General features: G+C 47.4%; 6 protein-coding genes across 9 annotated transcripts in view; 3 read left to right on the forward strand and 3 right to left on the reverse strand.

The window, feature by feature from the left end:
* The window catches only part of PIM1 (Pim-1 proto-oncogene, serine/threonine kinase), a 4,050-nt gene extending 3,167 nt beyond the window's left edge, over positions 1-883 (forward strand). The window contains exon 6 of the mRNA XM_084301900.1: positions 1-883. This exon is cut by the window's left edge and continues 500 nt beyond it. The gene's annotated coding sequence lies outside the window, so the exon portion shown is untranslated.
* A 6,791-nt stretch (positions 884-7,674) lies between these two features.
* TBC1D22B (TBC1 domain family member 22B) lies at positions 7,675-22,567 on the forward strand. The gene is made up of 13 exons (XM_084301751.1): positions 7,675-7,881; positions 11,067-11,123; positions 11,903-12,219; positions 13,020-13,199; positions 13,672-13,742; positions 14,188-14,316; positions 14,732-14,797; positions 15,622-15,736; positions 19,038-19,144; positions 19,585-19,660; positions 19,918-20,045; positions 20,218-20,313; positions 20,745-22,567. Exons 1-13 carry the CDS (start codon positions 7,826-7,828, stop codon positions 20,871-20,873), a joined length of 1,527 nt encoding a protein of 508 aa, XP_084157877.1. The 5' UTR covers positions 7,675-7,825; the 3' UTR covers positions 20,874-22,567.
* A 2,544-nt stretch (positions 22,568-25,111) lies between these two features.
* Positions 25,112-54,353, reverse strand: BRPF3 (bromodomain and PHD finger containing 3). 2 transcript variants are annotated; one of them, XM_084301729.1, is made up of 13 exons: positions 54,234-54,353; positions 47,562-48,964; positions 46,328-46,484; positions 44,303-44,434; positions 42,120-42,248; positions 41,429-41,741; positions 39,887-40,153; positions 39,241-39,717; positions 37,039-37,132; positions 34,174-34,271; positions 32,026-32,123; positions 29,928-30,082; positions 25,112-27,365 (listed from the first exon to the last, which is right to left on the reverse strand). In XM_084301729.1, the coding sequence occupies exons 2-13, from the start codon at positions 48,944-48,946 to the stop codon at positions 27,182-27,184; spliced, it is 3,489 nt and encodes a 1,162-aa protein (XP_084157855.1). In that variant the 5' UTR covers positions 48,947-48,964; positions 54,234-54,353; the 3' UTR covers positions 25,112-27,181. The 2 variants fall into 2 exon arrangements, with proteins under 2 accessions (XP_084157855.1, XP_084157856.1); XM_084301730.1 differs by lacking the exons at positions 25,112-27,365; positions 29,928-30,082 and adding an exon at positions 31,774-31,845.
* A 9,339-nt stretch (positions 54,354-63,692) lies between these two features.
* MAPK13 (mitogen-activated protein kinase 13) lies at positions 63,693-76,675 on the reverse strand. Of its 2 annotated transcripts, XM_084301755.1 has the most exons (12): positions 75,934-76,675; positions 71,868-71,997; positions 71,440-71,498; positions 70,216-70,324; positions 69,023-69,052; positions 68,533-68,580; positions 67,444-67,558; positions 67,003-67,074; positions 66,393-66,472; positions 65,850-65,928; positions 64,358-64,534; positions 63,693-63,992 (listed from the first exon to the last, which is right to left on the reverse strand). In XM_084301755.1, the coding sequence occupies exons 1-12, from the start codon at positions 76,050-76,052 to the stop codon at positions 63,913-63,915; spliced, it is 1,098 nt and encodes a 365-aa protein (XP_084157881.1). In that variant the 5' UTR covers positions 76,053-76,675; the 3' UTR covers positions 63,693-63,912. The 2 variants fall into 2 exon arrangements, with proteins under 2 accessions (XP_084157881.1, XP_084157880.1); XM_084301754.1 differs by lacking the exon at positions 75,934-76,675 and having other exon boundaries at positions 71,868-72,409.
* A 1,793-nt stretch (positions 76,676-78,468) lies between these two features.
* On the reverse strand, positions 78,469-104,357 carry MAPK14 (mitogen-activated protein kinase 14). 2 transcript variants are annotated; one of them, XM_084301757.1, is made up of 12 exons: positions 104,017-104,357; positions 97,032-97,161; positions 93,513-93,571; positions 93,036-93,147; positions 92,480-92,509; positions 91,987-92,034; positions 91,407-91,521; positions 90,302-90,373; positions 82,468-82,547; positions 81,850-81,928; positions 81,347-81,520; positions 78,469-80,885 (listed from the first exon to the last, which is right to left on the reverse strand). In XM_084301757.1, exons 1-12 carry the CDS (start codon positions 104,130-104,132, stop codon positions 80,818-80,820), a joined length of 1,083 nt encoding a protein of 360 aa, XP_084157883.1. In that variant the 5' UTR covers positions 104,133-104,357; the 3' UTR covers positions 78,469-80,817. The 2 variants fall into 2 exon arrangements, with proteins under 2 accessions (XP_084157883.1, XP_084157882.1); XM_084301756.1 differs by lacking the exon at positions 82,468-82,547 and adding an exon at positions 84,592-84,671.
* Positions 104,358-106,885: 2,528 nt separating this feature from the next.
* On the forward strand, positions 106,886-125,747 carry SLC26A8 (solute carrier family 26 member 8; the record flags this gene model as incomplete). The annotated part of the gene is made up of 19 exons (XM_084301952.1): positions 106,886-107,055; positions 109,637-109,776; positions 110,131-110,262; positions 111,233-111,408; positions 111,905-112,069; positions 112,749-112,898; positions 114,006-114,088; positions 114,451-114,598; positions 115,359-115,472; positions 116,235-116,312; positions 117,476-117,571; positions 118,500-118,606; positions 119,821-119,890; positions 120,712-120,804; positions 120,882-121,016; positions 122,329-122,688; positions 124,029-124,083; positions 124,215-124,393; positions 125,550-125,747. 19 exons carry the CDS (start codon positions 106,886-106,888, stop codon positions 125,745-125,747), a joined length of 2,649 nt encoding a protein of 882 aa, XP_084158078.1.
* Between the last annotated feature and the right edge of the window lie 2,997 nt (positions 125,748-128,744).

The raw sequence follows: 128,744 nt of genomic DNA on the forward strand, positions 1-128,744 counted from the left end.
GGAGGGCAGGGCAGCGCCGCGGCCGACCGGCTCTCTTCTTCGCCGTCACCGTCTTCGAGTGCCTTCAGTTGCAATCCTGGCTGTGCTGGAGGAAATACTTGAATTTTCCTACACTGCTGCTTTTCCGAGACTCGCCTGGGTGTAGAGCTACTTCTTCTCCCCGTGCAAAAGGAAACCGGGCGGATGGAGCTGGGGAGCTGTCTTCGCCTCCCGCACCTCCGAAGCGCGCCGCCGTCTCCTGGGGACATTTCTTCCTTGGGCTCTTTGCTTCCCGTGCCCTCACGAATGCACAAACAATGCAACCCAACAGAGCTGTAAATGTGTGTACAGAGTTATACAGGAGCAAAGCTTGATGTACAGTTGTTAATAGTGGTAACATTTTACCTTTTTGTTTTTTTTTCCTTCCAGTTTTTTTTTTTTTTTTAATTTATTTTCATGGATTTGTTTTGTTTGTGTTTTTTTTTCTTTTTTTTTTTTTTTTTTTAAAGGAAGAGTCCTAGCCACTAGGATAACTTATTTATTTATTTATAACTCCCGTGGGTCCCCAACCCATGCCTTGCTTCTACAGCTGCTGATCCCTGGGTTCCCATTGGGGTCCCCCCCCCGCGTCCGTCCCGGTGCCTGTTTCACCTCGTGCTTCCGTCGGATGTCTGGCTGTGGCGTGGAGCAGCCACCCTGCTCCCATCTGTGCCCTGCCGCGTGCCCGTTGGGGTTTGCAGAGGATTTTCGGCCTTCCCCACGGGTACTTGGGGGGACCCCGGTGCGTGCCGAAGCGGGGTCGTCCGCGCTGTCGAGTCTGTCCGTGTAACCAGTGTGTAACCGGCGGGTTTTTGTTAATAGCTAATATTGTACAGGGGAATTCAGAAATCCTATTTTTTTTATACATGCGGTTTTAAATAAAAACTTAAATCACTTCAATGCCCCGGAGGCACCCCTTTCTTGCGGGGAGGGAAGAAGAAGGGGGTACCGGTGACCGCGCCGCATCGTCCCCAGCATCGCACGGAGAGGAGGCAGCGAGCGAACGGCAGCACCCGACCCGAAGAAATTCTCCTTAACCGGGACTCGCCGGTCCCAAAGCAGCACGGGGAAGGCTGGACTGGGCCCTCCTCGGGCGTCTCCAGCTCCGACCGCTCCTGGGAGAAGAGATCAAAGGGGTGTGGAGCCTTTTCGTCTCCATTCATCCGCGGGCGGCCGCGCGGAGCATGTGCTCGGCCCGGCGAGTAAACAAACATCAAAGCGCCCTTGCGAAACGCCGGATGTTGTCAGCCAAATTAAATTTGGGTAACGCGGATCCTGTTGCTCCGGCTCTGTCGGCGCGGAGGAGCGTGCGTTGCATGCCGGGGTGCCGGGGGGTGAAGCAAGCCACCGGCGTGCTGCCCCCACCTCCAGCGCGGCTGCGGCCGCAGCCAAGTGAGAGGAAGTCGATCTCCGGATTACGAGAAGTCGGTCGCTATCAGGCAGCAGCGGTAACGCTTCGCTCAAGTTTTTGCCCTCCAAACTGCCCGAGCTCACTTCCCAGCTCCTCAGCGTTTTCAGCTTTGGGGCTTTTTTTTTTTTTTTTTTTTTCCTTTTCTTTTTTTTGTATTATGATTTTTGCTTGGGACTTTTTTTTTGTGTTGACGTCATGGGAACAGGGCTTCAAAATTCTCATCTCACGGGTGGTGCCGTGATGGGTTGGAGAGCTCCTTCCCCCACGGAAAGGGGCACTGACTGTCCTCCAAACTACTTCCCCAGACCCCTGACTGGACCCAACACAGGACACCATCCTTTTCTTGGCTCATCCCACATATTCCTTGCTTAAAACCCCCTCCCAGCGCCCCTTCCCCAGGTCACCCCAGGTGAGCCCTTCTCCAAGCCATGAGGGGACTGGGGGGCCCCCCAGCCCCATCTCCAGCTTTGCGGTGACTTCGTGCGCTGTGTCACTGCTGCACCTCTGCCCTCAGCAGCAAGCGTTAACTCGGTTTGTTTGTTTTGCCTTTTTTTTTCTCAGCTGCATCTTTCATCTCCTCCTCGAGGCTGCTCGGAGCAGGAAGCGCAGCTCCGAACGGCTTCAAAGTTCAGACCTATTTTGAGATGCGGTTTGCATTTAACCTCCTCTCTTGCTTTTTTTCCTCTGGACCATCCGGGAAGCTCGCTCTTTACACGAAAGCAAACCTCCTGCCTCGCAGCGAGGGGGCCTGAGCCCCCCGAAACGCTATCGCGGCCGCCCGGGCTGCGCACGGCCCACCCTTCCCGTAAACGCTCGCTAACTGCTGCGGCGTTTCTTAGAAAACTCGCCGCAGAAAGGCCGAGCGGGTCCGGCACGCTGATAGTCACCGCGTTTCCGCCTGCTGCTGATGATTTTGCTCACACCACGGCAGGGGAGCGGTGCCATCCTGGGGATGTGTTGTCCCCCCCCCCCCCGGGCACCCAGTGCTGCCCGGGTGCCGCCTCGCCTTGCCGGTGGCACGGGCTGGGTGCGAGGTTTGGGTGCTGGAGGTGTGCGATCCTTGTGCCTTGCCAAGGGTTAACGCCTTCGTGTGTGTGGCTGAGAGCTCCGTGTCCACGTCCTGGACCTCTGGAAGGTGTGGATGGGGTGGGAGGCACAAAATCAGCCCCAGCACCATCACTGCCCATTGATCCACGTGCGTGGGTTTCCCTTCTCCCTCCCGGGATGGCAGGGTTGTGCTGAAGTTGAAGGATTTTCTCCTTCTCCAGCTCTTCCTGCTGCTTTGCGTCATGGTGAGGGGTGCTGGGGACTGACTGTAAGGAATACATGGCAGGCTGTGGGCTTCCTCCTCACCTGCTTTCTTTCTCCTTTTCTCTCAGCTTGCTCAGCCTCACACTCTTCCTTCACTGTGTCTTGCGTGGAGCGTGAGACCCCCAGGAGAGAGCCCGTGAGCCACCTGTCCCCAGCCCATGAGTGGGAAAGGGGGGGCTGGAGTGAAGGAAAAGGCCCTTTTGTCCCCATTTCTCCATGTTTTAGGGCTGTTTGCTGCCCCTTGGGGACACCAGCTACGATGGAAGCCACAGGAGCCATCCATCAGGAAGCAATCCAGAGACAGCCTCGCTCTCCTGCCTCCCTTCTACGACTGCTCCTCGCTGCCCTTTTTCAGCGTGGGAAGTACCCACACCCAAAAAGAATAATAAAAAAAAAAAAAAAGGCCGGAACAGGACCAGGATGAGATTTCAGGCCATTCGATCTCCCCTTCTGGGAGCATTGGGGTCACACAGAGAGCTGAGGGTGTGCAAAGCGCTCGGCACACCTTTGGCTTCCCATCCTCACGGCCAAGCACCTTGGCTGGGGATGGATGTGTAAAGGACCGACCGAGGAAGCCGCAGCAAGAGCAACATTTCCATTTTCCACATCCCTTTCTGGGAACGGGAGAGGAGCAGCAGCCAGACACCTGACACGGCCGGGAAGGCACGCACCAGCCCTGCGGAGAAAAGGCTCCCGGCGAGCAGGAGCCGGGGAGCAGAGGCTTGGAGGCAGCAGCTCGCCCCGCGTCCCACTGCGAGGAAAACATCTCGCTGCCCCCGAGGCGGCGGCGGAAACCCTTTGGCCCTTCTCACTGCTGTGAGTCACAGGAGCTATTTTAAACACCTGCCTTAGGATGAGATGAATTATCAGCGAGCCGCGTGTCCCACGGCTCCAGCTCCCCGGTAATGAAGCCTCGTAGGAGCCGGTCTCGGAGAGCTTCGCCGACGTCCTGTGTGGCAAGAGGATTATCTCCACGGGGCATGTGGGGAAACTGAGGCACGGTGCCCCGACTCGCCGGAGACTTTTTGCGGTGGAGTTTAAGAGCAGGGCTCAGCCTGCCTGCTTTTCCCTGCCCCATCGCTCCCAAAAGTGAAATGACAGCCTGGAGAAAGTGTGAGCGTGCGGCGAGAGGTTCCCGGGATTGTTCACGGCTTGGGAAGGAGCAAGCTGTGACCACGAGGAGAGGTGGTCCCAGTGCTGCCCGCAGCCTTCCTCGGGTGGGACTGGCCACCAAGCAGCTCCCAGCCTCAGCCCCGTGGTGTCCCCACATCCCCCAGGCAAGGGGATTCGTCCTCTGGGAGCTGTCCCATCTCAGCCGTGGAAAACCACATGAATTTGGGGTGAAACGCCCTTTCCCAGACCTCCAAAAACCCCGTGGTGTAAAGGCGAGCGGGGCCAGGTGCTGGTTTCAGGCACCTGGAGCCCTGCTCGGTACCGGAGCCTCGTGTTTCGTCTCGGTGATGCCACTTGGGGTTTACAACAACCTTCCCTAGAGCAGGGTCTGAGCTAACGCTGCCTCCGTGACACACCGAAACTGCATCACTCGGCCCGAGAGTTGGTGGGGGTTTTTATGAGGAAGAAACACTTTATTCACCATAAAAAGAAAACATACCGCAAAAGCTTTCCAGTGTGTAAAGTTGAGTCAAATTTAGCAACTTCAGCTAAAGAGGGATGTTTTTAAAAGAGGTCATCAGTGTTTTTCATCCTTCTCCAAGCTTTTTGTCCCCTTCCTCCAGGGTAATGTTCATGTTTTTAATCACCATGTTTGTTACAGTTAGGAGGGGGTTAAGCGACCCGAAAAATGAAACAACAGCTCTTGTTTCACACTGAAGCAGCCATTTCAGTTAACCTGAAATGACACATGGGTGCGTGTCAGCGTTTGAAGGGAGAGCGGGTTGCAAGAGCGGAGATCTCACCCTGCTGCGAAAGCTGTGAGAAAAACAGAAGCAGCAAAATGTCATTTCAGGTCAAACCCACGCTGCAATTCTTCACGTTCTCCCCCAAAACGTGCCGGCAGGGCTGGTGAGAAAGCAAGGCAGGGCCCCCCAGTGCAGGCATAACCCATTGGTACCGACCCCAAGGGGAACTGCCCCCGTGCTCCCCACTGCTCGGCACAGATGTGCCACGGCAGCCGTGATCTGCACCAGGCTGCTGCCCGTAGCTCAGTTTTTGCTGTAGCATCCTTGTGTGTGTGCATGGGGGCAGGAGTGCACACACGTGCTTGGATGTATGTCGATGCCCCCCAAAGCATATGGGTCTGGCTGGATTTGGCACACGTTGGCCAGCTGAGACCCGACTACAATCAAAGCTCAGCCATGGGCTTGGATTTCAGTCCTTGGTATCCCTTTTGTCCCATCCCTTGGATTTCAGTCCTTGGCATCCCTTTTGTCCCATCCCCACGTCTTTTGGGGAGGGGAGCAGAGCCAGTGAGCCACCATCCCTTCTCAGGCCCTCCGGTCACTCTCCTGTTTTTCTAGCAGGGTGTTTCCAAACAGCCCTTGATACATTCAGCAACCCAAGCATGAGAAGATGAGCTGTGAATTGCTGTTAAAAAGCAGGAGGGAGATCTCCAGGAAGGATTTATCCCTGGGGCTGGGGAGGGACAGCAAAGGGAACCCACCCTGCCCAGCTGGAGGGGCCAGCAGCACCTGGAGGAGGCTGTGCAGGGACCTGCAGGTGCCAGAAGTGTCTCTAGGACAGCTGGACACAGTCAGCCTCCCACCGACACCAAGGGGATGGTTTCCATTTCTCGGTGTGCTGAGCTTTCACGCTTCCCACCGCCGCCTTGCACGTGGCAATCACGTCCCAAACCAGGGCAAATTCCTCGCACCTGGGTGGCGTTTGCAGTCGTGTTACAGGACGGGGAGCTTTGCGGTAATGCAAATGGACGTCGCACCTTGCAGACCACACGCTTTGAGCCACGTTGCTCTGGCTGGAAGGAGCAGTATTTCTGTCCCAGTTCAGACCAGCCCCTTTCTGGAAGCCCTGCTTGCCCTCCTGACCGGGATGGCACTGACCCCCCTGCAGCTGGCAGCCTCAAAAAGCTCTATTTTTTGCTAGTTTTAAGTTTCCTTTCTCCGCTTCAGCCTCGGGATGGGAAAAGGAACCGATTCTTCTCGCTCGGCTTTCGTTCTCGTTCAGAACCGAAAGCTGCCACGCTTCTGGGCTCGCTGCTCTGCTCCTGGCCACGCCGTGCCCCCAAAACACCTCCTTGCATCCCCAGAGCACCTGGCAGGGAAAGAGCAGCAACAAGTGGATTTACACCACTGCACCCGCTGCTAGGCCAGGCTTTGTGGCTGCAACAAGCCTGTGCCGCCCTCTGCTGTCAGCCCCGTCCTAAAAAAAAAGATAATTTTTCTGCAGAAATGTGCCTGCAATTTTTATTTCCCTCTCGCTTTGTGAGCACGCGCAGCCCTCCCGCTCCCCAGAGGGTTTCCCCACTGCACTCGGGGTGATGCTGAGGGGACAGGGACAGCAGAGCTGGGGGTGGCAGCTGTCCCTTGGCTGGCTTGGGTGTCCCAGCGCCTGAGGTGTCCCCGAGGGGCTCCCTGCCCCACTGCAAATAGGGGAAACTGAGGCACGGGCTGCGGCACTGACTCGAGGCCCTGCCAGCCACCAGGCACTGCTGAATGAGGCCAAGGCAGCACGGGGCCATCGCGCCTCGCCCCCGGGATCTGGATGTCCCCATGTCCCCAGGGCCTTGGTGGCAGCACGCGGCCTGTGCCTGCTGCCATGGGGGCCTGGCGCTAGGGGCTGCCCCCATGGTGGGGTTTTCTCCTCAGGGATGACAGAGGGGGCTGGTGGGGTCCCATGATGTCACCACAAAGTCTGTTTGGGGGGTTCATTTTTTATTTGTTTGGAAGCTTTGGGGGGTTGTTTTCTTTATTTTTGTGTTTATTTGTTTTGATCTCTGCAGCTCCCTGAGAGGGGTGGGGAGCTGGGGGTCAGCCTCTGCTCGCAGATAACCAGGGACAGGAGCAGAGGGAACGGCCTGGAGCTGTGCCAGGGGAGGTTGAGGTGGGCAATGAGGAGCCATTTCTGCTCAGACAGAGCGGGCAGGCGTTGGGACGGGTTGCCCAGGGAGGTGGGGGAGTCCCCGTCCCTGGGGGGGCTCCAGGAGAGGTTGGGGCTGGTGCCTGGGGACACGGCTCGGTGGGGACAGTGGGGGGGGTGTGCTTGGAGCAGGTGACCCTGGGGGACTCCTCCACCCCTGCTGACGCCATGACTGTGACTCTGTGTGTTTTGACACCTGTGCTTTTCTCCACTTTACCCCCGTTTATTCACCAGGCGACCTCCCACACCTCACGGAGGCCACCCCTATAACGCCCCTATAACACCCCGTTACTGGGGGACGTCCCCTGGGGGCTCAGTGAGATGCCCCCCGCCCCCCCCATCCCTCTGGGTGCCATGGCAACGGGGAGGAGGGGGGGCACCCGGGGACCCCACCACCCCTCATTCCCCCCCCCGCTCCCTGATGGTTCAGCCCGCCGCCACCTCCCCCCGTCTCCCCGCGGGTGGTTTAACCCGCTCCCCCCCTCCTCCCCTCCATGGTTTTGTCCCCCCCTCCCCCAGCGGAATGGTCTCTCCCGGCCCTGAGGGCGCTGTTTAACCCTGCCCGCCCAACCATTACCGGGGCGGGGGGGGGGCTCACGGGGGGAGGTCCCCTCCCGTCCCCAGCGCCCATTGCCAGTCCCTCCCCCCGCCCTTCTTTCTTCAGCGCTAAATACTCCTTCCCACTCCCCTCTACAGCAGGCGAGACGGTTCATCCCACCCCCACAATAACCGAAATGGCTCACCCCCCCCCCCAAACAGCCGAGATGGTACATCCCACCCCCTCCTTCCCCAACCCCTCCTCGCATGACATCACCCCCCTCCCCTCTCCCCATTGGCCGAGCCGCCGGGACCGCCTCGAGGGCGACCAATGGCGGCGCTCCCTTCGCCCTCAACCAACATGGCGGCAGCGGCGGCGGCTTCAACCGGGCGGCGGTGAAGGCGGGGGGGGGGCCGCCGGGGCCTTCTCCGCGCTCCGCCGCTGCGCCGGGGGCGGCCGGGCCCTGCCCGGCCCCGTCCCCCCCCCCCTCGGCCATGGCCGCCGAGAGCGGGCGGCACTTCTGGAAGCGCAGCGCCAAACTGCCCGGCAGGTGGGGGCCGGGGGCCTTGGGGGGCTTGGGGGGCTTTGGGGTCTTTGGGGGAGGGGCTGAGGGGGCTTTTTGGGGGGGGCTGTGGGGCTTGGGGGGGCTGTGGGGCTTTTTTGGGGGCCCTGAGGGGTCTTGGGGGGGCCTGAGGGGTGTTTGGGGGGGTCTGTGGGGTTTGGGGGGGCTCTGGGGTCTTTTGGGGGGGTTGTGGGGGGCTTTGGGGGGGCCTCTGGGTTTTTTTGGAGGGTTTGGGGTTTTTCTAGGGGATTTCTGGGGGATTTTGGGGGGTTGTGAGGGTCTTTGGGGTGTGGGGGGGTCTTTGGGGGGCTGTGGGGTTTTTGGAGGGGTTGGGTTTTTTCTAGGGGGGGTCTGGGGGATTTTGGGGGGTTGTGGGGGTCTTTAGGGTGTGGGGGGGTCTTTGGGGGGCTGTGGGGTTTCTTGGAGGGGTTGGTTTCTCTGGGGGGGATTTTTTGGGGTTATGGGAGTTTTTGGGTGTGGGGGGGGTATTTTGGGGTCTTTGGGGGGGCCTGTGGGTTTTTTGGGGTTTTTGGGGTGTTTGGGGCGGTTGTGGGGTTTTTAGGTTTGTGAGGTTTTGGGGAGGAGGGGAGTGCAGTATGGGGGGGATGTGGTGCTGGGGGGTGGGGAGGTCTGAGGGGGGGCTGCCCCTGTGCTGGGGGGATTCCAAGGTTTTGGGGTGAGGGAGGCCGAGCCTTAACCCCCCCTCCCTCCACCCCAATGAGATCCTGCACAGAGACACCGAGGAGACCCCGTTCCCCTTGTAGAGCCCCCCCTTTTCATGGAGGTCCCCCCCTTTTCTTGCAGCCCCCTCCTCTTCCTGGAGGCTGCCCCTCCGGGCCCGTTTCCCAGGGACACCACAGGGACACCCCCGCTGTGGGACCAGGGGGCTGTGCTGTTGTGGGGTCGCTCCCTGCCTGGCCCCAGGAGCAGGGCACAACGGGGTGGCCGCAAGCCCCATACCCCAAACACAAACCCCATCGTGCTGGGGGCGTGTGGGGCCGGGACACCCCCTTTCCGAGGAGCCTTGTGGGGTTTTGTGCGCGTCTGGCCCTCCTCGGGCTGTGTTCGTGCTCCTTTGCCTGATCTGAACCCTGCCCTTCCTCTCCGGGTGTAGGCACGGGGTGAAATCAGTCGGCATTAAATCCCAACGGGCTCCCACTCGGCTCCGTGGCTGCTCCAGCGCCCTGCTGTCAGTGGGGCAGCCCGGATGGGGCACGGCACCTTCCCCCTCTCCTCTCCTGGTTGGAGCGGGTGCTGTGCAGCCCCTGGGTCCCTCCCGGCCCTATTCTTTCGCCCCGAGCTGCTGCCTTGGGGCTGCTTCGCCTCGGCACGCTGCAGCCAGGGGAACCGGTCGGGGAGGCAGCCAGCCCTGCCCAGGCAGCGACGGGCCCTTGGCAGAGCTCTGCCTCCAGACGGGTTCCTAAATCCCCCTCCTGTCCAAGGAGGCGTGTTACCAGCCCTAAATACCCCGTGTGCCATCCTTTCCAGGAACGGGTACGGGCAGGGCTCGTGCCTCAACCCCAAAGGGCAGCAGAGGTGTGGGACACCCGGCACCGGGCGTGGAGCTGCCTCTGGTGCTTCTGATGTGAACTTTGTGAGGTTTTCCCTGCACGTTCTTGGCTCCCTCCTTCCCTTGCCCCGACAAGCTGGCGGAGGGAGGCTTTGGGATGATCTGGAGGCCGCCCTAGGTTCATTTGCCACGATGGGATGAATGGGGCCGCTTGGGTTTACGAGCTTCTAGCTTTTCCCTGTCGATATTAGGGCTTGTGGCAGAAGTGGTAAACGTGGTTTCAGGTCTCCCGTGCTGCCCCGTGGCTGTTGCATTGGGATTTGTCCCCCCTGTAATTTTTGGGGTGTGTTGGCAGGTTGGCGCCGTGCGTCCCGGTGCACGTGCGTGTTTATTCCCTGCTCTTCAGAGAGGTGAGAGCAGTGAGGGCTGTGTGTGGCGCTTCCACACTGGCGTGAAAGTGGGGATCAGAATCTGCTCGGATAAGCCCTGAGGTGGCACCGAGGGCCTGTGACACGGTGTCAGGAACCCCGGCCCCGCTGTGATCCCCGCGGCACCACAGTCACTGGTTGCACCACGGATGTGCTGGTGCCCCTCTGTGCGGAGCTTCAGGACCTGGATGTGAGCTCGGGGACCTGCTCGGGTCGGTTGTGGGGCCGGGAGCAGACGTGGAGTGCCCCGAGGGCCCAAAGGTGCCACCTGGCAGCCGTGGGTGTTGGCCCAGCTCGGAGGTCACCTGCTGGGTGTCTCGGCGTTGGCGCTGCTCCATTTCCACCTGCTTTGTTATTCCTACACGCAGATGTGTGTGTGTGCTGAGCCCAGCCTCCAGCACCAGCCTCCTCCTGCTCCGTGCTCATTTCCAGCCCCTGCCCCGGGTCTCCACGTCCCTCCCATCCTCCTGGCCCCGTTGCTGCCACCTCCCCGGTCCCCGCTTGTCCCCCGCCTGCTCTCCAGCTGTGCCGGGCTGCGGCCCCCCTCCGACACGGCCGGGCTCCATCTGCAGCTCCTGGAAGCTCCATCGGGAGCCCTGTCCCTCGTATGACAGCTCTGAATGGGCCCTTGTCCCCGAGCTGTGTGCCGGGGGTGGCCAGGGCTTGTTTTCCACAACCCGAGCGTGGTTTGTGGGGTGGCTGTGAGTGGTTACCCCAACGGAGCTCGTAGCTCAGGATCCGTCTCGCTTCCAGAGGCTGTAGCAGCAGTGGTTTGCCTGTCTGACAGCTCCTTTTTGGGATGAGGCTCGCTGTCCCAGGGACGTGTCTCGCTCCAGACCCCACGGGAGGTGGTTGCTTGAGCTGGGATTTGGACCCGTGTCAAACCCCGGATCGTACAGGCGGCTGCTTGGCTCTGGCTCTGAGCCTGAATGTCTGCGTGGGGATCAAACCTCGGGCGCTGAGGGGTCCCAGCGTCACTGGGCAGAGTCCTCCCCTGCTCCGGAGGGCTCAGGAGGGTGAAATCCCAAAGGTGGACAGCCCTCTGATGGAGCAGAGAATGAATTTCGGAGAATGATTTTCAGATCTCTGCCCCCTGCTCGAGATCCCAAATCCCAGCTCAGGCTGGAAAGAACCGAAGAGCTCCAACAAGGCTTCCCTTTGCTGCTGCAGAGACCAAATCTTCAGCTGCACGTGGCGCTTTGGATCTGAGGCTCTTTTTTTCTCTCTTCCTGCAGCATTCAACCTGTCTACGGAGCGCAGCATCCCCCGCTGGATCCCCGCCTCACCAAGAAGTGAGTGTCCCGTATCTCCTGGGCACGCAGCCCGTCTGCTCTGCAGCTTTGGGGCTCGATCCTGCGGCACCTGGAGGGCTCCAGCATCCCCTGGAACCCCAATATTCCCCCTCCTCCCTCTCGCTGGGAGTCCGTGTCCCGGTTTGTGTTGCTGGGAAGGGCGAGGTGGAGGCGCCCGGCAGCAGGGTGACAGCACCCAGGGAGAGGCAGCGCTGCCCTGCACGGCCTCCTTGACCCTGTCTTGGCCATATAGCGCTGACGGTTCCCCTCTTGGTGACGCTTCAGCTGGTGGACTTTGACTTCTGTGGCGTAAGGGTGAATGCCAGGGCTCCTCCTGCCCCTGAGAGAAGGCACAGCCCGCTCGGTGCCCTGGGAACGACCGCAGCTGTGCCAGCAGCGCCGAGGAGCACCGACGGGCTTTGTGCGGGCTCTGCCATGCCTCTCCCCAGGTCTCGGGGCTTTTTCCGTGTCTTAATCCACCCGGGTGTTGTAGGGGGGAGGCAGAGCTGGAGGAACTGTGCGCCTCTCTGGTTTGCCCTGCTGAGCCCAGCAGCCTGGCAGCTCTCCAGCTGCTTCTTGGCACCGTGGCCTTTCCGTGCCCTGATAGCGCGCGGGCTGGGGCAGGCAGGAGAGGCTTGGCGCATGCCCTGGGTTTGAAAGGAGCAACCGGGAAGCTGGAAAAAGTCAGGGACCGGCTGCTCGGAGCTAGGACACGGGGAAGGGAAGAAAATGGGCCGGTCTAAGGCACTGCTCTGATGCTGTTTCTCTCTGGCTTCCAGCTTCATCAAGGACCGCTCCAAGGCCAACGCGCTGCCCGTGAAAAGCAAGAAGGCCTCCAGCTTCCACGAGTTCGCCCGCAACACCAGCGATGCCTGGGACATCGGTGACGATGAAGACGAGGATTTCTCCTCCTCCTCCTCCTCCTCTTTGCAAACTCTGAACTCTAAAGTGGCCAAGGCCACGGCCGCCCAGGTCCTGGAGAACCACAGCAAGCTGCGGGCGAAGCCCGAGCGGGCCCCGTCTGCGTTCAGCGACGTGCCCACCAACTGCAAGGTCATCAAGTCCAGCAGCGAGGCCCAGCTCTCCAGGACAGCTGGTAAGAGCAGCCTCAGGTTCCTGCTCTCTCCTGGCTGACTGCAGAGCCCAGCCCCTTGCTGCTTCTCGTGTCTGGTGCCCAAGAGGCTCGGGCACAACCTGTGTGCCCAGCAGCAGCGTTCACTCCTTCAGAGTAACCTGTGCTCCAAGGAACCTTTCTCTTCCACTTCCACATCAATCTCTGCTTCAATATCCTGCATACAACCACTCCTGGCCTCCAGGATCCTGTTTTCTGGGCTCTCAGGGGTTTTGTTAAATTCTTGCTGCCTTTAATCGAGGTTGGGATGCAGCCCTGTAGAGCCCGGTGCAGGGACCCAGGCATCAGCCCCTGCTCCCTCTGCCTTGCTCTGGGTGTAACTCAGCAGGTCCCTGCTGCCAGCAGGTGGCATTGGCAGCCCTCCGCTGCCTCTCTCTGCGCTCGCAATTAGCTCCATCGCTGTTTAAATCACACGAGAGAGGCAGCTCTGAAGGTCGGTTCCTTTGGGCTTCCCACAGCTTCCTCCTGCCTCGTCCCCTGCGTCCTGCCCGCGTCCCCTCACACGTGGTGGGGGAGGTCTGACCGCGGGCAGGCAGATGTCTGGAGGGATGCAGGAGGAAGGAAAGGAAAGAAAAATGAGGGGAAGTGACAGAAGAACAACAGCGGGTCTCTGCAGGCCACCTGAGCCACCAGAGTGGGCCACTGGGACTGGGGAAGGGAGGTGGCAGCTGCGTGGTGAGCCTCTGGCAGCGGTCAGGGAGCGTGGTGGGGTTGCAGAGGTGCTGCCCCCTCCCTGCTCTCACCGTGGCCTCTGTTCCCCGCAGAGGAGGCCTGCGTGCGGACCCCCCTTCAGAAGCAGCAGTCCCTCCCCCTCCGGCCCGTCATTCCTCTCGTCGCCCGAATCTCCGACCAAAATGCTTCGGGTGCTCCCCCCATGACGGTGAGGGAGAAAACCCGCCTGGAGAAGTTCCGGCAGCTCCTTTCCAGCCACAACACGGACCTGGGTGAGTGGCAGCGTTGGGCGCCTGTGGCTGGGGAGGAAGAAGGCAGAGGGGGGGTGCACGTGGAAAAAGCACAATTGGGGTTGAAGCAGCGTCTGCTCCGGGCTGGAGAAAGTCACTGCCTGCAGCGCTACAGGTGGGGTAGCTGCAGGAATGGCTCTGTTGGCAGATGATAACCTCTTCCACCAGCTGCCTGCCTGTTTCCAGCCTTTCTCCGTCTCACAAACGATGCTGGGGTCACAGGGGGCTGTTGGGTTCTGCGTGAGAGCCCAGCCCAGCTGTGAGGGGAGCCAAGCCCCGAGCTGGAAGCGTCCCTGCGCACCCACGTCCCCGGTCACTGCCGGCGTGGAGCCGTCCTGGAGGCTCAGTGTCTCCAGAGCCTGCAGGAGCAGACTGGGCTTTCCTCTCCTTCTAGGTGTAGTGGCGCCTGGACGTGCCTAGGATCTAATCCATTGCCACCACTGTCCGTTTGCAGATGAGCTGAGGAAATGCAGCTGGCCCGGCGTGCCCAGGGAGGTCCGGCCCGTGACGTGGCGTCTCCTCTCAGTGAGTACTCGGAGCCGTGGCGCAGGAGTTGGGGGGAAATTTGGCAGCTCTTGCTTAGCTGGGGACACAATCCTACACCTTTGTGCGTCCCAGGTTCAGTTTCACTCGTGTTGTGTCTGTTTGGGATGGAGTCATCGTTTCCCTGCCCTACGGGCGAGCTGTAGGTTTTTTGGCCAGGGAGCGTAATTGCTAAAAATCCTCTTCAAGCAGGTGCTGGGAACGTGGTTTGTTCCGTTTTGGGAAACTGAATCCTGTAAGGTTGGGTTGTACCAGCTCAGAAAAGGCCACTGGGGGCTGGGGAAAAAAAGCCCAAACCCACAAACTCTTTCCCCTGCCCCGGGGTCCATGTACCCAACGCTTCCAGGCACGCAGCAGCCTGGTGGGATTTTGGGGGCTGGTTTGTGGTGGGGGCTGAGGCTCTGCCCTGACGTGGGGTTTCCTGCAGGGTTATCTCCCCGCCAACATGGAGCGGCGGAAGCTGACTTTGCAGCGCAAGCGGGAGGAGTACTTTGGCTTCATCCAGCAGTACTACGACTCCCGGAACGAGGAGCACCACCAAGATACTTACCGCCAGGTACCCCGCTGCCTTCCTTTCCTCCCCCTGCCTGCTGCTTGCCCCCGTGCAGCTGGGTCGTGCTAGGATGACTCCTACCTGTTAGCTAGTAGGAGCTTTCTCAGGGTCAGGGCACTGTTTCTGTCCTTTCCTTACAAGTTCTGGATTAATCCTTCCCTAAATTGGCCAAATAACTGGATTTCAGACCCCAGCTCTTTCCCAGCCCACCTCTGATCACCAGACCTGGGCAAAGGAGACTGGAGATAAAGCTGTAGATGACTTTCTCTGTGCAGCTGCCATCTGTACCCTCACAGTGCTTGTCAGCAAGCCCAGCTCTCGCCTGGGGGGCACTGCAGGGTGGATTCCCTTCTGGTGGGCTGTGTTATTGTGTCCCTTAGGGGTATGGCTGCTGCATGTAACCTGTGCTGTTTTCCAGATCCACATCGATATTCCAAGGACCAACCCGCTCATCCCCCTTTTCCAGCAGCCGCTTGTCCAGGAGGTAAGGGGGGAGCGAGGCTCCTGCCCCACATCGCTGTGGGGTCGGGCAGTTTGTGTGTGGGGTCAGACCAGCACTGCCCCCAGGCTGAGTGAGCTTTGTAGGGTTTCCCTGCCTGACAGCTCCCCGTGGCTTCTGATCAGCAAATTCCTGTTTAAATGGCCTGGTTGTGCCCCAGGTTTGTGAAACATCTCAGCCTTAGAGCTCAAGGATTATGAGATCAACCTTTTTTTTTGACAAAACATAGCCAAGGATTGATCAGAGTCCTGAAGCTATCTCTTGGAAACACATTTTTAAACCATTTCTGCGTGAAGTGGTTCATGAGGAGCCCGGGCAGGGCCGGGTGTGAGAAATGGCCGGGAGGTGTGAGCATCTGTCCCCCGTGGACACAACCTCAGCGTGCGCGGTGTGTCAGGGCTGGAAGTAACAGACCGAGGTTGTATTGGGGGAGAAGCTGCTGTGGGGGAACTGTCCTGGTCTGTGGCGTTTTGCTGGGAGCACTGTGCTGGTGGCTGCTGGTCCAGGAGCCCAGAGAACAATTGCAGCTGTCCGTGTGGCTCTTGGAAAGCTGCCATCTGCAGTCCTTCAAGCAGAGGCTTTGAGGACAAGACCGGGGCTCCTCGCTCTGGGAAGAGTGATTGGCTTAGTGGCAATCTGTGGATCAGATTGGGTTTTCTCTTAGGGCTGCTGTGCTCCTTACCTTAGCCACACTGCTGCAGAGCCTGTCAGCGCATGATTTTTGCTCGCTGAGCTTAGCACTTTTGCTTCTCTGCCTCTCCTTTGTGCACGGCTAACGCAGGTACCTGCTTTCCTTCCTTCTCCCCTAGATCTTTGAAAGAATCCTGTTTATCTGGGCCATTCGACACCCAGCCAGCGGCTATGTGCAGGGCATCAATGACCTGGTCACTCCATTCTTTGTTGTGTTCCTCTCTGAATACGTCGGTAAGTGACAGAAGTGCCAGTCGCTGCTTGAAGCTGCCTCCCAACCGCAGCGCTTGAAATGGTGCGAGGTGCTGGCATCCAAAAAAAAGCTCGCCTTGCTGGAGGGGACGTGTTCCTCTGCAGCTCCCGTGTCACGCTGGAGATGCGTCTTGACCTTAGAGTGTCTTTGCTGCCTGCTTGAATCGCCTTCAGTTTCGTAACCTCGCTGAGCTCCTCAAGTTGAAGTGCTCAGGGTGGATTTGCATCTGAATGTGCTTGGCTTGGAGGAGGATGGGGCCTCGAAGGCACTGGGGGGGTTTTGTCAAAGGCCCAGAGCTGGGGGAGGGGGAGGATCTTCCCCTCAGAGCTTGAATTTGGAGCTCGCCCTTGCTCTAGGGAGAGCGAAGTACAAAGAGGCCCCGCTGAGAATGTAAAATAAACCATTTAAATAGCGATCCCTGTCCTGTGCTGCCCGTACAGGTGTGTCTGTCAAGCTGAGACTTTCAGAAGGCAAATCGACTTTTCCCTGCTGCCTGTGGCTTTCTTGTCAGCCCGGTGCTTTCAGCCCGAGCTCAAGTCATTTTCACTTAGAGGATTTTGATTCTTTCCCCAGTGCTGGCTGTGTTTTGGGGTTGACGTTAATGCCAGGGTGCCGTAATCCCTGTGCCTGAAGTCTTTTATTTTTCACTGCGAGGAGAAGGAAAAAGGATTTCCTAAGACTCCATTAATGACAGAGGAATCCTGCTTGACAAATATTTTAGGGTCCGATCCAAAGCTCGTTGAAGTCACTGGAAGCCTCCCACTATCTGGTTGGGGCTCTGAGCCAGCAGTGATCTCTTTGCGATGTCCTCAGAAGCCACAGGACAGCCACCCAGGTTTCCACAGTGGTAGCCTGTGTGGCCAGGGCTGATCTCTGCGATGTGCCATTGCTCCTTGCAGTCCAAAGGAGGAAAAAAAATCTCAGCGTGGGGCTCTGCTACCACCTGCAGTGAGTTCTTTCCTGGGAGATAAAGGACGAGCTGTCTGTGCAGGAAGAGATCTGCCCAAAGCGCTGGAGTTGCCTGTGTGTCCCTGGGCTGACTTCTAACCATGCACCGTGTTGGCTGTCAGGGCTCACCTCTGCACGTGGCTGCCGAGCTCATAGCTGCACTGGACCCATCTGGGGCTAAGCTTCTTGCCATCCTCCAGCCCTTTTTATCCTCCGAAGCTTTCTCGCTGAGTTCAAGGACAAGATCAGCAGTGTAGGTGGGAAGGAGCCGGTACCGCTCGGTGCTGCTCCATCACAAACCCCTCGGGGTTCCTGCACCTCCTCCCCTTCCTGAGCGGTTTTGTTGCCCGCGGGATGCGGAGCTTCCTGGGCTCTGCTGGCCCCACTGCTCAGCTGCCTGTCCTAGGGCATCAGAAGTTTTGAAGGGCTGCTCGGCAGGAACATTGCTGCTTCCTGGGGACGCTGGGGTGTGTGTGTGATTTGGTGGGAGCTCACAGGCTCTTGATTCAGGTTACAGTCTCAGCACGAGGCCAGGCAGACGCCTTGGCCTTGTCCTGTTCGCTCTGTTGGCGTCTCACGGAGCAGCCTCACCTCCAGTAAGGAGCTGTCCCCGTCTACCAAGCCCACTTGAACCCACGCCGTGCTTTGGGCATTCCCAGACAACAAATCAGCTTTTCTATGGGTTGCTTAAAACCTCTTCTTGGTGCTCGGCAGCTGATTAATGCTTGGCTGGTTCCCATTACACATCAGATGCTGGAGCAGCCTTCAGAGGGCTGCACGGGCTTCCCCAAGAGCTAAAACATGCCCACGGCCCTAAGGAAGGTGGGTAGCTGGTGGAGGGGATGGTCTGCAGCTTACCACTTACCAAATGCATTCAGGGAGGAATTTGGCAGCTTCCTTCCATGGGAGTTGACACAAGGAACAACCCAGCAGCCCCCGATAACCTCACAAACTCCCGGGCCCCGTGTGCAGGGGGATTAACTGCAGCCTGTTAGCAGGGGGTGTTGGGACCTGGTGGCCTCCCGTCCCTGCTGCAGGCGGTGTGGGGGGGATTTGTGCTCCTGGCTGGGTCCTGAAGGAGGGGAACAGCCCAGTGAGTGATAAAGTCACAAGAAACTGTCTCATGTAGCCTCACCGTGATGCATGAGGAATCTGGATGACCCCACTAACCTCTCACGCTCCTTCCAGGCACTGAGCAGGCTGCAGCGAGCCCTTGGCAGATGGGGTGGATTTAACTGCTGGGTCTTAGCACAGCCAGCTCGTTTCCTCCTCTTGCCATGCCTCGGCTGCTCAGCAGCTCACAGAGGAGCTCTGGGGCCCCACCACTGCCAGATCCCTGCCTGGCGTGGTTCCTCCTCCTTGGATCGATGGCTTCGGCTGCTGGGCACCGCTGATTTTCAGCTGGTGCTGAGCAAGGAAGAGCTCGAGGGAGGCTGTGGGGCTGTGCGAGCAGCTGAGCCCCGGGTGCTGCCCTCCAGCACGGGCTGCCAGCCCCACGGGAGGGTGGGGATGAAATCTGGTGGCTGAGGGGCTGGGGCAGGGCTCTCAGCTCGGCGCCTGCCAGAGGAAACCACGAGCCCCTTCCCCAGGCACAGGGAGAGGACCCGGTGAGCAGAGGGGTGCTGAGCTGGCTGCACACACAGCAGCTCTCAGCTCGGGTCCCAGAGGTGCTGTGCTGAGTCTCTCCCAGGTCTCAGGGCTCGTGTTTTCATCTAAAGCAGCAGTGATGGAGCAGGGGACTGCAGAAGGGAATTCAGCACCCAGACTGGTTCCAGCAGTGACCCTGTCCCAGTGCTCCCCGCCCAGCTCTCTGTATTAGGCTGCTTCCATCCCCAATACAAGGCCCCGCCAAGAGGCTGGCCCCGAGCTCATCTTCTCCATCCCGTGCTCCTTTCCAAGCAAGATCGAAGGTGCCTGTTCTGACTTCTGAGCATCTGGGTTTGGAAATGAGCCCGTCCAGCCCTGCCATCCATCCGTTGATTCAATTTAGCAGTGACGGCTCCCACAGATGCATCTGCCAGCAGCACGATGGCTGCTGTCCTCCCGGGGGCTTCTCTGCTCCAAACACAGCCCTTGCAGCTCTTCCAAGCACAGGGCTGCCTTTTTTTCTTTTTTTTCCTGGAGCTCTCCTGTTAGCCCCCTTAGAAGGAGAGGTTCTGCAGTCCCTCCAGTACCTGGCGCTGCTGTCAGGCTCCATGCAGAATTAACTTGAACTTTCTCTGTCCAGAGAGATGTTGGGCAGCTGCCTGCAATCAGCCTTAAAGCCCCTCGGTGTCCCCGTGAGCCCCCTGGTGTCCCCCACCCCCCTGACTCTCCCCCCTGTCTGTTTTGCAGAGGAGGACGTGGAGAACTTCGACGTGACGAACCTGTCGCAGGATGTTTTGCGGAGCATCGAAGCCGACAGCTTCTGGTGCATGAGCAAACTGCTGGACGGGATACAGGTGAGCCTCTGGGGCCGCAGGGAAGCCCCCTCCTTTTTGGGGTAGGTACAGCACCGTCATCTTCTCTCTGTCTCTGGGTGAGAGCTCTGTGTATCCCTGGCACAGCCCTGGAGCAGCCAGGCAGACCTGCAGCACCCCTAGCGTTTAAAATCGAGGGGGCTCTGCCTGGCTGTTGGTCCTCTGACAGCAGGTCCCGGTGTTTCAGAGATTTCTTCTTCGTTGGGCACGATCTGGGGGCAAAATCCCGGGGAAACGAGCTGCTGCAGCTGTACAGCCACTGCTGTCCCAGCAGGGACTTCACAGCAGGCAGCTCCCGGTGCTCAGCAGCCACGTCTCGCTGCCTGGGGGCTGTCCTGGCTTCCCCGCAGAGCTTGGGGGTCTGGCGTGGGTGATTTCTAGGTGTTAATCTGCTGCTTCTGACCGATAGCCTCTCCCCCCAGGATAACTACACCTTTGCACAGCCGGGGATCCAGAAGAAAGTCAAAGCCCTGGAGGAGCTGGTCAGCCGGATCGATGGTAGGTGGCGAGGGGATGTGGGCAGGGGGGGAGCCCTCGTGTCACCCAGCAGCAGGAGGTCTCCCGGTGCCAGCAGCACCCTCAGTGAAGGAGGTTGATGCTTGCCTACAAGGATAGCACAGGATGAGCAGTGGGGGCGTTTGGGAGGAGGTTTGAGCTTTTGGAGTGTGAGGAAGCCGGTGTGCTGGGGGCAGCGCCTCAGCCGGGAGCTAGGGCACGGTGCTCCCCAGGTGTGTAAGGGAAACGTGCTGTTTCAGAGCAGGTACATAACCACTTTCGGAAGTACGAGGTCGAATACCTGCAGTTCGCCTTCCGCTGGATGAACAACCTGCTGATGAGGGAGCTGCCTCTCCGCTGCACCATCCGCCTCTGGGACACCTACCAGGTACGCAGGCTCAGTACGTTCCCCGTGCAGCGTGGGGAGGAGGTTTTGTGCAGCAGGGAGAGGGGAGAAACAAAGCATTGTGCCCCTGGGGCTTTCCCAGGTAGCTGGGGACAGTCGGATTTCTGCCCACCAGAGCTGTGAGAGCTGACCCAGAGCTTTTTGTTGTCCGCAGTCGGAGCCGGAGGGATTCTCGCATTTCCACCTGTACGTCTGTGCTGCCTTCCTGATCAAGTGGCGGAAGGAGATCCTGGATGAGGAAGACTTCCAAGTAAGTCCCTGGGAGTGGGGGTAATTCCCTCTGGGAAGAGGGGAGGGAACTGCCCTAGGGGGGAGCCCACCGTGGGCCTGGTCACCCACCCGCTCAGGACTGGCTCCCAGATGGTCTGGTCTCGGGATCTTTGCCTGAAAGTAACTTCTGAGCCCCTGTGCTCAGCTGGAGGCTGCAAACATCAAACACCAGCTCTTCCCTGGGCTCGAGCTGTGGTCGCAGTAAGTCTCATTGTGGTTTGGGGGCATCTGAGGTGCTCCCCTCATTCAGAGCAGGACACGAGCACTTCCTAATGCTGCCTCAGAGCCTTTTGGACCTCAACAGTGACAAGCGAAAGTCACCGAGTGCTGCTGCCTCTGGTGCCATGAGCCTGCTCTGGAGCTGCATTCTGCCTTCGACTGCCCCAAACTAAGCATCTTCCCCTCTTTCAGGGCCTTCTAATGTTGTTACAAAACCTGCCCACGATACACTGGGGCAACGAAGAGATCGGACTCCTGCTCGCTGAAGCCTACAGACTCAAGTACATGTTTGCAGACGCTCCCAATCATTACCGCCGATAGGTGCCAGGACTCGACTCCCTCCTCTGCCCTGTGCCCACCTCCTCCTCCTCCTGGCCCGATCTGATCACTGTGGCATTTTGTCGTCCCGAGTCCCTCGGACACTCCAGCCGGGAGCTGCTCCTCGCTGTACAAAGCTCACATCGACTTGTCTTAACTCTTCTGTGTGCCTGTCCGCCACTCCACGCGCCTGGTGTGCCACTCCAACCACCGTCAGTATTTCAAGCCAGGGAGAGAGGCTTGAAGGGGCTCGGGGGCAGCTTTGCAGACAAACTGAGCCGAGGACGGAGCCCTCCTGGCCTCTCCCACCCCTGCCCAGGGCTTGTCCAGCTGTTGACTGCCTTGGCTTTGCTGCCGCGTGTTTGCCCACCGCTGCACACGCATACACACGCGCTCGCCGCCTCGCACCCGTGTGCGCTGCCCCATCCCGGTCCCTTCTCTCTTCAGACGCAGTTCGATCCAACTCCCAGACGAAAATGCCTTATCAGAGACTGCCTGGCCGGAGACCTTCCCCGGGGCTGCAGGGCAAGAAGTTTCTCAGGGCCTGGCTTCGCTCCCAGCGTCCGAAGACCGCGAGCGCTTTGTGGCTTCGCGAGGGAGCTGCTCGTGCTCTGCCCTCTCCTCTCCATCCTCGTCGCCTTCCTCCAGGTGTTGGCGTGGTGGGCACGGTGGGGGGACCACTCCACCCACGTGTGCTTGGAACGATGCTCGTCGGCTGGCCGAGACCCTCTGCGCCCGCCGTGCCGTCGGTACAGCCCCTCCTGGCCTGGGGGGAGCGGGGGGCTCCTCACCGCCCCCTCGCCAAGCCCCCGCTCCTCCGAGGCGTTCTGTGTATATTGTGTTCTTGTGTATATGGGTCAAAGATGTACAATATAAGTCTTCTGTTTGTAGCAGATATGATTTTATATTTATAACATGCATCCCTTGTTCTTCCCATCCTCTCCACGCCTCTGAAGGCTGCCTGGGTACGGCCTCGTTGGGCTTTGGACCCCTCCCGAGGTGAGGGGGGAGCCGGAGCTGCAGCTCCTTCTGCCCTACTGTGTTTTTGGGGTGTTGAGTTTGTCAGGGAGTCGTGTGGTGAAAATATATCTCAAGGCTTCCCGCGCAAAGGGGATTTGGGGGTTTAGAGGAGAGGGGAGCTCCCAGTGGGTGCGGGAGCTGGGGGAGAGCAGGGTGAGGAGATACAGGGTACGGTGCCCGGTCCCGGTACCGCAGGGCACAGAGGTGCCAGTGCTGCCGGGGCCTCTCCTGGGCACAAATGGTCCCGGATCCGGCGCTGGCTGCCCCCGGTGCTCCCCATGGTGTGGACGCATCCTCCGGGAACCTGGCACAGCCAGGGCTGGGCTCACCTCCCTCGGTTCTTAACCGAAACCAAGTGTGAATGTTTTACTGGGCTGCTTTCTTCTGCGGGTGCTGTCTCTGTCCTGCTGGGCTTGGCTGCGGGAGGGTGCAGGGGACAGGTCCGGACCCCACTGGGGTTTCTTGGGGCTGTCAGGGCAGGATGTGGGGGTGCCCGATGCGAAGAGCCGTGAGGCTGGGGCCAAGCATGTGGAAGGCAGAGCCTTGTTGCCAATAAAACTCCAAACAGTGTCTCAAGAAATTACTTTCCTGACCTGGAGTTTGTTGTTATTATTTTTTTTTTCCTCAGGCATTTGGACTTTTACTTTATTTTCATGTGTGCCTTTTGTTGTTTTCTCTGAGCCAGACCTGGCGGTCAGTAGTTTGACAGGACTAATTAAAAGAAAAAAAAAAAAGAAAAACCAATTGAATTGCAGGCTGAGCTGTGTGGTCTGGCACGTGTTTGGGCTGGGGGTGGGGGGCAGGTACTTGTTCGGCCCCAGGGGGCTTTGGGCAAGTCATTTTCTTCTGTTGTGCCTCAGTTTTCCTATCCATAAAATCTGGAAATTCTCCTTTTTGTACTAATCTGGGGGAAAGCAATGGGTTTGGTTTTGTTTCAGAGAATGGAAATCACACAGAAGGGGTCGCCCAGCAAGGCTGGGGGTGGTGGTGCTGAAAACCCAGCAGGGGTGGCCCCGGCGCTTGTGTCTGGGGCTGCGCGGGGGCTTGAGGTTTGGTCTCCATCCCATGGCCCCCGCCTCTCCCTGGCCCTCCCTGCTCTGCCTCTGTGACCCTTTCTCCCCATATTTCCCCCCCCAGGTTCACTGCAGAGGGGCTGCAGGGTGTTAATTTAGGGCTCAGCCCTATTACCCCCGTGTTCTTTTTTAGGACTTGTTGTCGGGGGGCCACACTGCTGGGACCCCCAGCACAGCCCCGCAGAGGCTCTGCACCCCCTGCTCACCGACTGCCCGAAATAAAACCCCACAAACTCGCTTCACCCTGCCCCTTTGGGCTGCCCCCACCACCAGGGGGGCACAATTTAAACATCCCCACCAGGCTCCCCGTGCTTCTTCCACCCACCCCTGGCCCACGGGGAGAAGCCAGGGGTGAGCAGCAGGGCTGCTGCCAGAGCGCCTGGAAGGTGCCATTGTCATGGAAACCTCTTAGCCGCAGAGTAATTCCCTCAGTCAGCATCTCGTTTGTTAAAAGAGGAAAAGGAGGAGGTGGAGGGAAGCTATTTTATTACAATCTAATAATTCCAACCGAAAATGCCAGCGTGGAACTAAATAGGCGGGTGGACCGACGTAGGGCTGTGGCTGCTGATTTTTTGGTGCTTTCCTCCTGGGAAGCTGCAGCCACCTCGTGCTGCTCCCATGTCGCAGCCTTCCCAACATCTCTGCTTGCTCCTCAATCCTCATTCTCCCCTGTTTCTTGCAACAGGTAGAAAATATTAAAAAGAAAGTTAGACCCTCACCTTTTAATGCCTCCCCATATATCTTCAACGCTTACTGAGCCAGGACACTGCGCCATAAAGCCTTCCAGCTGCCCGTGCTGTACTTCACCATCCCGCCGGGTCAGGCTGTGGCCAGGGACGGTAGGGATGGTGAGCCAGGGATTGTTTTGGCTCTACATGGCTAAGGAACGAAAGCTGCAGTAAGACAGCCCAGCAAAACTGCTGGGAAGGCACAGAGAGGGGGGCTGGAGCATCCCAGGGTGGTGCCCATGCACTAAGGAGCAGCAGGTTGGGTGCTCAGAGCAGTCACACACAGTTCAGCTGTGCTTTTTGTGTGCTTTTTGTGTGCTTTTTGTGGCCTTCAGGTCAGCCATCCCAATGCTGCTGCAGCTCCTCCGTATCCCTCAGCCGCAGCTGCCATCACCCCACAGCCCTGCCCAGGTTCAGCTGCCCTGGGTCTCCTGTCCAAGCTTTTCACGCCGTTCCCTTCAAATTAAATTCAGGTGGAGACAGAGGTGAGGCTCTCTTTTAACCCATCCAACCCCTTGCAAAGCCCAAATGCCCTTTTCCTAGCACACATCACCCCCGTGCCATTTGTGGTGCTGCGGCACGCTGATAGCGGGGTGGAGAAAAGGAAAGGAAAAAAAAAATCCCTCGGCTCCAGCGGGGTGTCCCCGCCTGCAGCAGCACGGCCCTGTGCAGGGAGGGAAAATGCCTGTTAGGGAAGATGGAAGGGAGATGCTCGTTAGGGGAGATGCTCGTTAGGGGAGGGAGATGCTTGGAGGAGCTGGGCTGCAGAGCCCAGCCCTTGCTGCAGCCACTCACTCGGCTCCTGGCTCCATCTGCAGGAGCCCCCAGGCCCACCAAGAGCCACGAGCGCTGCCAGGATATGGGATTCGAGCCCCAAATTTCCCCCTTGCCATCCCGCTGGGGCTCTGCAGCCACCCCAAGCAGAGACCTGCCTTCCACTGGGATCCCATCCTACAGAACCCAACGCTTCATGCATTGCACAGAGAAAAACTCCCCTGCAGGAGACGTTCGAGGCGACACAGGGCTTCACGTCTTCATGTCTTCCTTCCCCATGGATCCTCTTCAGGGCCATAAGCCCATCTGTGTTGACTGCACTGGCACCAGGCGAGCCGGGGACACCCTCGCTCTTTCCCCAGCCAGCTCCAGGGACTGGGAAGGTTCCCTCGGCTCCCATCAACCAGGGAGCAAACAGCATTTCCCAGAGCAGAGCCCGCAGGATCAGCACCCTCTGCCTGCCATCCCCGTGCACCCGAGAGGCCCAGACATCAGGACAACACCAGCACGGACTCCTTTTTTTTTTTTATACATTAGAACATTTATTTCTCAGAGAGAAAATATAGTCTCAGACAGTCAGATTATAGTAGGTAAAATTAGCATTTGTTTTTTTCTTTACAAGCATAGATTTTCATATTACCTCTCTTATACCATCTGATATAAACAGTTCTAGAAAGCAAATAAACTCACTTTCTACAATAAATAGAGCAATCTGTGCTTTACAGCAGACTGACAGTAACGTTTAGGTCCCGTAGCAACAGCAGGATATTAGCCAATCCAAACCCTAAAATGTCATTAAAAAAAAAAAAAAAAAAAAGAAAAGAAAACAAAACGGAACAAACAAACCCCAAGATCTTAGAACATATACACAGGTCACAAGTCCACAGCTGAGCTACCACCTGGAAAAGTGTATGTCCCTCAAAATAAATTACACCGTGTGCATATAAAAGACCCAGCAACACAACTGAGGACTTCAAGAATGGTGACAATAGATCTAAATAATTTAGAACAGTATCTTACAACTATATACACAACATCCTTCCCTAGCCACACTCCGTAGGCATTATTATTATTATTATTATTACAAAACCCTATGCCCCATCTCTATATGTTACAGGAATCTTCCTTAAAGTGTGGTTCCGTGTCCCAATGTATAAGAAGTGGTATTTTAAAAAAGTAGACCAAGTAGAAATGGCAGTGATTACTCCCCACTATTCATTATTATTAATTATTATTAATTATTATTTTGACCCCACATTCTCTTCAGTATGAAAAAGTTAAAATAATAAAAAAATATCGAGTTAAAAAGCGAAATGGTGATATTCAATCTACAATCTTGCTCTGCACCTTTGGTTCTTAAAATGGGAAAGCAAAGAGGGATACACAACAGAAGAGATCAGAGAAATCAAAAGTCCTTGGCTAATAGAAAAGGTTTTGTCATCTGTTTCCGAACATCGGTTGTCCCTGTTTTTGCCGTGCAAACCCAGAAAAAAACAGGGGTTGTCAGCAGAGCTGGGTTTATTTGTTTTGTAATGATGACAATGCTGGAGACCCACACACTAGGGAAGGGACAGACGTGTGTGAGAGAAGGCGAAAAGGCAAAATGGTTGTGTGCTCTACTTAGTGCTTGGTTTCAACCCAAACCAAGCCCGAGGAAAACTTGAAAGAGACAGAAAAGAAGGAAGAAAGGAAGAGGAGCCCCACACCAAATGTGCATAAAACAACACAAACGATGCATCTCCCTCCAACCCTGATCAACCTCAGTGCCTGCAAAGCTGCTCTAGCTCATTGGACACCTCCAAAATTAGTTTTGTTTCTTCAAAAAAGGAAGCTATCTCTGCTTATAGACTCAATTCTGTACTAAACCATGATATGAAATGTGACTGAAACAAGCACAGTCATGGAAATCAGAATTTAAATGTGAAACTATCAAAGAAATTTCTAGGACATAAACACACACCAAAAAAAAAAAAAAGCAGATAATTTGCTTTTTATGTTTAAAGCTCTGTGCATCTGTGCATGTAAGTGTGTGTAGCAGAGGGGAAGGTTACCAAAATATCTCAAACTTTTCTAAATGCAATGCAAGAAATCGAACACGAAAACACCGTATGTAGGCAGGAACAGCGTGATACGAGCTCCCGGCTACAATTTCTTGAGCGTGATGGGACAATCAATGTCATCTAAACAAAATAAAAAGGCCAGTGATGGACAGGGTAAATTTGGCACGAGAAAGTCCAGTTGGGATTTCCATAAAGGATCCTGGTTTGCTTACAGCGGTGACGGGTTCCCAGGAATCGCTCAGGGCTGGCTGGTGACTGCAGACCCTGGTGGCACGGGGGAGGCAGGGGCGAGGGTCCGAACATCCAGCAGAGCTCTGGGCTCGCTGCATCAGCTCCCCGTGGCTCCCGCCGCCCAGCAGCTTCTCCTAACACCTTCCTCCTGGCCCTGTAGACTTATACATTTCATCTCCTGCCAGCTCTTCAGCGAGACACATTCAGAAAGAAGCTGGACAGGCTTTTTGGCACGTGTCAGGGTACTTCGAGGAGTGCTGACGGCTGCTGGGAACGGCGCACCTCGCACGAGGACACAAAGGGGTGGCAGCTGCCCCGCTCCCCGCTGGCAGCGAGCCCCCGGACACCCAGCGCCCTAGCAGTCTGCTCTGACCCCCAAAGTGGGCAACGGGGTCTGGAGGAGGAGGCCTGGCTGCCCCGACCCGTTACAGGTAATTAGACGTAACAAAGGGGTGATCTCCCCGCACGCGGCTCATGTGAATCATGGCTCGGTCGTACGCCACCTGCACAGACTTGCGGATGCTGGTTTTTCGGCCTTCCATCATCTTTAGTTTGTCCACGGTGTCGTCCACGCCGAGGGGGTACACCTTGTCACGCGGGAGCCACTGCCTGCGGTAAGAGGAGAGCACAAAACCCCATCAGCAAGGGCACAGAGAAAGGCAATTAGTCACTGGTTGCCATCTCCCCAGGAGCAGCCACATTCACACGATCTACTTTTTTTTTTTTTTTAATTAACACCCCACAATGACGCTATGAAGGTGTAAATGCCTGTATTGGACATGGGAGAACTGCAGCCAAAACGCCTTCCTACATGAGCACAGGTTTTTCTCCACTGTCCTTCCTCGAAGCTGTAAATTCTCCTTGGAGCTCTGGGGAAACTTGGAAACTTTTGTGTTCTGCACAGAGCAAGTACAGGGACTTCCACTGCGGGAAGTTTTTATCACCAAGACAGCTCTGCCTTCTTCCAGGAGTCTGTAAGCACCGTGGTTTGGGCAAGTACAACCATCTGAGTGCCATCCAAACACTTCCAAAACAAACAAACACATCCGAACAGGCAGCTTCCAGGAGACACGCTCCAAGTCCAAGTTGACCCCAACCAAATGATGACTTAAACTGCAAGTGCCTCCTCTACACCAAGTTTTGATTGTGCGGTCGTTAGCCCAGGTTAATTAGCACACTCAGAAACGTGCCATCTTTCCTAATGAACTCCAGCCCCATGGAGTTAGATCTCGGCCACGGTTCAATGTTTCCCAGCCAGCCAACACAGCTGACCCACGCAGCAAAGTGCGTCTCCACCATGAAGATGAGGGGCTAAGTTTTGTCTTTGTGACCTTTCTGCAGCCTCACTGCAGTCAGCAGAATTTGGATCTGGCACTAAGCGGGGTCTTAGGACTTCTCTGAGATGCTCTGGCTTTGTACAAATTGCTTGCAAGGATCTAAGAAGTGGCCACTTAAGAATGTCAGGAACCACTGGAGCTTTGTCTTCAATAACAGCAAGGCAAAATAGAGGAAATGTTGATTTTTACTGGGCAGGTAGTTTCAATTACAAACTCAGAGTTAGATTTTTCAAAACCAATGACTACAGCAAGGGGCAGTGTGACATTGCCATTGATTTCCAGCTACAAATCATTAGTAGCTCCTTGAAGAACATGCCCTGTTATCAGGAGGTTCTGGTAATCAGGGAAGTGAAACAATGCAGCATACAAAGAACAAGCCTCAGATGTGTGTATCTTTGTACCTCTTTTCTCCAGAGGACATGAAAATACTCAGCAGGTGATGCAAACATGAACCCCGCTTCTCTGCTTCCCAAGAAGAGAGCACTGGCTTTTCCTGCCTGTCTTGCCCCTTGCTTCCACTTCTTCACTGCATGAAGTGCTGCTGCAGCCCCAAAATGCAGGAGGCAAGGCTCCCCCTTGCTGCTTTACCTGCTGTGCGTTTGGCTCTGCTCTCTCCCAGGCACCTTTCCTCCATCTGCAGCACAGCCTCTGGGCAGCGTGCCTCCTTCCTCCAGCCCTTCCCTGCCCTCAGGAGAAATATTTGCCCTGGTAGGGCTGCTACCTCCCTAAAGCCCCTTCCAGGGGTGCAGGTAAAGACTATATCAAGGAGATGAAGGAGGAGGGCTCTCGAAGTCCTGCAAGGCTCCTTTTTAAACTGTTGGTGTCTCGTTTTATAGAGGAAAGAGAACAGGCAAACCTACTCTCTCCTCCATTTGCATGTGCACCCCAACTGCTCAGCATCTGCTTTGTCCTCAGTTTAAACCCTGCAGATCTCTGATCCCAGCAGTGCACAGACACCGACTCCTGTGTTATGTGTTACTGTTTATTGCTTGGTTCCTGTTGCATTTGCTGGTTAAATAATCCAGCAGGTTCAGCAGACGGCTGCCTGCCTCATCAGGGGGACTCACCTTTTCCAGCACAATGCTCCAATTTTACGAGCTTCCCATTGTTTCTCGTGCTGATTTCAGAGCCTTATTGCTCATTTTTAAGGCACTTCATTGGTTTGTGGCTTATTGTATGTCTGGGTTACTGTTACCACATGAGCCTGGTCAGCCACTGACACTAAAATCAGCAGATTCAGTCTGTCTGAGAACAGTGAAAGGCCTTGAGATATTTCACTTGCCCTGAGCCAAGTGCTTACACCTCCATTTTCCATCTGAAAACAAATGGCTTCATTTGAAAACTGCAGGTATCGCTACCCCTGAAAAATCAGGCTGTTAGTTTAGGTCTAAATATGGAAAAAAAAATCCAGCATTTTGAAAATGTTACCCTGGAGATTCTTGGCAAATCTTTTGTGCAGCAGGGAAACTGGCTGCTGAGTCTGCTTATGTTTTGAAGTAAAACGCTCCCTCTAATTTGCCATAGATTTTGACCACTAAATTGGCTCTTCATGTGTCTCAGCGTTTCTGTGGTGCTGTGACCCTGGGTGAAGGCTGTCACGTTGCTCAGCATGGAAATGGAGCAGTCAAATTTCATGGTCTTGGGCCAGGGAAAAGCAGACCAGCTTCCTCATTTAGACTTTTCTTGATTGCTGCACATTTAAATTCTGATTTACATGTAACACCACCATAACAATAACTCCTGTACGCTCCCATACGCCAAAGATTACGTTAAATCTTCTCTCTCTGCCGCCACAGCACTCACCACAGGCCCCCGCCTGTCTGCACGCACTCACCAGGTTCTCTTGTTGTCAAAGAAAAGGACGAGGAAGAGTTTTTCGCCTGCCTCTGTCTGCCTCTGCTCCCCCAGCTTCAGCACATCCATGGGTGGGACTGGGATGGGGACTCCATTGTGGAGCAAACCCTCACGCGGCATCTTGGGGTCGATTATCTAGTGACACAGGGAAAGGATATTTAAGCACAAACCCCTTCAAGCACTGCAGAAAATGCATTTATTTTTCATGTTCTTTCCGTCTATCCAAGCTAGATGATTAAAACCTACTTAGGAAGGGTAAACAAATTGCTTGCTCTATCTCAGCAGCTCTTTTTAACGAATTCTCCTATCCTCAAGGCTTCAATTTGGAAAGGAAACCAGTCAGCCCAAAAGCCAAGCACCTCATGTTAAAAAAAGAAGTGAAAGGACAGAAGTATGTGGCTCTGTGGGGCTGCAGATGCATTTAGGCTAATTGGTAATTAAGCACAAACTCAGCATGGTTGTGTTCAGCAGAGGATTTCCCTCCCTCTCTCCAAACCTGCGCAATAAATTTAAGACCATTGCTGTACTCAGCAGGCATAATGTTATTTCACAACAGCTCCATTCTGGTGCAATTCGATTGACTTTAGTGGCATTGCTGAGATTTATGCTGTTATTAGATCAGAATCAGACCCCGTATTTTACGAGAGCTGACAAGCAATGCGGGCTTTATCAGGCCAGGGGAGCGCAGACTACAGTCATTTTGGAGAGAAATTACAACAAATGCGTCAACTGTCCCTATATCAAGCAGAAATGTCAGTGTCCAACATTTGTGCTGTATGATCATGGGAGGGGAACAAAGCAGCGAAAGGTGGATATATACTAGGTCTTTTTTTCTCTGCCTCCTGATCCTGGCTTCTAAGGGCTTGAAAAAGCAACTTGGCTTTGACGCTGGCCAGCTGTAGGATTTTATTAAGCCACTTTACCACCACAACACATTGCTATAAAAAAAAGCCTTATTTTTGGGCAACCGCGCCATGCTAAAGCACAATCTAACTTTGATTGTAGCCACATCATGATCTAAAAAATGCTTTGGCTGGCCAACACGGCAAGCAGATCCAAAGCTGTTCTCTCCTCTGGGTTCCTACCCAGAGTAAAAGCACGGATGAGGGTCATTCTTCTAGCAGAATCTGCTCTTTTTGACAGCATCAGAACTGTACTCTGCCACGGCCGGGCATACATGCTGTGTCAGCTTACGCATGGTTTCACAGCTCTGCTGTTTGGATGTAGGGACCTGTATAATTTCCGTGACGACTACACTTGCTTTCAGCCTCCTGCAATTTCTCAGCAGTCACAAGCGCTGTCTCTCTTAGTGATCCCAGCCATAAAGGTACTTCGGGGAACGGCTGCAGCCATGCAGAAACTACACGGAGCAGAGACGGCTGGAAGAGCCGTGTCTCAAGGGATATATTTAAAAGTAGCAGAAACAAGAAGACACAGTCAGACTACCTAATGTTCTTACTTTTATACTTACTTCAGCAATCTCTCTCTGCTGATAACTTAACAGGCACTTAAAAGCCTGCAGTGCTACTGGCACTTCCTAGCACTAGCTGCACATTATCCTACTTTGGAACTGAGCATGGTGCTCACTGAAGCCAGGTTTATGGATTTCACAGTAATAGTTAAATATCTAAAAAATGATAAACATTAAGGAAGCACCGTTCAAAGGACTAGGTTCCAAAACATGCACGCATTCTCATTTTCAAGTCAAACATACAGCTGTTGCAAGAGGATCTATATATACCATAAGGCCAGCTGGGCACCTACACATACAGCTGTACTCACTGGGTAAGAAGATGTACAGGCAGTGAGACACCAGTGGCACCTGGTGCCTGCCTTTACAAAATTTAAGTCTTCTCATTCCTATAGTACTGCGGAGAGGAGAGGGAGAGGAGAGGGCTCTGAAACAATGAGCACAGGGAAAATAAACTGTGAAAATGGAAAACAAAACAAAACAAAACCCACATAGTACATGATTTTGAGAAGCTTTCCTTTTCTGTCTGGCTACACTGCACGCTAGCACTGTGTTCTGGGGTACCTGCGCTGCTGCTACAGACTGCAAGAGAGCAGAAGGTACTTACCAAGGCAGGGTAGGAGGGATAGCCACGGCACTTGGCCCACACGAGCTCCAAGGGCTCCAGCTCAGCCTGACTCTCAAAGGCCATCAGGAGAGTCCTGCCTAAGGGACAGAAGGAGGCATGGCTTACAAGGGCCCAGGTGCCAGCACGGAGGTTGCAATAACACAAGAAACCACCCCATCACCTAACCCAGTCCTGATGGCTTGCCTTGTCTTGGTAGCAATCAGTTAAAGCAGCTGAACGACTGTTGCACTTAAAACACGTTGACAATATTTCTGTTTCAATTTCTTTTATCCTGTTTGGTTAGACAGCAAGCAGAGAGCTGGAATTTCACTTTTGCTGAGAACAAACCTACTGTCCTCTTATTTGTCACACAAAAGCATACGTTTAGTCACTGACATGCACAAATGCACAATTCCAGAGCACTTCTCTTAATTAAGACAGAGAGCAAAATGGAAAGCCACTTATTGTTTGAACCTACATACATTTGGTATCCACATCCATACATGGTAAGACACACTTCTCTTCCACAGTAAGTTTATGATAAATGGAACGTGCAATGAGACACAGCATGGCTCCAGTGAATGTCCAGCCTTTTTTATGGTGTGTCAGTACAGTTATGTTCTGCCTTAAGACAGTTGTTCTCCTAAATCATAGGTCTAAGTCCATGCACACACGTAGAATCATAATATCAGAGAAATCATAGAATGGTTTGGGTTGGAAGGGACCTTAAAGACCGTCCAGTTCCACCCCCAGGGACACTTTCCATTCGATCAGGTTCACCAAACTCTGCTTTGAAATGAATAGCTGTAACATTGATGAAATCAAATGGGTATAAAAGTGATGAATTTGGTCCATCAAGCTCCAAGCTAAATTCACCCTCAGTGGAACTGATGAAGCTGTATCTGAGATTGATTTGGACCTCTGCTCGGAGAGCTCCTTTTTATTCCTTGTAAATACGAATATCCAGCCAATTCTGATGTCACATACATTGAGAGTATTTGATCTCTGTAGGAAATGCCTGCTTCTCATTGACAGAAGTCTGTTAGCTACCAATTTTTTCAAACTCGGGTCAGAAATGTTGCAGGAGATCTATTCAAGAGATGAATAACTCATCTGCTAGCTCCTGGCCCTGGAAAAGGAGCAATCTTCATTACTTTGAGTTTTACAGCAGGCAGTGCTTCCTCTGGGGGGAATGGTCAATACTCTGACTTTACCACAAGTCAAACTGAATCTAGAATATGCTGAATACACCCCAAATGAGTGCACTGCCAAGGCAGACCCGATGTGCTTCTCTGTTATTACATTCCAAGCGCATTCTTCTGTTAATGAAACGATGTTATAAAGCACAGAATCGTGTGATTCCAATTCTCCCGATACCAGCCCCTCTCTGTAAGCTTATCTCCAAAGCAGATTGCTGAGCACGAAGGGTCCAGGGTGATAACAGCTCCCGCGGAGACAGGAGCCAGTGCACAGGAGCTGTACAGAAGGGCACGGGCATACCGGGATGCCAAAGCTGAATTCTTATTTCAGAGACACCAGTGTAAACCAGCAGTAACTCTATCAACGACACACCGTAACCAAGATGAGAATCTGGCCACGTGAGTGCTGGAAGAATGGTGTGTTGCCTTGGGGAGCATTAGAGGAGTGTGACTTAATTACACCATTGGATAGCACAGTCAGACAAAGACAACGACTTTGTTACGAAGACCTTGAAAGCAAGGATAGCAATACAAGAGGGAAGAGCTGTGAAGTCATTTCCAGAGAGACCTCTCCTGCAATTATCATTTACTGTTTGTATTGCAGCATCATTAAGGAGAACTAGTCCCCTATCTGAAGAAGGCAGTGCCAGACACATTACACCAGATCAACAGAAAGCAAATATCCGAGGAGAACACAGGGCACAAGCAATCAGCAAAAGTGAAAGCAGGAAAAACCCTTTATGCAACAGCATAAATTGGTAAAAAGCAGGGTGATAACACAGGGGCAGGTTAGCATCCTGACCGTGCCATCTGTGTGCTTCCAGGAGGGCTGGTTCCCAACACGCCCTGAGACCTGCTCCCTCTGCTTCAGGTGCGGTCTCAGCCCTATCGTGCTGTGGGACAGGAGCGAGGTGTTCCCCAAAGCAGAGTCCCCGTGAGCCACTCTCACCTGAGCTGCTGTAATCAGAGTCTCCGTTCACACCGTCCAAGAAGGGCACCCGAGAAAGAGCTGGCTTCCCTCGACTTCGCTTGGGAGGCATCAAACCACTGTTAGAACAGACAGGAAAAGCAGGGCATTAGGAAAAAATAGATTACCCTTGAACACACAGCCAAATAAATGGACTCCCCTGTTTAAAACACTGAAAAATAACTGCACTGGTGCATCCCTGATGTGAAAAGAACACCGAATACTTGAGCAAAACGTCTTTTCTGGTGCAGGAATGCTGGACGTTGTCCCAGCTTTTCCAAGAGTGACGAGGGGGGCCTTATACAAACCTCATCATTAACGTGAGGAAGAAACCCAGCAAGGACTACATGCTGGAGAGGTGATGCCGTGATGTTTGGCACTCGTGGACTCACCCAGTTGTGTGTAAACTTCAGAGAGGACAGAGCAGCCCTCTGGTACGATGCCAATCTATCAGCAACTGAACTCTATCAGCCCAAGTCCTGAACATCCTTTTACCTCCCTACTACACAGATTTCAGAAAATAGCACATCTCCGTCTTAGGCAATCCCATTTTTTTCACTTCTGGTAATTATTTTGTACAATTCTCTAATAACCACCCCATTCCGAGTGTATTTGGTGCTCAAAAAGACAGAGTGGAGAAAAAGCAGTAAACAGAGCTGCTCCTAAATAGAATAATTGTACAAGTTCTCCATGAGACATCAGCTTGTTTTAATTCCTTGTTTTGTGGGTGTCACACAGCTCTAATGTAATTTTTGCTATGTGAATTGCTTGCAATTATTGTAATAAGCACTTACATCGCACTTTTCATCTTCAAAGTACTTTGCAAACATCAACTAACAAGCCCCCACGCTCCCCTGTGAATTCGGTTTTGTCTCTCTCACTTCCAGATGGGGAAACTGAGGTAAATATAGCAGGGCCATGAGATCAAGACACGGTCTGAAAGTGAGTTTCTGGCTCCTTGTCCTGTTCTGAGTTCATCCTCACCCCGTGAAGGATTTCTGCATGACTCAAGGGCTCCCATTTAAATGACATTACAACTCTGCGTGAATCCAGCTCTCTGCTTTTTGTTCCCATCCACGCAGCTTCTCGACTTACAATATTTTACTGCAACAGTTTCTTGTGAGATCTGCATGGGGATCATGGCAATATCCCACTTACAGGAGAGGCAGTGATGCTCAAGCTGAAGATTTGGGTACAAAACCCAGAGAAAAGGGGAGAGAGGAGGCGGTGTGTGGATGTCAGCTCAGAGAAGCATTGGAGGCCTTTTGCCTCCAAGGGGCTTGGGATCTGCTAAGGGAGATAACTCACCGGGGGGCTGCGTGCTCCCCTGGGGCTGCCCAGCCCCTGACAGTGGACGTGGGATCGCTCTGCCACCATTTCCTGCCCTCACAGAGAGCTCATTCCCCCCAAACCCAGGCCTTGCCTCTTTCCACTGACACAGGCACCAGAAGGCCCTCAGGAGACAAAAACACAGCTCTGCATACCTGCAGGACACTGCCTGTTGCCTCGGGCCTTTCCAAGTATTTGCTAAAACATTTGAAGGAATTAAGGCGCATAATGGCTTATCTTTCTGTCCAAAACATGTTTTAAACAAAGATGTTCATGAGTTAAAAGGGCAGCTAACAAAACACCAGCTCCTCTTGTGTGCTGCTCCACAGCGCACACATTCATTTTTTTCAAAAGTTTTGGATGAAGAACACAGGGATCACCACAAAGTTTGCTTCAGGGTTAAAATGTTAATTTCAACCCCCAACCAACTACGCTGTAGCCAAATTTTAAGCCTTTGAAAACCTACTTATGATGGAAACACTAATCAAACCTTAGCTATACAAGTAAACTTATGCATCTCTAACATTTATGTGTTGAACCTAAAGAAAAAAGCTTCATAACAGCTAACATTTAGGATCACTCTGCAAAGCAGAGTGAAGTTTTCATTTAAAAAATGCTCCTGGGACTCAACCCTGCTGCAGAATACTCTGTTACACAACAGACTGTAGTCTCAGCCCTAACAATGGGTGTGCACGGGGAATTTTACGATCTCAAGTGCTCAGCTACCACTGCAAGCTTGGGGTTTTACAGGACTAACTGGGCACATGCACTGTAAGGAAGCATAAAGTGACTGAAATTATTTCCCTACTGACAGGCCATCACCCTCAGGATCACCGAAGACAAGCAGAGGGCAATGACATGTCTAAGGCACTGAAAGTATTACTCACATCAACCCTAGTTGCCCCTGTAGCCTGCAGGCACAGCACACACTGCACACGATTTTGGCACAATGCTGTTATGACATGGATCTCACTGTGCAGTGAAAGGGTTGTGAAGTGTAAAGTCAGCGTGAGGAGGAATGGACAGGGAGATAAGACCAGAAAATGGGTATGGTACCATGGTACCTACTGCATCTGACCAAAATACAGACGTTTGCTTTCAGTCTGCTCAGTCCTGTCTGAAAGTTCTGTTTTTGAACTTCTGGAAGGAAGAAAGCAGCCGTTCAGTAGGTGGCAGAGGTTCAGTTTTGCCTGTGGTGCTGGGCTGGCCTTTTGAGATCAAAGGGTTTTCTGGCCTTGGCTCTCAAGAACCGCAGGAAGATATGCATCAGCAAAGAAGATGCGTACATACTGAGAAACAGGAGTGTAACAGATGCCCACTTGCTTGAAAAATCAAGCAGTGTTCTGGGACCTAGAGCTTAAGAGGACAGGATGGAGCCTGAGAAGTTTTTTTCTTTAGGTTCAACACATAAAATAACTATTTGGGCTGGGTTTTAAACAAAGAAGTTGAATGACAAACCCAGGCCAATAAATCCAGAGAGGAGATATTTTGGGGGAGCAGCTTAGCCCAGGGTCTTACCTGCAGGCTTCAAGTACCAGCCCACTGCCCAGGCCAGAGCCACACTCGGAGTCAGAGCCGTTTTCTGCGTGCTTCGCAAAGCCGTTGGTCACTCCTGCCAAGGAAACAAAAAGGGAATCAGCCCCAGGAAACAGCAACAACACACAGAGACGCTGCCAAAATTCGGGTAGGGTCCCTGCCTGCTGACCTGGAAAGCCAGGAGCAGTCACAAAGAGGATGAGTGCTTCAACAGGAGAGGGAAATTCTGAGTTCCCCAGGCTCAGCTGGAACCCGAAGGTGACCAAAGAGAGGTATTTCTGCTCCCCACACCCAGGAAATTGGGCTGCCTGAAGAAGCAGCGAGTGCTGGGAAAGTGCCCTGGGTAGAAGCCCCCCCTCTTCCTCTCAGGCCAGTACAAATGTCACTGCAGTGGAATATTTCAATTCCGTGCCCCGGGCACTGACTGCACTGGAAATCTTACCTTTGCTGCCAAGTTTCCTGCTCCATGTACCAGAGGGATACCTACACAGGGAGCTGGCATCACCTCTGGGATTAGACAAGAACCAAATCTCCCCAGCACAGGCAGGAAAAAAAAAGGAAAAAAAAGGAAAAAACAAACAAACAAACAAACAAAAAACCAAGACCAAGCACCAACCCAACACTGCCCTAAGAAAAGCAGAGCAGGCACAAGCAGGCAGACGACCACTGCCTTTACCCACCATAAACACAGCACGGGGGTCCAACAGTCCCCAGGTTTCCTGCAGGCTCCCTAGAATTCCATGACCCACACAAAGGGCAAAATCGTGTCAAGGCCACTATTATTTCTCCAGCTTTAACACTGCCACTGCCACAGGGAGTGCATTTTTGGGCAACACCTTGGTGTGACAACCCTGATCACGATCACGCTGACCTGCCTCTGTGGTAACACAGACTTGGCACACCAGACACTCCCTCCAGTTAGGAGAAAACAATTGTGTTTGAAACAGTTGAAGGCACTGAATCACCAAAGCAGTGCTGCGATTCAGGAAAAAAACAGCAGTGCTTCTTCAGCAGAGGAAAAATATTACTGCCTAGTTATCACTGATTTTCCAGCACCCTTCCTGTATTTTTCCTTTTTTAATTTCAACTTCTCATTCTGAGCTTTATCCACTGTGGGTAACTCCTCTCTGCTTTAATTACTGGCACACAATGACAGTGTGTCCCTCAGCTAGCAGCTCCTCTTTGGAGAAGACATTCACATTTCCTTTAACCTGTCCTGGTAAGTCAACCCCAATGTGCAATTGCTTTCCTCCCACTCTCTATTTACGAACAACCTTCAACAGCCAAATAACTTTAAGATGGTATTTGAGGTATGGGCTGTCAAGCCTTACACATGGGAGCTGTCCCACAATGGCTGTTAACACAGAATTGGAAAGAAATCACATTGCTGTCACTCAGATGTTCCTTTTCACCTTGAATCTTTCTAAATTTGATCTCAGCTGCTTATCCTTGTTTACAGGGCTCTTTTGAAAAGGAACCTGTTTGGTCTTCCCACTAATTTTATCTGAGTCTCAGAACTGAGAGTACAGCTTGGTTTAAAGGCAGTGTTTACCATCTCATCTTACACGAGTGTTGTGTTACTCGTCCACTGCACACTTCCAAACAAACACATCACTTCTGCAGAAGGAAACCCTCGCTCCTCAGAGTAGCCTACTCAGCACAAAGTTTCCCATGAGGGCAGGAATGCCAGCACTTCTCAACCTTTACTACAGACCCTGCAATCTCCAGCCAGGCCATTCAACATCTCTGCAAGCAGCTGGGCATGGTGGCTTGCTCTACAAAAAGTGGTGAACTCCTCTCAGCAGCCCTGCTGACTGGTGAAAGGAAGAATTACTTGTAACCCAATCGGGGTTTCATCTCTTTAGCGTTAAATGTCTAAAACGGAGCTGTGTAGAGCTGAACTAAGTTACCACAAACTCCCATGTATAGTCAGGTGAGAAAAGAGGTGCAGCTCATTATGGACATGTCTTGTCTGCCCCGTTTTAGCAACCTGCAGAAGAGGTGAGGCTTTCCTCAGGCACCTCTGGCTCTGGTGACTGTGTCCTCCAAGCACAAAGTGAGTTTCAGGTGAGCAGTTCACATGCAAACATCTTTACCTGGCCTCAGCGCTCCCACTCTCCCAGCCCTACCTAGCAGTTTCCAGGTGTACAAAAGGAAGAGAAATCCCAGGAATGAAGGAATCACCTCTCTGTCCTGCCTGCCTGGGCGACTTCTCTCCGTCGCTCTCGCTGTAACTCCTGCTCTGCGGCCGTTTCCGGGCTTGTCGCTCCCTGTCGCTCTGCCCGTGGTCCTCCCCGTTCTCCAGGGAGCAGTCCAAGCCCCTCTGCAGCTTCACCCCATTCTTAGCTTTTTTAAAAAGGACAGATGTCCGTCGGCCCACGCCACTGAAGGGGGGGCTGGTGGGGCTGTCTGCAGGCGGCAAGGCGAGTCCGTTCAGGCCGTTGTCACTCAGCAGGCGCTGGAAGGCCTGGCTCTCCCGCTGCAGCGCCTTCTTGTCGAAGAACTCCCTGTCCGACATCACCTTCTTCTGCAGCTGGTTGAAGGACTTGCTTTCGTTGATGGGTTTGAGCGTCGGAGGGTCCTGCAGAGATTCCAGCTCTGAGAAGGAGGGTGCAGGGCCCGTGGGCTCCAGGGTGGGAGGGTGCGGGGGCTTGGCATCATCTGATAAAGGAACAAAGAATCTGCTTGAACATTTTAGAAAGAGTTATTCTCTAAACTACACAGAGTCACTCCTGTCTTCCACTAAGGCCACAGACAGGAGGAACAGCAGGTACTGGCTGTCGACATGCACTAGGAGAGTCAGAAGTAAAATCCAGTTGCAACCTCTCACCTTTCTCCCCTTCCTCATCCTCTTCCTTCACCGTTTTATCCAGCCCCTCTTCCCACAGCACAGGCTCCCCGTTGGGCATGGTCTTGTTCTGCTGTTGGGCCAACTTCTGCCGAACGGAGTTGATTTCCCGTCTCAGGAGCCGGATGCGTCGCGTCCGGGCACCACTGGACCGCATGGGGCTCACAATGTCTAGCTTCTCCAGCAGCTCCTTCAGCTGGGCCTCCAAGGAGAGGTGAGCCCGGTTCTCTGGCAGGAGGATGTTATCCACTGCAGCAAAAGAAATTGTAACAGTGAAGGGAAGGAGCAAGGCTTTTCAGAGAAGGGAATTCCACTGCTGCTATTTGGGACCACAGCCATGCCTCATTACCACTGATGCTATTTATGAACCAGATGCTTTAGTTTGGGGATTTACAAAGTACTAGCCTTGGAGCTCGGACTTCCTTCCACTGGGTAAAGAGCAGCTGATTTAACTTGCACTGCCCTCCAGTTCCTATTACTGTCCCAGGGATGGCAGTGAAAGAACACGTGTCTACACCCTACACAAGACAGCTCCAGGTCCTTCACAGGCCTGCTGAAGTGCCAGTAACTGCTGGAGCAGGGCAGAGAGCTGAGGGCTGCCCTATCATACACTAACACGAATTTCATAGCAGACTATCTGTATTTAAGAGGGTTGAAACATTTAGGAAATGAATGACGGACTGCAAGCTCCGAATGCTGGATGGCAGCAGTGTTCTGCACTAAGTTTAGCAAAGCAATTGTACACCACTGCCAACCAGTGCTTGGGATCTGCATCCTGAGATGCTGATCTTGGCTGTGGGTATGGCTGGGGTCACACTGTGAATGGAAAGTCTCACCTAGAAGGATTGTTTGGGTCCCAGTACCATAAGGCCACATCATCTCCTCCCAGCCCTTAGGGCTCCATCTAATCTAGTTAGTCTATCCTTTATCAATTTGTTGCCTACCCTGAAAGGCTTTGCATCTCCTGTGCCATCCTAGAACAGGGGTGAAACCATGTCAGTTTTCTCATTCAGTTCTCCCTCATTATTTGTCACATTTGCAACCAAGAGAATCACAGAAACTGAGAAGGAAAATAGTCTCAACCCCTGAACAGTACAGAGTTGGCTCTGTAACAAGCCAGAAGTATATAATGATTGTCGTTTTGATTTACAATGAAATATATGACCTTTCCTTAGAGCAAAAATCCTAGATCCACCTTTGCATTCTTCTTTAAAATATCAACTTATGATACACCCACGGCACAAATCAAGTAACATAGGCAGGTACAAGGTTCTGAGGCAGATATGCACTAAAAGAGCTAGAACTAAGTTGCACTTAGCTCCGAGAGCTCAACTCACCTGAAAACCTGCTCTTTGAGGCTATGAAGGAGTTAGATATATGCTTAGGTAAATACATGGGTAGGAAACATTTTTTATGTTGAATGGTGGCTACAATTTTCACACAGGCTGTGTGACATGCTCAGAACAAAGTACATGGTTACGATCTATCCAGAAAAAAAAAAAAAGAAAATTAATCAACACTCACCATCCTCCCAAGAAAAGCGGTAAAAGTCCTCAGTTTTGGGTGACTCGGGCAGGTGAATCCCCACATCAGTGTCAAAGCCGATGCTTTCAGCCTGCCGCCGTGCATGACGCAATATCGCTCCTCCGAGGTCTCTGAGCCGGACAGCTGCTCGGTGGAAAATCGTGTCTTTAGCATTATACCTCATGCAGTTGGTAACTATAAGGTTAAAGTCTTCCTCAAACTCATCCAATGTTCGGTACAGGTGGGACTCCAGCTTCCGCCTCATGGTGGAAAAATCCATTGGGTTGGAAATGAATTCCAGGTAATCTGGAACCTAAACATATAAAACCTGTACAATTACAAAAACCATTTACTAGCCAACTAGAGCGCATCCATCATAAGCACTCTGAACGCCCTTTCCACCTGCAAGGGGCAGTGCCAGCAGTTTATTTGTGTGTCACCCAGTCAGGGCAGACACATCCTGTCTCTGCAAAACACCACTTGTCTGAGATGCGCTGAAGCTTCCAGAAAACAAAACCCTGTTTTGGCCTGGAAGGATCCCCACACTGTGAGTCCTCTTTGAGATATTCTTCTGTCCACCAGCAGCTTGGGACAAGGTGGTTTGTGCTGCCCGGGTTATGACAGCACATGAGCTTCTGCCCAGCAACACCTCATCTCCAACCCGTCAGACACCCCTAGGAAAGAGACTTGCCTCGTTCAGGTTAACGGGCTCTGCGAAGATCTGGGCAGCATCCTTCTCCTGCAGCAGGTCCAGCGTCGTGCGCAGAAGGACATTGAAAGGCGTCAGCTGTAGCTCCATAGCAGCCTGCTGAACCTTGACCTGGGAACGGGAAAACGGCGATGAGGACAGTTATCGAGGACAGGATATGCAGATAGCGTCTCCCTCTTGTTTCTCCTGAATCATCAACCCAGCCTCACTCAATGGTGGAAACCTCAGGTCATCATGCCACTGGCCTGCTAGACTCACTGCTGAAGAATTTCTGGCAAACAAACAGCTTGTCTTTTCCATGTGCACGATGCACATTAGCAGACAGCACTTTGCAGAGCCTGATTTCAGAGTCCAAACTTTTTGCATGGGGAACTCCTTCTCATCCCATCTCATAAAGCCAAGCAAGAAGAAACCCCATGAACTTGAAAGAGAGTAGAACTAAAACTGAAAACAGGAAGAAGTTTTTCATGCCTGGTAAATTATCCTGTAGAACTCCCTGCCTCGAGATATTATTATGCCAATTAGCAACATTACAAAAAAGTTAAAAGTATGTAGGCGTTTACATGAACAACAACACTCGTAATTAGACGAGTGAACATAAACAAAGTTCAAGACACATGCTCTCACACTTCAAGGCAGAAGCCACACCACAGTAATGGTTAGAAGCACGTGAGTTTCATAGTACAGTTTCTTACTCCATTCTTTATGGAGTCCCTAATGCTGTCTTGATTTCAAGCTAACAAGTTGTAGCACCAGTTTGGTCTCTTACACTGAAACTCTATTCAAAGGAAACTGGAAAAGGATAGAGGTATTTATTTCTCCTTTAACATTTTAATTTCTTTGATCTTGTAATCCATCATTATGTCATTAAATCAACCACTTCAATAGGAAAGGAAAGCAAGTCTGTTTACACAAAGCAAACTGTATTTGATGTGCTCAGCAACAAGACAGCATCAATAGGAGAATGAATGAAGGCAGATAAAGCGACCTTTAAATCAACAGCATGACCACACTCTTCCCCCAAAACAGGAAAGAACCTGAACAAAGAGTCAGAACTCTGGAACATCCCTGCCACTCACCTAAAGGCTGGGCTGGGCTGGAGCTCCAACCAGATGCACTTTTCTGTGATACCATATCCATTTCTAAAGCACACTGCAGTTTCAAAAAGCTTTTATGGATTTATCCAACTGAGATATGGATACACCGAGATATCAAAAGCAAACAGATACAAAGCTCAAGTGATTTTTTTTTAATCCTCCTACCTAAAATATGTCCACACAGCAAGCAGGACTGAGCCACTGCTATAAATGAGAGATATCACAGCAAATGAACCGGTGCTGGCATCAAGAGGCCTGCAGAAAAGCCGTGGGCAGTTTCTGGACATGAAAAAAAACAGCTTGCAGAGGGGCCATGATCACAGAGGATGCTGATTTCCCTCTCTCTGGCTCCCTGCAGTGCCTAGCAGCAGGGAGAGCACCCAGGCAATGCCTGAGGGCATGCATTCAGGCTCACGTGTGCAGGTTGAGTCTTTCATGAAGCTGTCCTTGAAGATGCCTTGTGTCAGAGAGCACAGCTGTGGCTGCACCGTCTGACCAGGGGTGACAAGGAAAGACCCTCAACAGGCAGAGCTGGCAAGCAGAGGAGGTAACTTTAACCAGTGCAACTGCACACAGGTCAAAGAGGGAACTGGAAAATTTAGTAAATTAACCTTGAAACTGCTTCTTCTCAAAAAGGATACTTAGAGCGCAAAACATGGGAATTTTTAGATATAGAAATAAGCAGAATTGTGATTTAGGCCTTTTTCTGGAGAGGGTGTTACCAACATCCTGAAATACACATTAAGGGAGATCCAATTTCTACTCCGCAGAACACCTAGTCCATGCCCAGGACAGAAAAAGAAGGGCTGTTGGAGGTCATGAATACAATTCATCGTTAGTTATGCAAACACATTTCCCCAGCACTCTGCAGCCCAGCACTGGTCCTGGGGGCAGAGGCTGTTATGGACATAGGTGCTGAGCGAGAGGTGGCTGCTCTGCACATCCCCAAGTCAGACTCTATGAAAAGAGGAAAAAGCTCAAGAAAAACCTGCCGTGCTCCTCTGCCTTCTGCAACACAGGGTGCTTGCATAGGGCTGAAGCAGCAGCCTGACAGCCCAAGGTACCTACCTGCTCCCGTTTGAGCTTTTCCCTCTTACGGATGAGCTCGATGAGCAGCCGTGCCCGCTCCAAGTCATGTCGCAGTTTCTGCCAGTACTTCAGCTCTTCCTTCACTGCGCTGGTCTTCTCATCCTGCTCCTTCTGTAACACATAACAGCGGGGCGAGATGAAAAACACAACTGGCTTCCTCTGTTTTCTCCTCTTTTCTAGGTGTCCCCCATGCACCGCTCTAATAGCCTGACTCTTCTCTCCTTGTCTCTTGTTCAGATTATGTCGCCTCCTCCCTGCAGTGTTTAGCTGTCTAACAAACGTAACATCAGCCCTTCTGGATTTTGCATTATCTGTGAAGTTTGGCCTAAATCATACCGTAGCTACTCTAGGAAAACACTTCAGTGCTTGCTCACTTCTGCTCTCCGTGCCTTTATATCAAAGTTCATTACAGAGGCTGGAAATTCTCTTTGTTGGCTGCTGTGCATTGAAGAGGCAGCCCAAAGGGTTCACAGTACAAAGGCAAGGCGAGCAAAAGCATTGGAGAAAAAAAGCTATTATTATCCTCTTTGTAACCAATAGGAAATTGAGCCACGGAGAGATTCGCCAAAACACAAAGGAACAGCCAACGCTGGGAGATGAGCTCACACCTTCCAAGACACAGTTCAGTGGTTTCACAATGCAATCATCCTTCCTCTCCTAAATCTGCAGCTTTTCACATGGTTTTGAGGATACAGCTGAGGTGCACATACTTTTGCCTTACTGCCAGGAGAAGGATGATAAATGCTTTGCATGATCTCGATGGCTTATATTTGTAGAACAGTTGTCTTTAAGAACTTACTTATGGCAAATTGTTAACTTAATACAGCAAGGAAATGCTGAGTTTCCCCAAGCTCCAGGCTGATGAGTGGGAAATATTTGTTTTATTATTCATCCAGAGCTTTCCTGATGCAAACTGAAAGCCTATAAATTCCTCCAACTACAGTAAAACTAAATGTGCACAACACACACAATACCTACTACCTGCCTATGTCACAGGGTAGAGTCTTACTATCTCATTACTTCACCAACTACTTCTCGTGCCAAACACAGCACTGTTTAACAGCATCACGTCACTCTGGGATGCCAGCTCAGAGGAGGAAGCAAAGAAGCCCAGAGCTGATGATTATGTGCAAACTTTCATGTGAACGTCCATGGGAGGGTCAGAAATTCAAGCTGCAGGAAGAATGATCCAAACTGGAATTTAGCCAGGACTCTGGAGCTAACACCCATTTTCCTGAGGAGAGGATCTTCAATCACGAGAGAGGAACGTGGTTCTCTGACTCATCTGAGAGATGAGGCTACCGAGGGCCCGTCACGCCTCTACACAATCCCAGGTCTCCTGACTCAGGTGGAAAACTCTTACCTGCTGGCTCATCAACACTAATTCTGGTGGCAGAGTGGACATCCCCACTGGTACACTAATTCAGCTATTCAGGCATGAGCATACCCAGAGAACAAAAGTAACTCAGGAAGAGCCACTGTCCTCCTCCTCTTGGAGAGGGACTCTTTATGAGGGTGTGTAGTGATGGGACAAAGTGTAATGGCTTTAAACTAAAAGAGGGTAGATTTAGATTAGATATTCTGAAGAAATTATTTACTATGAGGGTGGTGAGGCATGGGAACAGGTTGCCCAGAGCTGTGGATGCCCCATGTCTGGAAATGCTCAAGGCCAGGTTGGCCTGGGGGGCTCCAGTTTGGATGGGGCTGTGAGCAACCTGATCTAGTGGGAGGTGTCCCTGCCCATGGCACGGGGATGGAACTGGATGATCTTTAAGGTCCCTTCCAACCCAAACCACCCCGTGATTTTATGACTGTTAGAATTCTTCTTTATGTTCTCCCATGCCTAACTCCTGACTAAAAATCCAGGCTCATTATACAATTCTGTAAGTGCACAGGTGAGGCAACCCTCTGCCTGTTTCACCTTTTCCAGCTATGCAACAAGTGCACCCTCCCAGGCTGTGTGTTTGCCATCCCCCCACGTGGATCCAGCCCACAGCACGGTACCTGCTCCGCATTCCTCTGGGACTGGAGATGCGAGTGCAGGCGCCGGATCAGGGGCACCCCGTTCCTCGCTTGGCGCTTCAGCAGCCAGTAGTTGTGGAGCCTCTGCATGAACTGGTTCTTCCTCTGCAGGGAGAGGCCGCTGCAGATTTTGTTCAGCCTAAAGGAAGCAAAGAGGCGTCATGGAGCCAGCTGCAAAGCAATGGTAACCCCACAGACCCTGGTGATGCCACCAGGTTCCTGATGAGGCTTTGTGGTGGGCAGCTTTGAGGCTGTGTGTCGATGCATGCCCCGATCCACACCTGCAACGGGCACAACCTGGGGACTCTCAGCCATGAAGATGTACGTGCTCGCTTTTCAGAGCACATCCCTATCTCAGTAGCAGCTTGGCTGGAGGGTCTGACCAGGGACATCACTGCACAGTCAAAGCATGCAATCCCCCATTCAGCTCCAAGCAGTAACCTGGAGCTGAAAAAAACTATTTTTCAACAACAGCTGAAAAAGCAAGAACTATTTTCAGTGCCAGAATAACTTTACTGAGGTCATTGAAGTTTTATGTCATGAAGCTGGAGTCTGGGAAACTAATTTGACAGGAGTCCAGGAGTAATATAGTACCTATTTTAACCTTTTCAAACCATTCATTAGATTATACACAGTGCCTTATCAGCAGTCTTTCAAAGCTAATCTGCTGAAATACTGGCGACACATCACCGCAATTCCTCAGGCACCAAATGAGAATTCATCACTACCTAATTCTGCATGAGAGAGCTGGGAGAAAAAACACACAGCCAGATTCAAAGCTGCTTGCAACACTGACAAGTTTGACATGCTCTGTATTAAAAGGAGGAATTAAAAAAACGACGAAATGAGAAGTTTAAAAGAAAATCAATAGGAGGATGACCCCTAATCGCCTGCCAATGTGTAATGCCTGAAGTATTTTAAAAACACCTTCACAGCCATCCATGTAAATTTGGTTGCTAGATGGGTGGTTGCTAGATGCCTGTTAGGGACTACTGAAGATACTGCATTATGTGACAGTTTGGGACTGCTGCTTGACAAGGCAGGGAAACCAGTGTGCTGCTGACACTTACAAGGAAGAACTCTGGTGAGGAGCACAATCTGAACCCAGGTATTGCCAGGTTTTGACTGAAGAGAGTGCTCCCAAATTCAACAACCAGAGGGACTGAGTCCTCAAACAGACCCCGTCCAGCTGCTGCTGCCCAGCTCCAACACTCACCTGTAAGAGGGAATTTGTGCAACTGTCACCATGGGCACAGACGAGCGCCCATCAGTCGCATCGCCAGGCTCCTTTTTGATCTTCTGCTTCAATTTCACTTGGTTCTTTTTCAAGGACCCTTTGGGAGGGCCAGAATGGGCTTCCTCCTCTCCCTCCTCCTTCACAGCGTCCTCCTGCCTCTCACTGGCAGCAGCTGGAGCCCCTTTTCTCACCGTCCCAGGAGGGGAATGGCTCTCACAATAAGCAGTCTTGCGCACGGTGAACGTTGTGCCGTTGATGCTGGTCTCTCTCATGGGTTCGATCTTCATGAAGAGACCGGCTCGCTGGGCACAGGTGACATGGAAGGCAGTGTAACAGTTCACCTTGTGGCACTGGATAGCAGCTCCCATGCCCTTCTGCTTGCAGATATAGCACGTGAGCTTCCACCGAGCCGGGGGAATGTTGTTTATCCCTTCGATGGGCTCCAGGAACACAGTGTTTGCAAAACAGACCTCCGGGATCCAGATGGCACAAACCACGTGAGCCCAGCGGCCATCGCTGGTCTGCTTGAAAGCTCCACCTTTGTTCGGGCAAAGGACACAATCCACGGGGCGAGAAGGAGACTGTAGGCAGCAGCGGCAAAGCCACTGCCCCTCGGGGATGTAGGGCACGCCGTAACACTCCTGGTGCACGGCCAGATTGCAGATATCACAGAACAGGATGACGTTGCTGTTGTGACACTCATCGTCCATGCAGACGCAGCAGAAGGCATCCTCATCGATGAGGGACTGCTGAGCCCCGTTGTTCCGGCTCTCGAGGTACGACTCCTTTTCCAGCCGGTCCACCAGCAGCTCAAAAGTGTCGGCAGAAACTGTCCCGTAACCATCATCCCTTCTCTTCTCATTGACCATTTCCAGCCAGGCCAGATCCTCCTCATCCATGTCATACTCCACCTCTGCATCGAGGTCCTCGGGAGGTTTCTCAATGTATCGGTAGTAGGCGGCAGGGAGAGGGGGGGCATCCGGCTGGCTGAAGATGTCCACCACACGAAAGTTGGGCTGGGGTAAGTGTAAAGATGTCCCTGGTGCGTGTTTGGAGCAGGACTCCTTCTTCTTGCCTTTGGAAGGTGTCTTCTTGGATTTGGAAGGGAAAAGGGGCTGCTCGCTGTTCTCCTTGTTGCTGTTGCACTCCGTGATGTCCTGGGCAGTCAGCTCGTCCTCGGTGATGATTTTTAAGGGATCATAGATGCTGATGCGGTGAAGCCGCCCATCGATGTCTACTTCCACGATCCGCTGGGCCTGAGCATACGTCAGCGTCTCCCGAGTCGGCGAGCACTTGAGGCTGTAGGGAGAAGGAGAACGCCTCCCCTCCAAGTTCTGCCGGGACCTCCTCCGAGGCTTCCTCATTGCTGCAGCCCAGGGTCCCTGCAACAAACCAGCACCAGCATAAGCCAAGGAGACAACCAAACAGCAGCAGCACAGATTGAAAAAGCCACATGGCACCGCAACAGAAAAACATTTCCACTAAAGACCCCAGCAGTTTCAGGCTTGCTGAGGTTTCTTCACTTTCTTAGCTACAAGCAAGGACCAGATATATCAATCATTTCTTGCAACGCATATCACAGCAACGCACAGCACCCTCCAACGTTCTCTACGTGCATGCCAGGAAATGTGCATACCCCCATAGTACCAGCTGAGAAGAGCTGCAATGTGTTTTCCAGCACAGCATCTAAACACTCTGCTGTGCATTCAGGTCAGCAAACTGCTCAGATCCCCAGGAACTCAAACACCACTTATTCCATCTGCTTGCACCGTTCACACGCTTAGTTCACACAGGCCAAGTTCTTCTCTCTGTTCTCTTGCCCATGACTTTTCTTTTATATCCTCGACAGCACACACAATGTGCTGGATGTTTTCCAGGCCTAAACGAAAGCGCTGTTCCTGCCCTATAAAAGCAGTTCCTTATTTTTTGTGTGTGTGGCTGAGCTCCACGTGAGAAAACCAGCAGCGCTCCCTCAGTCCTGGCGGGAGCTCACCCACATTTCCCACCTCAAGGCTGCCGCTGCCACTCCTTCCTTTCCCACACCGTGGATGCAAAAAGTGTTCTTTTTGCTCCAGTTTTGCTTTCCCTTCTCCTGCAGATGTAGCTGTTCCTTACACCACTCCGCAGACACAACATGCTGAAATGACCCACGTCCCTCGCATTATGCAAAAAGGGTCAGAGAAGCCCAAGAAGAACCACGGGATGAACCAAGCAATGGGTGCTAGGTGCGCATCCCTTCTGCTCTTTGGCGGGATCTATAAGGAAGCAAAGGGGAATGAGCAGCACGGACTTACTGGCTCTGGCTCAGCATCAGCCCCTCTGGAGCCACAATCCATGTTCAGGCACCCGAGCTGGTTCTGCGTGCAGGATCCCAGCGGTACAAGCAGGAAAGCAGCAAGACACCTTCTGGACCGAGCTGTCCCGGGAGCTGTGCAATGGTATTTGCACGGAGCCTTAACTAAAAGCCCACGCCAGCTCTGCCCTCGCAAATGGCTAATCAGCAACTGAGATAATTATTTGAGAGTCGGCTCCTGACGTTAAGGAGGTGCCCGGCAAGGGGGAGCGAAGAAGCCTGGAGCGGTGAGAAGAGCTGGGGGAGGATGGAAACACGTCGGCAGGAGCCCAGCGCTCTCAGGGCAAAGGAGGGAGGCAGCAAAGAGGGAAAGTGGAGAGGAAGCCAAATGAGTAATGCAAGGGAGAAAGACAGTGTCAGGGATGGGAACATGAGATATGGGAAGAAACAGGCCGAGGAGGAAACAGGCCGAGGAAAGAGGGAGAGGAGGAAAAGAAAAGCAAATGTAAAATCTCCCCAAGAAGATAAGCTGCCCCAGAGCTTATCTGTTGCTGCGCAGAGGCCTGAACCAGCACCTCACCCTCATTTAGAGCATTCCACACTTGCAGCCCTTTTCTGTGGGACTTGCAGACAAGAAAAACCACTACAAAAACACAATTTGCGTTTAGCTGTTGCATTATTTCTGCTCTGTGATGGATATAACCTCACAAAACCTCATCAGAGCGAGCAGCACCTCAAGGGACCAGTGCCTACAAGAATTCATGAAGTTATCCAAGAAAGGAGTAACAAATTCCAGGAGTGACACATTTCTCTCAAAAGTACTGGCTGTTAACCATGAGAGCAAGCCATGGTATAACACGTATGCTGAGAAACAAACAGGCTTTGGGAAAAGTTTCTAAATCCTCCTTTGCATCCACAGAAATAAGCTGCACGTGCCAGTTTCAGTAAGCACGCCCATAATGATGGAGTCTGAAAGCACAGCTTAAGCACAGATGCAAAATACGAGAGGGCAATTTCCACCTGCAAATATAGATATCATGATTTCCAGGATTTTTGCCTTAAAACGCTACTCAGCCACTTGATCAGCAGACTGCAGAAATGCAACTGAACTTGTCCCAGATAAACTCCAATTGCTTCAACCAGTAGCAAAATAAAAGAATTTTTAAAAAGGGTATAAAGGCAGCTTGATATACAGATAAAAAAAAAAAAAAAAAAGAAAGAAAACCCTGCTGACATAAGGCTCTCTTAACTGAGGAAGATGTTGGAGGCAAAAAGTTACACGAACAAAAAGATATTGGAGGATAAAGGAATTAGAATGACCTGACCACAGTCGTTATTAATATTGTGTTCAGGAAAAACAAAGCATTAGCCAATTGCTGGGAGTGCAGAGAGATTAGAGGTTTGCTTTTTAAAACAAAACAAAACAACAACAAAAAGCAAGCACCCCAAGGAAGGGTTATTTTACCTGTTGATGGAAACAGCAAGGGTACTGCATTCTTGTAGCTTTAGTGAAACAATCAGAATATTGTCTGGAGAAATTACCCCAAGTGGGTTTTCTACTGACTGTTATAAACCAACCCATTTGTAAAACACACAATTACTTAACGCTACACAGAAGGATCTAAAACGGTACGGAAATTGCTGCCAGCAAGAACTGAGTGCCTGGGATAAGACATGCCAGCTGATTTCTAAAAGGTATCTAGATATTAGGAGAGACACAGCTACCCACCTCCAAAATGCCTTGAAAGCAGCCATGAAACGAACTCAGACACACTGCACTGAACACTGAGACCTTGTCTGCAACACAGAAACTTCTAAGAAGCAATCTAGGAATGTTTTGATCTTCTTGGCACACTTGAAAACATCTCCCAGCCACATATAAAAATAATCCCTCTGCAAACAGCATCCGTGCACGCTGAAATGCTAAAGAGATTTGACTTCAGCAGGGTTAAACGCTGTTTCAACCCATGCTGTTTCTGTCCTACCATGGACAAAGGTTGTTGATGTAAAAGCAGAAAGTTCAAAGAGTCGTCCTCTTGCTGTCGCCAGTGTGCTCAAGGCTTTCCAAAAACCTCCCATAAGCCATTTCCGTTGGGTATTGCGCCAGGAACAGGGGGATAGGTTCCTAGAGAGCACAACTGAACAAACAACGTGGCTAAAACGCACAAAGCTGCCAGAGCTTAATTTAATTCTATCCCACCAGTTTGCTCAGAAATGGCTCAATTCTCTCCAGCAGCAGTTTTCATACCTGTGGCCCAGAAACGCCTGGGGTCTAAAAAGGGAACTAACAAAAACAAGCTCCATCAGGAGACTTAAATGTACTACAGGGGTGTAGACAGCTCCACTTAAAAACAGGGAGAGATCCACATTTTATTGGAATACAGGCCCCTATTGTATATGCAGCCTGGAAAAATCCAGCACAAGTGGATCCTCTAACAGGGCTAAATGTCGCTGTGCTTTACACCCATGCAAGGCTCCTCTGAGGACCAGAGGCACCCGCTCACACCTCAGGAGCCCTCAATCTCCTTCCCAGCCCTCCTTAACTCCTGCAGCCCTTCTTTCTGGCCTCGCCATGCAGATGACCAAGGATTTTCTCTCCAGCACCAGGTTTCTTTGCTAAACCTGCAGAGGTCACAAGGCTGAAGCTCAAGGCAGTGATGCTGGGGGAACTTCTGGGCCATTTCCAGCATGGCGTGTGGATCCCAGAGAAGAGCTAGGTCCCCTGCTGATGAAGATCTTAGTGATTTAAAGAGAGGAAAGCTACCTAGACCTCAGCAGGAGGCAGACGGGAATAGTGCTGCTCTCACTCCACTCCAAAGCATCCTGACCATGCTGACTACGGCTGATACAGCCCTAAACAGCCCGGTTTTAGTTAAAGCTTAGCCTGGTATTAGCAGCAAAGGCCTCTCCCCGGGACACCAAGTCAGACACGAGGCCTGGAGCCGTTCATCCTCCCACTCCTCAGCGCCGTCCTGTGCTGGCAGCACCCCAACTCCGGGCAGCCGCCTGTTGCTGTTTGCCCTGATTTTAAATCTGCTCCCGCGTAGCAGGGATCAAGCACCTACAGAGCTATTTAAGAAACGTATCCGTGAAATAACAGCAACAGACACCACAGGAGAGAAACCGCCTGAGGCAGCCGCGTCCCCTCTCCACCACATGGCTCCTTGTCTTGCCAACCAAGAGCATCAAGAGGGCCAAACTCCTCCACGTGCCCACAGCGCCCATGATTCTCCACAGACCCACACAGACCCCAGACCCTGTGAGTCCACCCCAATCCCTACAAAGCAGCCTCAGGAATTGCTGAGAGCTTTCGAGCTGGTGCATGCTCCGGCACACAGTGATCAATCCCTGAATATTTCTGTAACCGAACAGAGCCGTGGCACACGCCAGGAGTTGCGTCAAGCTGCAGGAGGTGAGCTCTGTGTGGACATGGTTGGGTGCAACACGTATATGGCAGGCTGGGGGTGAAGTTTAAAGGGAAGCCTGGTCACAGCTGCAGCCCCCTGATGTGGCAGGTGCCAGCTGGGGGCAACTCTTGGGAGCTCCTGGTTGCTGCCAAAGCCATGACAGCCCCTCAGGCAGCCCTAGCTACAACCAGAGAACTGGGGCAAGGCACAGCAGGGTCCCTGCACAGCCATAACGGCGCACCCATGGGTGCAGGGGGCGAGGCGGCCGCGCTGAGCTCCGCCCGTTCTCAGCACCCCGGGGTGCGAAAAAAGTCCCCAAGGAGCCCCGGAGCTGGGCGGGAGGGGGAGCGAGAAAGAGCGCAGGAAAAGCCAAGCCGCTATTGGCTCCCGCCGCTGTCCATCCCGGCCCCGCCGCCAATCCCAACGCGAGGCGCCGCGGGCCTAACGGGGGGCGCGCCCGGCCCCGCCCTTGGGCCAATAGCGTGGGAGAAGGTGGGCGGGGCCGCCACCGGCGCCGTGCTGAGGGGGAGCCAAGATGGCGGCCAGGGGGGGGCTCGGCGGCCGCGCCGCTGCCCGGCCCCGCTCCCCCGGCCCCGCCGCCGCCGCCCCCCGCTCGCTGAGCGCCTCGGGCCGTTAAGCGGAGACCGAGCCGGGGGGGGACCGGCCCCGCTGCTTGAAGCTCCCCCCGGCTCCTTCCCGCCCTGCCCGGTCACCTTCCCGCGACCCCAGCGCGGGGGGTGCGTGAGGGAGGAGAGCCCCTGAGGGAAGGGGGGGGGGGGCCGCGGCCTGCCGCGCACCGCGTTACCTGCCCGCTCCAGCGCTCTCCGCCGGTGCCGCCGCCTCCTTTTAGGATTTTTTGGGGGGGGGTTCTCCTCAATTTTTTTTTTTTTTAAAGCAAACCTTTCCGCCTCCCAACCCCCCCCCCCCCCCCGTTGGGGCGGACGGGCTCACCCAGCCGGCGGCGGGAGGGGAGGGCACAAGATGTCGGCTCCGTCCTCTCCGGCAACCGCCGCCTTCTCCTCAGCGCCGCCTCCTCATGCCGCTGCCGCCGCTCCGGCCCCCCCGGTGCCGCTTCTCCTCTCCTCTCCCCCCCCCCACAACCTCCAACTCCCTTTTTTCCCTGCTCCCACCCCCCCAAAAAAAAAAAAAAATTAAAAAAAAAATCCCTCCCGGGGGCCCCCCCCAGCGCCCCCCGGTGCTGTGTGGAGGGGATGGGGGGGTGGGGGGGGGAGCAGGGGACACCACGGGCACAAGATGGAGGCGGCGCTGGTGGCGGTGCTGGTGGCGGCGGAGCCCGGCCGAGCGGCGAGGGAAGGCGGCGGGCAGGCGGGGGAGGGGGCTGCCGTGGTTCTCCGCTCCGCTTTCTCTCTGTCTTTCCACCCCCCCCCCCCCTCCCCGCCGCGGGCAGGGACCGCCCGCCCCTCCCCGGTCCCTTCCCACCCCCGGGCTGAGCCGAGCTGGAGGCCCCCGGGGGCTGCGGGGTGATGGGGAGGAGGTTGGGGGGGGTTGGTTGTGGTTGGGGGTGCTGCTTGTGGATGGTGGTGGTGCCCCCCTCCCCCCCACACACACACTTTGTGCGTGGTGGAGAGGGGGCTGCAGAGCTGCTGCTGGCTCCGGGTGGTTGGGGGGGGACACATAGAGTCGTCGTGGCCCCCCCCCCACAGCTTGGGGTTAGCCCAAGGGTCCCATCTTAGTTACACCCGGAGATGGGCAACCCAGCTTTTGTCCCAGGTTTGGGAGCGTGCCTTCGTGCTGCGCCCGTTTTAATGAAAAATTGTTTTATTTATTTATTTGCAGGAGGCGTGGGGTGCTTAAAAAACACGTGGGAGCCTGCTTGGGAGCAACGCCAGGCGCCGGCTAGCCCGGCTGCGCTGCCCGCACGGCTGCACCCCCCAGAGAGCGTGTAAGCCTTGTGTCTGCCACGGTTCGGCCAAACAAGCAACATCAAACAAATGATGAGAATAATAAGAGTCCGTATTTATTTTCTAGTCTAATACTTCGGGTCCAGATGGCCTTCTAATGTGCGGAGGTGTGGCAGGGTGGAAGGACAGAGAGGGACCGAGAGGAGTGAGCGGGGAAGAAGTTATGCTTGCAACTGAGAGAAGTGGTGAGATAGGAACTCCAGAGGCTCCTACACTTATTTTTTATAGCGCGTACCACATACTTGTGCATATGTACACTCCACCTCCCACTCACGATCATGCAGAGGATTGCATAATATTACCATCTGAATTTACAGAATTAACCGAATTGTTTTCAGAGGAAAAATTGAATGTTATTTTCCCTCGTTTACAGTCCAACTATAGATCTTTTGTCTTTTAACGTATGTTAACTGCAGAACATGAGAGCAGCCGAACAGCCTGTGACAAGTCTGTTCTGCACAGTACTCCGGTTGGACCAGAGCTTGTTGAAGCCTAAAAAACATGGGAAAACATGTTCCTTAATGTGGAACAGTAATGCTGTGACAGATTTTACATGGCAACCTCTAAGTACTCCTTTCTGTATATATATTTTTAAAGAATCTGTTGTTAACTCATCAGGACTCAATATTACATATTCCATGATTTTTTTTTTATGGATGAAAAATAATCAGAGTTACAGAAATAAAATACTCTTTTATATAAGATCCCACCTAACCCCCAGAGAACAACAATGCAAAGCACAATCCTATCTATGAAAGATAACAAAAAAAATCTATCAAATAGGTGTTTCAGCATCTGAGTAGTATTGGGAAGACTGTTACACTGTAAGTAAAATCATTTTAATAACTGCAGGGAGCAATTTCACTAGCTCATTTCCCTTCTTTATGTGAGAACTTAGTTTGATTTCAACACAGGGTTTTCTTGTATCTTTTTTTCCAGTGTTTATTTATTTATTTATTTTTTTTAATATGACAAACTTGTGCAACTTCTTTTATTTTGACCTCAGTTTTGAAGCTCTTTATACTCTTAGATTTGCACTGAAATTGGCTTATTATAATCACATTAGGTTCCAGTCTTGCAAAGATTTGCATACATGCTTAATGTCAACCGTGTGAATAGCCCTATTAAATTCGGTAGGATGACTCGTGCACAACATGAAGTATGCACAGACATCTCTGAAGATTGGGGGCCATATGTTAGAACATCAAAACAAGTTATCCATCATTTAATTTTAAAACAGAGCTGTGGAACTAATGTGTTATTTGAAAAAACATCCTGGACTTATCTCAAATCCCAGAGGCACAACTTAATTTAATTTCTTTGCTCTCCTACTTTTTAAAGGGTACGAGTGCAAAACCAGCGATGTCGCTTCAAATAAAAAGAGCAGCTGAGACAGTTCAAACAGAGCTGGGCACCTTCAGTTGTAATTTTCTTCATATTTATTCAATTACATAAACATATTTAAAAGGGGATAAAATTATCATTTGGAATTGAAAACTGAAAAGTGACCTCTTTTTGTTTGTTGATTCATTAAGCCTCAAGATGAGTATGCTTTTATATCTGTGCCTCAGTTTGTTCTGGGGCTGTTTTCTTCAGAAACACTGAAATTAATGCAATTGCTAAAAAGGATCTGCGCACCTTAAAGGTCAAAAGCCCGATACCTCAAAGTGATTAGCCTTAGCTGCAGTATATTTCAGCTGGATTTGCAAGTGCTCAGCTGTACTTCCTAAGACCCTACTTTTGTGTGGAATATTTATAGCCCTGTTCAGTCCCAGTAACTTCAGAGGTGACACAGGCACCCGGCGCTGTCACCCCAGTGGTAATTAATGGTGTTCTTTTTTTTTAATTATTTAATCTTAACAGGTAAATCAGTTTTAAAACCCTTTTCAAGTTTTCTGAGGAAAGATCTGATATTATGGTTGATAGGAGGAAGATTATAATTTTTGTAACCAAAGGTGGCTAAAAGGAGTGAGCTGTCTTTCATTCAACTGAAAATTAATAGGGGTTAAAGATAAATACTAACCTTTCAGTATTATTTAATAGAGCACAACCCAACAAAAAAGGAGTTATCAATCAGCCAAAGTGCTGACTGCATCAAATGTGCAGCAGCATTGGCTGAACACGGTATTAAAAGCTGTATAAACCCACGTGCTCAGATAATGACCTCGTAGAGAGAAATCAGGCAAAACATCCCATACATCACAATTGGTTGGAAACACTGACATTTTCACAGTGGAGTGATGCTGACGGCCTTGAACATAACTGCAATTAGTGAAGTAAGTGTCCATCCGTTCTGGGGGAAAAAATGAATTAGTATAGGCTATTCTGGGTCTTCTTTCATGTCTCGTTTCTCTTAGTTGGGGAAAAAAAAGACATAATCATATTACCAGCCAGCACTCCACTGACCCATGATATGGGAAACTGCAGAGGATTAGGAACACTTTTCCTGGTTACTTAGCCAAGTGAGACATGGAAATAGGAAAACACATCACCATCCTTCTTGCAGTATTGCAGAGTTCTCAGATGTGTTTATAATTTCCTGTGTGTTTTTTTTTTCCTAACCCATTATCACACACTTAAAAACTGAAAATGATTCATCTGTTTAGTCTTACTTAGAATGTGAAAAGATTAAATAATGAAAACAGACTCTTTTTCCTGTGGGATAAAATAAGTATGGTTTTCTAAGAAGCTGTAGATGCTTTCAAAGCTCTGCACTGAAAGGTTTCTACGTAGTGTCCAAAATGTGGTGAATATTGCGTCCTTGTTAAAAAAATGCTGATAACTTTGTAGTGTCTCTTAAGAAATAAGAGGAAAAAAAGTTTAATCTACTTTTTCTTGCTCACTCAACTCTAAGTACCTAATAAATATGATCTGCCCCATAAAGTTGCAACTCACAGACCCAATTTGCTGTCAAAAAACTTGCACAGAAAGATTGTTTATGATGAATTTTTCACTTTCCAAGTAACAATAAAAAATAATGCTTCCTAAACTCAGAAATAAACGCAGAATGAACACAAGTATTTCATGAGGGACATCTGTACATTATGTGAGGTAGGCACAAATGAATTGTATCAACATAATTTTTTATTGCACATTCTTAATATAAATAGCAAGCATATTTCTGACTGGCCTAATTTACAGAATTTTGGATGTGCACTTATTAGCTGAGTGATTCTTACCACTCGATTCTGTATTTTAAAATATGTAAACTACACAAGGGGAAAAACTAACACAAGGAATGTACATCAATTATGTGTCAGTGTGGGTCATCTAATAGACGCACCTGCGCCCCAGCATAACATCATTTCTGCTTTGACTAATAGTGTCTGTCAGGGTCACACACCCCATGTCTCTTGTGCTGATTTTAAAGTATTTTATACCTTGGCCTGAGTCAGTGTCTCTGCCAAGTAAGTGTTTTTTAAGCTCCTTACATGACAAGTAAATATGAATTATTTTTTTTCAAGTAGCACATTCGTCTTCAGTGAAAAATGTCCATAAGTGCCGTGTGTATATGGGGCAGTTGGTCTCTAACTGAATGCCATCTTTCCACTATCACCCCGCTACATTTCCTGCTATCTCGTACACACAACAACGCATGCACCTCCCTGGTTCTTGGGCTTGCAGAGCACCCACTCCCCATGCTTGTCATGATACTGGAAAATGCAGAGAAGTAGTATTTGGCTCTGGGAGGATGCGTGGCATACTGAAGGAGTGCTCGGCAGGGTCAGTGAGTGAATGAATGACTCTCAGAGTGTGGAGCCCACACAGGAAACTGTTAAGATTGTTCTATTTCAGTGCTCAGTGTAAACTCACAGAACAGAAAACCTACTCAGAAACCTGCTCTGTGAAGCAGGCGATACTTTCTGGAAGTATATTCAGTAGAAAGACCGATAATGAAGAGATTCCTATGTGCTACACCTGAAACAAGTGAACTGGTATTTGCACGCTTTGAAAGCAAAATGTGTACCCCCACTCGGTGGTGGTCACATTTCCTCTTCTCATGCCCAGTGGTACTGGAAGTTCCTGGTACCTCTTCTCACCCCCTGGTCAGACACAAGTCCTGAATGGCATCTCAGGTTATTTAAAGCTATGGAGGCTCCTTTCCAACTGCCATTAGGACGTTCAGTACATTACTTTATCACAGAAATGTTTTCTCCCCCAGTCATCATGGAATGCCAGCAAACTCCAGGCCTTTTCAGGTCTTCCTAGCCTCCCCCTCCCCCTTTGAAGCACAGCAGGACAGTGAAGTCACACTCTAAATTCCCATTTAAAGTGGTCTTCAACCTGAATGGGTCCTTTCTGAAAGAAAGCAGTTCTCCAAAAGTCTGTGCTGCAGATTTACTCCATTTCAGACCCTTGTCCACCTCTGGCTGGCCATAACTGTGTATCGTCAGAAGAGCAGTGTGCCTGACCCGCAGTCCTGAGCCATCTCCCCATACGTCTGCGCACACTCACCTGCACGGTGAACCTCCTCTGCTAGACACCGAGCCTGTTTTACTGGGGCATAAGCAGCTGTAAACACGTGCAGCTGAGATGTTTATGGCAGCCGCACAGAGCTCTCTGACCTCTGTTAAAGATTAGGCAGTGGACAGGGCAGCCAAGTCAGATGTCAGGTTCAAAGGGACAGGATTTCAACTGGGGATTGATGCAGCTGAAACCTCTCCCACTGGTCAGGGAGAATGAAGACTGTATCACGCAGCAGAAGGAAGAAAGGATGGTCCCTTACTCTCATTAAACTTTGGTTCTTCAAGATCTTGTCAACAGGATCCTGCTGCATGCCTTCCAGCCCAGCTTTCTAGTGTATTTTGAGGCAGAAATGTTGAATTTCAAGGGAATTGAGGGAAGATTGCAACAGCTCTGCATTCAGTGTCCTTACCTAAGGGTGCAGTGAGGCACAGGGCTGTATGTGGCCCAAAGAGATAGAAACCAAGGGAAACTGCATCAGTGCAGAGCATCTGTGCAGCTAGAGCAAGATAACATCAGTGCAGTCATATCAAAAAGCTGCAGTTGCCATAGGGCTATCCTGAGCAGTGCACGGTGTGAACCGCAGCAGAGAGAGACCAGAAACGCAACATCACCTCATCTGATTCGCAGTGAAGACCAGAGCTCAAAAAATGGTGTTCATGGGGCACTTCTCCCTTATTTGAGGTCTGTACAGCAAAACCAGAAATCATTCACAGGCAAAGAAGAAAATTGGAAGAGTACTGGAAGTGCATGTCCTGGCTAAAACAAACTAAAATGACTCAGCAGCTACAAAAGGGGTGGAGAGCAGAGAAACATTGCATATGTAACCGAGCTCGTATACCTTCTATGTTCATGTAACCCTAGGGCCCGTGTTCTCTGGGCTCTTGCACAGAGAAGACCCTGCTCTCTTGGCACACATCCCCTGGGATGGACTTTGGAACAACCACCTGAACCTGTCTGAGCGCAACAGGGCAGGAGATGCCAACCAAGGAGATCTTTATGCTGTAGTTCCAAGTTGTTATCACAACTAACAATTGCAGCTGCCTAGCACTGAACGATCTAGTGCCTATCCAACAAGCAGTGGATCTGCAGGTAGATCAGATTCAGCACAGGCTGCAAAACTTTCTGAAGATTTACCAGGCTAACACGCTGCGCTCCGTGCTGCTTTACAGCTTGTTCTATTAATACCAAGCTCACCAGCTTACTTAAAGCTAGCTCAGATGTGCTTGCATGTATCACACCTCTGGATCACAGGGTGGATCTGCACATACCTACCAATTTACAGGAAAGGATTTGGAAAGTGATTGCAGTAATCTGTAATATTTTTAACCTTTGCTGTCAACTGCAGGCAGAATACTCTGGCAAGAAATTGAAGAGCTGGGCAGCACCAGAACCATTCTGTATAGCACGTCAGCAACCAAGGGGCTCTAATGATAGCACCTGCAATTGTAGGGAAAAAATGTGGGTCCCAAACAGATCTATATCCATGTACATACTTTGAACGTCATTTTACATCTGACAAACCTCGCTGTGTTACTGCTAGCGAGCCTTACGCTCGATGGCTTTCAGGAAAACCTCTGCAAAAGGGGCTGATTGCATAAGTCTGTGCTCCTGTGCAGACTCTGTAAGACCATAAAAAGATACTTAACCTGAATGAATCATAACTCCATTACTATTTAGGCTTTTCTCTATGCTACCTTTAATATGTAGGTACATGGAACTTATCCAGAGGTTTATTACAGTCCATTCAAGAAAACGAGCAATTTCCATCCATAGCAAAGCTGCAGGTAGATGACTTATTAGAGAATCAATCTTTAAAAGTGGCTGTGCCTTTGTATCCTGCTCAGCATAGAACCAGCAGAAAATGATGTCTTTTTTAAGTACTTCTATTAGTTTTGGTTTAGCAATTAGCATTCCCATGTGATTATTAACCAAAATGGTGTTTAAGGGAATATGTGACAGGCTGGGAGGCGTCCTAATACATATCTAAAGATTTTTTTGTGGGGGTGAGGCATACTCATTCATATTTTGAGCAGGAATAAAGGCCTGTCAGAGAAAAATCTATTCTATAGCACTGCAGAAAGGGGATAAACAGCTCTAAAGTCCCTATAGTACTTAGGAAGCTCTGCAATTAACTGTTTAGCATATAAGCAATGAGAACTTCTAGGAATAGAGGAAGGAGGGAAAAATTCTTAAACACTGTCCAGTTGCCTGGTCTCACAAATACTGAAGGATCACAACATCACCTCACATACAAGTGGTCGAGAGAGAGCATTATAATAAGCTGTGCAAGCAAACGAGGGACATATTTCAAAAGGACTAAAGAGAGTTAGTGTCTACAAGATTGTAGAGTTAGAAAGAGGGCTGCCGCAGAGAGGCAGGAATTTAAGGAACTACAATACCAGACTTTGAAACTAGCTTGGAGTCACCTTACTCTCCAGAAACCAACTCATCCACATCTGCTTTCCCTGAGATATCCCACACCAGCAATAAATTACACTTGATTTCTTTATAAAAAAGCATTTAGCATTCAGCATTTAGAGAGCAGGCACCAAGGCAAGAACCTACAGAGCTGTAGTAAGCCTGAAGTCACTTTCAGATCCCATTTGCTTATTTTGTTCTGGGAATTGTTTTTCATATTTCTCCTCTTCTAATGATAATAACGTTCCTATCAAACACCTGTGTATTTGGTGGATTGGGAAATATTGACACATACGCATCAAAAATTTCCAGGTGAGCGTCTCAGAGGCGGCAATTTCTTGAAGCCACCAAGAATTTCTCACTAAAGCGAATGAATTAAAGTTTGCATATATAAATAAGAAAGAAAGCCTCACCAAAGGAAGTACAGTAAAGGGAATTTGTGAAGCTCTTATTTACAAGGATGCTATTTAGCCTGCAGCAGTTTTTGCACAATAGCAGAAAAAGATTTTCTGAGATTCAATTTATAAGGATGCTGACTGAAGGATCTAATCTGATACTCCAAAACTAAGGTATCTGAAATTATTTTTGTGCTCACTGATTTGTGTTTTCCTTTCTGCTAATGCTACATTGTTCAAGCAATGCATTCTTATGCTTTTTTCTCCTGTATATACATTTTTTGATCCTTACTCAGGGATCTGAGCCTAGGACTAACAAGACTTCAGACATTTCCCAAATGATCAGCTTGAATGTCTCTTCATGGTAAGGGGTCAACAGCTCTTTTAGAAGACTGGAGCAAAAGATCCCAGGTTGACCTGATCCCTCAGAGCAGAGGGAATGAGAACATTGAGGGGTCACATCACTGGACCGTGTAACCAAATACCCGACCTGCTGAGTGATAAAGGCAGCCTGCGGCGGGCAGGGTAGCTCCAGGGAAAGGGTGCTCAGTGAGAGATAACCCTGCTAAGACAGAACCGTTGGGGAAACCAGGCTGAGCATAAAGGCAGAGGCCCGTGTGGGGGCAGCAGGACTGCTTGGTGATACCCAGCTCCTTGGGATACCGGGTCTGTGAACGTGGCAAAGTGGCCTTGAATTCCCCGGTTGTGTTTGCAGATAGCACTAAGGAGGAGACAGCACGGATCAAAACCGTGATAATGAGAGAAGCAGAGCAAAAAGGAGGAGCTAACAGCTGTCCAAGGGAGGCAGCACCCTAGCTGGGAGTTTTGCAGATAGAAGGATGGCAAGGTCAGAAGTTTGAGAGCTGCTCTGAAGGGAGACTGAGTCCACAAACAACTGGGTTCCCATGGTGTCCTGGGAGCCTACAGCATCTCAGCAACCTCACTGTGCCAGAATCTGTTTGACTGCTCAGGGAAAGGGAACAGGTTCAAAGTTAGACTGGATAAAGTCTTGTTATGCTGAATTTCCCAATTTACTATTTTGCTTTGGACTCACTTCCCAGGCAAATTTACTGTTTTCTTAAAGTGCTAAAACTTGTCCTTGGAAGGAATAATGAGAAAGGAGCAACGTAAGCCCTGCTTTCTCAGCTGGAGGAATATGGGGGAGAAAAGAAACACAAAAAAAAGAAACACAAGGTAAAATCACCCACAAAGCTTCAATGAACGTATATTTATCTTTAGTGTTGAAAACTGGGGGTGCTTCCCCCTTCAGTAGTACAAAGTCCAATGCCCACAGTGTGGTGTCATCTTCGTGTTTACACACACAGAAGTCCCACAGGCCAAACGATGGCTATGAGCGAGGTAGCGTGGAATAAATCCGACCTGTCACCCAGCACAAGAAGTGAAACCCAGTCACAGCTGCACCAGTTGCTACAACGACATCCCACTCCGCTTCTTCGAGTCCTTCCGTGCAATGGGACTGAAGGACAAGATCTCCTTGTAAATATGCTCTTGAAAAACAGAACAAAATAATTGATTATCAGTAGCATGTCTGATTGTGGAGGACACAAATGAAACTTTGACCATTACATGTGCAGAGAGGAAGCGTTCATCTGAAAAGCTACAGCAGGTACAAGCTGAGGGAGGGAGTCAGACAAAGCAGAGAGGCAAAAGAGGAGTGAAGAGAGAGGCAGAAGGGATCTTTGCTGAATACATAAAAGCAGGAGCAAGGAAAGGAAGATGCACGCCATCATCGAGGCATTAATGGGCAGTCGCAGCTAAGCCAGCCTTACTCAGCGTGCTCACAGGAAACAGAGCAAGAGGCAGGAAAGTCCCATGCTAGACAGGGGCATGACTTCAAAGAAAAACTTCTTACTTTTCCACTCCTCTATCGAAAGCTTTTCATGTTCCAGAGAATCATCATAGGACTGTTGTGCTTCTGTCTCCTCCTCGATGTCTCGGAACTGTTCGAAATACGGGTGGGCCAATGCCTCTGTGGCCGTAAGGCGCTTTTCCACGTCCAGCTGCAACATCTTGTCAAGCAGGTCCACTGCTGTAGGAGGAGACAGGAACATGGCTAAGTGCACACAATGGAGCACGGGCATCCTGAGCATGAACCATGAAAGTGATAGGACTAGTGTTTCCAGTAATACATTTCCAGACCTGAAAATGAAACAGATTCCTCAACCTGGCCTCGCATGGAGCTCCCTGTCAGTGGTGATGCAAAATCTGCCAAACAGCAGCCTCGGGTAACTTACTAACAGAAGTGTAGGGGCAAATTGTATGGAAGTAACAAATTAGTCTTGGATAGGCCTTGCTGCATGGATGGAGCTGCAAGATCGTAAACAGCAAGCCACTAATTTCAAGATATTTTTCAGTCACTTGCTTTCACTCTGACACCTGCAACTCAATATAACTTTAGCATGAGTAATCTATATAGAAATCTATACATCCCTGGTAAACAGGAAGGTAGGAGACTCAGATACTGACTGCCTGTTAGCCCCACTCTGACTTGGTTTTAATAGCTTGACGCTTTCTTCTTCACACCTTTTAGAAGAGTTTTACTCTCATTTGTTATCTTCTTGGGGAAAGAGCTACTTGTAGATCAATTTTTACAGTGAAAACTTCATGTTCCAGCTACCTGTCAAGTACCAAAAGGTACAGGTGTTCAACAGGCAGCTGTGATCTGAACTGTGCAATTCCCCCAGAAAGAAATTCTACTTGAGTGGACTTTGGGGCTCTCTCAGCACTTTATCAAAACGTGCAGTGCCTTGGATGTGGGGCTAGGGAGAAGAAAAAAAAAAAAAAAAAAAAAAAAAAAGGAGCCTCATTCAACCTCATTCAAATATTCCTAATCATAATATCATCTGCTTTGCTACAAGCAATGAGCTCTTAAAGCCAGTATCAGCCAAAATTCATCCCAACTCTTGTACCAAGTGTAGCTGAAGGTGTAGTTGAATACAATTACACACAACTGGTCTAATCCTATAATTTGCATCCTGCAACCTAGACATCAAGTTTGTTAAGACAGCACACTCTTCTGGCTTGTTAATACAAGAGTCTGAAGTTCACCTCTTCCTTACAAGTTGTATGCTACAGACAGTGTCCTTTTAAAATTAAAAACCAAACCCGAACAAGTAGGTGGCCAGTAACAGACCACTGACGCTGCAGTGCCAATAAAAATTTGTTTTGCTTTTAATTCATACATATTTGCCCTGGGGAGGGCAGCCTCCTGTGGGCACACAACCTGCAAGGGAGGAAGTAGTAAGAAGTTCTGAGAAAGAGGAGCAACTAAACTGCAGCTACGGCAGTCGGTCCAGCTCATTTCCAGCTGTGAAAACTTGTGAGAAATGCTCAAGATTACTTACCTTGGGGATTGGCTTTGGGGAAAAGCACAGATAAATCCTTCTTAGGCAATTTGGGAAGGGACTTGATATAACTCTTAGCCTGAAAGGGAAAGGAAAGCACAGCACATGCATTTACTGCAACTGGACACGTGTGAGTAAATGGGTGGTAAAATAGAGCTCCTGGGTCTCATTACTTAGAAGAAGAGAACAGCAAATTATCTCAGACGTCATTTCAGTGACCAGTTTGTAAGGAACAAAATTTTATCAACTGAGATACAGAAGTATTCATGCTTTAAGAGCAGCCAAGCTGGAGAATAGAGGAGGGATGCAGTTTGCTGGTGTGTTAGGCACCTCACTTAACAGCCCTAATGCCCAGCCCTTACAACCCGTACCAATTCTTAATGCAAAGCACTAAAGTCAAATACATCAGATGCATCGCTAAGAAACATCACTGCTGTCAGGAGGAGAGATTGCTGTCTCTCCTGTTCACGTGCCTGCTATAAAAGCAGCTCCTCTCCCCACCTCTGGCAGCAAGAGATGAACAGCCACACTGAACGTGCTTACCGCTTTGTCCTCCAGTTTCTCCACGAAGTCTTCTCCTGGATGCCCCGTTACTTTCAGGATCTGAGTCAGTTGATCCAGGTCTGGCAGGCTGTGTTAAAGATTATCTGACCTCTAGGAGCAAGCCCTGGACTCCACCCAGCAGCTCAGTCTGCAGACTGCATGCAGGAGCATCCCAGGACCAGCGACAGCTTTGAGCAGGTTGTGACACAAACCCAGCAAAGCCACACAAGCAAAGACTCATTACACTGGCAAAAAGAGCTCTTTTCCTGGGATGCAGTTTTCATCAACAAGGAGTTCTGGCACAATTCTGCCAAAGCCTATGCCCACAGGTTTGAGGGATATGCAAGGGCTGTGGGAATCAGCAGTTTAGGCTGCTGATGTACAGTGTATGTGGCCAGCACAGCGGTGTATTTCTAAGGGTGGCTCTGCCCTCTCCCCTCCTATCTCATCTCTGTTTTCCCCACCAAAAAGACCCCACTGGTCCCCTGTGATTACCTCTTAGTAAACCAGGCCACCACCGATTTCCCTCAGTAGCCTCATTCATAAAAGCCCTTTCACACATGCCAAGAATCATTGCCCCAAAGGGAAAAGGTTCAGTTTGGAAGGATACAATCTTTTCCTTTAAACAGCGTTTTCCCAGTCAGCATTTCTGCCATGATGCAACCGATAGACCAGATATCCACTGTTTGAGGAGAAAGAGAGAGAAAAAAGAAAAAAGAGAATGGCAGCTTTTAGGAAGAAAGGATTACAGGAGCTGTTGCCTGCTTTTTCAGTTCTCAACAGTCACTGATTTCAATTTCACTCCCATTTTCCACCCTCCCCTGCCTTTTCTATGCTGCTAAAATCTTGGCTTTCATCATTTCCCACAGGCAATAGCTTTGGGAGTTGTGCAGCTGGGACTGTATGGCTGGAGCACAGCAGTGCTCCAGGGGACACTGATGATAAAGAGCAAAAACATTCTGGTGGATTATGTGAGATTTGACATGGGCATGACAGAGGGATCTTGGGATTTGTCACAAGACAGTCACACAGCTGAAGCAATGCAACTCACCTGTCTGGTTGTAATGCATCCAGTTCAGGATGACTTCTGGAGCTCTGTACCAGCGTGTAACCACATAGCCGGTCATCTCAGCATCAGCGTGTCTTGCCAAACCAAAGTCCAAGATCTGCAGTTCACCAAAGCAAGAGAAAGAAGGAAGGGCAGGAAAGAAAAAAAAAAAAAAAAAAAAAAAAAGGGAATCCTACAGGCAACTGAGGATCTGCTTCTAAGAATAAATGAAGCAGATCCAATCAGATAATAATGAAGTTCTAACTACACCAAAACCACTCGTGGGATGGTTCAAAGAACTAACAGGTTTGTCTTAATTCCACTGTAAATTGCAAGCCAGCTGCAAAACCAGTTGTCCTGGGGAGACCCTGCGGAAAGGATCTCTGTCGTGTGCTACCGGGAAGGTCACTTCCTTTCTTGTAGCTTACGTCAATTTAAGAATCTCATAGAGTTTAGGCTTCTAGAACCTGAGGCCAAGGCATGCTCGCAGGCCATTACGACTCACCGTTTCCTATAAAAACACCCTGCAGCTGACAGGAGATGACCTCTCCCTCAGTACTGGAGATGAACATGGCTTGACCCAACCTTTACAGGCAACGGAGCCACTCCCTGTAATATACATTACAGAAAACACATGCTAGACCATCACACCAGTGAGCTGTAAGCAGTCCCTTCAGAGCACTACTGAAAATAATTTTGTCTAGAATCACAGCCACCACGTTTCAGGTCCTAGTCCATGGGAACCAAGGGGTAAGTGTGGTTGTATCCAGCTGTCCTTCAGGGATCGTTCACCTAACACAAGTGTTGCTCAGAAGTATTGAATTTACTTAGGAAGTCATTATGAACTTCAATGCAGCTGGAATTACAGTGACAGGATGTTCATTCCAAGTCTTGGGCCCTGATTCAGCAAGTTGCATAAGCAGGTGAGTATTTCCCACTGACTGCAACCACTGTGTAATGAGGTACCCTGAATCAAGCCTCAGGACGCAAGAGGAAACATGATGACGCCCAAATGCCAGGACTCCTGCTCGCAGAGCAGTTCCCCAGCAATCTGATATGCTACACGCTACAACGCGCTGCTTTTTCACCTACCTTTAGCTGGCAGTCTTCGTTCACAGCCAGGTTGCCTGGCTTCAGGTCCTAAAACAGACAAGAGCAGAATAATGCCGATGTTTTGATTTGCAACTCATCAACACGAGCCTTAGTCAAACCTCGGTTCACTTTGGATAGCTTCCCATAACATCCCGAGTCCAATATCAATACAGCAAAGACAACATGCCTACTGTACAGGTTTATATTAAAGAGACTTTTTTCTGCTTTTTCCTGAAGCAGTTTTCATTCAAAAGCCATAAAATGCTTCACAGCTCATTAGAAAATACAGCATTTCCTCAAAATGCTGCACAGCTAAGAGCAAATACGAACAAGCACTGGGCACAGGAGGGAAAAAGAGGGAGGACGCTAGAGAGAACTTAGAGCAGATGAGGCTATTAATGCAACGATGTGCAGGAATTTGTTAGCTTTATGACCAAGCTGAGTTTCTCCTAAACAGACAAAATCAGAATAACAGTGCACATGAACTTACCCTGTGGATGATTCCAGCAGAATGAATATACTGCAATAAAAAGAGGAGCCACAATGTGATCAACTGCAGATAAGACTTTTCTCCCACAGAGAAATGAGAGCTACAAACAAGGACTTGTTGAGAGCACAACCCTGGAACCTGCTGCAAGCCCCTGGCCCTCAGTGCATGACCCAAAATAAAACCCACAATCACAGGAGGAACAATGGCTGGTAGGAGAAGGCCACCTGGCAGCGATCTGAAACCCACAGTGAATTTCCGACAGTATTTGCAGTTATATTGCTACTATAAAGAAGAGGCACAGAGAAGAAGAGGAGATATGGAGCAATAGTTCCTTACAGCAAGTAAACTAATAGCTTGAACTATCAAAACAAAAACATCAAGATTACAGATAGGAACATGTTCGGTAGATAACAAGAAAACTTCTGTTTTGAGTAATAATCCATGTGAAAAAATATTAAAATCAATCATTAAAACAAAACTGGAAATCACATTAGAGTTGCAAAAACTGACTTTGTGACTTTTATCATACCAGTTAAGCCTTTTGTATATCGTTTCCCCCCTTTACTTAAGGTAACACTGATCTGGGGAAAGGTGTTATTAGGGTGAATTCATTAGTGCCTTTAAACTGCTCTGACTTTAGGTGAAGGGTATTACAGAGGGTAGTACTATTAAGATACTATCCCTACGTTTCAGGGTTTGCAGTGACTACTTTCTGTTCTCTCAGAGGCCCTTAAAAACAAGCACATTCCTCATTGTGTTGAACACAAAATCATTCCCTCCCTCTTCTCCACTGAGGGCCTATGTGGGAAATTCAGCAGAATCCCGTTTGCTCCCAGCCCCTTTCTTTCTGTGCAGAGCTTTGCTAAGGGTTTTGGCAAGTCAGTGACGCAGCCGCTGTCACGGAGAAACCATCACAAGCTTTAACTGCTGCAGTTTCAATACCTGATTGACTAGTGTGAAAGAACAGTAATTTTGATTGATGTGTGCTGGAACAAGAGTAGTTCAGTAGCAATTACCTGTTGTCAGTGCAAGCAATAAAACCCCCAAGTCTTCCAAGACAGTGCTGGAAGGGGGGGGTTATTATGGTCAGCCCAGAGTTGACACAGAGCAAGATCTACTCGTAGAGGAGCTGCAGTGAGTCACTGAATCTGCTGATGCCCCAGCCTTGTTGTCATTTCTCCAGACCCACCTACCTTCAACCCTTTCAGCATTTGGTAGACCAGGTACTGGATCTTTTCATCACTGAATTCATGTCCCATGATCTTTTGTAAATCTGTCCGCATGTATGGCATCACCAGGTAGCTAAAAGGCAGTAAGACAAGGCCCTAAGTCTAGAAGAAAAAACACAGGGAACCAGGCTAGCCTTGTTCTCACTTGTCTGTTTCCTGTGGCTGCATCTGACAGGAGCAGTTGGGACTATGGTCCTAGCTAACTAGCATAGCCTGTAGTGATGCTAGGATTTCCACCTGCTCTGAAAATTGCTCTCCTTCCCTCAAATCAGATACCTGACATCAAATAAAAACAAGGATCTTGCAAAACCTGAACAATCCTGAATTAGTTTACTTTAGACTTTAGCTGTTCAGTTCCAGATGGCCTTACACCATCTGGTAGCTGAAACATCTTGTTCAGCTTTAAAGAGTCTTGTAAAACTGCTGCGTTGGCTACCAAATATATCTTTATAACATTCTTCGGCCGTGCCTTGGAAGACAACATCAAGGTTCCCTCAGCCTTTGGCCTGCCTGCTGAGGCTGCTAATTGGTTTCCAGTCCTCCAGCAGGAATTGCTCTGAGAAATGTCAGACAAATTTTATGCAGGCTGCTAAATATCCAGCCATCGACTGCAAATCCAAACCCAGATGCACGCTGCTAGTGCCCAAGGATGGGGAAGTGAAAACAACTTAAGGACTCATCCAACCTGACCATCAACACTGAGGGAAGTGGAACAACAACAAAAAAACTACTACGCAAACAAAAAACACATCCAGAATCAAAGTGAAAAAAAAATAAAAATCTGGAAATTCTCAGTTTAATTATCCCAGGGACTGATGAGCAATACTTCTCCCATCCTGACTCCAGCCTCTTAGTTAGCAGTCATGCAGCCAGAGCATTAGCACGGATCATGCCACATGTGATATGCCGTGGAATGTAACGCCTCAGTTACCTGTGTCAGTCTGTCTGTGGGGCATTCCCAGCTGTGAACATGGCATGTGATCTATTTATGTAGGGTTTTCGCCATAAGAACTGACCTGTGCTTTTGGTTCTCCTTGTTACTTGGGGATTACTTGGCCTTAGTCTGTCCCTTTTCAAATTGGTCTGTTGAACTGCACCTCAACACGATACGCTACTCTGCTGCTAAGCCTGCAGGTGTCTAGGGCAGTGATCGTGTCTAGACAGAGCCAACACAAACTGCACACTTACAAGTCCTGGAATCCGTGGTAGGAAGGAGCAGAGGTGAAGACATCAAGCAGCCCAATGACCTGATGGAGAAGAGAAGTCCAAATGTAAGCCTGGAAAGCATTTGCTGTGCACGTGGGATGCAGGTAGCAGCTCTGCACCGGCACATGCACGTCTGTGAGCATTGAGAGCTCTACGTGAGGAATCTGAGGATTCTTTGCTATGCTATGCAGCTACTTCTCTTCTTACTAATACTCAGGAGCACCCATTACACATCTGCTCAAGCCTGGTGCCAACTGGGCACACTAGGCAAGCAGCAGTTAAGCCCTGAGACTGCCGGCACATGCCAACTTTTGAGACGTCTCAATCAAAACTAAGGTGCTGCCACCACAGAAGGCTTGCTCCCAAGTGGCAAGAAAGCTTCCCCTGCAGGAAGAAAAACAGCTACTTACGTTCTCATGTTGCATATGCTTCAGCAGCATGAGCTCTCTGTACGCTCTCTTGGCGAAGATCTCCGACTGGAAGGGGCGGCATAGCTTCTTGATGGCCACTTTTTCTCCTGTCTTCTTGTCTATGGCTGAACTGCAGCAGATGAATAAAAAACAGTTCTGACTATGCAAACGTGTCTTAACAAACGTGTGTTTTAACAAGTTCCCTTCTAGCAAAGAGCTAATTCTGGACCTCAGAGAAAAACAGCAAAAAAAAAAAAGGCCCCTTGATCTTTCCATGCTGGCAGAGGAACTCAGTGGAGCTCTCTGCACAGATTTTTCCACCATATGACTTGGGTTTGCAGACCACAGTCCATGCTTTTTGGAGGACTAGACAGGATACCAAGCAAAGCATTAGCGGCCAGTCTTTACTCCCATTAACATTTCCTCTAACCTGCAGCAATGAGCTGGAGCTAACAGAGCAGTGAGGAGAAGGAAACGCAAATAGTTAAAGGTCAGGATCGCTTCTAGTTCTGCCTTCTCCTTTACTAAGTCATGGAGATAAGGGAATAAAGCAATTTCCTCTTTGCCATCTGCTTGGAAGTTACTGTTAAAGGTACGTCAGCTTTCCTCACTGTTTTCTGGAGCAAAAGCAGGCTGTCACATGCTAAAAATGCAGGCTACTAGAATTAATTCCCCAGCACTAAAGATCTCTGATGCTCTACATATGCTTCCGTATAAAAGCAGGTCTGGCTGAAAATGAGATTCTGCTCGTGAGCTCATGGAAACACGGTGCAAGAGCCATAGCAGGAGAGATGACGTTATTCTCTGATCACATTTACTGTCTGCAGCAGGGTTGGGTGATCCTGTGACACACGCTCTTCTTTTGGAGGCTCTGTAATCAGATTGCAAAGCAGGATCCGGATTTCACCAGATAAGGAGGGAGGAACATCCTCAGGCTGTCTTCAGGATTCTTGGTGGTGTTTTCCAGGGACACAGAGGTGTCAGCACACCTCATTACACCTTGGTGCCTCAGCCCCTCCTCAAGCCCTCCAAGAGACAACCGGATGAAGAAAGGGCTTTCTGTGCCAAACCTCACTGTGGGCTTTCCGGAGCAGTTTTATAATTCCTTCTTCCATGGGGACACTGAAGGGCCATAAATCGGCATGCTCAGTTCCACAGCTTTTAGTGGCACAGCCCACACGAATGCTGGCACCTTCCAGCTTTGCACACACCTCTCTCCTGTTTTTTTTTTTTTCTTTTTTTTTCTTTTTTCCCTGAAGAGATGCTCAAGTCACCCCCACCATGGTCCCAGACAGCCAGGCTCCATCCACGGCTCCTTCCAGGCACTGTGAGGACCTGAGCCTAGAAAGGGCCGGTACCATAAGCAGAGATGACACTACCATGACCTCCAGGGCCATCACTCAGAGGCAAGGCTTTCCGAGTGGCATAATCCAGAAAACACCACATAATAACGCAGTCAAATGGTGCATTCTGCTGGGTTTAGGGCAGACATGCAATAGGAGAGGTGGAAATACCCTGCTCTGCCTGGTTTCCCCTTCAGTTTAATGCCAAGGAAGGGTTATTATTCCTTGGTGCAAACCTTGGCAGTCTGTTGAACAGCTTTCTCCGATTGTCAGCCTCAAGTAATCAGTTGTGGTGTGGCCTCCAGCGGTTCAGCTTATCAACAGCTCTCATCTAGCAGAGACAACATCTCTGGTACCATAAGGCAATCTTCCTGCTCATGGCCACTAAGGTCCCTTCCAGCTGCTCTCAGTTATTGGCGATGAGAGCAGACACATCCTCTGAGAGCTTCACTATGACTGTGATTTTGTCAGTCTATTCAGCTGGAAAAAGCAAAGGAAGTGCTGGAACAGCTACACCAGGCAGCTTCAGCGCTGAAGATCACATAGGATATCTTGAGAGGGATGGGGAGATTGTCTCATTGTCATTAGGACATCAGCAGGCGTTGGCAGAAATGGCAGCACAGTGTAAAAATTTTCCAAGGAGCAAGCAAATTAAGAGGAAAGGACTGAGACCTCACAGTCAGACACCTTCTGCAGATCCAAGGCGCTTTTCCTAACCTCAGAGCAGACGTTCTGACCTGCTGTCCCCACATCTGCCCTACAGAGCACGTATCCAACCCCACCACTCAACGCAGGAGAGCGCAAGTGCGCTAGCTTCAGCCTGCCTCGTGTAAGCAGTGTTACTTTCACCCTCGCCATCAGGCAGAGCTAAGAGTTAATTCAGCTGACACGGCCGGGGTGAGCCCACAGCGTGCTTCCCAGCATCGGTTTAATGAGTAGCTGGAAGTGCAGGATGACGCCAAGGCCAACCTGGGGGCGAGGTCCCGCACAGGCCTGCAGGTGACGGTGACACCGCCGCATCCCTGGGACCCGGGGCGCAGCACGCCGTGCCCACGGCCACCGACGGGCAGAGCCAGGTCCCCACCTTGGCTGGGAAGAGCAGCGTTGGGGATGGCAAAAAACTCCTCCCACAATTACAAAATCGCTATGGATTTCAGCAGAATTAATGAGGGAAGAAACAAGCATTTGCTGGTTTTCCTGAATTAGCTCAAGGACGTGCAGAAGCTGGCTGCTCCAAAAATGCTGTGCTAGAAAAGCTTCCCAGCAATTCCCAGCAGAGGACAGCAAATCCTAACTCCACATGCTTCTTTGTACATGAATCAACACCAGTCCCTCTCTGTCAAGCAGTGTCCATGCAATAATAATTTCCCACTCTCCTTTTTGTCTTTTTTAACACATCCATCCCTCCCTGAGATTCTTCACAGCAGCTGAGGTCCACACAGGGTCCAGTAAAAGATTTGTCTTACTGCTGTTTTTCTCTCCTTTCTTTTTTTTTTTTTTTTTCCTAGTGGTCAAGGATTTGGAGGGATTTGTCTTCCTTTTTTCCCCTATGACTCACCCATTTTTATTTTCTTGTAGTCTTCCTGCTCTACTTTATTATAAAGACCAGAAAACACAGTGCAAATATAAAAAACTTCAAGTCCAGTCTTGCTGCTGGAGTTTGCTGGACTCATTTAAGTGTCTCAGAAGCCCACCTTGCACACGAACAGCAAAGTGGGGAAGGAAACATCTGGTGCCTCTTTGCGTGCTGTGAAATAGGCAGCCAGGGGACAAAGCCAGAACTTAGGCCCCAGGGTTTTGGGATTCCTCCCAGGAGAGGCACTTTGCCCAACACCCAGGAGAGGGGACACACCTCCCGTTTTTTTTTTTTTTTTTTTTTTTTTTAAACTCATCATGTTATGCAACAAAGGCTGCATTCAGATGCTATCAATGGGCTGCTTCAAGTTCAACCTTTCTAAAAGTCATCAGTCTCCTCCAATTCACCAGCACAAAGCAAGATCCGACTTCTGCTTGCTTTCACTATCGGCACCTTTGCCCATGTAATTAACAGTCGCTCAATAGCTCGCACTGCTCTCTTGTAGGATGAGGACTGTTATCGGCCAGGAAGGAAATCCCAGGCTGTTACTGATCCTGTTTTACAACGCTTTCTGTTTTATGAGCTCAAACTGGAAGCAGAACTGGGGGCTGTATCACCCAGCTGCTTTTCCCTGGGCAGATCAAAATCAGCTGCCTTGAACCGCCACAGCCACCCCTGTCCCCGGAGGCTTGGTGCTTTGTTCCAGCACCCAACTCTTTTACCCTTTACAAACTGCTTTCAGAGACCTATTTTTTTTTGTTGTTGTTGTTTTTCCCTTTCTGCTGGACAGAAATCCTCCCTTAATCCAAGCTCAAGACCGAGGCGAGCCGAGGAGCTCCCTGACCCGAGGTCATACCCAGCCTGGCAGCCCTGCCTACCTGCTCCAGCTGCTGGGCGAGCGTCCCGTCCCGCTCCCCCCACCTCTGAATGGATGCTGCAGAGGTGAGCTCGGGTTCAGACCTCTCCCTGCTGCCCACCTGGGGCAACCGCAGGAGGAAACAGGTCCATTTTCGTCCGGACAAACCACCTCCATCACGCATGCAAATGCCCTTCGTAATGGAGGGGTGCCCCTCGGCACCTCCTCGCTCCCCCCCCCAGAGGGATGCTCCGAGCACCTCCTGCGCGCCCCTCGCTGCTCCCCACTCACCAGACGGAGCCGTAGGCCCCGGACCCCACCGGGTGGAGGGACGTGTATCTCCTGGGCAGCTCCCAGACGGTTTTGTTGAGTTCCTGTCTGTAAAAGCCTCGTCTCCTTGCGATGTTCATCGCCCGGCGGGTGCGGGACTGCCACCCCCCCAGAGTACTGGAATACAGCGAGGCTTCTGGGGTGAGACAGGGACACCAAGGCCTTCGGTGCCGGTAAAAAAGGACTCTAGCGAGTTTCCTTCTCCGTGTTCAGCTGATGTGAGCGTGAAGGGACATGTCTTTCGGCCCTCCTCCCTCCGCCTCCACATCGGCTGCGATGAGGCATCAGGTTTCCAGACACGCCTCGGCCTTGTGCAGGTATTTCTGGACGCTCCTATCGGCGCGGGGAGCCGCGAGCCCCACGGCAGACACACCTCTGGCCAGGGCGCAGAGCCTCGCGCTCACCCGGTCTCGCCTCTCGTGCCTGGGCCTGGCGCAGCAGCCATCCGCCGGCACGCGCCGCCAAATGCCGTGGTGGGGCTCAGAGGGGGTCTCGTGAGATCACGGCTCCGATGAGTAAGGGCTTGCCAAGCCGGGGAATCCGGGGTCACGTTTGATGCGGAGGACAAGCCACAGCGCCTCGTCAGACGAGAGGGATGTTCTCTCCAGATGGACGGGGACAGCGCCAGGCTCGCGAAGAACAACCACAGGGTGCTAAATCCACCGGAGAGTGAGGAGGTGATGGTGATTTTCTCCAAGCTCTCGGCTTGGTTTCCCAGCAGATGAAGGCTGGCTGAGCTCCACCTCCATCCAGGTGACCGCAGCAAGGAGGTACAGGAACCATTCTGAGACCTGCAGGTGCCTGAGGCTCGGCTGGGTCTGGTTTCCTTCCCTGCAGCAGGTCTGACCCCATCCCACGTGCCCCCGGACAGCACAAAACCCAACTTTGCTCCTTCCTGCAGTGACAGCAGTAAACGCAGGCAGCCTACACCAGGTCGTCCCCTCCTGGTAAGCAGGGAGTGCCTCCACGCTCTGCTTGGACTTTAGATGCCCAAGTGGGGCTGTAAAGGTGCATCCTGCACACAGAGGAAGTGACTAAGGGGTGCCCTAACGAGCCAGCCCAGCCGCTCACCGTGCTGGACCCTGCCAGCCCTCAGCTCTGCCCACATCTACCAGCTCACTGCCTGCCATCCGTAAAGGTGGCCCTGCTTTGAGTGCATCTGTGCAGCGGGACTACGATCTGCTAATAGGAATCACAGAAAACGCACCATAAAAGTTTTAGGGAGGATTCATTTTACCTGGTTACAGGTAACAGCAGCTACAGCAACTGCTCTAACACCTTAGAGCTGGCCCTTATGTTCTTCAGATACCCATGGTAAGGTCTGCAGCTTTATTAAACAAACCAGGGGCAGGGTGTTGGTAGTGTTTTAGCTTTGCTTATGCATGCACATGCAAATAAATCCGGCTATAGCAACAGTATGGTAAGGAAATAAAACAAAGATTGGCTTGGTTCTATAAATACACCTGTGAGCAAGAGGTGTTACAGCAGAAACTGCTGGTACATAAGCAAACATGCAACTCATTTGTAATTTCATGAGCACAGAACTCTTGCTCAACTATGCATGCACACATAACTAATCAGCACGCAATTAAGGAGTTCTAAATATCTAAGACATGTCTCGGCTGTAGTAGGATGAATTAATTTAAGTGACCAACTCAAATCAAATAGGAAACCTTAAGGCATTAGATTAGGAAACCTTAACTCATTAGATTTTGTAGGTGGAACTTCCTTATTTTTTCCCCAGTTCACCTCCCACTGATTTTAGTACCTGTTGTTAACGAGGCTGTATTGTAACTGAGCACACTCAGGAATTAGGGTTCTGGATCCCCCCACCCCCACCACACAGCTCTGGAACAGGGGAGCGTCCAAGAGGTGGATGCCAGCTACCTGCCCTGGATCAACACGCACCACCTTGTTTTATCAAGGCCTGAGAACTTCAGGTACTGAGGCTTTCATTAGCGTGACGAACACTGTTTTATTCAATCATTTCTCTCATCGTCCTGATTGAATTATAGCACCGGTAAGCAACAGAAGTCAGAAAATCTGTGTTAAGGAGAGCCAGGATGCTCCTGCTGCCATAAAAACCCTTCCACCACCAGCTAGATGATAGCTGAAGAGCAAAACAAACAAAAACCCCACACATCTAAATGGCAAAAAACTGTAAACCAGTGCTACTGGGGAAAGGTCCCAGGTTCAGGCAAGTAGCAGAGCACTTGTTTATTGTGTTCAGTAAGAGCTTCCCTACGCTAAACAGAAAAATTTGTACTGTGTCCAGTACTCACGGTCAGACTCTAGGCTAGTTCTGTATCAGAGAAGTCACTTGGGAGAACTATGGATGCACAAGTCTTGTGTCAACAGCGTTGGTCAACAGTTACACAACCTTGCCCCCCGCCCTTTCCTCCCCCCCCAGTCCCGTATGACACGAGGGACAAATTCATCCCTTGCTAGAACTAAGTGTTTAGTACAAGAGGTTTGAAGTACCATCAGTGCAATAAATCTGAAAAATAGGTTTTATTTTTAACCAGTGGTATTGTGACATCTTATCTGGCATAACCAATTACAGCAAAATTCATGGATAGAAACAAAATAGCGGATCTCTTCTTTGAAGTGCATCCTCCTGTTCAGTCCCCAGGCAGCTGAACAGCATTGCACTGCAGGTAGGGAGTGCATGCCACTTGGGCTCCCCTTAGAGTACGGACTTTGAATGAAACATTCCCACTCACACACACGCACAGACACACACGCGCACACACAATGTCTATATTTTTTTTTAAAAATCTTTAGCAATATTTCCGCATGGAATCACACTGTAGCATCTACACATAAAATGGCTGATAAAAATAATCTTGCTGTAGGTTTACAGAGTATATCTACATTTTTCATTTGAATACCTGGACTGCCGGTCCAGCAGAAAAGGGAGGTTTTCTGTCTTGATTTTGTTGGTCTAAGGAGAGTTTTACCCCAGAGCATGGCATAACTCTCTGTTCATCTCACCCCAGACTTTATGAAGTATTTGACCTGAAGAGATCACTGGAAAGTAGCCTAGGACGAATTGATGGCTTTATTTTTCGTGTCCCATCCCTTTGTGCTGCCTCTTCAAACATGTGGTAAAAACACTACAAACAGTTCCTCTCCATCCCATAGGTAACAAGAATACAAAATACTGCAAAAGCCCTTCTCACATACACGGGTATGCTGTCTGCACAGGATGCCTGCAACAGATAAATGTCTTAAAAAGGTCTCCTCCACAAGTCCTAAAATTGGGCTCCTGAGCTCCCCAGGTATAGTTCTAGCACATAAAAATGCTGAGAAACCTCCCCACTGCCAGTAGCTAACTCTGGGCATTAAATTCATGCAGAGACCTGTAAAATACAAAATATTTGAACCACGTTTGTATTCAAACATACTCCTTTTTCCTGTTTCCTCAAGCAGAGTTCGACCTGCTAAAAAACAGCCAAGAAGCTCTTATCAGAGATGGTAAAATTTCCTCTAGTAAATGTTAGTTTTATATATATAAATACTTATATTTATAGATATAGACAGTGAAAGGGAGATTGTGGTTTTATGCATGCTTATTTCTTTGCTTTGGATTCCAACATTTGTAGGAAAAATTCTTTTCAGGAAATAACTTAAATTCTGGCACAAGATGCCATAGTTGTTTCTTTGAAGAACATTTTTTTACACTTGATCTCACAAGAAACCTTCCATCCCAATCTCTCCTCCTCTGAAATCAGATCAGAACTAAAGAAAAAGGTGCGTGTTTCTGTGCCGTATATTTTATCCTTTTCTCACCAAAGCCTCCACCGCGGCAGGTATTTCACACCGAGCTGCAACACAAAAGGAAGGATGCTGTGATTTCATGGCACTGGCTGAGGTACTCAGTGAAACTGTTCACTGATGATTTAACTGCCCCAGTGCCATCCCCAAGAAGTAACAAAAAGTAAGCAGCTCTACATGCACATACAGCTACGACATGCAAGAACATCCAATCCCACCTTTCACAGAACAAGATACACAACATGTGGCTAGCAAGAATCTTCTCCAGCCTCTGTCTCCTGAGAACTAACACTGGGAAGCCTCAGAACGAGAAGAGGGGAAGAGGCAAAAACACAGAATACCCAATCCAAGGCAAGATGCTGTTGCCTCGGAAAGTTATTTCCTGAATACATAGAGCTCATGCCTGGCTATCTGGGAGCCTTCACCCTGAAAAACAGCAGGGTCAGATTTTCCACTCCAGACTTTCTTTCCCCTCATTCCCCATTCACTTAAGGCACAAACTTATTTACAGTTTCAAACAAAACCTTTTCACGTTCCAAGAATCAGTCATCAGAAAGCCTGTATGTTCTGCTGTACCTTATGTACCAAGATCTGGATGTAGATCAGCCCCCTGGCATGGAACAAGGACATCCCTCAACCTTACCCTCACTCCTGAAGAAAACAGAGGAGTCTCTATGCCTATCAACCAACTTCCCTTATTTTGAGGTTACTTAATTGTAGAACAACTGACAAATGGCAACGATTGCAACCAAACTTTGAATGTCACTTTCCCCACCTTGCCCCAGCAGCGCAAACTGTTTGAGCACTGTTTCTGTGGAGGACTAAAGAGCAGTCAGAACAGGTCTTCAGAGGCTTGCCCCAGGCTGTACACAGAATACAAGAGCATGCAGCATGTTTACATAGACTCAGCTTTCTTCCCTCCCCCCACCCTCCCCGATTCAACACACACAAAACCCCTCCACCAAGGAGAATATTGTTGTGACGAGGCACTTGAATGATATTTGGAGAGTCCCTATGAAAAGGCCTTCCCCTCACAGTGAAGTGGGACAAACAGAAGAGAGCAGGTTCTCAGGACTCCATCTCCTCTTGGTCAAGCGGTGGTGGCACAAAGCTGATTACTTCATCGTAAGTCAGGCCTGGTGGGAAAAACGGGAAAGAAACTTAATACGGATTGCTAAAGACATCCCTCATGTCAGAAAACCTGCAATGATCATAAAGATTCTTTCTAGCTGCATTAAAAAAATCACCTAAGTTTTAATTAAAAAAAAAGAAAAGAATGGATATAGTATCTCCAAGACTAATACACACACAAGATACTTCCAAAACATTGACATGGATGCAGTTGAAAAACAAAGACATGAGCAACCATGCCACCTACACGCCTGTAAACTCCTAAGTAGTAATTACCAAGGACTGTGCTAATTACGTGCAGTGGGTGATAAATTCACTCACTGCAAGGACCTCAGAACAAACAGTGTCCACATTTTTTTTTTTTTATCAGCTTCTTTTGCACCTCTAACTAGCATGGCTTAAATGAACTGCAGCTTAAAGGATAGACCACGAGAGAATCAGGCTCCCTCCTGTCCCCCAGACTCACTTTTCCATTCTTCAATCTCAAGTTCTCTGCTTTCAAACGACTGGTCATATGGGTCTGCCACTGGTTCATCGTCTGGGTCATGGTACTGAGCAAAGTAGGCGTGAGCCAACGCTTCCGCTGCAGTAATTCGCTTGTCTGTATCCAGTACCAACATCTTCTCTAGCAAGTCCACAGCTGCAAAAGCACCAAAAGAGAAAAGAGAATTTTAAACAGAGAGCAATGCGAGCAACACTGTGTTCTGAAACGTAGCTCATGGAAGCCCAAGGTATATGAGGAATATCTAGTTTCTCAGGAGGTACCCATCACCCACAATTGCTTCCCAGGTACCATACAGCCCACACGTATTTTGTGAACTGAAAGACTGCATGCATCTATTCTGACCTACTTCTGCAGCCAAATCAAAACTTTGGGAGAAGTCTTAGTATCCCCGGACATGCCAGGTTCAGCTCTGGGAAGAGCACATTTAAAAGATAAACAAACAAAAATAAAGAATCAAACCTTACCGAGTGGATTGGCACCAATAAACACATTTTCAAAGTTCATTTTCGGCATGTAAGACAATGACTGGATGTAGTTTCTTGCCTGTGGAAACAAATACTCCGTTAAGTCTAACACAATCGAGCCACCAAGACAGAGTACATTTCAATCATCCTGAAGCACCACTTATTATGGTCTGTCTCCTCACTTTGCCGCCTCTTTACTTGTTCTGATACTTACTAAGCCCATCTTATCCCTTCCCAGCTAAAGGCCACTCAGGACAGTGGAGCACGAGCTGACATTACTTGGGGTTCATGCAAGACCGAGAAGCAAAGAGGTGCTGCAGGAGCTGACTGCCTCGGAGTCCCGACAAGGCTGCGTGCAGTATGGTGTCTGCTGGTAAGCCACACGTTTCACGCAGTGCAAAACCAACTCACTTCCAGGTTCTCCTGAGTCTCAGAAGGCTGTGGTTGAGTATGCACTGTCCAAATCTCAAGTCTTCATTTAGTACAAGAATCTTGCTGAAGAACAAGGAGTTAATCGCCCACCCCATGCCACATGCGAGCATATCATTTCTAGAGGCAGCAAACGCTGCAAGTGATGACCTGCCCTGCAAACCACCCCCTCATCTGCTCAGGTCTCACCTCATGGCTGGGCATCCTGTTAATGAGATATGCAGGGGGTGTTCCCGTCAGACGCATGATCTGCTGAAGCTGGTTAATATCTTAAGTGCCTAGTCAAGGGCTTTGTTAAAAACAGTGCAAAAACCATTTTAAACAGAAAACAGCTGCATACAAAGCATCTCTTCTGCCAACCACAAGGCACATGCCAAACAGGCAGGGTCTACTGCTTTTTTTTTTTTTCCCCCTCAAATACTTGTGAAAGTTTAGCAATTGCACCAGTGAACACTTAAAACAATGGAGAATTACTAAGTTGGTAACAGCGTCAATACAGAAAGGAGTATTTCTGTCTGCCATCAGTAGCATTACACTACAACATGGTTGCTTTCACATTTCCCAGCAGTTTTAAGCCACTGGAGTAGACATTTTATTTGGATGAATCTGCTCCTCAAAAATTTTCCTAGGCTGCTGCAGCTACATAAAGCCTCAGGAAAACGAACAAAAATTAGAACAGAAACAAAAATCATATCCTCCGCACTCGTTACCAGCTTTTTTCTTCCTGCACAGAAAGTATTTAAGTTCCTTGTGGTGCAAAGTGAAATCAGCTTACAACTAACACCTCCTTCTAAACAGCTTTGAATGCACTTTGATATGTGGGTGAAGTGACAGAAGGCAATAAGTGCAAAATTAGCAAAACATTAGCATTGCATAAGACATAAGAGTTAGCTGATGCCAGTGAACAGGACAGAGAAAGTAAGAGGATACCGAAGAAATGCAGCAGAAAAACAAATACAGAATTTCTTACAGTGACACATTTAAAGCCCTCAAATAGTTCTGCCATCTCTGTACAATGGAAAAATGTAGTAGAGACAGTACTTTACTGCATTTTTAAAAAACACTCTTGATTTGAACCTGGATAAGATCAATTATGCTTTTTATTGCACAATATTAAAGAAGAAAATGTTTAAATCTTACACATACAAACTAATCTTTTGCTTAACCTAGCCAACCTTTAAAGCTTTTTTCTCTCACTAATCTGCTGTACTTCAAATACCAGCCTACCCTTCCTCAGAGTCCCAAAAGGTCAGCTCACAGGCAGCCCGAGTGACCTGCGTTAATCATTTCTACCACGCCAAGAGATACCCCGGGATGTTTGAAATTGGTGTGATATTTGGTAAATCTACCGATTTGTTCCAAGCTGCACTACTTCTACCTTCCTGAAATGTAATTCAAGGTTAACCTCACATTTACCCTAAGTGTTACACGGGAAAGAACATGAGGTGCAGCACAAAATTATCTTACTGCTCTCCGCCACGCTGACCCTGTTACTTAACAGAAGCAGCAGCGAGTGACTTGCTGAAGTGTGTCGTCAGTTACCTGTAAACGAGTTCATTGCCCACTACAGATTGCCTCGTTAATCTGTACTGTTACACCATCCTTTGCTCTACCTTTTATGCACTTTACTTTCAGTAACAGGTAAAAACGAATGCCGTTTGAAACTGTCTTTGCAGAAGTTCCCAATCCAAGATTAAAACAATGAAGACATGGCAATATGGCTGAAGGTCGATGTCGCCCTTTAAAAAGGAGGCTGTAGAAAGCTTTTTGTGATTATCTTGACAAAAGGACCCCATACACATAAGAGCACCTAAAAGGCTCTTATGCTACAAAAGCCTGAGATGGTTGCAGCAGTGTTTCAGGAATTAATCATACTACAGAAGGGACTGTGCGTGTCTAGAAGGTAACACTTGCTCTTGTTCAGTTTCCCTCCCCAGAAAGATCCTTGGGTAGGCAATCTGGAGAAATAATAATTGAGACAAGCCTCAAGTTCTTAGCTGTGAAAAATACTTTCCCAGCAGCATCTGATCATACAATATATCACAAAGTATAAACCCACAAACTGAAAAAAAAGAAGTCACGAAGCAGTAAAAACAGAATATGGAATGAAGAAATCATACCACAGGCAGAGTTAACAGAAATAAAGATCAGATACACACAGCAAATGAACTCAAAGCCATCCAAGAGTAAAGAATGACAAAAGAAAAATACAAAAAGAAATCTCAACAAATACTACAGACAGACTACAGGAGGGCAACACACAAACTTGGGACTTCCAAAAGGGCAGATATTACAATCAAAGTGTAAACTCACAGACTCTGAGGAGATTTTCTTCAAAAGCTCAGGCCCTGGGGTTCCAACGAGTCTCAAAATGAGCTTCAACTGATCAATATCTAATGATGGACCATAAAGGAAAATGCTGGGACAAATCAAAATGAAAAGCGCAAAATATCAGCCTATTAACGTTGAAAGTTAACGCCTGCCAAGGCCTCAACTGAAAAGCTATTTTAAGCAAACTGTATTCATTCTTCTCGAACAAAATTGCATACCCACTTATAACACAGCTCCATCTGTATTAGACAGATTGAACAACTCGACTAGAAAGGCACCGCATGCATCGAGCTGCTCACTGCATCCCTACCCATCACGGAGCAGAAGTCCAAGCTTTTTGCCCCGCTGGCAAAGGATGGCTTTACATGCTCACTTCACCCTGTTAGCCCCACACCAAAGTAGCAGCAGTCAGCAGGATTAGGCTGGATTAGTGACAGACAAAGCAGGAGACTGAAAAGTGTAAGCACTAGTATTAAGAAAGTCAAGGCCTTTTGTGAACACCTGACAAGATGATTCAGCCACGGGGAAAATTTGAGACTTAAGAACGTGACCGGACCCTGCTCACCACCTACAGCTCTGCTACGGGAGGGATTTTTGGCATCCCTGAACCCTTCCTTGCACCCACAGCAGCCGCTGGAGGAAGGGGCTGTGCAGCCAGCAGAGGGTGCTGGCTCCCTCCAGCTGCTGCAGGGGATGCAGGGCAGGAGGTGAGAAGCAGCCGAAGCACAAGGTAGGCTCAGATCTAAAATCTCTCTGTAGGAAGCTCTTGGGTGACAGCACTGCAGATGCAAAGAGTGTTTTAATCCAGGAAAGAGCCTCCACGAGGCCACTTACCATCCTGAGCTGCCCCCTTAATTAGGCAGAAAAACTTGGTATTTGGGATATGTGACAAAACACACACTCAATGAAAAAAAAACATTGAAGACAGTTGTAGGTCTAAAACTCCAGATAGTAAGGAGGTATATTTTTAAAATCATTAAAAGAATAAACCTCCCTTCTTCTCCAAGTTATCCTCCATGCTGTCCTTCAAACCCCGCTGGTGATTCCAGACTGTCCCTAATGTTTATATTTGCCCTCAAAAGTCTCTCAAGCCAGTTACAAGTTTTCCTTTCAATAAAAGCAGTCTATATACTAGATATTTTTTTTTTTTCCCCTGGGATTAATGCCTTCCTGATGTTTTCAGATGCAGTTACGATTCCTTTTGAGAACATCAGATACTACTCACATACTACTTACGTAAAAGCATCTTTGCACCTACCAAGGGACTGGCTTGGGGGTTGCTTTTTCTTTTAAATGCAGCGTTCCTGTGTTACTGGCAAATTGGATACGAAGGAAATCACCGGTACTCTGCTAAAACCTTTATCTTCTAATTTAAACCATGGTCTCAAGTTTGCCATATAAAACGTAAAGCCCCTGGAAGCAGTACTTTGGCAGAACAGCTGAACTAATTTCTCACTTCTCAAGTTGCTTGGCCAACTCCTACCTACTCAAAACCTCAGAGTAAATCCAATGTATCTAACGGGATTTAGCTTAGCAGCTGAATTGCAAACTCCTAATTATCAATGCTGAAATGAAATCACTGTATCGACTGGAGTAGGAGAAGCACAGGTGCTACACTAACCATAATTAGCTCATTTAAATTGGATTTTCCTCTGTGCCACTTAAAACAGCCCTTATACCTTCTACTGACTCTTGTGAAAGAAACAGTTGTGCAAGTTTAAGACTGCCAGCACCCCTCAGATGTTACATCTCACACCTCAGTTTAAATATTTAAATTCTTTTAAAGGTATTTAATATCGTGTACATCAGGGGTGCCAACAGTATTGTTGCCCAGTCTGCTGTCAGCTCTTTTCCCCAGGGACCGCATGCTATAGGAAGATACTTGTGTAATGTGCTTTAGTGTCTTCTCAGATAAAGAAAAGGAAACACAGAACGTGTCACCCACACTGCTACAGGCATGCCAAAACCGAACCACTACATCTAGTTTTATGTCTGCAATCTGTAACCTGATGAATTACAGCGTTCATCTAACTGCAGGGCCTACCAGGTTCTAGGGACGTGAGCCATAAGCAACTACAGACAAGAAAAAACACTTAGTAAATACAAAGCAAAAGAAAAAAAAAAATGTGCATGGAGAAGGAAAACACAGCATGCAAACCCCAAATGCCATCACCAAGGTACCCGTGACAACTGACAAGTCTCAGTGATTCTGAAATTCAGAAAACGATCTTCCATCAGCACCAGTAGCAGGCATTGCAAGACTAAGAGCTTATCCAGGCAAAGCAAAGGTCAAAAGTTGATTTAACTGCCACCACAGGCAAAAACGGGATGCATCAGAAGAATATGTAATTTCAGGCTAGCTGGTTATGATGAAGTTCCCATATTACTAAACAAAAATAATTAAAGAAGTATTTCTCAGAGTTTAAAGGGAATACAGTCAACTTAAAATACACAAACACACAAAGCTGTCTAAGCTAAAACAAAACATTCAAGGTTTTCTTATTTGTGCATTATCATTTTAATACAAATTGAATTGTCAAACGTCAACTTTCCTATGTTATGTGTATGAATCATTCATATTACAGGAGCTGTAAAAAAAAAAAAAAATCAGGAGCATACACTTTTGACAGAAACTGATCTTTGAATATAACAGATAAAAAAAAGCCCGATGTTAAAAGCCTGAAGGACTCCGATTTTTATTACCTCACTTTTTGTCTCTAACTAGTCTTCCCCACAACCTTTTCCACCTCCTAGCAGAGATTTTACCGATATTAGAAATCCATCTTTCATGCAAGTATTTTCATTTGTAGATGACAACAGGAACAATTCAGTTAGTGTACATTCAGTAAAGCTAGAAATATTGTAATAATCCTGCAAAGCTAAGCCCATATAGATCACAGTTGTATCACAGTTGTTTTTTCTTTTTTCTAAGAGTACCCAAAACACTTGCTTTAAGGCAATGACAGCCACGTTCAGGATCTCCACTGATTAGTTCCTTCAAGCCTTCACACTAAATTCAGCATTAGTTTATCAGAGGCATACGGAGTTTATCAGAGGCATTACCATCATACGGAGCATTGAAGACCTTCAGCTCCAAATACAACTTTGTTACTTACCGGACAAAAGCAGCTGTACAGTTTGCTTGTTCTGAAGCCCATTTACAAGTATTGGGAGCATCTCTAAACCTTGTAAATTAATACCCTGTGGGCTGTAAATAACGTCACATCACTTCTGCTAAATCCTTGGTGAAAGGGAGCAGTATTTCAGTCAGAGAACTACCTGAACAAGAGGATGATTGTCCTGAGCATACTGAAAAGGCACTGCTCAGTCATTGTCTATTTGATTTAGGGAATGTGAAGCCATAGAGCTGAGAAAATTATTATCTTGACACCAAAAAGCAACAAGAATGTCAATTTTCCCAGTTGTTGGAGGGGAGGAGTTTCCAAATTTTCAACACCCAGAGTACATGGTCACACTGCCTTCAACTGGAATACAAATTCCCTAGAACTGCAGTGGATGTGGGCATACCGCATCCTTGACTACCAGAAGCACGGTAAATATACTCAGAATTCAGCATTCCAGTTTGCCAGCAAGTGTGCAGTGACACTGCAGGAGCAGCACAGACCTCAGCATATCTGTGGCACGAAGAAACTATCAAGAGACCAGAAGTACTCAGCAGGATCCAGATCTGGAAAATTTAAATTAAAAATTTCAAAAAGAAAAAAGACAAAGAAAGAAAGAAAGAAGAAAGCCTACCGTTACCTTACTTCTATTTGTTTTCTTTAGATGTCAGCAAAACTGGAGTGGAAGCTGATAGCTTGGTGCCTTTCTAGATTCTTGGATAAGTGTAAGATGCACAAACAAGATTCATGACCACAAACACTGCTCCCCTTACCATTCTAACCTCATGACCAAGCAGCACACACATTACTTGAAGCGGGAAACCACCCATGCAAACTGTAAGAACTGTAAGTACTACAAAGTTTCACCTGGGATAGAAAAGAATTGAGCCTAATCTTTGGTAACTTAACCAATTCAGAACAGAAAAAGCATTTAAGTCAAAAGCGTTACTACCATTTACAAGAGAAGTTGAACATTTAGTGTGAAGAGTCACAAACATCTTTAGGGAGATCAAAGTTACTTACTTTGTCACAGTAGAATAATTGACTAATTCCTATCTTAAAAGCAAACATTATTTTGCTTTGTGGATATTATTAGTTGTAACTCACAGCTAAAAACACAGCTGTAGAACAAAACAGATCTTCCAAGCCTGAGAACTTTCGTCAATTCATAAAGAACACACTGTGAAACATTTCTTACGTGTTTCAAATCCTATTAGGAAATATCTTATTTGCAAGTATCAAGATTTTTAAAACTTGACAATGTCACCGTTACTAGGATGCAATAAAGTCAATAGCTTAAAGAACTTTGCTCATATTTTAACAAATTAATGCTTATTTTTTTCCCCTTGAAAAAACAAAACTCTGCGTATACCAAAATATAAATGCTAAATCAGCTGATAAAGTAACTTTTTTTCTGGCTTCTTAACCACTTTCCTGTTAGTCTGCTTCTATTCCTGACAACAGGAGAACATGCCAAGGGTAACTAAACAGTAGAGTACAGCAAGTTCAACAAGTTTGGAGAGAGATTACACGACGACAGGCATAAATAGAGAAAAATGATGAAGCTGGAGCATATCAAAAGGAGAGATGAAAGCGTCAGAACTGTGTTGAGAGTTGCTCCCCCTGCCAGAGAGTTTTGGAACCTGGATGCCTTCCAGAAATAACAGTACACAGAAGGCCAGCACTTCATATATTTCAATTAACGGACATAAATACTAATAAATTAACAAAAGTTAATAAAATTAACAAATTGAAAGAATTAAGTTTAATAAAAGGTGGGCAACATCATTTTCTCTTGCAAAGAAACCCCACTTTTTAGGCAATGAAACATCTTGAGGTGAGTTACCCCTGTAAGTCTGTTCAGCCACGCAACCAAGTTCTAAGTACAACACTTCGCATCAAGTCTCTTGGGGAGAAATACCACCAGCTCTTACAAACTGCTTGCTTAAATTTGCCAGTGTCCTACCAAGCCCACTTTGATACCACAGAAATAATTTGGAAGAGATTTTATTCAAGTTTGAGCTTTCACATCAATACAAGCATACAGCGAAAGAAGGCTCGCAATCTGTTTACGCTCAAGCATGGAAGTAGAACCTAAACATTGCAGAGCAGTTTGGAATGAGATCCTTGGCACTAACGAATCTGCAAACCCACTGCTTTCAAAGCATACCACCAGGATACAGAAGAGAGGCCAGAAGGGATGCTTAACATTTGCTAGAAACGTGAAGCATGAGAGGATTCACAGCAGACAGACTACTCCAAGCAGTTATTTTCTACAACCTCAAAGAAAAATAAAGTTTAAATAAACTAAAAAAGAAACTCCCAGAGGTGATCAACACAATTCTAGTCATGCTAATAGACAATACAAAATAATAGATTTGCCTCTTGCACTTTGCACACTGTGATGATTTCTGAACTCACTTCATCATATTGTGAGAGAAAGAAACCATTGATAGTAATTCAAAAAAACAAACCAACAAAAAAGCACAGAACTTGTTTCCTCATGAAGTATGTGAAAGTGGAGATCTCTAACTTCCATTTACAGAAAATACATTACTTGTAAAGGATACGGTCTGTACCAGGGAACAACGTTCTTCCAGTCAACAGTTCAGCCATAATGCATCCCACTGACCAAATATCAACTGAACAAAATAAAATAAAAAAAAAACAAAAACATAAGGCAGAAAAATAAAGTCTCAATAGAATCACCCTATCTAACAATTGCAAACAACTTTGTGCTTCAATAGCCTCATGGTGTTGAAATAACCTGCGAGGCAGCTGACACTGTTCAATAACCACTTGGCTAAGACTTGTCCGAATAACGTAATACTACATCAGGCAAGTTTTCCTTCCAGAAAGTAACCGGCACTGGACACCACAGAGCTAAGGAGCTATCTACAAAGTCAAGGAGGAAGAAACCCGTTCAAGACTCTAAGGAATAAATTTGTATATGATCTTTCACAAATTCTACCCCAACAACCACCAACTATATTACAGATACAAGACAAGCCCACATACATGCAAGAGGAAAAGAGAAAAGATGAAAAGTAGTAAGGTATGAAACCAGAGTAACACATTATTTTTATTGCTACCTATGCACCCATGTACTAGAACTTCCTCAGTATTTTTTTCTCCTTTCTGTGCCTGATCTGAAAGAATTCTAGGGAAGCAAGGTGCGTTGCTGGGAAGCTACTCAGATTGGCAGGAGGGTGTAACAAGGATGAAGTGGCTAAAAAGAGAGGAAAGGAAGGGACATTTATATATATTTTTAGCATTTCTTCACCCCATAATCACAGACATTTTTAAAGTGCATTTCCAGCAGCTTCCTAGAAAGGCATCTTTTCCCTGTTCAGATACACTCCATTCACTCACTTTAAAAGCCAGTGTGCTAGGAAAATAAGGGATAAGAGCTGACAATATTTTCCCAATTGCAATTTCAAAAGGTTCAAGTTTAAGTAAGTCTTGTGAATGTTATCACAATGATTCATAACGCTGATCCAAGACTGCAGTTCAAATACTATTTCTGTGCCTTCTTTTAAATCACCCTTACTGGAGTGTAATTACCATAACTGTCAATTTACACAATCAAATGAGAAGGAACAGGTACATAGGACGACTTCCTTTTTTTCCAGGAATTCAGGAACAGAGAAACCCTTTTTTAGTGAAACACGCTACCTGTCTGGTTGTAATGCATCCAGTTCAGCATGATCTCAGGAGCCCTGTACCACCGGGTAGCCACGTACCCGGTCATCTCATCATCTGTGTGTCGAGCCAAGCCAAAATCCAAGATCTACAGAACAGAAAAGACATCCGCCAATTACTGTCGTGCTACAACGTCTAGTTGTTTGCTGTAACTGCTTTGCAATTCTTGGATTGGGTGGAGGACAAGTGGTGCAACTGCGAAAGTGAATTACGAAACTAAATTTCATGACCTGTTAAAAGACACCAGCCTAGAATAACAGCACTCAGTCAGAATTACGTCTAGGTATCTTGTCTCTAAAACAACCAGGTCCAAAGTAAAGCTATTAAGTCTTCACTTTCAAAGTGATTCATTAAAAACATGTGAACACACAGAAGAAACATGAATTCTGTATAAGCACCCTTAAAACCATTTATGTCTGGGAAGGACACGATTAGTTTGGTTTACAAAAGTATTTTGTAAAATAGAAAAATTAATTCCCCCTTTAAATCCAAGGGCCATCCACAATGCATTCACTCAGAATACAGTCAGACTAGTCACATGGGGTTTAGTTACCTTTAGCTCACAGTCTTCATTTACAGCTAGATTACTAGGTTTTAAATCCTAAAAAATTAAACAACATCAGCATTAATGGCAGTACATACATTGCTGCACAAGTCTGAAGTAGATAAAATGTAAATACAAGTAGAAAATAAGACTCCAACTAGTTTTCAACTCTCTGTACTCAGGAAAATAATTTTATCCCAGAATCAGCTCTCTTCTAGTATACGCAGAATTGTCAAATACAAGCAAAAATACATAAAAGGCTGACTGCACCACGAGTGCTGTAGATGGGTATTTAACAAATAGAGAACCTATTTCAGAAAGATACAGGAACAGAAACTGAGGATCTTGAGAACCACTCCCATTGCTAAACTTTTGACTGTTTAATGAAATTAATTCTCAGAAAATTTCTTCTTGATTCTGTAGGGTACATTGTAAGATTCTGTGTTACATTTTTCAAACACATTAGTTCATTGCAGGAAGTAATCTCAGGGTTAATACTCACTCTGTGTATTATGTCAGCTGAATGGATGTACTGCAAAGCAAAATGACAAATTTTATTAACAGTCCAAGTAGCTTTCTTCTCATTTCCTCACCAGATAACACTGCCCTACCCCATCCAACGCAATAAAAATGTTACAGCTCATCTGCAGGAGGAACCAAGTGTAGCATCTGTAGGTTTCAAGTACATAGGTATTGCACTCAGTCTCTCCTTAGGAGCATTGCTACCACGAGTGAAATGAGAGAAAAAATGAAACTGAAGAAATGGAAGATTCATAGTCAGGGCAGATTAAAGGACAGCACACTACATAACCTCCCAGACTCTGTCCACAGGAACGTACACAAATATCTTCTGAAATTATACATAGCTTTACCGTTACAAAGTTCCAGAGAGGTACGGAAGGAAAGAATAATAATAAAAGGTTATCCTACAATCCATTAGGGAAGTTACAGAAGCCCCTCTATGCACTCATATGAACCTCTGAGGATATGACATTCATCAAGAACTTGCACTTCCCACTGATGAGCGATCAACATTCGGGCAGCACAGCTGCAGGTACCTTCAGCCCCCGAAGAATTTGGTATATGAGGAACTGCACATGGTCATCTGTGAGTTTCTGGCATTTCACAATGTTGTTCAGATCTGCTCCCATAAGGTGTGTCACCAAGTACCTGTGAACAAAAGGAAACAGGCTATGAAGCAATCTCTTCAGCATGATTAGGATAAAAATTCCTTATGAAGCACCACTAGCAGGGCTGGCTGTCCCAGGCATGTTGCTGAATGAAATATAGTCATGACACACTACATGATGTAGCAGATTAGTACATCAATTCTTACAGCGCTGGTCAATAAAACAAGTGAACAAATTGGAAGAGTGGAATGGCATAGGATGTCCAAATGTCTTTTGCGTTGTATTTCACAACTGCTTGAGAATAATGGCAGACAAATTAAGGTGACAACAATTCCTGTAATAATCTGGGAGAGGTACAGGAGATAAAAAAGATGTTTTGTTGCAATCTTCAGAGAAGTTACCTACACATCATTGAATTCTTCTAGTGACTTGGCAGGGGTGAACACATCCAACAAACCAATAACCTAGAAAGAAAAAGGTAAAGTGAAAGAGCTGTGAAAAATATTCATAGTATACAGTTAATAAGGTCCTTTGTGGAATAGAAACTACTCATTCCACTAGATGTTTTATTTCCAACTACATGAATCATTCAGATGTAGACAAATTAGTATTTATACAAGATCAGACACAAACGTACATTCTTGCGTACAAAAACATTGAGGTCAAAATACACAGGTGTCTTTTCACACCAGCCATCCACTTAAAACATCAAGTGGGAGCCACAACAAATCAAGACAATTCAAGGCAGGTGTAAACACTGGCTTGGAATACCTGATTTTAAAAACCGACTAAAGTTTGGGTCAAGGAATGAATGAATTAAAAAAACACCAGACAGAAATCTGTTTGCTTCCTGCTAAATCCTTAGTTATACCAGTGACTCCTTATTAAATCAGACCTAGGAGACTATTTTTCCCACGTGTACTGAGTAAGGATCTGCAGCACAAGCAGTGAATAATAATGACTACACCAGAAAGCAAGTCAGGAAAACAGTGCAACACAAAGAGGACCCGAGTTTCACACGGAGCAGACAGCTTCACACTGTCTCTTGTATTTGCTGCCCTACGAGCCTCTATTCCACCTTCCCTTTTCACACCTAAGCTGTTCTAACAGTGAAGGGTAAAAGGGCATGTGTGAGCTACTCCGTGGAAAAGAACAGCTATTCCTTATTAACCTGGAAGTATCTTCTAGTCATTTACATTTCATTTAGGAAACAACCCAAATCTGGTCAAAAATGTTCTAATTTTCACTATGATGCACTTTTAAACATTATTTTCCTTCTTTTAATAGTATATTTTTGTTGGTGAAAATATGAGATAAAGACACAGGTTCCTTCTTCATATTTGAAGTCTGAATCTCACCTCTCTTGGATACATAAGCATCATGAACATTTCAGCAATGTCAGCAATGTTTCAAGTGTGCATATGAAACTGAGAGTTGGACTCCTGTGGTTCCCCTTCGGCACTTTTTTTTTTTTTTTTTTTTTAAATCTCATTATTTACACTTGCCAAGGATGTCAGGGCCAACTGAGCTACATTTCAGCCAGTAACTAAAGCCAAACATTTCAGGGAAGCTAGACTGTTTTTGGAAAAGAGAACAAGCGGGTCGGAAATAAAAGCCTCTGTCTCATCTACGTTATATATGCCAGATTACATGTTCATTGGGGAACCTGAATGAACACTTTTCTGCCTCTCCTCATATACATCAAAACTCTGTTTCTGGACAGACATCATCTTCAAACTATAAACACATCTCTTCATAATACTTCTCATGTTTCCTTTCTCCAGTGAACTCTTCTGTATCAATATTTACAGAAAAATGCAATATTACCAACCCATTTTAGCATGAGAAGACGAAAACCGACCTTGCCACCTAGACTTCAACTTTTTCATTTATCGTTTTTATCTTGCTACACTCTAAAGCTCACTGTCACACTATCCGTATCTTTCATCAACAAGTTCCACGAACACAAATTCAGTCCTTTTGCAGCACATCACTGAGTCAGTTTTAAGGAAGTGTGGTCACCAACAGCTGGAGAGCCCCACTCCCAAATTTTGCATACCCCTTGCAGCGTTTTAGGTTGTCGCAAAGCTTAAAACTTCTTCACATGACACAAATCCCAGTTTGCTCACATCTGCTCAGGGTTGTGCTTTACGCAAGCTAACGAGGCCTCGTGGAGCCTGCAAGTATTACGCAGCCATTCTGGACTGCTCTGCAGGTCTGTTTATTTGCTCAAGATCAACATGACCAGACTCGATACAGGACACAAAACTACCCTGTGCTCAAGCTCCTTAAAATGCTGTACCTACCAGATATTCTGCGGTGTTCTGCACCGTGTAAAACCCCATCTTTTACCTCCAACCTGAGACCTGAACAGTCGTTGCACTAACGAGCCTGTCGGAACTGGCTCTAAACATCCCTGCATCTGCAAGATTTTAAACCACAACCTAGATAAACGTCCCACAGAGAGATGATGGCATGATGAACTGATAACAAATATTTCTATATATAAACAATTTTTTAAAACATCCTTTTATCCCTTACTCTCAAAGATATATATATGCCCATTGCAATGCTAATGTCAAAAATATTAATGAATACCAGACGCAGAACTCTTGTAGCACCAAACTAATTTCCACTGTTTAATCATATTAGCTTGGACAAAATGGATCGATACTCTGATATTTATTTATTTAAACATTCATTCAAAGCTTTCCTCTGCAACAGTTGGGAGAATATCTCAGGTATGTGAGAAGGTCCAGAACAACCTCCAGGGGATGGATATGAAGCAGGATCAAATGCTATCTCTACCATTCAGACAACAATATCACGTAGAGGCACTGAGAAAATACTGCTGAGAATAGCACAAACGTATCAAAAGCTCCCATTCTGTCAGCCACGCTACAAATGCCAGGAAGATTTAAGGGATACCACCTGCTGGCTGTGGTGCTAAGAAGCCACAACACACAGCTACCGTTGCCACAAAAGACAGAGCTCTGATCAGACCGTCCGGGGAGAACGTTCCAGTGAAACCAGGCTTGTTTGTTTGTTGCCTTAGATAAAAGTAGGCGGCTCCCTCAGCCCACTTGTTAAACATTATTTCCCTCCTGCTAAGCTGGAGTTTGCTTGGACGAAAACCAAGAGCCTTCCTTCCTCTAGGCACTCTGACAGCTCTACAGAGGGCAAGTCATGAGACTTTTCGCTCTGCTGCAGGCAATATTTGCTCCTAACAGCACACAGAACTAATATGCCAGGGTCTGACATGCCACAGACACACACAATTGTTCAACCATTTTCTACAGCAAACTGAAGTTATACTGAGAAACGATTAGACAGCTTGTAACATAGTTCAACATAACATCTGTCACAGTCTATTTTGTTTGTTTCCCTCTGTTAATAATGGATGGCTTGTAAGAAAAGACACCTTGATTTCCCACCCCCACCACCCCCTTTATCCTTATTTTAATTACAGGAATCTAGTGAACATCTACATACCCCATCCCTTTCTGACATGGTAACATGATGGAAGTCAAAACAAGTAAAACCCTCCAGAACACACCAAATCTTGATATACGTGTTGGTTTTTTTTTGTTTTTAAATAAATACTTAACATCACAGCAATTACAGCTTACTGTGCACCAGGAGAATGGACTGACATCACCTGTGTCCTAAATCCTTAGCAATAACCTGCTAAGCAAAAACTTCCAAATTACTCTAGGAAACCTTAGACTTTTTAATTCAGAATTGATCTTAAAAAAATAAAAATAATCCAACAACACCGCATGCTTTTCTTCAGCCATAATCCCTTGGAAGACTGCAAGCTTCATATTTAGTTTTAGAAAAACCTGTGCAAGGAGATCCTTACATTCAGCCCTGGTGGATGCTCACCGGACAGCCCAACTTTTCTGAGCATCTCCCTTAACTTACATTTTCATGCTTCATGTGCTTAAGTAGCCGCAGCTCTCGGTAGGTCCGCTTGGCATGGATGATAGACTGAAATGGTCGGGACAGCTTCTTTACAGCCACACGCAACCCGGTCTTTGTGTCAAAGGCAGAGCTACAAAAAAGAGCAAATTGTCAAAATTACTAATTCATAAGCACCCCCAAACCCTGGTAGCAACTCCAGACAGCAACTACGTGGAGACTGAGTCTTAGTCAAATCGATTTCTCCATTTTTTCAATGGAAATTATTCCAAAGCATTCTGGTCCACAACCTGCACCCCCACTCCAAACACCCCCACATTTACATAACTGTTGGTTTCTACAGAAAACGTTTATCAGATGCATCTTGTTCACATAAGTAAAGGGAAATTAGCATATTTTAAAAGTAACTTTGCAGAAAAAAGGGATATTTTTATAATTTTTCTGTCTAAAAGACATTTGTGCTTTTAAACATAAATAAAAGCATGAAACTCTGGAGGGAAGAAGAGTACTTGTAAATATTATCCCTATTCTTAAACATACTTTCATAAACCACACTTCATCACAAAATAATTTGCTATGCTGCAGATACCATCTCTAATGGCTTAAGCCCATACAAAAACCCAAAGCCTGCTCCTAATAAAAACCAACTATGATGGTTATTAATCTCAGTTGAAGCTGAAATCAAACCTGTTCGGTTAGCAGATCTAATCCCAAATTCCTACTATAAAAAAATGTACGTGAATAAATGATATTTGGCTGTACGTTACCAAAATTTGTCCCTTTAGCAGAATAAAAGAATTAAAATAATGTTTCTTCATTTAAGCACAAAAAGAAGTATGTTAAACTTCGACACGCTGCACAAATCGTTCAGGGCTTAGGGTTTACGTTTAAGGAACCGAGGAAAAGCAAGCATTTAGCTGTGAACTAAATGACTCCTCTTTCTTCTCTTCTTTGAAGTTCTTATCGAAAGCCAGCTCTGGTTTGTCAAAAAAGGAAAGGGGAGGAGAAACAGAAGATGTGAAATCAAGGTTATATGTGATACAAGATAACCAACAAAGGGCAAGTTTGGAAGGGAGGAAGTCAGAGAAGAGCAGCACAGGTTGATTTTCCTGCTGCACATTGATTCAGGCCAGACTCCTGATTCCATTTAAAAGCCAGTATGTACTCATTCCTGGGAAGCATCAAGTGAAAAGGAAAGCTTCACATTTATAACATAAAGTGTGAAGGAGCTCAACTAATAGAGACCAAAGCCAATCACAAATACGGTCCTAGAACAACCCCACAGTGCACATACAAAAAAACAAAGCCCCTCTGAAAAAAATGCAGTTGTCATTTATACTTAAAGCAATTAATTGCTTGCAAATTCACTCGCAAAGAGATACATGTAACATCTCAAGGAACTTGCTATGTGATGTTTACAAGATCTAGAAAGAAGCTTGTATTTTGTTTCCTGCAGGCTGCAATCCTTCCCCAGGGAGCTGCAGAGCACGGGGAAGCTCGCTGCGCACAGCGGGCATCTCCTCCCGTACGAGGGACACCTGCACACACAGTGCAAAGAAACCTCTGGAAAAGATATGAAAATGGGGCCTGAAGGGAGACCACAGCAGCACCAAATTTCTGAATTTCTGAAGCCACACCGTTCTGCCTAAAAGGATGCCCCAAATCACCGTTCCTGCATCCTTTATGCCTTGCTCAGCCTGGACAGGTGGAAGGAGCCCCGTTCATTTTGTAACCCTGCTTTCAGATGACCTACATCAGGTTTTCATCTACTAGTGGAAAATTGATATTTAAGCCGCAACACTTCAGGAACACAGAACGCCTTTTTTAAGCTTCACATTTACCACTTTGCAAAGTGCAAGCAAACCTAATTCAGGCTCTAATTATATGACGATATTTTAGCGATGCTCAAGGTGTTTTCTAGGACTTGGTGCAGAAACGAGATTAGTCATCTGAATTCAATACAGGCTGTTGTGGATTAGTCACGAAGCTCCACCAGCTTTCAAACATCTCAGGTGCAGAAGGCGGCGTGCACCATCTTCTCTTTCATCTCCAAGAGCAGGGGATGCCCCGCGCACCGACAACCCTCACAGCCACCACCCAAGGTCAGATTTCCCTCCTGGTTCCCACACAACTCTCTAAGAAGACTTCAGAGCCACCAGAAACAACACAAGCTACCCGGGAGCCCAGAGGAAAGTCAATTTCACCTTATTTTTCATGACATTTTGGGGATCCTGTTAAATCATCAGCTTGCTGTTGTAGATTTACGACCTACAGGGAGACCTGCACTCTGCAGAACGAGGAGTTATTTAACCAGCAGTGACACCGTGAGCAAGTCCAGGAGACAAAACCCCACGTTACTTTGTGTTTGCAATCTAGAGTAACTCTCAAAGTCAGAGGAATTCTAATCTTGGGCATATTGGAGGCCTAAAACCTGTTTCCCTACAGATAAAGGCATGCTGAGTAATTTTTTGCCAATACAGCTATCTGCCTGATGCCATTTACAAGTCCAGAACACGGAGCTACCAACAGCTGCCACGCTGGAAAACATTTTAAAACACACTAAGCTGGCTTTCATCGCAGCCTTAAAACAGCTGCATTACACTGATCGTATTGCACCTAAAAAAGCCCAACTGGGAAAAACCTGTGAGATCCATAGTTTTAAAATCCCTTATAAAACAAGCTCAACACCAATTCCGAATTTATCACAGCTTCCACAGTTTATGACTCGTTACACAGCCCTGCAGCACGGCACATGCACAGCATCTCCCTCAGCTCCACCTCCAGTTCTGAGCTACCCTGAACTGAAACCAGGACACAAGAGCTGGAATAAAGCAATCACTTCAGGGAACCCACCCACTGATTCATTTTACATCTTCTCAGAAGTCACATCTGTAGCAGTCTGAGAACCTAAAGCACACCCAAAATTACTTCAAAGTCCAAGACATTCAAACATTAGGTAACCACAATGCCAATTTTTGTGCAAAACTCTTTTGCTAAATGGCACGCTGCTCATGGCTGGTGCCTGTGCAAAGACCCAAGCTGACTGAAGCATTTCATTGGTACCCTTGGAGTTAGCTCACTTGTCCCCAGCTACAGACAGAAAAACACAGTTTGTAGCACCCAAGAGCTTATCAGCAAAACCAGTTGCTTTTCAGATCCGTCTATAAACGCATGGCAATCATTTACCCTCCCAACACACCGTGAGAAGTTGTAAATCCTCCTCTGCTGTGCTGGGTTCTGCTGTATAAAAGCATAAAAGCCGCAACAAAAACCTCCCTCTAGCAAAGACGTGCTCACTCCCGTTTCATTTCTTAATCCACAAAGTTTCCAGCAGGTTCAGCCCTCGCTTTCAGAGCTCTGCTCCCTGCTCCTGTGCGTGCCCGTCTCCCACACGATCCCTCCTCACGTGTGTCCTGCTACCGCCACCTGCGTGGCTGCTCCATCCCACTCCCTGCGCTGGCGTTCTCTGCAAACCACTGCTCACGTCTCCACCACACCTCGCAGGCACTTCCCCAGGGCGCACACGTACTTCAGAGGCACCTGCACACCTCGATAAGGGATTACTAAGCCTGAAGACACACATTGGTTAAAAAAAAGTACTCAGAACTGCTGCGAAGAGGATGGGTAAGGTTTAGTCGTTTCCTCCAGAGTCTGATGTTTTAAAATGTCTTAAACCCACAGTATTTTTCCATTAGTTTAAAAGGAGGGGAATTATATCAGGGTCTTCCTGATACCCAGGAAATTCAGAGTCAGTGCTGGTAAAACTGCAGAGAGAGGGGGAGAACAGCTACACAGCCTGGCAGCTTACGAACAAGAAAGGCTGGAAGACTTTTATGCAAGCTCCTGAGGAGGAGTGAGTCTCAGCTGTGCAATTTCTTTCCAAAGGAAATAAGGTAACACAGAGAGTCTGCAAAGCAATTACACCAGAAGCCTTATTGTGCATATGGACCAACGTGACACAAATAACTGTTAAAAAAAAAAAACAACACATAAGGAATAAAATAAACTTCAGGGACCACACCAAATCTGCTTTCACGTTTCAGAAGCTGATGGCAAAGAGCACCAGAACACCTGCTTGCTTAGCTCAGAACCGGCTGAACTGCAGCCTCTTGCAGAGCCTTCCCCCGGCACAGACGAGAGGCGCAGCGAGCCTCCAGCACCACTGAGTCACCCATCGATCCCGTCCCCATCCTGCAGCCTCCCGCACCAGCCAGCCACCTACACCCCTTCTTTTCCTTACACCAGGTGTACTGACCGGTGCTTCGGGAGCCCACGGGCTTTAGCACAGACCTCGTTACGGGTTTTGACCAAACCCTTTCCATGCAAGAGACTGCGCTGCACGAAAACACAGAACGCTGGCAGGAACAAATGAAATATCATTTCACACAACAGATGTCATTGCAATTGTTACGTGACTTCGGAACGAACAATCCGAGCACACACGGCACGCTTCTCGACGGCGTGGCACTGCTGAATCCCTACTTGCAGCTCCTTACATTTTCAGTTTTTCTAAACTGAAAAAATACTTGAGTGGGATGTTTGAGCGTCCTTCTCCCAGTGCTGCACACAGGATTCCAGAAAACACTAGAATATTTGCTCTAACTTTACACGTGTGCTTTGGCTGCCTTAAACTGCCAGCACAAAATGCCTTTCTCTGTCCACTGACTTCACAACTAAAGTCATCTCAGAATATCCCAATATAAAAATAAATTAAAAAATAGAGTATTCAGAGTTGTACTTACATCAGACATTTGAAGTAGCCTACAGCAGATACTCCATGATCTAAATGATTCATTTGCTGGCTTTATTCCTTTATTTATTTATTTTTTCTTCCACTCTGCAGAATTACCTCATTTTGAAATCCCTCATCTTGCCAACTAAGTAAACAACAAAGCATCTCATTCTAATATAATAATGCTGTAGGCAGATAGATACAGGAGTATATTTAACCAGTCAAAGGGTGGTTAAAACCCCACAATTTCCTGTCCCAATACAGAGGTACTCCAAAGTCCAAGTCTGAAATAAAGCTGGTAACTTATCCCTGGCGCAGGAGGGGGAGGGAGAAGAGGGAGAAAAATCTGTAAAGGCACAGAGAGCAGAGCAAGTCATTGTAGGAACATCCTAAATACTATGCATCACCAGTTGCAGCTTAACAACATTACAGATCAAAGAGAATTATATATGCATGGCTTTTTTTTTTTTTTTTTTAATCCGGACATACTTTCTATATTACTAGTCTTCCTGAATAGTGTCTTTTCTGAAGCACGTTTTCAGGAGAACGTAAAGAAAACCATTAGCAGGGACTGCACTGAGGCTCATGTGCCACATGTCTGCGACTGCTTCCAATACCAAATTGTTTCACCGGGGCTGAACACAATTGCACAATCTTTGAAAGTTTTGACACAGCAAAACAGGAAATTCATGATGCAAACTCTTCGGTTATTGGTTGTGAAAACAAACATTGGAAGTGTTACGCACACAATGGAGATTGTGAGGAGGGGGAAAACTGAAGGGGAACGGGCTGCCCGTGGAGGGCCAGCCTCAGTACAATGGCCAAGGCACTGAGCAAATCCATTTCCGACTGCACTCGGGGAGTTATGTAACTGTGGCACTTAAAGGGGTATTTATCGCCTCGGCCTTTCTTTCACCAGATCTAAACCCTTCAAACATAAAAAAAAAAAACTCAGAAAGGACACTGCTTAGCCTTTGTCTTTTGTGGCATATAGGTATTTATATAGTCGGGGCACAGCAGCTTTCAGAAATGCATGTGATTTAAGCAGAGCTTCCTGACAATTTTTAACAGCTAGCTAAAGAGCAGCAGAGCACTTCACTTCTTCAAAAATTGCAGCACATGCAAAGCAACTCTTTTTTTATTACCAGAGGCCAGTTTGCATCAATCCTTAAAATATAAATGATATGAATTTGCACATTATGTTAATGAAAAATAGGCATGCCTGCTCAAATACAGCAGCACAGCAGACGTATAGCCATTATGCACTCCTATTAGGAAACTCTGATCACACTCTGACAGCGCCAAAGGACAGAGAATGAAAAGCAGAACGCTCACGGTGTCAAAATTTCTTAGTAAAAGGACACAGCAATCTACTAACACACACCTCTACTGGGCTGCTAAAGCCTAAACGCCACCCTGATTCAGACACGACCTTGTCTTTCAGCTGAAACGAAGTATGCGGCCAAGTTGATTCACATTTAATGATCCAACATGTTTCAGCAGAGGAACTACAACCGAGGCATGTGTTCATATTAGGTAAGCATTAAAGGCTACGCCGTGAGCTGCAAGCCCTGCTGAGCGCTGCAGCCCTGACACCCGGACGCCGCTCTTCCAGGCTGCACACTGCAGTAACTCAGTCACTGAGCACGAAAACAACCTCTCCTGCCTTGACCTAATATTGCAAACCGAACAACGCTGTTAGGAAGCCGGGGCTGGGCACAGGGCCCCTGCAGCCTCCCCTCCACCAGCAGCTTCCAGCTCACGGTGCAGGGGCCTGGAGCGTGAACGCATCCTGCAAGAAAGCGGGGCCTGAAGGGAACCAGGACGAGAGCTGGCGGGCTCTGCAAAGCCACAGGGGCCCTGCAAAGCGACAGGGGCCCTGCCAGGCTCTGCAAAGCCTCTGCCAGGCTCCATCCCCTCCTCCCCCTGCCAGGAGCTGGGGGAAGGCAGGGGGGGAAACGTGCCCGTGGGAGCTCGCTGAGGGAGGGGGGGGGGGGGGGCTGGGCTGTGATTATCTTTCCCTGCAGAAAAAAAAAAAAATCTGTTTTAGTGCCACCTGCCATGTGGTGCAATCCCCGGCGCATTCCAAAGGCGAGACGTTGGCTTCTCGGCGGTTCCGCTGTTAAACCGAGAGAGGGGGGGGGGAAGAAAAAACAAAAAAAACGGCGGCGGAGGAGGAGGAGGAAAGCCGGGAGTGGGAGAGGAGCCCCCCCGGGGGGGGGTGTCGGCCCCCTTGTCCCCCACCTCAGCACTCACCAGACGGAGCCGTAGGCCCCGGAGCCGACCGGGGAGAGGTTCTGGTAGCGCTCGGGCACCTCCCACACCGTCTTGTTCAGCTCCTGCCGGTAAAACTTGGGCCGCTCCTGAGACATCGCGGCCGCGGAGCCCGCCCCGCCCGGCCCGGCGGGAGGGGGAGGCTCTGCCCGGGGCACCACCACCACGTCCAGCAGCAGCAGCAGCAGCAGCAGTAGGAGCAGTAGCAGCAGCAGCAGCTCCCTCCTTCCTTCCTCCTTTCCTCCTCTTCCTCCTCTCCTCTCCTCCCGCAGGCGGCAGCAGCGCCGTCCCCTCACGCCGCCGACCGTTGGCCGCCGCCCCGCCCGCTCCCCCCCTTCCCTTCAGCGGCTTCTTCTCCTCCCCTCGCCTTCCCCTTCTCCTTCTCCTCCTCCTCCCCTCTCCTCCCACCTCGCAGCCCTGTCACCGCCTTCCCCCGTTCCCTTCTCCCCTCCTCCGCCGAGCCCTGACGGGGTGCGAGAACCCCGGGGAGCCGCCAGGGGACGGGAGCCGGCCCCCGAGCGGCGCAGCCCGGGCTGGGCACGGCCCCGACCCCCGCCGCCTCCCGGCCCCCGCTGTCCCGACCCCGGCCCCGGCTCCGGGCGGAGATGCCCCAATATGGAGCCGACGCGGAGCTATCGCGAGAGCGGCCCCGATCGCGACGGCGGCCCCAGAAGGGCTGTGAGGGGAGGAAGCCGCCGCGACATGGCGGAGTGTGTGGGGGGGAAGCGAGGCGGTGCCTCGTGTGGGGCGCTCGCCTGTGTGGGGTCACGGAGCCCGAGGGGGCGCTTGGAGGGAAAATAAAGGAAAATGTGTGAAAAAAAATGAGTGAAAGCAGCAGTTGTGCGGGCCTGAGTTGGCCTGCGAGGTGTACCTCGTGTGCTTCTGGAGCTGTGTGTGTTGGTTCTAATTAATTAATTAGCGTTGGTGAACTTCCTGAGGACACTTTGTTCCCTCAGGAGGGCTTCATGCCAGCAGGGATGAAGAGAGCTAAGCTGATCCGCCCAGATTTCCCCATATATTTCCCTATCTTTCTGTGTCTGCTTGGAGAACAAGCTATTTCCCAGTGCTGTAAGAGGCCTGGCAGTACCAAAGATACGTATGTGCTTCAAGTATGTACTTAAACCAAGTGAAACCCTCGAGTGCTGCAGGTTAAGCAGGGTTTGAAGTGGAGCCCAAAGTGTCTTCGCTAGGTAGTAAGTACAGGACGTCCCAGCAAATAAATAGCGTGGGGTTTAGGGATTAGGGCCGCTTGCTGCTCAGTTGCAGGCTTGAGTCTTATTAGCAGGACAAGACAGACACATTGGGAATGGAATATGGAAGCCCGCTTTTAAAATACTGGCTTCTGTGTCAAAAATAGGATTCTCCACACAGCCCACCAGAGTGGGACACTGTCCTCTGCTGCTGGGAGTCCTCACAGAGGTCTAAATAATAGGAATGAGCTACAGTTAACATTTACCATTGCTTGCATCTAAAAAGTAACTACTTCCTAACATGCTGAGGGGTTTAACACCTTTAATTTGAGATCTCTAGCTTCTTGTTAGTTTTGTTTGTTGTGTTACCTTACCTTGAAAAGGTGATGGTGCTCAAAGATGTCATAAACAGCTAAGGTTTCGAGAGCTTGTACTGGTTTGGAAGATCTAAACTCATCTGTGGAAGACCTTGATTTATCTCTGCTTTAAAAAGAGGAAGAAATTGTGCCCTGGAGATGGTTTGAGACTTGCCTACAGCCAGCTGTTTCTGTGGTTTAGGATGACGAGTGTGCGGACGTGTTGGTGGATATGTCTTACAAGACAGTAAATACTGTGTCAGGGTGCCTGGAGCTGTATCAGAAGTCACATATCTCAACGATGCAAAGCACTAAACCTGTACAAACTGATCCTGGCAGTTCAGGAAATGAAATATGAGGAGAAAGCTTAAATCCCAATGATATATATATATATTTTTTTTAAGTTTGGGTACTTTAAAGTGAGTCTGCATTCTGACAAGACTTACTGCTCGCTCAGTGCATCCTCTTTTCCTTCTTTCATCTGCCCATAGCCTCAAAATACGTTCCTGCTTGTCACCACCTTTGTCGTATGTAGGCTCTGGATTTGAATTTTTATTCAGCCTCAGCTGTCGGTATGAGAACTTTAGAATATCTTAGCTCTGCTCTTGCACTGGACCTTTGCTTACTCAGTATGCGCTTTGGGAACTCACATCTTGCCTACTCTGAGTTATAGTGACTGAATTCAGATCTCCTTCCAGATATTAAAAAGCTCAGGAACGTGAGTCAGATGTTTTGGGCATTTAAAAACCTGAATGGTATCAGATACCCATTTTACACAGCAAGTTGCGGCATTTGTGCGGCCTCAGATTTAGCAGCTCTCTGTACAATTCAAACTAAGCCTTTTTCCTCCAGCATGGAAAAAAAGGAAAATTCAGATGGTTTCCTTAGCTGTGGTAGGTTTATGGAGAGAGATTGCATTCAGTTCCCTTAACACGGGCCTGCTTTTGGGATCACATAATGGAGGGGATCCAGGCTGGTCCTCCCTACAGAGCAGGAATATGGCAAATTCCAGAAGGCCCTGGTGTTCCTACAACTGGCAATTGATTTGCTTGATCCTAAAAGCAGCATGTCTGTCATGGGTGTCAGCCTCCAGAGCCTTGCTTATCCCTGCTGTTATCTTCATGGGAATTATGTTGGGGTGGATTGACGACATATTATGCTTTTTGTTGGTTTTGGTTTTAATAGATATTTCAGTCAATCACCTTGTTTCTTTATTCCAGTCTCACTGCAAAGAACGAGAGCTTTCATTGTGGTCTCCAGTATTTGCTGTTCCTCGGTTTTTCATTGTGATCAGAAAAAAAAAACATGGAGTTAGACAACGACACTGTCCGTACTTGCAGGCAACCAGCAGTTTACAGGGCCCCCAAAAAAATTAAGACAGAGAAGCAGTTTGAAGCATTCTTGGAAAGAAACCTGCCTTCCACCTTGCATGGAGAACTACAAACCCCTCAACAGAACAGACGGCTACATTGCAGGTGAGCTCTATGCCACGAATTGGACAGGGGTAAAGAAATGGAGGAGACTCTTCAATCCCAAATGTAAAAGAGGTGCTGACTTTCCCACAGCTTCTGATTAAAATGCCAAACTGATTGATAACTGAAGCAGATCACCCAGTTACAGAACTCGTACCCAAAACATGCAAACAGCTTAGCACCCCACTACCAAAGCTGCTGATTTGCAATCTGCAGAAGTGTTTGTTCACTTCGGGACTATGATAACGTGAAGGATATATGTGTTGTAAAGGGAAACTGCTGATAGTTGGAGTCCCCTCAGTCCACCTGTCAGACACAAGCTTTCAATTTTTTTTTTTATTTTTTTTTTTACTGATTTGTGCAATTTCTTTGCTCCTATTTCTTAAATTTCAAGAACTATTTTCTGTTCCTTCTTAGCTGGGGACATGGAAAGTTGCATAATGGTATGCCTGAGATTGACCAAACTGCTTTTGCATTATTTTGGAGCTATGGTCCTACATTATTCAAGGAGAACGAGGCAAATGTACTGCCTATACAGCACTAATGCTTCCACAGCCTGATTTTCCCATCTGCCAAAGTTCTCTTTTGGTCATTATACCAGGGATAGAAGCATTTCTTCTGCCAGAGAAGCCCTATAGGCTCACTAGAAGGCAGGCTTTGTTGGCAACTTAGGAGAATTCCTGGTGTTCTTCCAGCAAGGCAAATAAAATCAAAAATAGGAAGCCCTTTCATCAGCGTCCCTTTTAGTTTTGTTTGACTGTGAATGCTCTTGGTTTTCTGACTGAATCTCTCTTTGGATATGGAGAGGACCGTCAATGTTTATGACTGTGTCTACTCTACAAAGTCCTTATAAGAAAGTAAATATAAAATCTCTGATTCATCATTTATCTGAGCTTTGTTTCAGCATGTAAACTGAATGTATACTGAAACTCAGACTGTTATTTTGGGACCGTGACAGGACCTGAGACTCAAGTCTAGCTATGGGTGAGGTTCCACAAGGTGTGGTGAGCTAATCTAGCAGCTTGCTGCTGCCAGGTGGGACAGGACACACAGGGAAAAGGAGAGTAGGGGAGCCAGACTTCCCTCTTTTTGTATAGCCAGCTCTTACATCAGCTCAGCAACGTGGGCGACTGCAGCCTAAAACTGTGGATCCTGTTTTACTTAAACCATTGTAATTTCCTGGTGGTAAGTGAAGGCAAATGGAACCATAGTTTGACTCACTTCTGAGCTTTCTAGTTTTCCATTTCACCTTGAAAAAGTGCCATTGATTAATTTCTGTAATAGTGAGATCATTTAGACTGTGCAATAGCCATCCATCCCAGCACTGTCTTTTCATATATTAAAAAAATATTAAAAAAAATAAAAATTAAGAAGGAGATTGGATAAAGATCTGCAGTCAGAAAAACAAAATTACTTGCTGGAAAGGCTTGAATTGTGTATAATTATGACGTGATCTAGAGTTAAGTCTGCCCACCCAGAAATGCCTGCTGCAATAAAGTAAGTCTTGCCGAGATGTTGAAAGAAGAATTATACTTTAAAGTCACGGCTGTTATTATTGGAAACTTTATCACTGCACTTGCTGTGTAATAAGAAAATGTCTTTATTCCCTCCCCCAACTCCTCATTTCAGAATCATGTCTTTCTTGCTTCCTCATGCTGTTTTCCCTGTTTCTTTTCCACTTCCCTATCTCTTGTGTTTTCTCTGTTCTCTATTTTGTATTCACTGGGCAGCCCAGCATATGGGCACCTTGGACAATAACACGATGGGAAGGGACTCAGCTCTGTAATATTCTCTGGGGCTCAGTCTCCCCAGCCACTGCTCAAGGTTGCAGAAGCCTTGTGCATCGCTTATATTTGGTTTGTAAGTAGAAAATCACCAATATGGCCAGGGGATTAAAAAGGGGAAGGAGGAGCACAGGACTCGGGGGTTAGTCAGAGTTTACCTACTGGAAATTTTGATTCAAAGATGTGTAGGCAAAATATGTCATCCAGGTCAAGTCCTGCTCATATCCCTGTGCTAAGTAATGTAATACAGGAAACTTTTTTCTGTTTTTTTTTTTTTTTGGATGTGGGATAAGCTTTTTTTTTTTTCTTTTTTTTTTTCTTTTTTTTTTCTTTTTCTTTTTCTTTTTTTTTTCTTTTTTTTTTTCTTTTTTTTTTTCTTTTTCCCTCCACATGCAGCATTTGTATGTTTGTGGTGTTTTATTTTTTTTTTTTTTGATCAGAATAGGAGCGATCAAATTACCATCTCCTATTTTTCCGCGGTGTTAATGAGGTCAAGTAATTGATGCGTTCGGTGCTGTGGCGCTGGCAGGGTGTCATACGAATGGCACACGGACTATTTGCGATTCATCTGAATGGAATGCAAAGGCACAGGGGTGCCTATGTGGGACTCACGCTATGCGCCAGCTGGAGCTGGGGAAGGCGAATGCTGGTGTGGGTTCGCAGCGTAGGGTGCCTGCGGAGAGCTGACGGTAGCAGCGTGGCTTCTGTGCCTGCACAGTGTGAGGTCATGCAAAAAGGCTGCAGAGCGTGGAGGTTGTAAAAGGCATTGCATATCGCTCAGCTTATTTGATTCTTTTCAGATTCTCCTGGGAAAGGTTCAGAAAGTTAATTCGCAAGATGTTCCCTGTCCTGAATTGGCTTTTTTCGTATCAGTTCAGAGAATGGATCTTGAGGGACCTGCATGCAGGCCTAAATATTGGGATATTTCAGATTCCTCAAGGTAGGCAGAGAGAAAAAAAACACTTCTGCTTCCTTTCCTACGTCAGCCTTTTCATAATCTACCGCCTGTACGTCAATTCTGTTCTTCCAGATGTCATCGGATTATGTGGGAACTTTAATTTACAAGTTCCCTAAATAATTAGCCTATTTATTTGCACATTTGCAAGAAAGCGTATGTTCTTAATGTAAATCTATTACACAGTGTAATTTCAAGGAAAGGACACTGCCTCTTTTCATAAAGTCTTCCTCAAACTAAATCAAAATATAGACTAATAACAGCATTTTCCTGTATTGCAAACAACATAACACAGTCTTTAAAATCCACCTTGCAAAATCAGGTCTCTTAGATACTTACATTTTTGCTTTCTAGGGCTGTTAGGAATTTGGCTGACCAGGTTACCTCTGCCAATGGTCAATTGCTTCCTTTCCACGTTCTGCTGCTCAATGCTATATGTTATATTTGGGACCTCGCATCATATCTCAGTAGGTGAGGTTTATTTTGTACTGCAAAATGTTTCTACAGGACGTAGAGATTGTGCTCAATGCTGCTTCAAAAAGCCGCCAGGATGTCCTAATCTATTTCATCTAAAATGCAGATGTTATTTAGGTGAGAATCCAGAGCCAGAGATTCTCAATTCATTGTTCCACCCCTCTGCAGCTGATCTGTGGTGAGAATTTCAGGAAGTCAGTCCAGTCCCAGCCGTGAGGCGCCCTGTCCCCCTGAGGACACAGCTCCTGTGTCACAGACATCACAGCAAAGGAGACAGCTGGAATGTCAATGGAGGCGTCTCCTACATAAAGTAAAGGGCCAGCACAAGCTGCTTCCCATTTACCCTCAGGATGTGACTGTGATTCATGATTTAGCTCCTGGTCTTCTCCAGGAGTCTTGTAGATTCTTGCTATGACCGAGCTGTTGATGGTTTTACATTTTTAATTTGTTCAGAAACCAGATTATTAAAATTCTGTTTATGTGTTTATGATAAAAAGTAGACACATGGAGTTCTGGCCTCTTTGGCAGTTCTTTCTCAGACTGACTGTATTTTTTGGACTTGGAAGTGTGTCCCTGCCAGTGGCAGGGGGTTGGAATGAGATGATCTTTAAAGTCCTTTCCAACCCAAACCATTCTGTAATTCTGTGATTTCATGGCAGTTCATTGCAATGAATCCATTTTTGTGCTCTACATTCAAATCTTTTTGTTGTGCATCTGATCAAACAAAGCCTGTTTGTAAAATCGTAGGAGTCTGAAATTTTCGGATGGGACTTTGGAAACTTTAGGTACTTATTCAGAAACATTAAAATATATATGAATAAGATTACATATATGAGTGAAAATAGACAGTCTCACACAGTACAGACTGATAGGGGGGGTGAAGAGATGTCTGTGTGCTTTTAAGATGAATCCTTGTTGCAACATCTCATGTAGTTCCATTTTCTTCTCTGTGTTCTGTTGGTCCCAGGCTCATTCAGCATCCTAAATCTGGTGGTGAAAAACATTCTGAAGTCTTTTAATTTCAACCAAACTCTGTCCTTTAATGGTTCAGTGGACAATTTCTCAGGCCCTACACTTACGGAAGACCATATGGAGGCCTTGACACTTACTGCATCAGTAACATTTTTGACTGGCATCATTCAGGTAGAAGATGAATCTATTTTATATCCTTAATGATGTATCCTTATGTGTGTTCTCTGTACAAATGTGAGAAGTGGAACTGCTTGCATGTTCTTACCACAAATACTAAGCTCAGCACATTTGAGTGCGTATGTTGTACAAACTGGGACGTGAAGGTCTGCCTCTTCCTCTCGGGATGTCTGAAGAAGATGTGATAGGTTCAGATTTATGTGTCGATGATAAATACATCCATGTGTGAAGTAAGCTATTATCCTTTGTGTTGACCAGTTCTCCAGTATGTAGACCCTTAGGTAGTCCTACATAACTGCCCACACTTGATATAAAGTACTCCTGTTTTGTTTGGGCAGTGTCTTAATTGTGCATAATGAATATAGCACGTTTAAATAACTATCCATCATGCATGGCAGTGAAGAGTCATGCTCTTCAAATACAGAAACAAGAAGGGCGGGTTAGACATAGCTAATTATATTGCATCTCACTTCTCGTTTGTTCCATACAGTTGCTGCTAGGCTGCTTCTGCCTGGGGTTTGTAACAAAATATTTGCCAAAGACTCTCGTTGATGCTTACCTCACTGCAGCAGCACTGCACGTCATTGTATCCCAGTTCATCTTTATCTTTGGTGTCATGCTTGACTTCCATAAGGGCCCCCGAGACATTTTCTGTGTAAGTGAATTCATTATTAGCCAAAGAAATGCATGTTTCTTGTAGGGAACAAAAAAAAAAAAAAAAAAGAACAGTTGCAGAAATTGAAGGCAATTTCAGAATAAGTCAGTTGCTAAGGGATATCTGTGCAAGTCTCAGCTGTGGTTTACTTTCCTTCCTGTTGTCTTGAACAGTGTATGGAGATTATTGTGCGACATGCAAGATTAAAAATCTGTGTGTATCTTTAATTCTTTATGTAACTTTATAATTTTTAGCATGTCTATATTCATAGCAGAGCATGTCATAGAGGAAAAGGTACTTTTTTTCCTCAGTTGACCATTGTGGGCAACCTTTGGACACACAGTGTCTTTGTCATGTCTTACAAAAAAGCAGCAGACTCAAAGACAAGTTAATGCTACGTCTTCCTAATTTATTTTACTAATGTCAGAGAAAGGTGGTGTAGAAGAGAGAGGAAGGATCAAACTAGATCTGAGTTACTTGTGGCAGCGTTTTCTCTGCGGATACCAATAATTCATTTTAAATAATGTTTTGCTCTTAGCATCTCTCTCCTCTCACTGGAGATAAGTTTCGTAGCCAAAAGGATGGGTTCAGTTGTCCAGGCAATGTGTGTCAATCTTCTAGAATATAAAAATAGTTGGAGTGTCTGCCCCTGATCCTCTGTATGATGATTCCTTTTCAGGATATATTTCATTACTTCCGGGCTCTCCCAAAGGCTAATGCCACCAGCACATTGCTGTTTTCGCTTAGCTTGCCCGTGCTATGGATCAGTAAATGCATCAGCATAACTTATAAACATAATCCAATTGCATTTCCTATAGAACTTCTCTTGGTAAGTGTTCTCCATAATGCCATCGTGATAACTGAATGAACAGTTCAGGAATGACCTGTCTGAGATGGTGTTGTGGGGCTGAATACCACAAACAGCCTTTGTCATTGATTTGTGGGGTGGATTTCAGCAATGAACTTCTTCGTTCTTCCCTGCTACTGTGAAAATAAGCTTTATTTACTTTATTTACTTTTTATTTTACTTACTTTTTATTTATTTCCTGTGAAAATAAGCTACTGTGAAAATAATCCCTGCTCACAAAAGGCCATGAGAACAAGTCACAGCGAATTGCTACATGAATAAAAAGCAGTGTATAGGATGAAACCACCATGGAAACCCAGTTCAGGACTCTGAATGTTAATTCTTATCTTTATTAGAGACTAGAACCATGAACTTGAAGCTTCAGAGTCTTGATCTAACTACGCTTCTTTTTTGGTCTGGAATTGTTGGAAAGGGATATTCAATTTTGTGACATTCAAAAGCAGTTCTTGTTGTAAATTCTGCAATATTTGTTGCTGCTGTTTTCTCCACTTTTCTCTTTCCTGGAAAACAGATGAGCTTTTTTAATCCAAACTTTCTATTGAAATGGACATTCTGACTTTTATGGATAATCTAGAAATCTAAAAGATAACTTATTCCATAGAAAAAGCAGCTACCAAGAGCCCCACCTTGCTGACACTGGAGTTGAAGCCATTTGTCACTTGCCCAACAGGGGCCTGTGGGACACCTCCTGTGGCAGAGCATAACATTACAGACAGCAAGTTCTTTATCAGAAAAAAAAAAAAAAGTATTTCTTAATGTTCAGAAAGGTTAATAGGAGTAAAAGAATGATTTGGACTAAGAAAAAAAGTCCATGTTTTATGTGGGATATGTCAGACATTACTACACTGTAGGCATTAGCACATGGCTAGGAAGTATTAATATAACACACTTTATTATAAAAAATACATTAACATTACTTCAGGATGCTGTTATGTTTACACACTGAAAAAATCTGTGTTTAAGTCCTTTAAACACTCCTCAAGATTAACTGTCTTTAGATCTATGGTGTACAGCACCAGGAGCAAATGCTGTATAATCCCTGATACTATTTCTTGTTTTCTTTCCCAGATCATCACAGGCACCATTATTTCCAATCACATTCATGTTTACGCTGAATCTAGTAGTGCTGTGGTCAGTAAGATTCCTCAGAGGTTAGTTATCTGTCCTGTTCACGGGGTTATACTTTTGAGATACGAAAGGATGTTTCAGTCTGTTCTTGAAATCTGATGGGCTGATTCTTACTGGGCAGCACAGTTTTAGGAATAATTCTTCAAGAGATTTAATTGCATCACCGTTTCAGAACATATGCAGAATTCAAACTACAGTCTTTATTCGGGTTTTGTTAGACACAAAAGAAGAAATTTGTATTTTTTGTGAGGTGGAAGCAAAGAGTTTTACATATTCAGAGCATCTCCTGGAAGGTGCTAAATGATGCCTCTGGTGTTGGTCCTGTGTATGGCTTGTGCACACAGCCCAGACCAGGTTTAAACTTACCTGTTCTCTGATCCTGTAGGCTTCTGCCTCCTACAATGCCAGATTTACCAAACCTGAGCAAGATCATTATGCCTGCTTTCTCCCTTGCTATTGTAAGCTGCTTCCTTCTTGTCTTTATTGGAGAGAGGTATGCTTCGCTTCACAACTACAGTATTTCCAGCAGTCAGGTGAGGACAAAGCTGCACATACTTCCTAGGCTAAGGAGCAAGCTGAATTCATGCTAGTAAAGCCCCTAGTTACCTGACAGTGGTAGAAGTGCAAGGATGGAGTGAATATGCCACCTGATGGTTTTGTAGCAACTCGTTGCCCTTCCCTATAGAGGGGTGGCTGCTGCACATACATGAAATCCACATTAGTGGCCATCTTTTAGCAAGAGGCCTTGGCATAGCCTCAGTGGTTTGGATGACCTGCCTGCCAGCAGACACACACACACACACTGCTGCTACTGAACCCGGAGGACCATTGCTGTTGTGAATCCATGAGATTTATAAAAGCACACAACGTGATTAACTGAAATTGGAAATGGCCAGAGCTGCTATGGCTCTCTGTAGGTGGCTACTGTCCCAACGTATGGGTTCTCTGCCCAGAGTGATTGCTCCAAGAGTCTTTTGCTCCGAGAGTCCGAGAGATTTTGTTCAGATGTACTGAAATTTGCCATGCGTTAGCCTGGAAACTGTGGGGTTCTAAGTGGACTTCTTTATAAATAACAACTAGAGTCTTGGGTCCATGAGATCCTCTGCTATGAAACTTTGTACCTTTTAAGAGAACTCATTTAATCATGGGAGACCTTGTTTTCCAGAAGGTTTTCTGGGCTGAGCAACCAGCTAGTGTGAGCAGAAGGAAATATACTTCTTGTTAAGCCACTTCTATTTAGGTAAGTCATTCATTTTGGGGTTTTCTCTGCTTCCTTATATTTCTGTTTTACAGGAACTAATAGCTGTGGGGCTATGCAATATTTGCAGCTCATTTTTCAAAAGCTTTGCTATCAGCTGTGCTATTTCTGGAACTGTCATTCAAGAGAAGACAGGTGGAAGAACACAGGTGAGCTGGGCTGGATTTGTAAAGCTTCTACACTCATCTAAAATCACTGTATATTGATTGTAGGCTGACATTTCGCCCAGACAATTGGTGAGATGTAAAGTTATATACCCGTGCAACATGAACTCACATGCCCTCTCTGTGTATGTTATGTACTGTAATTATGTGGTATTTACAGCATGTGATGTCTACTGAAGGAAGCCAGAATTCTGCAGGGAGAATAAGATGTCTTCATACAGTTTGAAATTGTATTTTAGTTAATATGTCCAAAAAGACAAATGGAAAATTGTTTAAGCACCCTTAATTCTGCCACTTCTTCCTAACTTTCGAGTACTTTGTGAACTTAATATTTTTAAGGAGGGCTTAATATATAATTATAATTTCTAATAATATTTTTTATCATACCTCTTAATTGAATATTTGTACATGACTCACTGCATCACAGAAGTAATTTTGTTTAATAAAAAGCTTGTTCCTAAGGCTGACTTGCATGAGAAGTATCTTATTCCTCAAATGAAGTTATCAAATCAAAATCCTGCATTCTTGTGCATAAGAATAGTCCGTTTAGGCCAAATTTATATCTACTGAAAACTTGAGTATTCTGCAATGTGTATAATCCATTACAGCACACCTGTGGACTTTGTTAATTGTCCCCTGGTTATTTTTCCTAGTGGGTGCTGTTACATGGAGCATACCTACTTGTGTAGAGGGGACAAGTAAGGAAATGTTTCTGGAAGGCATCTCTAATAAAGTATTTCTGTTCAGTTAGCAGCAATGATTGGAGCAACTATAATGCTGGTGATTGCACTGAAACTAGGATACTTTTTCCAGATGATTCCTAATGTAAGTGAACATGAAATAGTTATGGTAGCAGCATACTTACTTTCTAAGCATAATATGAAGATTTCCTAGACAGTCGGGGTTATATCATTCTCTAGAGTTAATTGTTTTCATGGGCAGACCAAACCAAAACAATGACTTTAAACTCTCCTAAATTTCAGCAGGCTGAAACACTGGATAATAAACAATGCATCTCTCTCCCATCTCTGACTGTTCAGAACAAGCTAAAATTGCTTGGCTAAAAGCATTCAAATTTCACTGCCAGGGTGTGTAATTTAGATGTATTTCATTTATAGTTTCCCATCTTCCAAGCTTTTTTGCACAACTGTATAACACATTAATGAGTTCCTGTCTTGCATCTGTAGAAGTAATTTCTGCTTCAAAATCTTTAGTGTAAAGAGGTAAATAAAATCTTCAGAAATGGGAATTTGGGTTTAGTGTCTCCAATTCTAGCTTGGTCATTGAGGTTTATTTTAAAACTATATGCACTACCAAACTACCTTTTGTGCATTTTTTGCTGCAAACATTTGTTGCTGCAGATTGTTCAGAGGACTCAATTTTTTACTTCTCTCTTAAAATTTTTATCTAGACTTTTTTTTTTTTTTTCCTTTAAGTTGTCTTAGAGAACAACTGACATAGAGCATTACTTCCTGATTTTTTTTCCTGGCCTCTTTGTGAGATGGGAGAATTAATCCCCTTCCCAAAACTAGCTGACAAAACAGAATTTAAACATCTACTTCCCTTCAATCTCCTTTTCATTTCTAGGAAGGGCTGTTTCAATAAATGGTGTCAAACAACTTCCTAAATTTGGCAATGCACTGCCCATGCTAATTGAAACCACTTTTCGAAACAGCAGCTCTTAATTCTGTAGATAGTGTTGGCATTTATCCTAGTGCTGTAGGAGGCATAGGGATTCACTGGAGAATATTGTAATGGAAACTACATACAGCATTTCAAGAGGAAGTCCAGTTGTGTTGGCAAAAGTAATTGTGAAGTCAAAGAAGTTGCATGCTACTTTCATGTTGCTTTGCAGATCAGAGGAGATCTGTAAAAATTATGGAAATAAGTTTTAAATTCTGAGCAGTTTGTCTTGGATATCTGTGCCTTAGCATGTTGTGGATGCAATAAATATCAGATGGATTTTATTTTCATTATTATTTGTACAGGGTGTACTGGCTGCTATTGTGGTATTTAATATGCTACCTTTTCTTCAAAAATTTCTGGACATCCCCACTCTGTGGAGACAGGATAAGTATCATTTAGTAAGTAGCAAACAAACAAACAAACAAAACCACCTAAGAATTGCAATGTGCCTTAAAAGGAGAAATGCATGTTTTGGGATGGCAAGGCAAAGCAGTGGCCATTCTCTTAGAAGAGGGATCCTTTGAAATACCCACTGAAAGAATTGTGCTGAAATCTCTACAGATCAATTTGCAATTCTATACAGGGAGAACTGGTCATTGTAGTTGTTTCCCAGATCCCCTGAGAAGGAAATTGTCTAGCTGTCAGTTGGGAATATGTTAACTCTTGTTCCGGATTTCTCATTAAGAGAAAGGCCCCCAGTATGATGTGACTCCTCTTAATTATTGAAGCCCTGTTAAAAAATCAGGAGATTTGAGCTGTGCATAAGATTTGTAGCTTGTGGGTTCTAAGGATTGTGAAGGCTTAGCCAACACTGAACTTGATGATAGAAAGGGTCAAAAAAAATCTACCAGACCTGCTTCTGTTATTTGCCATGCTAGAAAACAATCCTTTCTGTCTGGATTGAGGGTTTCAGCTTCATCAGACCAAATCTTTATCTGGGGATCTCCATACAGTTTTGTATTTTCAAAAACAAAGTGCTTATCAGGAGGGAAGTTCTCAGCACCATTTTTTCAGCCACACCTGGATATTTGCCTTGTTCTTCAGGGTAGACTGGAGTGGTGGAGGCATCTGTATAGCCACTGCATATCCCCAAATGCAGGGCAAAGGAAAGCAGGCAGTCCATCTTGTCCATAACTGTAGTTGAGTTATGCATTTTGAAGTCCTGCACCTTTTTCTTGTGATCTTTGTGACGACATCCAGGACTGGGGTGGTCTAGAGGTATTGCTAAGATTATTTTTTTCTTTCAATTTTCAAATGCTGGGCCTGAGTTGGAGGTCATTTTTATATGATTTTACAGCTAACGTTCACTCTGTCTCTTGTTCAAAGGTTATTTGGCTTGGAACTTTTGCTGCAGTGCTTCGTCTTGGTCTTGATGTGGGATTAGTGATCGCCCTGGCACTTGCATTCTTCATAATCAGCATTAGGTCACACAGGTACTTGTAACTCCTAGAGCAAAATGCTAATTTTTCTGAGAGCTGATGTTGTGGAGATAGCTATGCATGTGACAATGGAAAAGTAGTTCCATGTTTGTAAACACTTCAGTCAGGTCATCCTGGAGTCTCTAATACTATCCCAGAGCAATAATCTTGTCAAGTCCACGGGCTCTGGATTGGTCCTTTCTGCAGGTGTGCCATGCAACTGGAAACTGCTCCCTGTAGTGTAGGCATCAGCCAGGAGGTGTGTTCTGTATGCACGCATCTGTATACACGCTGCCAGAAGGATAAAATGAGATGATGTGTCTTTATTTCAAATGTATTCCTTAGTCTTCATTGCCATTTACCAAGTTGCTCTATCTTCTCCATAAACCTAATCTGTCATAGCTGAGAGAGATTACATTGGGCCCACATTGCTCAGTGTGTTAGCTGCTATTCCAGCCAGGAAAATCATGTATAAATCCAAGCCACAACTCACGATATTTACCATGATAGGGAAGTACTTGTCTGAGTAGGCTGAAGCCTCTAGAATAACGTGCAAAAAGCTAGGAAATGCCTCAGTTCCTGTAAATATCAAACCAATCCAGAGTGGCTCTGAAAGAATACTTTCAGGAAGGATTTCAGTTGTCTGAAACTCCCAGTATTCCTCTGCTCAGAGTTATGGGTGGAATTAACAAGTGGCTGGCTGGCTGGTCATTGGAGAGCGGGAAGACAGAGCTGACCAGAACTCACCCCAAAACCATGCAGCACCATGAGCAAAGCACAATACCCAACCCAAGGTATTCTCCTTAGAGGCAAGATGCTGCACTAAAGCTGCTGCATGGCCTCTGGACCAACCTAGCCCATGTGTAGCCAGCCCTAAGCACAGCTTGCAACTGCTCCCAGCTGTACGTGTAGCTGTATCTTTGAGGAAGGCTGTGGGAAGATGGAGAGCAAACACACTTCCCTGGTGTAATAACAATAATCCGATTGTTCCAGACCTAGAAATGGGACATAATACATTCTTGAAGGCACCAGCATACCTTAAGGGTGTGCTCGTGTGCTGCTCCCCTATTCAGCGAATGCTGTTTGGGAGTGAATAATTTGCTGTATTCACACCCTCTAAAGTTAGGGTTGGTATATCCAGTGAAGAGGAGAGAAATGGAGATCAAGCTTTTAGGAACATGCAGTTTTTCTCTGCTGTATGTGAAAACCTAATAAACATCTTGTTTCAGAATGAAGATGGTGGAGCTGGGACAGATTCCAAACACGAATATTTATAGAAGTTTATCCGTCTACAGAGCTGTAAGAGGAAACAAAAAACAAATGTTCCATTTCTCTCTGCAATGCATCTTTTTCCCTTAAATGCCTGGGGGTGGCCATTCAGACTCAGTTCATTTGATTCCAAACTTTGAAACTAAAGAATGCTTAAATATCTGGAGAGCGAAGTGACTCAGGTACCTAGCTCAGCCTGCTTGCGCCCCGTGAAGCTCCCTGTGTCAATCTGTGTTGTCCCCGTGGTGGAAGCCACACTGCGGTCATTTCCGGAGCTGTTTGGTATTTTATGCTGACCTGCTTTTCTCAGGCTGGTTTTGTCCACGCTATGTTTGTTTTCACAATAACAGCTGTGCATGTGCTAGACTGACTCACCGATCCTTGTGGTGATGGGATAACAGCTAGGGCACAGGCTTTTTTAACACACTATTGCTAAGACTTGCACCCTACAGAGTTGGGCAATACAGCAGTAGAGAGCATTGCCAGCTGGGTACATGCACAATGTTATGCTGATGGATTTGCAAAGATCAAACAATAGAAAAACAAGGTTAGTAAGACAAGTACATAGTGTGTGTTTTCTGCAGTGAGCAGTATTAAAAATAATTTGCTCGTTTTATATTGTACCAGCCAACTGTCATCAGTGATAGAGCTGCTGGAGGTACGTTTAGAGGAACGGGTTTGTTTTTGATGATTAGGTCCATGTTGCCAGTGCCGCTACCAGTGGGAGGTGTAGTTAACATTACCAGAAACTGTGTCCTTAGGATAGCACTTTGCAGTCTATTGCATAGTCAGGAGGGGAAAAACGGCTCCTGCTAAGTACAACTCTCACAGATCCAACTTTTGTCTTAAAGGCAGCAGAGATTGAAGGTGTCAAAATCTTCCAGTGCTGTTCTTCCATTTCTTTTGCAAATATGAATAACTTCAAAAATTACTTGTTACGCAAGGTAAATGCCATTTTTTTCAGTTAGTGGAAGCTTCTAAGATCTATTATCTCTGTAATAAGACTATTTTTCTCTTTCAGATGGACATGAAGGCAGTGCCTCTAGATCAAAATGAAATGAGGGATTTAATTTCAGATTCTTGGTCAGACAGTTCGCTGGAAAGCAAAGATTTTGAATGCTCTTGTGTCTGTGATCAACCTCTACCACCACCTAGGGTCAGCTTTAAAAGTACATTTATCTAATCCGTCTGTTCGAGGTGTCTGCTTTTCAGTTACTGAGGACAATGCTCTTAGCTTGCCAGAATTTAGGAGGATGTAAAAGTTTATATAAAGCATATATATATATTTGCTGTTTGAAAATAAGCAAACATTACCATTGTATTTCTTCATGTATACTTCATGATAGAGCAATAGAAGCTCAGCTTACTGAGTGAATTAACTAGCAGTTGAAAAATTCAGCACATCCTCTCTTCTTCTCCTCAGCCAAGAGAATTAATTTTGTAAGGTGCTTCAGTAAGCATTTTTTTCTTTTTCCCCAAAGAAATGAGTGAAAGTGGAATGTGTACCACTGCCAATATTGCCAAGAACGAGTACAAAATGCCACAAAGGCAGCTGTGATTATCCTGATCAGACAATTATCTCATATCTTTCCTGTAATTGGCTGCTGCGTGTCTTCTGGAGAGTCACTCATATCCCTCTTTATCTGAATTTTCCAAGCCTTAGTTTATGGAAGAAACTTCAGGCAAAAGAAGATATTTTCCAAACAGCTACATGTAATTTTTAAGTCCTTTTATGAGAAATGGGTTGAAAGATAGCGGTCTGGAAAACATATGTGGCACCGAGGTGCTTAGGAAGCAATGGATAATTTAACAGCATCTTCTAAAGCGCTGAAATGCAGAGGGTGAATTTTCCTGTCTTGTGCTATAAAAATAATAATTAAAAAAACACACACACACACATTTGGAACTATTAAGAAAAAAATTTTACATTGGTCCACCTAGGGACCAGCAGGCATACAAGAAGGGAGACGCACAAGAGGTCTGCAGAACTCAGCCAGTAAAGGTCAGCTTACTGTTGCCTAGGAAGGCAATGCATTGTAAAAATATGAGGAAGGAAAATAAAATGTCTTCTTAGAGTGGGAAGAGATGTTGTATGAAGCCACAGAAAGTGTTTTTTTAATTTTTTTTTCTGCTTTTTTTCTTTTATGGAAAGTAGAAATAATAAGTCAGGTGGCAGTATCTCAGGCCATTTCAAGATGTGGAAGAGTGAGGTACACTAGTGCTATTTGGTGGCTGAAGGCACTCTTCTAACCACATCTGAGGTTTGCTCAAGTCACCTGCTACTTTGCATACACTTGTGGCTTTGTGATATATTTAGTGTTACTTCAGATGTGCTTTTTACCATGAGAGAAGAACTATCATGTGATTTACAGTGTTTATTTGCAGAAAAAAAAAATATTAAAAAAAAAATCCACCCCCCTGGGCCTAGTTCTTTCAACCACTGATGTATTCTCCACTTTCCATCCTAGATACCATATACAGCGAGACTGGTGAAGCAAAGTCACACAGGCAGAGCTTCCTCGTCATCTTCAGTGAATTTGGTACGCTGGTCCAAGAATGGAGATAGACACAAATCGAAAACGCTCCTGGCGGGAACAGCTGATGCACAGCTTCCATCCCCGGGCACTAACACAGGAGATAAGACTGAAAAGAAGGAGGATGAAGGGAAAGGAGCTAGCCCTTTGGCAGGCTCTGCAATAGATAATTCCTCAGTACAGTTAGGTCAGGAGGAAGAGTCCGTGGATTTGTCGTGTCCAGTTCACACCATTATTTTAGACTTCAGCATGGTGCAATATGTGGATTTGCAAGGCTCAGACTTACTGAAAGAGGTAAGGAACCTAAATCTAGCATGAAAATGTGAAACCTAAAGTTTACCCGATATCATACGTTTTTGGTTAACCTCAAGTACCCTGCTACATAACAATCTATGTATCTTCCAGTTGACCATTCAGGGTGCAAAATTAATCTATTTATTTTCAGAAAATAATAACTTCCCATAAAGCCACTTTTTTAAAAGCAAAAGTCACATTATTGATGCTTGTTAAAACCTGCCATCCATGGTCATTAGTTCTAAAATAATGTAAACCAAAAACATACTTATAAAAATCTCTAATTTGCTGTTTCCATTTTGGCTGTTAATTTTTTTCTTCCAACTTAGAAAAAAAAAAAATCTCTTCTTTAGAAGTGTAAGATGTAAAACTATCAGCTATCTTTTCTTGGAGTGATTTGATTGCTGAATGCCTAATTAGCCTTTTCTTTGAAGTAAGACTTGAACATTTTAGTCTTCAAGTGGGGACCCTAGCCAATGGAGAGATATATTTAGCAAAAATAAATTTATTGTAGCTGTGCTGCTCAGAAAGACAGTTCCAGATGGATTCTTACTCAGCTCCCTCAAAGTCTATAGCTCAACTTCAAAGAGTTCTGTTTAATTTGTTCCTAACACCTATTGGGAATAATTGTGCATTGAGCTGATCTCCCTAAGATCCTTAAAGATTTATTTGCCACCTATTAAATGACTTCCCCTTTGGGGAGGGAGATAAGGTCTTTCCAGATTCCTTCCAGCCTCATACTGTGAAATCCTGTGATTCTCTTGTGATTCTCTGAAATATTGAGGTTTATGGCTTCTTTTTTTTTCCCCCTTCAAAGTAACTCTTTTTTTACGCCTTTTAATTACAAAGGGCCAGGAATAGAGAAGATGGTGAGAAACAATCCCCTCTAAAATCTGGTTCTTTTAAAATTAAGTTAATACATCTAAAAATGCTGGACATAAAAATTGAGACTAACAGAATTACAGGTCATGCTTGAAAACTCAGGTTCCTATTCTCATTGCTTACATGTGGGCATGGAGTCTGTGTATGTAGAAATGTTTTGAGTTAACCTGTTCCTGTAAGACATTTTTGTATAAGTCAAGAAATAACACTGGGTGCTGCATAGTGCACTGCAGGAGGGTCAGCAACCTGCCCTGGTTTTGGAGTCAACACTCATTTAGATCTTGAACGCCCTGGCTGTTTAGCGCTGAGCTAAGAATTGGGATTTGAGATGCTGGAAGAAGGATTTTCTTCAGAGACAAACCATTACAAAGGAGTTCTTTCTTTATTTATGTTTTACCTTCTGGTGCACTTACATAAAGCAAGATTACTCTAATGCTGGTATGGGATTCTTTCCACAGATCATCCACATGTTTCGCGATGCTAGCATTACAGTCTTCATAGCTGGCTGTCACCGTGAGTACAGTATTTTTTTATGGATATTAACTGATCATGAGGGATACATTTTAAATTTCAGCTATATGTTTTAGTTATACTGCTTGTTGTGACTTCTGCTGGTGTTTATTCCCCCCCCCCCATTTTTATAGCCTCTGTGATTGCAGTGCTTGAGAAGAATGATTTCTTTATCAGAAGTGTCACCAAACGAATATTCTTTCTAACTCTTCACGATGCCGTGCTGGCTGCTTTGGAGAAGCATCAAAAGCCAGATGGGCTACAACTTAGCTCGAAAGAAGTTGCCGATAGACTACAAGCTAAACACGAGAAGGTAGGATATTTTGCTTACATTTAAGTCTTCGTGTTGTTAATTACTCTGTCAGTAACTTAAAAGGCTTGTGATGTTGCTGAGGAAGTAGGGCACAGCAGATGCTCTTTTGAATTTTTCAGTTATTTTGTGGTTTGCAATGGACGGAGACCAAAAAACAAAAACAAAAAAACAAAAACCACCAACAAACCACCAATAATCCAATTTGTTTCTCTGAGTCCTGTGTTCCAGCCTGGGGAAAGACAACTTTGTATGCAGACTGGAAAGGAATCAGGCCAGTTTTGCAGCAGGGAATGACTTTGTGGCATTTTAGACAGTTTCCATTTCTCCCACAGAGCAAGGACCCTGCCAGGGCAGAGCAAAAGCTCCAAGCTTTTTATTTCCAGAGGTTACTGCACCAGCTCCCTTGGGGCTGTTGGGAGAAGTGAAGGACAGCACTGGCTTGATTTTCCAAAGAAATGAAGCTTGTGCACGTGATCTTTCTGCCAGTCCTGTGCAATAGTTTTTAAGCTCATAGGCTGTGTCAGCCAAGTTCAAATAGGGTAGACAGTTGTAAGTTCCAGGAAGAGCCCTTCTTCTGAGCAGAAGATTCCAGTAATTGCCCCACCTCGGAAAAAGAACCCAGCCTTGGCTAACTGTGCTGTGCATACCACCAGGCTGGGGTCCTATAGCTGAAGGAGGGGGGAATGAAAGAAAATAAAATAGCCAAATCCATAAGAAAATGGGTTTCTTGTGTTCTGCTGCCCACGGAATAACTTGTTTAACACTCTTACATTGGCATTGCACTGTCTAGCACAAGAGTATTGAACTTCCTGACTCTCTCCCATAGAATGAAGGTGTCAGTACACATTCACCACTGTTTAGGGGACGTGGGGAAAAGGTTGGGAGCAGCTTCCATGTAGGAGGTGACAGTGGTTCCCCAAAAGTCCACTGTGAGACGAGGCTGGGCCAGATGTGCAGAAGGGACCCACAGCAGCTTAGAGCTGGCAGCTTGGCAGCCCTGCTGGCTCATTCCTTCAGCAGCTGGGGTTTTGAGCTGCCCTGTGCTCCCACGGCCCTCTTGCTGCTCACATGCTAGTGCCTTGGCATGGGAACCGCGCTTGACTGGCTCAACTGACTGGCCACCCTTGGCCTAGAGCAATGTTTGTGTACATTTCAGGAAATAGAGTCGCTCTTGGAGAAGACCAGAGAGTTTTCCTCTACAAGGAATTCTGACACCAGATTTCTGTGTGAAGTGCCATCAGATATCTCATGCTCAGCCCAGAACGAAGCAGGGCCAAGCCCTCTCCGGCGGTTTGATTCTTCATCCTTTCAACCAGATTTCGAGGACCCAGGCTGGGAGAAGAGGTGGAAGTAGACCAGCAATCCCTGAATTACAAGTGTTGGGAAACTGGGATGTCAATAGAAGGGAGAAAGGTACTGTCAAGCAACAGTTCTGGTGGTTCTTATCAGCATTTGATGTTATTTTTTTTTCTTTTATTTTCTGTTCCAGAGTTCTTAAAATAGACAGCCTGACTAATGCCTACAGTACTTCTGTTGTTCTAAACAAAAAGCAGCATTTATATTATTGCTTTCAGGCATTTTCAAATAGATATAATATTAAGCAATAGCAACAGCAGAGAAATTTCAATGTACAAGATAATTCCTAGTTTTGTAGTGAATTCTAGCAAATGATATACACTTCTTTCCTGAAATTCTTTAGAAATTAGTTTAAATGCCCCAACTTAGTACTTTTTATATATTTATTGGTTGTTAGTAAGTAAAACTCATCTGCCATATCTTGGCAGATTACATGCAGGCAGTTTCATTATCTTCAGAAGCGTGTAGAAGTGTGTAGAGTGATGTGAAGCTTCAAAGAAAAGCATTTTGTCATTACTGTTAGACAAATTGCTGAGGTTGATATTGTCTGCACTAACATAACATGATGCCAGTCCTTTGAGTAATTTTCCCTCCATCTGTCTAGCTACCTGAACTAAATCCCAGTAAACAGTAATTTATTTTTTCATGTTCTTTGCATTCTCTTGCTGAAATAGTGAAGAATGGAGAAATGTTTTCATTTTGTTCTGAAGAGCCAGGAAAATTATAAACTAAGATACAGTTAACACTTGGGGAAAACAAAAGCAGCTTACTTCTATTTTCTGTACATCAGCCGTAGAGTTTAACACAGTGTTATCAGTACAGAGGAATGATCTAGGATTACACTGAAAGCAGAAACATTTACCTACAGCAGCAATACATGCCACGAGCTTTTGCCATACCCTCAGCTGGAGGATCATTTCATGGCACAGACTGCCCACTGCGAAGAGCAAAATTAATTAATTGAATTAATGAAATTATTTAGTGTAATTAATTGTAGATGAGTGGCCAGCACTGTGTCTATATCCTATTCAGCCCCATTTCAGTGCAAAGTTTGGGTGTAAATGATGGGTCCTTTATATACAGGTCTGTGCTCTGGGCTGAATTCCAAAACATGTGAACAGCTCTAACTTTCGCTGCTGGGCATTGCCTGGTTTCTTGATGTAGAGTAATAGCATGGTGGTTCCTCTGAATTCTGCTCCTGGCTGCTAAATTTTAGCAATGATACAATGGCTAATAGGAATGTTAATATTAAACTACCTGTAATGTACTGCAGTGAGTTCTTCTCCTCTTTTTTCCTTTTTTTTTTTTTTTTTTTCATTTCATACTCTTCCAAGGGGTTTCTCAAGGGAAGCCGCAGCTCTGCATGTGTGAAGTGCAATGGCGAAGGATTTTAGTGAACATTACTGTGCTGAGTTGCTTACTGGGAAGGAAACTGAGTGCTGGAACCCTCATACCTTTTGGACTAAAAGACAGGAAAAACTGAAAGCTGAAATGGTATTGAGTAATTCTCAAACCACATATGCTTCCCTACATTGTTTTGGACAGTGGCTTCACGCCAAGCTCCTCTCAGCTCTGTTCAAAACAGAGTAACACAAACCCCATGAAAAGCATAGCCCTCACTTCCAGATTCTCTTGGCTCTCCTGTGGCAGCCTTGATTTAAGATGAAGTGGCATTCCTAGCTGTTGGCACCACGCAAAGTCTGCACTACAAACTCAAGACTTGATTTTTTTCTTTGGCTTGCATAGCAGAGCTTGGAATCTTTCCTTCCTACCCCCATGACTCTTCAGAGCTGAGCACCAGGGGACAACTCAGACGTCAGTATGTTAGCTCTCAAATTATGGGTATTTGTGTTGCAAAACAAATACCTTGCTGAGAGGAAGTCCAGACAATCCTGATCTTTTTCCCTTATAGCTGCACGGTGCAATAACTCTGCTCCTGCACATGTACAGAAGCCTTCTGTGTTTAGCCAAGCACAAATCCCTGGACACAGGCTGCAAAGTGACAAAGCACGTACTTTATGGCCGAGGACTCCACCTATACCTCTGAAAAGCCACAGAAGTCAGAGTTCAAAGGCCTGTCTGTAATCGTGTGCTTGCAGGCAGTTTGGTGTTCTCACCTGACCTAGTTGCAACAACCCCAGTTGTTTTGTGCAGACAGCAGCTTTTTAATGCTCTTCCCAGCTAGCGTGATGCCACGATGTTTTCCTAGCAGGGCACGCTGCAGCAACCCAGGCAGCTCCCCCATTGCACCATGAATTAGAGGACACAGATCCCAAAATATCACCACGCACGTTATCATTACACACTGTGCAAAGTGCACGCAACCTGCCAACCCTGCTGGCGTTTCATTAACACGCTGCTTTGCTGCATGAATGGCTGCAGAAGACGTAAAGCAGTGGAGAAGCCCCAGGAGTCGCAGGGAGCGTGGCAGCAGCAGTTCTCGGGGCATTGTGCTGCGGGGTGTCACCCTGCACAGGGAGCTATGAGGAAGGACCAGATGGACTGGTTACAGATGGGCACGGTTCGGGGGCATTCATTCTGCTAGTGCCAGGCTGTCTGGGGAAAGAGGGATGGATTTGGGCTAGGGCCTGGCAACCCTTTGAGGGTGCTACCCCAGACTGCGTTTTTCTATCCCAGATTAGAAGAGTCAGGGAAGAAACCCAGCAGGAGTGGAGGTGCTCAATCCCCTGCCAGTAATTCCTTGCTTCTGCAGGAGACCTCTGCGTGAGGCTCAGATTGTGACGGCACGTGGTGATGGAAGCAAGCGTCCGAGGGTCTGCGATCCTTATCTACATCCTTGCTTTGCTTTGTTGCCTTCCAATTTGGCCATGTGCCGTCTTTGATGTCCTCACATGAAGAAATCTGGCCCAGGAAGCACGAAACAGAACAGCAGCCCTGGCAGGTGGGAGCTACACCTCGTTAGAGCCAACTGCAGAGCACATTTAGTACAAACACGGGGCACCACATCCCTCTGCAGTACCAGGGTGCTGAGATC

This window comes from Netta rufina (genome assembly GCF_964035555.1).
Source record: "Netta rufina genome assembly, chromosome: 26".
Lineage (NCBI taxonomy): Eukaryota > Metazoa > Chordata > Aves > Anseriformes > Anatidae > Netta > Netta rufina.

What these genes read in the sequence shown, in the direction of transcription:
- MAPK14 (XM_084301757.1), bottom strand. Translation starts at nt 104,132, where the DNA reads ATGTCTCAGGAGCGGCCCAAGTTTTACCGGCAGGAGCTGAACAAGACG. An exon ending in AGCACATGAAGCATGAAAAT is followed by an intron (nt 93,572 to 97,031) that starts GTAAGTTAAGGG and finishes TTTTCTTTCTAG; the next exon opens with GTTATTGGTTTGTTGGATGT. An exon ending in ATGAAGACTGTGAGCTAAAG is followed by an intron (nt 91,522 to 91,986) that starts GTAACTAAACCC and finishes TCTGTTCTGTAG; the next exon opens with ATCTTGGATTTTGGCTTGGC.
- TBC1D22B (XM_084301751.1), top strand. Translation starts at nt 7,826, where the DNA reads ATGGCCGCCGAGAGCGGGCGGCACTTCTGGAAGCGCAGCGCCAAACTG. An exon ending in AGCAGCCGCTTGTCCAGGAG is followed by an intron (nt 14,798 to 15,621) that starts GTAAGGGGGGAG and finishes CTTCTCCCCTAG; the next exon opens with ATCTTTGAAAGAATCCTGTT. An exon ending in GCCTCTGGGACACCTACCAG is followed by an intron (nt 20,046 to 20,217) that starts GTACGCAGGCTC and finishes TGTTGTCCGCAG; the next exon opens with TCGGAGCCGGAGGGATTCTC.
- BRPF3 (XM_084301729.1), bottom strand. Translation starts at nt 48,946, where the DNA reads ATGAGGAAGCCTCGGAGGAGGTCCCGGCAGAACTTGGAGGGGAGGCGT. An exon ending in CTGGTACTTGAAGCCTGCAG is followed by an intron (nt 34,272 to 37,038) that starts GTAAGACCCTGG and finishes CTGTTCTAACAG; the next exon opens with TGGTTTGATGCCTCCCAAGC. An exon ending in CTCTGATTACAGCAGCTCAG is followed by an intron (nt 32,124 to 34,173) that starts GTGAGAGTGGCT and finishes TCTGTCCCTTAG; the next exon opens with GCAGGACTCTCCTGATGGCC.
- MAPK13 (XM_084301754.1), bottom strand. Translation starts at nt 72,191, where the DNA reads ATGGTGGAAAAATCTGTGCAGAGAGCTCCACTGAGTTCCTCTGCCAGC. An exon ending in AGCATATGCAACATGAGAAC is followed by an intron (nt 71,499 to 71,867) that starts GTAAGTAGCTGT and finishes CTTCTCCATCAG; the next exon opens with GTCATTGGGCTGCTTGATGT. An exon ending in ACGAAGACTGCCAGCTAAAG is followed by an intron (nt 67,559 to 68,532) that starts GTAGGTGAAAAA and finishes GGTGAACTGCAG; the next exon opens with ATCTTGGACTTTGGTTTGGC.